The 144179-nt window shown below is 36.8% G+C and overlaps 3 protein-coding genes and 2 non-coding genes across 16 annotated transcripts in view; all 5 read right to left on the reverse strand.

The window, feature by feature from the left end:
• Positions 1-4229: 4229 nt before the first annotated feature.
• DAL1 (E3 Ubiquitin ligase family protein) lies at positions 4230-11931 on the reverse strand. Its single transcript, XM_090011058.1, has 11 exons — positions 11615-11931; positions 11427-11479; positions 10261-10385; positions 10060-10155; positions 9475-9612; positions 9324-9389; positions 7682-7794; positions 7352-7462; positions 6713-6756; positions 6480-6594; positions 4230-4672 (listed from the first exon to the last, which is right to left on the reverse strand). Exons 1-11 carry the CDS (start codon positions 11686-11688, stop codon positions 4570-4572), a joined length of 1038 nt encoding a protein of 345 aa, XP_089867184.1. The 5' UTR covers positions 11689-11931; the 3' UTR covers positions 4230-4569.
• Positions 11932-14565: 2634 nt separating this feature from the next.
• LOC149833847 (Mitochondrial inner membrane translocase complex, subunit Tim44-related protein) lies at positions 14566-97092 on the reverse strand. Its single transcript, XM_090011063.1, has 13 exons — positions 96968-97092; positions 96749-96876; positions 96433-96530; positions 96182-96270; positions 94749-94823; positions 86857-86939; positions 57065-57116; positions 53701-53793; positions 43411-43479; positions 43155-43256; positions 42936-43004; positions 39266-39322; positions 14566-14721 (listed from the first exon to the last, which is right to left on the reverse strand). The coding sequence occupies exons 3-13, from the start codon at positions 96494-96496 to the stop codon at positions 14635-14637; spliced, it is 840 nt and encodes a 279-aa protein (XP_089867189.1). The 5' UTR covers positions 96497-96530; positions 96749-96876; positions 96968-97092; the 3' UTR covers positions 14566-14634.
• Positions 97093-119159: 22067 nt separating this feature from the next.
• The window catches only part of LOC149833848 (uncharacterized), a 38570-nt gene continuing 13550 nt past the window's right edge, over positions 119160-144179 (reverse strand). For 10 of the 12 annotated variants that reach the window (XR_016432723.1, XR_016432725.1, XR_016432724.1 and 7 more), the window contains 4 exons: positions 135136-135186; positions 134805-134896; positions 119310-119387; positions 119160-119206 (listed from right to left, as the gene is read on the reverse strand). The gene's annotated coding sequence lies outside the window, so the exon portion shown is untranslated. Of the gene's footprint in view, positions 119207-119308; positions 119388-134804; positions 134897-135135; positions 135187-144179 lie in introns of those variants that run through there. The other 2 variants (XR_016432720.1, XR_016432721.1) reach the window with 2 other exon arrangements.
• Positions 134017-134095, reverse strand: LOC149833849 (small nucleolar RNA SNORD25). The gene has a single exon (XR_016432948.1). It is a non-coding gene; the product is annotated as a small nucleolar RNA SNORD25 (small nucleolar RNA).
• Positions 135701-135779, reverse strand: LOC149833850 (small nucleolar RNA SNORD25). The gene has a single exon (XR_016432955.1). It is a non-coding gene; the product is annotated as a small nucleolar RNA SNORD25 (small nucleolar RNA).

A 144179-nucleotide genomic window follows, 5' to 3' on the forward strand; every position in this document is an offset into this window, starting at 1 on the left:
CATGTCCACACAACCCACGTAAAAGAATTTTGTCAGAATATAATTTGTTTGGGCGTTATGATTTTCCTACCGACGTTGTTCAGTTAAGAAAATACAAACAACATATAGCTATTTTCTGAATTTAACAATGTACATGAAACATATATGTAAAAATATTTAATCATGAATTTTTAAACATGGTACACACATAATCAAACAATCATGTTGTTGTAACATAGAATAGAAATCAATTCATGCATTGACACATAACCAAAATCATGTTTTTACCAAAATCTAAAACATATCTTTGAAAAAATACTCTTTTTATAATCCATCATGGTATTTAATAAAACAAAATTTATTATAGATTTATTAAATCATCATATACATCAATTTCAACTAATTATGTATACAAATATGTAAACAAGCATAATCAAAATTGATTTGCATATAATCTAGAATATTACATATTTTTTTAAAAAACTATTTTTAATAAAACCCTGAATTATATCTTGTTTTAAAAAAAATCAATATTTTTGAAATATATCGACATGAGGTATGTCAAGCTTAAATATTTAAAACCTCTCTAATACAAGATTTATGACAGATCCATCATGGATCACCATTGATCTTGATTTTTCATTTTCTATGTATCCAAAATTTACTTCTGAGCCTATACGATAGAAGTACCTGCCTCAAATGTGAGTTCTAACAGACCAAATGTCTTGTCCACTTGATGCAACCTCTAATGGTTGCTGGAATCTCTTCTAAAGTTTAAAAATGAAGAGACTAAGAGAGAGGGAGATATAAAAAGAAATAGAAAGAGAGAGGGAGATAGGGTGTGATGCCCCCCCCCCCCCCTTTAAAAAATTTTGGGACATGCTAAGACAAGTCTTTGGGCTTGCCTTAGCAGCTCAAAAAGGCTAAGAAAATGAGGGCTAGTTGACCCCTCATTTCTTGCCTTTTTCTCATTTTCAAAATCCTCAAACAAGCTATTTCAAAACTTGCCTTTTTGTGTATTTTTTTCTTCTTCCTTCTTCTTTCTTTAATTCATTCTCTTTGATTTTTTGGAAACTAAGGTCCAGCCAAGAGGGTGTGGTCCCACCTAGGGGGCATCCCACCCTCCATGGTTACATTGCTTAATTAAATTAATTAATATATTTGCTATTTTTTGAGAAAAATCTAATATTTTTAAATTGAATCTTGGATCCACATTAAGTCTTAGATTTCATCCAAATCTAAATCTCATAAATTTTTTAAACCTAATTAGGATCCAAACCCATATACTAAATCCAAATTTAAGTAAAATTTATTTAAAACCTAAATTCTATTTTAATCCCTATTTATAGGATTTTAACTCCGGATTAAATTTGAATTCCATTTTAACTTTGGATAAAGTTCTAATTCACTTGGAATTTCATTTAGAATCAATGTACCACATAAATTATAATTCACAAGCATATTTAAATAAATAAAATCTATATTTCAGATAATAAATCATCTTTATTTATTTAAATATTACTAAAAATTGAGGGTATTACAATTGGTATCGGCCGATTCACCCAAATCGTTGGCCAAATGATACCGGGCCGATATCAATACTGATAACATTGATCTAGCGTATTCCAACCCGAAACAACTAGAGAGCACTAATCTCACCGAACGTTTGACAAGATCCACCCTTATGCTGTAAAGCCGAATTTTCTCCATAGAAAGACTTCACATATCACTATTCAAATCAAACACATGGCTGTTTCTGATTGTCTTGCCGAAGGTGGTGAAAGAATGAATATCCAGATATCTTTTCTAAAAAAAAAAGTCTATCCAAATATCATAGATGAGGTTAAGGGATTCCAAGAACTAAGTTTGGAAACCATTTGATTCATATAAGTGGGTATGATGGAAATACAAAGAGTATTGAAGGAACAGCCACCTTAGATGTGATCGTGGGTCCCATCGTTTATAAGACATTGTTCCATGTTGTAACATTCCCTGAGGGCAAGGGGTAAGCCTGCGGAATTTCACGTTGTGAGGACAATGATCGTATGTAAGACAGGCTGAGCCAGTGCGACTAGGTCTCGGATCTTGGGGGCAGTTTCTCCGTGTAAATATCAAAAAAAAGTTGCAACATCTGCTATTTGCAGTTTTAAAACTTGTTCCAATACCAAGGATAAACTTCCATCTCGTTAGATATGAAAAAAACAATTCAAAGCCAATAGAAGATTTAGTCTATGCCCAATTGAGGCTATATAGTATTGGAAAGTCCACATCCCAAATTTTGGGTAATCGATCAACTAAAAACACAATAACTAAAACAAGTTGCCAAAAATTGAGTATAAACCTTTACAAAGACTTAAAGTGAAAGTTATGGCATTTCAATGTTCAATGAAGAAAAATGATGGAAAAGCTATTTAAAGTTCAAATGAGAGCCTGCACAATATCGGCAGATGTTGAAGGGGGAATAATTATGCCATATGAACTTGGAGGACTCTTTAGGTCAAAATCCATCATGAGCATATATATATATATAACTAGAATATGTTAACTAGGTATTTTGGACATTTTTTTTGCAAATTCAACTCTGTAGATGCATTCGGCATGGTCCAGTGGCTAGGAATGATTGTTGGATCATGTATTTTGAATGAAAAAAATACAGTTTTTTTATGTTTACATATTTATGAAAATTTTGAGCTGTTAATTTTCAAGTCTTTAAAGATCGTTTTTATGCATCGTAATCAAATGATCGAAGATTCTGTTTCTATAAAACCAAGCATCTAGCTCACGTCCACACCATAAAATTTAAGAAAAAAAACTCATGAAAATCTCGTTTCATGCTTTAGTTTACATATTTTCAGTTAACATATTCTAGTGGCCCTATATATATATATATATATATATATATATATATATATATATATATATATATATATATATATATATATATATATATATAGTTAGTTAGTTAGTTAGTTAGTGCAAATATGAGAACTGAAATATGAGCATGGATGTGCTTGGCATCAACACCTTTTTTGCAAATCCGCTCTTCAACACCTTTTTTGCAAATCCAACCATATGGATGTGCTTGGCTTAGAAATGAACTATTGAATCATGTATGAAAAATACAATTTTTGAATGCTTGAATATTTATGAAGATTATGAGACATTGATTTTAAAGCCTTAAAAAAATCTCATTTATACATCAAAGTCAAATGATTGAAGAGCGGGTTAAGATCACATATGTACAGTTAGATTCAAGAGAAAAAAATAAAAATTCATGAAAATCATGGTTCACACATTAGTTCTCATATTCTAGTGATTATATTGTTCTCATATTCTAGTGATTATATATAGAGAATTGGGTAAGGGGTTAATGATACATGCTCAAAAGGAATCCACAGCTCGATCATGTGTTTTTGATGAAAAAATGATATTTGGAGCCTCAAAATTTTACAAAGATTTTGGAGGGTTGAATTTTCAAACCTTATAAAAACCCACCTATGTTGAAATTCAATGCTTCAAGAGCTGATCCATATAAAATCAAGTATATAGATCACAACTGTATAGATCCATATAAAATCAAGTATATAGATCACAACTGTACAATCAGAATTTAAAAAACTCAAAAAACCCTGAAAAAACCCATTAAGCATATTTCATTAAGGACCTACCCCTCACCATATGGGTTTTCGGTTTTCTGGTGATCCAAAATCAATGGCTACAAAGGTACCAGTTTTTCCCGGCTCATAAAAACATGTTTTCATAAAAAGAAACATGATCCAAGAGTGATTTTCACTAAATTGATCATGCTAAACACATCTAACGGTTCAGATCTATCATAAAACACTAACGAAAAATGAGGCCTAACATGTTCAGTTCTCATATATATATATATATATATATATATGAGAGAGAGAGAGAGAGAGAGAGAGAGAGAGATTCATGTATGCATTTGGCAGCACCATTTCCAACGGAATTCCAATTAAGCCAGGACAACTAATATTTGAGTTTCAAACAAAGAAGAAAACAAAAAACTAAAGCACTTTAACTCGTACCCTAATATCAAAGGCTTATAGCAGTTAGATGCAGCTGGCATGCAAAGCACCAATGAAATTTGACAGGAATACTGGATTGCAGAAACCACACTGTTAAACATGGCAACGGCAAAGAAATGTAAATGCTGTATTTGCAATGGTGGTGGACAAACTGTTGTTTATATCAGGGATTATAACTTTTTTTTTGCGAGAAAAATATAACTTAAAAATTTGTAATCATTTCCTTTCACAGCATATGGAACATAAACAGTATGCTTCCCCAACTCCAATAATCAGAAATTTACATCTTCACCATCACTGAAATGACAAGGACATGATAAAGCCAGGTTCCTAACAGACGGAAAAAAAAAACCCACAGTAAAGACATGGACTTTTACACTTTGATTGAACATCAGTGATGAATATATGCATCACTGCTACCACCCAGCTGCTAGTGCTGCCCAAAATTGGTGAATCAAGTTGAGAATTTCACAGCCACCAACTCCACTGGCGATATCCAAATTTTAGTTATGGTGCATTCTCAAATCGCAAATCATTATCAATGCCGGAAGGTCCTGACTACTTGCTCAATCCTTCGGCGGCAAAGTGGGCAGTTTGCCAATTGCGAAGAGCAAGACGTGCAGCAACACATGTGACCACACCTGAAAGAAGATGCAGAATCTATGTAAAAATTACAAAATGCTCTTACCTTCTTGCAAACAACAGACAAGTATGACACCCTCTAGATACAGGCAGTGAAGAATACTGTTGGGAGGCTTTCTATAGGAGTCCAATAATTAGTAAAAATATATGAAGGTACTAAAGCAGAACTAAGGTTATCAGGCTCAGTATCATATGGATGTTATGCGTAATATTTTCCATACACATACATTTACCGTAATGCTTTAGCATTTCCACAACAAGCTTGCTTTGAACAATCATTATTTGTTTTGAAAAGTGACCGTACTGTACAACAAAAATGATGTGTTTCCCCAAAAACCTTACAATTTGCTAAAATCCACTGATGTCCAAAATCGCAAATGTTGGACATTAAAATGACCATTTTAACCTTCGCATGTGTGAACCTGATGAAGCTATGCAGACTTTCTCAGTGAAAGACTTTACTACTGATTTTCGACTTAGAAATTGAAGGATGAAGAAGTCAGCATATATTTTATGAGGATGAGAAAGTCTACATATATTTTATGACCTTATGAAGTTTGCATATATTTAATGACGAGGTCCGCATAAAATATAGACGAGGATGAGGAAGTCTGCATAAAATATATGCATACTTTCTCATCCTTAAATTTCTAGGTCAAAAATCAATAGTAAAGTTTGTCACAGAGGAAATCCGCGTATCTTCAAGAGGTCCGCACATGCGAAGGTTAAAATGATCATTTTAATGCTCAACATTTGCAATTTTGGACATCAGTGGATTTTGACAAATTGTAGGGTTTTTTTAGAAACACATCATTTTTGTTGTACCATACGGTCATTTTTCTTATTTGTTTTATCAAAGGGTATCAGGGAACTCTGGGTGGGGAAGCTTGCCCTTTTGGAAATGATCTCAACACTGCAAATTGTGATTAGTCCAGTGGAAGACCCTATGCACCCAGTGGGTCTACTTTGTTCCTCAGAATCAATCACAATTTGAAAAATGAGTGCAACTGAACACCACATCTTCCAGCATCCAATCATATTGATAATTGACCTTGTTGCTAGAAAGTACAGGATATTTAAAAGCACTTATAATCCAATATTAATTTGTCAAACTGATGAGCATGCAACAATAAAGCTGGAGAACAATCTGCCTAAATTGCTTACAGCACAACCCTCCAACAAAACCAAACTTGACAAGAACAGACAACTGGTTACTTGAACTTTTGTTTCATTCTTTTAACTCATATTCTCTACTTCAAAGTGATGCAAATGACAGCTAGCCTAGGTGAACAATCAAAGATGTGTGTGTGTGTGTGTGTACATGTATGCTTGTCTAAAACATAGTTACCAGAGTAAAAAATGGGTGAGATAAGTGACACATGAAGCAAAAAACAAGTGTTTTAAGAAATGCCTCAATGCGTGAAACACTTAGGAAGCATAAGAGGAAGCAAGTAAGAAGTGATAATGGAAGGAAGCAGGAAGTAACATTAAAAAAAAAACAAGAAAAGATAAAACCTGTTTTTTTATTTAAATGAATCTTAAAGATTTGCCCAAAAAAGGCCCCATCATATATAGGTTGTATAATAAAAAAACAGCTTTTTAAAAAACAAAATAATTCTTTTTAAATGAAAAGTACATTTGCAACATCAACAAAAGTCTGATTTTATAGTGGAAGACAGGAAGAGTGAGTTTCCAATAAAGTTTCAGAAGCATGAAATAAATGTGTGGTGTTGCACTTCCAAAGCAAGCTTCCAGGTTTTTACTAGTTTCTGTCAAATATGGTCTATAGAAGTTTTGGACACTTACGGCACAAAAACTGCATTATATTCCTGCTCAAGGCATATTACACACAGGTCTGGCATTAGACGGTCCCTCTTTGCAGTATCAACATCCGATTCATTCTCAGACTTCCCATTAGAGCCTGAAAATACAGTGAACTCAAATGCTACTTACTCCAGATAAAATGGTAAGCATCTGAAAATGGGAAAAAGAAAGGACGGGCAAACATTAAAGCAAGAAGAGAAATTTCTAGAATTTACCTTGATTTTCCTGCTCTAATCGTTGTGCAGCAGCTTCAAGAACCCTAGGAAGTAAAAAAAAAAAGCAATTAAACATTACATGTAAGAGAAAGAGATGGAAGTGAGCTATGTTGGAGTCTGAGCCGCCAGATCACCAATTATAACGCTCATACCTCTGTATTTTTGATGTACTTACCTTTACTGTTTATAAATAATAAAAAGTACAAATATTTATACACAGTTAACATAAATTAATCAATTTTGTCTGGATGAGAACTGTTTAAAACAAGTTATAATTATCAATGTGTCTGGATGTATTCCCTCTGTCAGGAATATATGGGAACCATTTTCTCACGTTTACGATCACATGAGAAAATGGTTCTCGCAAGAATTAGTCTCCCAAAGCTAGAGAGAATGATTCTCTTCTTGGTGTAAGCAAACATGCCCTCCATAAAAAAAACTAGAATATTTTACCTTCAAGTTTCTAATATATAATGAGTGCAATTTCAGATGCACTGGTGAATGGAATCACAAAGGCATCCAACATATAAGCATGTCATCTTTTCCCCAAAACAGATTCAGATATGCCACTTCCCATGCTAGTCAATTACTTGTGCTAAAATGTCTACAGATGGGAAACCACTGCAAAATCAAGCTTACCTTTGTTGAAGAGCCCAACGCCGCCTTCTTTCAAGAATGCACTGGATAGCATGCTTAGCAAGCAGATAGATGCCAAAAACAGTGAACCCCATTGATGTGTACCGATACCATCTGCAGAAATTGGTTAGTAAATGACCAGAGCAAAAACATACAAAGCAAGATTTAGGGCCAGATAGAGTTGAAAAATTATAGCATAACGAGATTCGGCCCAACTCAACCGGGTTATACACAAACTCAGAGCTAAATTGCTTGGGTCAACATATCTCTTGATTCAAAGGGTGAGTCCTGAGTTGGGCCATTGGACCCGCAAGCACCAGAGTAGATAAGTACCTTGCCCATTTGCCAAGGTTTGAGATGAGCTGATCAATGTTTTTAGGTGTAACATAAAATGGCCCTTTATGTGGTCGATGAATCCTTACTGTTCCTATATCATCCTTCACAGCCTACACAAAAGAATAATATATGACCATTACAAGAATAGTGGTAGTAGGAGCATCATGATGAGAACAAGAAAAGAATAATGATAAATTTATAATAGTAACAATGATAGCATCAGTAGTAGCAGCCGGTATAGGAAGATCAATAAGTTTACAATGACATACTGCCCTAGAAAGAACTAGCACCTACACAAAAGAATAATATATGACCATTACAAGAATAGTGGTAGTAGTGGCATCATGACGAGAACAAGAGAAGAATAATGATAAATTTATAACAGTAACAATGATAGCATCAGTAGTAGCAGCCGGTATAGGAAGATCAATAAGTTTACAATGACATACTGCTCTAGAAAGAACAACTAGCACCTTGTTGCCCTATTTATATTATATGGAAATTTGGTTCATCCAAGGCAAATTTCATGATATTTATCACCCACATAGTTCAGTCTGATGAAATGGGATAGTAGTAGCTTCCCATTGAGCTATGCCATAATTATGTATGAAAGAAACCATCGTTTACCATCTTCGTCAAGGGATTTATTAAATTTTACATGCAAAGTGATAAAAGACCATGAAAACCAAATCTGTTATGTTCCAACTGTTTCTGTTTGTAGTAAAACATGTTTCATTGCATTCACGTATCTGATATGAAGCGGTCTTCTATATTAAATGCACTAGTAATGATTACTTGTTAATAATTGGAACTTTCTATGGTTTATGGATTAAAAAAAATGCCGTATTCATTAGTAAAAGATTCAGTGATTTTGCCTATAACCAATCTTGGTGACAAATATCGTTCTCAAAATATTCTTCGCAAGGGAAGATGTTAAGAAAGATTATTTTTTCTTGGAATATTTGGTGGTTAAAATTATCAAAAACAAAAAACAAAATAAACATATAGACCATACCATAGTCACCTGTATCGATCAAGGTAACTTTTAACCAAGGGTTTTTTCTCGGAGAGATTCTCAATAAGTGTTTTTTCTTGGGAAATCTTGGAAGATTAAAAAAATTGAAAAAATATAAATAGTAATGAAAAAAGATAAAAAAATTTATTGCACCATTTTTCTTGAAAAATCTAAAGAAGCAAGTTTTAAAATGTTTTAAAATACAAAAGAAACAAAAAACTACAAAAACTAGACTTAATATAAAAAGACATTTTTTTCCTTTAAATACAGTAAAAAATGTCATGATATTATCACAAGATATTCAATTCTGGCGGTATTTTGAAAATGTCGCGATATATTGCTGATAATATCAGCTTACTCTAAATCACCAATATTATCGTGATATTTTCAAAATATCGGTGCTATCAGTGACTATGATATAGACTAAAAGTAGCCATATAAATTCATGACAAAAGTCACAACAAACAAAAAATTGATAAATAGAGTGAGATGCTGTAATGAAATTGTGATGGATCCAATTCAACACCAATATCATGACATAGAGCCAAACCTCTTAAAAAGAATGTTACATTTATTTAATCAAAATAAAAGTGAGATGCATATCTACACACAAAAAAAGCTTACCTCACCAACAACAGTCAAAGAGGTACCAGTGGGAAGAACTCTCTCAATTCGCTTCACCCCAAGCATCTGACAAAAAAGACTGTGTTAACAAGGTTAACAGACAACTATCATTGTTCTTCTCACTCTGATAAGGAGTATTTATCCCACAAACCTTTAGTCCTTGTAAATAATCCAATGTACCGCGTACAAGAGATCGCCCTGACTCCTCAAAAACCTCACTAGCAACAGTTAAAGCTAATCCAGTAGCTTGCCTGGCACCGACAACATATACCCTTCCAGTTCCATCATCCTGTATTGAATTAATGTAATCAGTAGCAATTTCAACACAGACCACCTTTTTAACAAAGTTAAATGCAAAACCAGAGATTAGAAGTGAGTAAGGCAGATACCAGAAAAGGACAAAGGAAAGAGCTAGATGATGAAAACTCATAATCAAAATATACTCCAAACAATGTGTCTACAAATCCAAGACATATTCTTTCCAGCGGAGTAGAAAATAAGATGGATAAAATATACCATATGATATGTGTATGATACAGAATAAACTTCATGCTAAATACATAATTTATATTCCATTAGAGTTTCTATTCATTTTCTTTTTGGTTCATACAATTTCTAGTCCCCTTGCAACAGAAAACAAATAAGTAGACAACTAATAAGCATGATAACATAAAACAAGGCCAATAATGGAAATTGAATATCTCAAGATTTACATGGAAAACACGTTACCACTTACCAGATACCAAGGGACCTCTTTACTCATAGAAAGCATCAAAGCGGAGTCTTGGATCCAGGAACCAGCATCATTATGCTTCAAAAAGTGCTGTTCTGCCTGAAACAGCCAGATAACCCATCGCCTATTAGCAAGAAAAATGAAAGAGCAATAAAATTCAACAATGGTATTGTAAGTGCTCATGGCATGAAGGGTGGACTTTACCGTTTCCTCCAAAATTACTCCTCTCAAGCCACTATGTTCACATTTGATTGGCGTGTCTGACCCAACTCTTCCAGAAATGGTCACAACGAGAGGCAATACTTTGCATGCAGTGTCTAGTAGGAGGGCTGTGAACAACAGTATGAAAGTCAGCACTTCTAACCTAACATGCCTATTATACAATTTTACAAAATCACCATTTTACTTCCATTTAACAGGACAGAGTCTATATTTGCAAATGGCAACATAAAGAAACCATAGAGGCCCTGTTTGCATAGCCACAACTGAATAGAACTTGCCACCAAATGGGAAGAGCTATATCAAATCCGTACTCCATCTTACGCCTGTAAATGCTAAAGAGAACACTAGCACCTGCACACAGGTGCGTGTATCATGCATGCACATGAACCTTTACCCTGTATATGTAACATACACGAGACCTAGGACTAGATCTGCAGCTCTTTAACCAAGCATCTTGAGTGAATTCGTCTTCACGTAATTGCCGTAAATAAAGGGACAAACATTTAAACAATACCTTCCATTGTCTATGTGCAAAAATTATTAGCCCGCAAAAGAAAAAAATTATTCATGGTGTTTTCTCTCAACAGAAAACGAGAAAAGAAAGTCACTAACTAACACCGGAAGGGAAGCTTCTATGAAGCAAGAAGAGTTCACCTTCAAGAATTGTCCTCACCCTCACAATATGAATTACAAAATTTGTATTTTCCTTTCAAATACCAATCCAACTCCAACATAAGCACAATGAATCAATAATGCCCAATGAACTCTTACTAAACCAACCAAAACCACAAGAAATCTCCTTCACTCTGCTAGCTGATATACTGGGAGAAAAACAGGGTTAAGTCCTTCAACTCTTTTCATTTAAGAAATTTAATCCAATCACTATTGACCAACTAAAATTTCTTATAGAATCAACCAAAACCGCCAGATTAGAACCAAATTCCGATTGCCAACAGATTGAACCCAAAGAAAAAAAAACCAAAATTTCCATGATAAGAATCATCAAGAGAAAAATTCATTATCCCAATTCAGATGAGATTAAAACTCAAACAGGCAGGATCATGTCCCCAAAAGCCAAACAGAAAAAATAAAGGGAAATTACTCGACCAGAAACAAACAAAGGACGCGAATTTGAAGAACCCACTTACCCAAATCCTTCAATTGGCTAACCCTCGTCACAGACTTCAGAACGTCGGCATCCCTTCACACAAACCAACACCACCATCAACGCATCAATATCTCATAAACCAGCACACAATCAAATACAGAAAACCTATTAGATTGCCAACATGGAAGCCCTAAAAAATTGAGAAGCAGCAGAACCAATTGCACATACCTCCCGCTGTTCCTCCCCAAGAGGTACAGCGCAGCTGCACTCAGACAGCAGCTCACACCACCCCATGGAATCATCCTCAACGGCTACCAATACTCCGAAGTAGAGAACAAATGCGAGATTAAGTAAAAGCAACTCATACCCAGAAAGCCAAAAACCGTCGCGCGAGTGGTGCCAAAATTTTGCAGAGAGAGAGAGGGATCTTCTGAGTGAAGAAGGCAGAATCTGGTACCAAGAGCAGAGAAGAGGACAAGGTGGAACAAGAATTTCCTCTTACCTTTAGATTTGATCAAGAAATCTCTCCCTCCTCTCTCTCTCCACGTGAAGACGCTAGCTAAGCTAAGAGATAGAAAGGGCAAGGGCAGACAGACGCTAAACAGGCGCCGCATTGACAAGAATATTATTGGTTGACAACTTAAAATGACGAAAAAGCCCTTCAAATTAGGAGACCGCCCATCCATGCCGTGTGGTCAGGTCAAGGGATGTAAACGAGTCGGATCTAGGAATTACCAAGTTCGACCCAATCGGATCTGATTAGGTCAGGTTTGGATTGGGACTCGAGTTTAGATGCAAAACTTAATACCAAAGCTATTATTAATCGGCTATGAATTTGGCTATAGAATCCCACTAATGGAATTTGGATTTGAGTCGGGTTACATCCAAATGGTTTATTCAACCCCCCCCCCCCTCTTTTGTTTTTCATGAAAGTAACCTTACATATTGAGAATTGGTTTTGGATCACTCGATTATGATGTGTACGTACTATTTTATTGGCCTTGAAAAATTAAGGGCTTACATTTTTTGATATTTCTCGGCTTGCAAAATCATGTTTTTCATCAAAAAATGCAATTTAAGAGCCCGTCCCTAGCATTTAGACTATAATGATCCTACCTATAAGGTTTGATTGGGTCAACTCAGTCCACAACTATGATTTGTAGCTCATTCAAATGGCCAGGTCGACATGACCAAATACTAACCTTTTAGTTTCAGTTATAAAGATCTAATTGTGAATCTGTTTAGAATCCAAAACCAGTGGACATTTGACTCCATTTACATGCAAAATGCATATCGAATTAGCCTGAATATCTGATAGGATCCCGTTCCAGTAGTTTTTCATTCAAATCCAGATTACAATAGGTAAGATCCAATTATATCTGCCTAACTGAAGCCCTCCCTTTTACATCCCGAGAGAAGATCCAGAGATCTAGTCCGATCACTAGATGCCAGTGAGAGAGGGGTTGGGATGCGTGGCATACAAGGTACTCAACTAATGACTGATCTCTCTGGGAGGAAGGTCTTCGTTATTTTATACATTTGAGCTTTTGATGGTTTGTTGGATAAGGCGTGACTTGGAGTGAGGATGGCAATCATTGGTCAACGAAAAATTCTCTACGGGTGGAAATATTTTTTCAATCCAAAACCGACACCTTAGTGCTAAATGGACATGAATTGTGGTTCTCCATAATGCTCACATGCTCTCTTGCCATTTTAGAGCAGATCTGTTCACTGAACTGAGAATGAAGTTGGCAACTCCACCACCACAAACACCATTCACAAGAGGACGTTTTTGGCAACTCCATCCTCAATACCACATTTTGGCAAAACTACATTTTTACAACGCATGGAAATGGTAAATAAGATCCCAACATGTAGATATTTTAATTGATTTTTTTCTGTTAGACCTGCATTTGAACCTGGATCTAATGTTTATACTTATAAACGTAAAATTCTTGTTTCCAACACTTTCTTTTTTCAACCAATCCCAGCACTGACATACAAAATTTGGATCTAGTTTCAATTTTATAACATTGAATCTAGTTTAGATCCAGATCCATATCAAAGATTGTTCCTTAAAAGATAATCTCATATTTGGATGTCATGATCCAGCCAGTATCCCACCTGTTTGCACTACCATGTTTAGCTAAGAACCTGCTCACTGCTGCTTAAGCTAAAGGTAATGTGTGGTGGATTCGTATCTTGGTTAGAAGGAAAGGAACAAGTTTAGCATATTTTTCTTCTTGTGAAAGGTCGTAACACACTAGTCATTGAACTTTTTAGAACAATAACCCAATGGTGCAACATACAAAGTTTTATCATCCACATACAGTTTCTCCTAGAGTTCTGAATGTTCCTTGCCGCAAGGCCGAAGCCAATGGAAAACCATCTCCAGTAAGCAAGAGGAGAGTGCCCATAGAGTTTTACACCACTGACACTGAAAAAAGGCCATTATCAATGTAGCAGCCCTTCAACCTGTAACGAGCGAGACGTCTAATACAAAGTGATAGTTTCTCCTCATTATCAAACCAAAAAAAAAAGTAAATTCATGTGATTGCAGTGCTCCTGCACAAGCATGAAGAGTGCATGAATGAACTCATGAACATAAACTCCTCAAGTTCACATAGAGCATCCAAGAACATGCAGGCAAGCAGGAAGATGTCAAGGTGCGGGAATCATGAAAGCGCCATGGCTCCATAGTTGTCCGTGTATGTTTGATTTACCATACCTGATCAATCATTTAGGCTTGAAACCTTTGGCTTAGGTTAGGTCCTGTCGGTCAGCTTAATTAGCTGAGCTTGCCCTGCTCAAGCATTGCCTGTTTCAACACGATAAGAGCCCGAGCACATCTCTCACAAGCTCAAGTTAAGAGCTGGCTCATTAATTAAAACAAAATTAACCATTACGTTACATTCCAATAATGTCCCTAGTTATAAAACATAGAAAAAATACATAATAGGGGCAACAAAAGAAACATTAAAATACAGTTACAAGCAGAAACGTGATACTCAAAACACGTCAATCAATCTGGATCTAGATCCAGACCCAGAAGCTCACGTCTCAATATAGATGACCCAGATGGTGCAAAAAGAAAACAATTAGCCTAAAAAGCAGAGGAAGAGGGCAGATCCGAATCGGGGGGGGGGGGGGGGGGGGGGGGGTTGGGCGGGAAGGGAGAGACAGAGTGATGAATGGATATAAAAAAATTATGCAATGAATGCATCTATATATTTTTTCACAGGCACCTACTACAAGGATATCCGTCCACAAAGACGCCAATATGCTCCAGGGTGAAAAAGAGATCTCTCAAATACCCAAATATCATGCACCAGTACCTAACAAAGGAAAAGTAGAAAATAATGCATAAGACGGACATCAGTACATAAAATAGAAGGCCAAAGAACCCTCACAATAAATGAATCTCCAGATGTTCAATTATTCTTCAGTCTATGAAAAGAAATGGAACTCTAGAGCTTTCAAAGATCAGAACACTCATCATTCATGCCATCCAGATAAAATGCCAATTATAAACAGGAAATTACAAAATTATGTTTTATCTGAGAAGAACAATAGCAAGAAACTCATTCAGCAGCATTACCTTAACAGCTACTGGTATTACCGTATGGTGTCATCTCTTTTAAGACAATGACAGCTAGAGTCGGTAATCAAGCTGAACAAACTCAGCTTTTACTATTTAGGATTCGCTCATTTAGGCTCAGTGCCATCATAGGAGTACCAAGGGCTTCAGTTGCCACCACTTTGAATGGAAGCTCAAGCTCGCTTACTTATACAAAAGGTAAATGTTTTTTAGTATACATAATTTAATATAGTAAAATGATAGAGGACATGCACAGATCAAATTAATCAACCTCGTGAGCAAAACTCCACCCAGTAACCAACTACTCTCTGCTGGTCATTTGGCACACAAATTCACACACACACACAAGACAATTGGCAGGTCCTAACCAATTTCATATCAAAACCTATGTAACATGGGTACTTCTACTACCAATCCCCCATACCCATGCCATACTCATTCGGATACTTGGATACTTTGGATATGAGTTAACTGGCTTTCAGACTTGACTTCAACCTATTTTATCCATTTTTTGTGGGACATTGTTCTAATTTTTCTGGAATGCTCCAATTAGCACCTCTTGTTAATCAAAGATAGTGTGCAGCCTCCACACTAATGAAAAACAATTTGGGGTTAGAGTTCTCTTCTCTCAAGCATTCATTCTCTTCTCTTTGAATCTACGAAAATTATTATCATATCAGAGCTTGGGATTCATCCCATCTCAATCATTAAAAGATAATTATTGCCCTCTCCTACTTTGCTTTTATTCTCTCTTTCTTTCATTCTCTATTCTCCTCTTTCCTTGTTCCTCGAGAAAGCTTCTCCTCTCTTGCTTTCCCTTCACAAGTTGGTAGCCTTTGTTTTAATCTTGCTTCATGGGCCATTAAATCTCTACATCTATTTTTCCCTAAAATCATTTTGCAGTTAGCCATGGATGGCAAAAAATACCCAAATTCCTATTGGCTCAACTCCAATCAATCTTACCCAAAATCCTTAAAATGAATCCTACCCCCAATCCTAGTCTTATGAATTCTCAAAGTTCCCTTCATATTCCACCTAATCCTACCCAAATATCCTTCTCGAAAGTCCAAATTAAGTTGAATGATTCTAATAATTTCACCTGAAAGGATGATCTTGTAACCCAACATTAAGCTTCTTAAATCATTGTGACATTGATGGGGGTTCCAAGACACCTCCCACCATCATTACATGTGAGAAGCTCAAAAATAGATGGTTCTAAAGAAATGCATATTATCCTCAATCTGGCATATGAAGAATGGATGGTTTGTGACCAAGGCCATATTGGATGGATATATTGCACCCTATCAAGAGACATTCTATCACAAGTAGTTGTACTTCCAATGACACAAGGATCATGAAATGTGATGCAAGATTTTATGCACAAGTCTCCCTCGCTAATGTGATGCATCTAAGGCAATCCCTAATGGAATGCAAGAAGAACAAGTCTATCTTGAGTATTTAAAATATGTCGAGCAAATTTATGATCAACTGGCTATGGTGGGGTAACCTATAATGAACATGACAAAGTTTATTTATACAGTTTTTGACGTATTTTAGACTTTGTAATTGACAATCTACAATTTCATATGCAGAAGCATTTTTGTAAAGTGTAGTACATGAGAAAAGATTTGCTACAATCATTTGTATGTACAAATAGTTTAGCAAATCCTTATTTTTTCTTTTTCTTTTACTTTTTTGGGTAAATCTGACCCCGCAGATACAATCTACATGGACTGCTTAGCGAGGATTGATATTTGGATTGCCAGATTAAAATGAGTGACTTGGTTCTTTCAGCAATCCAAAAATTGATGGTCATAAACACTTCAAATTTTCTTGATTCATAAAAACATATTTTTTCATCAAAAAAACATGATCCTGTAATGAAATGAGAACAAAAGCAAACAAGTGTCTCTTATGGACTTACAAGAACACAACCAAACCAAGAAGAACATCAATTGATCAATCCACACCGCCCACACAAGGGTCAAAAATAAATACTTTTGTATTACACAAATGCTTAGAAAGCATTAGAGCAACGATCACAAAATGTGATCGTTGGGAGAAGCTCCAATAGCTAGTTGGAGCTGTCCCAATCAGTGGTACCAAAAGCAAAGATAAAAAAACAAAAAAATAACATTTATACATTCAACCCTTAATGGGCTGACTTCTATTACAATGTAAAATGACTGAAATACCCCTGATGGGTATTCCGGTTTACCTTATATATATATATATATATATATATATATATATATATATATATATATATATATATATATATATATATATATATTAGAAGCTTATCTTAACACCCCCCCTTCAAACTCACGACATAACAATCGATAATTTGCCAAGAAGGAAGTGAAATCTAGGTGACGTGAGCGCTTTAGTGAAGAAATCCACCAGTTGATACTCAGATGAAACATAAGGCAACGTGATGGTCTTCTTCAACGTAGTAGCATATCCATTTCAATGTGTTTGGTCCTTTCATGAAATGTATGATTGCTTGCAATGGATATTGTGCTCTTGTTGTCACAATATAATCGTGAGGGTTTTGCAAAGTGAACTTCCAAATCTTCTAATAATGGTTTCAACCATACTAACTCAAACATAGTTGTCACCATGGCACAGTACTCTGCTTCAGTGGAAGATCGACACTTTCTGTTGCTTTTTGTATCTCCATGAAATTAGAGAATCACCTAAAAAAATACAGAAACCAGTGGTTGAGCATCTATCATTCACAACATCCCCTCCCCAATCTAAATCAGAATATGCAATAACTTCCAACAAAAAAGAGGATGAAAGAAATAACCCATATTTAATAAAATTTCTAATATATCTAATAATTCTTATTACAACACTCCTATGTACTCCATGGGAGCATGTAAAAATTGATTAACAGAATAAATAGCATTAAAAATATCAAGACGAGTAATAGAGAGATAAGACAAAGTTTCAATCATTTGTCTATATGAAGTTGGATCCTTTAGAGGTTCTCAATCATCTTTCTTCATCTTTACATTGATGACTTTTGGAGTATCAACTCATTTTTCATCTGAGATTCTAGACTGTTCGATGATCTCTATTGCATACTTAGTTTGCGATAACAAATAACCACGAGGTGAGTAAGACACTTCTATTCCAATAAAATATCATAAAAAGCCAAGATATGTCATATAAAAGTTAGCTTTGAACACATTTTTGATATGACTAACTCTCTGCTTATCACCTCCTGTGATAATTATATCATCAACGTACAAAAGTAATATCATCATTCCTGCATTACAAGACTTAACAAACAATGTAGTGTTAGTATAAGAAGATTTAAAGTGAAGTTGTGTCATCACACTACTGAATCGATCATACCAAGCCTTGGGAGCTGACTTTAGACCATACAATGCTTTTCGTAACCGAACAATTTTTCCATATGTTAAACTTAAACCTGGTGGGAGATCGATGTAAACTTTTTCATTGAGATTACCATTCAAAAAGACATTTTTTACATTCTTTTAAAAGATTGAGTATTTTTTAATTAATGCTATAGAAATAAGAGTTCTAACAGTGAGCATTCGAGCAACTTGAGCAAATGTCTCGTCATAGTTTATTCTGTATTCTTGACAATATTCTTTGACTACTAACTTAGCTTTATATCTTTTTAATGTTCCATCACCTTTAATTTGTATCTTATAGACCCATCTATATCCTATAATTTTTCTTTCTTTAGGTAATGTTTAAATTTCTCAAGTTTTTGCCGTTTCTAAAGCTTTCAATAAGCATTCATTGCCTTAATCCATTCTTGATGGGTTTTAGCATCATGGTAAGATGGTGATTCTACATATGAGTGTATAGCCATTAGACAAACTCTATATTTAGGTTCAACAAAATCATAGGATATAAATCTATTAGGAGCCTTTGAAATTCTCATGGATTTTCTAACACTAGAGGAATCTATATCTTGAACTTGAGAATATCTTTCTAAAGCACACAATAGATGGTCTTCAGTATGTCGAGTATAGGTTTGAATTTTATGATGAGATAGATCTATATTATCAAGACCTTCATTCACATTCCCATGTGCATCACGAGTGTCCTCATTGTCACTCTCATGCATATCATGAATGTCATCACATCTTTCATACTCACTAACAAGGTCGAAAAGAAATGAATAGTCACAATGCTCTTGGATTTTCTTTTTACCAAATCCATTTTCGTTTTCAAGAAAAGTAACATTTCTTGAAACATATAATTTGTTTATTTCAATTTCATAACATATATACCCCTTTTGATTTTTGTCACAGCCTAAAAAAACACAAGGAATAGCTTTTGGGAAAAGTTTGTTGTTTTGGTTGGTAAGGACAAAATATTTACAACCAAAGACTCTTAACCTTTTATAATCAGGAGTTGTTTTAAATAATTTTTTAATAGGAGAAATGTTTTCAATAGTTTTTTAAGGCATTCTATTTATCAAATAAACCATCGTAAGAGCGACTTCGGCCCAAAACATTTTTGAAACATTTCTTGATATAAGTAGTGTTCTAGTACTCTCAACAATACGTCTATGCTTCCTTCCAACTAGTCCATTTTGTTGAGCAGTATAAGGGCATAATTTTTTACAAATAATCACACGTAAGTCAAGATAATTTTTGAACTCCTTTGACATAAATTCTCCATTGAAATCGGTTGTAAAGATTTTAATATTGATTTTAAATTGAGTCTTTGTATAACAATGAAATTTTTTGAAATAATCAAATACTTAGAATTTGTGTTTAAGAAAATATATCCAAGATCATTTACTATAATCATCCACAAACACAACATAATAAGATACTATTCCTTTAGATATAATCGGAGTCGGTCTCCGCACATCCGAATGTACCAACTCAAATGATTTTTAGATATAAAATGACTAGGCCCAAAAGGTAAAGATTTCATTTTACCAAGGATGCAATCTTCACAAATAAAATCCCTTTTTTTTATAACTTGTAAGAAATGGAAACAAATGTAATTTGAAGACACTAAGATGTCCTAGTCTTTTGTGCTGATAATTTAAGATTATCCATAATATAGAGACCTTCTCTTCTATGACCTCACCCAATCAGCTTCTTGGACTGGAGATCCTGTATCAAACAATAATTAGATGAAAACAAAATTTTACATCCATGATCCGCAATTTAAAAAACGGATAAGAGGTTTAAATTCAATTTTGGTACTACTCTAATATTTGGTATAAAGAAAGTTTATTGTTTTTAAAAAGCCTCAAAACCTTTAATCTTTAAGGAAGCTCCATTGGCAGTTGAAACATAAGAATCATTTTGGTTCGTATGACATTGGATAATATAGACTCATTTGGGGTTATATGGAAAGGAGCACCATAATCAAGAATCCAAAAAATCTTATCGGGGTCAATGCTTATGGATACAGTCGCACCCGAGAAAGAAGAAGCTTGAGTTTTGAACATTGGTTGTAGTGCCTCCATAAGTTGTGCCAAGGATAATAAGCCAATGCATTTGGAGTTGTCTACACCATTCCTTTCAAAAAATAGTCCCACCGAAGTCACCTTCTTATCATCTCTTTGATCTATTTTTCTTCTTTTGAGGCAAAAAGGCTTGAAGTGACCCAGTTCATAGCAACGGTAATATATTATTTTGTCACTCTTCTTGTATTCATGATCGCCTCTTTTATCATTTTGATTTCTTCCATAAGCATTGAAATTTCTTTCAAAGTAAGGAGGTTTATGACTCCTTATGTGATTTCCGAGCTTTGACATAGCAAGCACGAAATTTTCATCTTTTGAAGATGATGATTTTGTTAACGTATTTTTCTCCATAGTTAACTCTTCAAGAGTTTCAACTATGGTAAGTACACCACCTCTATGAAGAAGGGCCGATTTGGTCCCTTCAAATTTGGGTCTAAGCCTATTAACAAATTGATAAAAATGCTCTATTTTAATTTGTTTTCACAAAGTTCTACATCTTGGGGCAATGTCATTTTGGCCCTAGAATAACAAATTCATTCCAAAGAAGAGAGAGGGTATTGAAATATTCCATAATGCTCTTCTCTCCTTGGGTCATAGTTCGCACTTTATTTTGCAAATTGCATATGTAACCAATATCCTTAAGATTATACATATCTTTAAGATACTTTCATGCATCACTAGCAAAGTCAAATTTTATTAAGCTAGAGTATTTTTTGATGTAACGCTATTGATGAGTCATCCAATTATCTTGGAATAACCCATCCTCTACTTTTTCCATTTTTTCTCATATTCAGTGACGGCCTTAGACATCTCTTCTCCTTGAAGAGTCACTTCCTTTCCATATTCAATCTTAGTAAGTATAAATTTATACTCTCTTTCGGTGTCATCAACCAAGCCCCATAGACCCGTTTCTCATATTTTATGTTTCACTATGGATAGTATCATTGAGTCTCACGAGAATGGAGACGATCACTTCTCTTTCATTCTCCATTTTTATAATAATGAGAAAGAGAGAGATAAATAGAAAAAAGATGGTAGCAAGAATTTTGTTGAAATCTTTTGATAGTATGCTTCCTGATACACGCACCGATGTTCCACAAATTCTCATGATCCTCCTCTTGGCCTTTTCGAATGAATAACAACCCAAGAGCGCCAAAGCTCTGATACCATGTAATGAAATGAGAACAAAAGCAAACAAGTATCTCTTATGGACTTACAAGAACACAACCAAACCAAGAAGAACACTAATTGATCATTCCACACCACCCATACAAGGGTCAAAAATAAATGCTTCTATATTACAGAAATGCTTAGAAAGCATTAGAGTTTACAAGGGCTTGAAGCCCTATTTATAGCAATCAAGAGTAGTAGGGAGCAGCCCAACTAGCTGTTGGGATGCTCCCAATGGTAAGCTCCAACAGCTAGTTGTACCGAAAGCAAAGAAACAAAAAAACAAAAAAAAATTAGCATTTATATAGTCAGCCCCTAATGGGCTGACTTTTATTACAATGCAAAATGACCAAAATACCCCTGATTGGTATTCCGGTTTATATATATATATATATATATATATATATATATATATATATATATATATATATATATATATATATTAAAAGCTTATCTTACCAGATCCAAGGGTTAATTCCTAACAAATCAACTATATTGAACAAATCTATAATGCTAGATTAAGTTTGAAAAATTGTAGCAAATATATATAAAGAGAGAGGTGGCAGGTGCTAACCACTTTTCTAGCTTACCAGGATTTTGAAGGGTTTTTCAATGTTTTCCTTAAATTTGATTGTAGAGATGTGTTCTACATGCTTGAGTTTATAGGAATCGACTCTTAGATCATCTGATTCCGATACGCAAATATATTTTTATAAGGTTTAAAAATTTGACAGTCTAAGTTTTTTCTAAATATTCAATGATTAAAAAATCATGTTTTTTAGTGTCGTTTCCTAGTAAATTGGCCATGCCCGATTAGCTAGAAAAGTGGTTAGCATCTAGTAAATTGGCCATGCCCTGATTGGTATTCCAGTTTATATATAATATATATTAAAAGCTTATCTTACCGGATCCAAGGGTCAATTCCTAACAAATCAACTATATTGAACAAATCTATAATGCTAGATTAAGTTTAAAAAATTGCAGCAAATATATATAAAGAGAGAGGTGGCAGGTGCTAACCACTTTTCTAGCTTACCAGGATTTTGAAGGGTTTTTTAATGTTTTCCTTAAATTTGATTGTAGAGATGTGTTCTACATGCTTGATTTTATAGGAATCGACTCTTAGATCATCTGATTCCGATAGCAAATATGTTTTTATAAGGTTTAAAAAATTGACAGTCTAAGTTTTTTCTAAATATTCAATGATTAAAAAATCATGTTTTTTAGTGTCGTTTCCTAGTAAATTGGCCATGTCCGATTAGCTAGAAAAGTGGTTAGCATCTACTACCTTCTCTACATACATACATTTTATGTCACATAGGTGCGGGTGCGGCGATACGGCACTTTAAAAAATCTTGGGTACGGGGATGCAGGGAGGGTATATATATAATTTTTAACAATTTTAAGTTAACACTACATGTATGTGTTGTTAAATGTAAACATATATAACATATATGTTTACATATACAGTTTTGTACATTTCTATAGATTCGAAGTTTAGGGGTATTTTGGTCTTTTCACATGTACAATATAAATAAGTATTTTTTTATTATTATTTTTATTTTTATTGTAATTATTCCCAGCCTTATGGGCTTTTGGGAATATTGATAGAGTGGTTGGGGCTCTACCCAACCGCTCTCTAGGAGCCTCTTGTGTATAAAAAAGGGGTTAATCCCCTCTCTCATTTGTAACATTCTCAGGGACTATTCCTCAATAATATCCATTATTTTTATGAGTGTTTTCAGCCCTTAGTGGCTCATTCTTGTGTTTTCGTGTATTGACCCATAAGAAGTCATATTCTCTAAGTGTTCTCTTGCCCATAAGTAACACATCAAGGGATACACTTCACTTTGTGACATGGTTTCAGAGCCTATTGACTCCTTTGTGTTATTCGACTCTTTCTTAAGTGTATTTTGAGGTAGTGTGAAGATTGTGTCTTGCCTCAGAAAAAGTGCCTACTAACCTTCTTGAAGATTGGTCTTCTTTGTCAGAAATATCAGAAATATCAGCCTACAGGTGTTAGATATGAGGTAAAGAAAAAGAAGAGAGAGAAGAGTAGTCGGCGGCAATAGGGTTTTCCCTTTTTCTTAACATTTATAAGTGGTACAGTACAGGGCATAACTTTACACAGGTAATAAGAACTAATTACAAACATGCCACCGCTGTATCTCGAGGTGGATCGGGTCGGATCCATGATCCAAGCTAACAGCCTCCCTCAAGTTGAGTATGGTCTTTGATCATGCTCAACTTGTCTTTGAGTGCCCAAAACTGATGAGTGGATAATCCCTTGGTAAAAATGTCAGCAACTTGCATATCTGACCTAACATATGCAGGTTCAATTTCTTTTTCTTCCACCTTTTGTCTAACAAAGTGTTGATCGATTTCGATATGCTTTGTGCGACAATGAAGAATGGGATTGAAGGCAATATTAATAGCACTCTGATTATCACAAAGAAGCATAGAGGACGAGATTGGTTCTTGTAATTCTTGCAGTAGATGTCTCACCCACGTAACATCGGTTGTTCATGCTGCCATTGCACGATACTCGGCTTCAGTACTAGATCGCGCCACTGCCTTTTGCTTCTTGCTACTCCATGTTACAACATTATTGTCGATAAGGATGCAATACCCTGAAACTGATCTGCGCTCATCAGGATCACCAGTCCAATCCGCATCTGTGTAGGTGAATAGTCGATGTCCTGACGTATAAGTTGTGTCTTTGTTATACATCAAACCATCTCCAATCGTACCCTTTCAATACCGAAGGATTCTTTTTACCGCTTCCATATGTGCATCTGTAGGAGCATGCATAAACTGAGAGGCCTGATTGACAGAGTAAGATATGTCAGGCCTAGTGAATGTTAAGTATTGTAACATTCCTACAACTCGACGATACAAAGTTGGATCATGATAAGTAGTGCCTTCTTTAGCACTTAACTTATGATTTAGAAGACAAGGTGTGCTAATCGGTTTACAATTCTTCATCCCTGTAGCGAGTAGAATATCAATAGTGTACTTATGTTGGCTCAATGTAATAGTCTCATGTCGACTATCAACTTCCACAGCCAAAAAATATCTCAAGGAACCCAAGTCTTTCATCTTGAATTTAGCCATCAGCATAGACTTAACCCAAGATATGTGATCATCATCACTCCCGGTAATAATGATATCATCAACATATATAAGCACCCAAACAATAGTTGAACCACTTTTGAAGATGAACAATGAATGGTCTAGAACACTTTTATTGAACCCATGACGCTGGATCTCTGTGGAAAAACTTTCAAACCAAGATCGAGAAGCTTGTTTTAATCCATAAAGAGAGTGTCGAAGTTTACATACCCAATTTGATGAATCATGCATGCTATATCCAGGTGGCTGCTCCATGTAAACTTCTTCCTTTAGTTCACCATGCAGAAAAGCATTTTTAACATCAAGTTGACTGAGTGACCATCCATTTTGTAATGCCAACGCAATGACAATCCTGACTGTGCCCAGTTTTACTACTGGGCTGAACGTTTCATCGTAGTCCTTCCCATATTGTTGTGTAAAGCCTCGTGCAACCAGACGAGCCTTATAGCGCTCAACACTGCCATCCGGTTTGTGCTTGATCTTGTACACCCATTTGGATCCTACAACATTCTTGTTATCTGGCCTTGGCACAATTTCCCATGTGTTGCATTCACGCAATGCTTCCATTTCCTCATTCATCGCCTCTACCCAGGCACGAGAATTTACAACATCATGAAAAGAGGAAGGTTATGTGTCTTTGGACACTCTGGTTAGAAATGTTTGAAAATCCAAAGAGAAATTGTTATAACTTACCCAGCGATCTATAGGATGTCTAACCCGAGGTGAATGTCGTAGAGGAGTCTCAGCATTGACTGGGTGAGTTCTACGAGAATAAACAAGACCAGAAAAACGTGAGGATGTTGTTGTAGGAGGAATGTCTTCCATATGTGGTTCCACATCAAAAGTATAGGGTTCATTGTCTGTCAATAAAGATGAATCCTCATGAGGCAACGAGTCATATAAAAGTGAGTCACTGAGCCAAGGATCATAATTGTCTTGTGTATCTGTGGAAGATGAACCCAGAGTGTCAAAATTTTCATCATGAAAAACAACATTTCTGGATACCCGAATTTTGCCTGTATGAGGATCATAACACCTGTATCCCTTATAGTCATCTGCATATCCAAGAAACTTGCACTGTACAGCTCTGTCTTGAAACTTATTCCTCAATGAATGATCAATATGAACATAACATACACAACCAAAAGGATGTAGTTCTTCATATGATGGATGACAATTATAAAGAACAAAATACGGAGAATTATCTTCAAGGATGGTCATGGGCAACCTGTTGATAACGTAAACAACTGTGTGGAAAGGCTCGGTCCAAAGGGAAAAAGAAATGCCCACAGTATGCATCATGCTCAAGGCTGTTTCAACAATATGCCTGTGCTTTCTCTCAGCAACTCCATTTTGTTGAGAGGTATGAGGGCAAGAAATGTTATGTGTAATGCCATGCTCCTTCAAATATTCACTAAAATCATGGGATATGTATTCTCCCCCCCCCATCACACTGGAAATATACAACATTGGTATTGAATTGGTTTTGGACTAGTGCATGAAACTGTTTGAACAACTTGAAAACTTCATGTTTGTTTTTCATGAAGTAAATCCAACTAAAACGAGTGTAAGAATCAAGAAAGAGTACATAGTATCGAGATCCAGAAAGAGAGGCAGTGGGCGCAGGACCCCAAACATCTGAGCATATAATCTTAAAAGGCTTTGTTGCTCTTTTATTGATACTATGAAAAGGAAGTACATGACTTGCATAAATGACAACTTGGACATTTTGACTCTAAACTGACTGCGGGTATTAGACCTTTAGCAGACAACTTGTCAAGAAAAACTTGACTACAATGACCCAAACGAAGATGCCATAAATTTGGCTTATTAAGTTTCAAGACTCTAGATGAAGAACTATGATCTGTGGATCGACTAAAAAATGTTGGAAAGGAAGGAGCTGAAGAAGCCACGGCTACGGAAGACGACGTCTTCAAAGGCACATGAGATTCTTCAAAGACGTACATGTTCCCGCGCCGTTCACCTTTAGCGAGCGTCTTCTTGGTGTGAAGATCCTTAAGATAAACAGAAGAAGGAGTAAATTCAACGGAAGAATTTGTTTCATCAACTAATTTAGACACAGATAGGATATTCTTTTGAATAGCAGGTGTGAGTAAGACATTTGACAAGGGTAATTGAGATTCAGGCAAAGAAAGGGAGACATTTCCAGTGTGAGAGATGGGGTGGTGAGATCCATCTCCTATGACTATAGTGTCATTTCCAGTGTAAGGAGTCAAGTGAGAAAATTTACCTACATCAGAAGTAACGTGTGTTGCTGCCCCTGAATCAATATACCATATACCTTCCTCATTTTGGCGCAAATTCATCTGATTGAAAGTAGTCATAAGGATATTTTGTACGTCATGTGGAAGAACCTGTCCCTGAGGAGTACGGGCAAACTGATGAGTTGCCTTCTGCCCTGGCCTACTATCTGGCCTCCCTGATTTGTTCTGGTTCTGAGGATTGTACCAGCAGTTTGCTTTAACATGTCCCCGTTTGTTGCATAGAAAACAAGTAGGAACACGTCCTCCTCGTGGTACACTGCTTGAACCAATACCTCCTCCACCTGGTGTAGGCAGTAATCCTCCTTTGTTCATAGGTGTTCCATTGTGGCGAGGGGGAGTAAATGAAACTCCCTGTTTGAATAGGCGTATGTGTCATCATCACAGGATGAGCATCCTCTGAAGCGTGTTCCTGATTTAAACTGACCTCATATTGCAAAAGCTTAGATTGAAGATCATCAAAACATTGAAGGACTGAGACAACCTGAAGTGCCGTGCAAAACATGCGATATTCAAGTCCAAGACTACCTAATACTTGTTGTACCATATCCTTATCTGATACAGGACTTCCAATGGCAGCTAACTGATCTATAATCACTCTGACATCCCCCATGAACTCTGTAATGGATTTGTTTTCTTTTCGCATGGATTGGAATTTCCACTTGAGTTGCAAAGCCCGAGATTCGAAAACCTGAGAAAAAGAATGAGCTAGTCCATTCCATAACTCGGCAGCAGATTGGTCATCAGAGATAGTTTGTAAAACACGATCAGAAAGTGTGGAGGTTATGTAAGCAACTAATGTCTGATCCCGTTGTACCCATATGTCATAAGCTGGATTGGTGCTTCGAAGTTGACTCACCTTCCCATCTTCACCTGTTATTTCCTGCATGATATGTGTAGGTGGGGCGGGTGATCGCCCATCTAGATGCCCATAAAGACCATGACTGCGAATAAAAGGCACAATTTGGCGTTTCCAAAGCAAAAAGTTATCATGTGATAACTTGTGGGTCATGAGGTGAGTAAGAAAACTAGGGTTCAATTTGGAATCCATAGATTTTATGAAGAATGAGAGAACAAACTGTATTTAACAGTGTATTAAGAGAAGAAGAACAGCAATACTGTGTGCTGAAAATGATATCAGCAACACATTGCACAGAAATATAGTGACGTGTAACCCAGAAAATAATCTTCACACACACACGTTATTCAAAAAAAAAAAAATTCAATGTTGTGTAACGTGTGAACCAGAAATAGCAATGTTGTGTGCACAGAGAAATAGCAATGCTGTGTGCACAGAGAAATAGCAATGTTGTGTAACGTGTGAGCCAGAAAAAGAATTGGAAAAGAAAAGGAATCAAAATAGAAATAAGGATGCGCAAAACTGGGATGCGTGAAATCAGATTAGGAAAAGGAGAAACTGGAGAAATCTGATTAAGGAAAAGAAACAGAGAAATAGGGATACGTGAAACTGGGATGATGATGCGTGAAATCAGATTAAAAAGAAAATTGGAGAAATCTGATTTGAGAAAAAAAAAACAGAGAAAAGATCAGAAGATCAGAAATAGATTTAAAGAAAAAGGGATAGAGAAAGCCTACGTCCTTTCACGCACTGGTCCTTATAGGCCTTCCAGATGATCGATTTTCGCGCCTGTGCTTTGATACCATGTCAGAAATATCAGAAATATCAGCCTGCAGGTGTTAGATATGAGGTAAAGAAAAAGAAGAGAGAGAAGAGTAGTCGGCGGCAATAGGGTTTTCCCTTTTTCTTAACATTTATAAGTGGTACAATACAGGGCATAACTTTACACAGGTAATAAGAACTAATTACAAACATGCCACCGCTGTATCTCGAGGTGGATCGGGTCGGATCCATGATCCAAACTAACATTCTTATGATTGCATAGACATTGGTGCTTCAAAAAGAAATGAAAGTTTACTCAAGTATTTATTTATCATCCTCTCTCTTCTCTTTTACTTTGTATTCTTTATATTCTTTGGTTTTATGGCCGAAAAACAAGTGGTGACGGTAGTTCCAAAAAAAATTGATGGAAAGAACTATAATTTATGGGCTACCGCCATCAAAAAAATCCTTATTGGTAAAGGATTATAGGAGTATGTTGATGGTTTCGCAATAGAACCACAACTCACTCTCACAAAATTCATTAAAGAGAATGATGAAACCATTAAAGAGGACGTTCTTCTCTTATAGATTATAAGAAAGCTTTAAAGGAATGAAAAATTGACCATGCCAAGGTACTTTCCTTATTTATGGAAACTATGAACGAAAATAAATGTGAAACTATTTTGGAGTTTGAAAGAGCCAATGAAGCATGACTCTTCATTAAACAAACATATACTCAATGCAATATTGCATTTCAACGGGAGCTTCAAAACAAGATACACAATTGTAAACAAGGTGACAAGAGTATTAAAGAGTACCTTGGCTCTTTAAAAAAGTTGTGGGATCAAATGGCTAAGTTAGAGCCTGTTTGAAAAACTCCGAATGATACTCAAACTAAAAAAAACAAATAAACAATGAGCAATTCTTTCCATTGATAAGAGGGTTGCAACCCGAGTTTGAACAAATGAGAAGCAACATCATACATATAAGACAAGATGAGCTTCCAGTTATTCAAGAGGTTTTAGCTCAAGTTTGCATGAAAGAGACTAGATTAATGTCTCAAAATAAAGCAAAAGAAGCTAAAGACAATGTGTTGGTCATTTCAAAATTGGGTGCCAATTGTTCCCTTGCGACTTACGTAAAGTTGTGTCTAGAGTCTGTTTTGATTTTGTTGAGTCTAATGTAAACTGCCCGGTTCAGGTGAATCAATACCCCGAAGGGGCAGCACGTATACTTGAACTGTAAGAGGCCTATGGGCTAAAATTGTGAATAAATCAAATGTGTTGAGCTTTCTTTTGTTCACCCTCGTTGTGATTGCAATTCTTTTCCCTCTATTCTCTCTTGCTCTCTTGCAGTCTCGTTACAAGCTTCTGCGACTGCCAAGCGAGCGATAAGTAGGTTTGCGGCGGTAAGGAAGGATTGTCACGCCGCGCTGGCCTATTGAAGGAAATAGGCTCGTGACAAGTAGTACCAGAGCTCGTTCTCGTTCTGGGGAAGGGACTCCGGAGTCGGTATCGACAAACACGTCGACAGGCTACGATTTGTAAGCAAGACATCGTGGCGCCCTATCAACACTTGTGTAACACCAAAGGCAAGACAGTTGCCGAAGCTGAGGAGATGGGTTCACCTCGGGGCCAAGAGCAGATGGTTGCAACTGTCAACAGGCTAGTGGAAGATGTGACTTCGCACGAAGATGCGATTTCATGCGCAGTTGAATCATTCAGTGGACTGAATGATGTGGTGGCGAGCCTGCAAGAGCAGGTGATCTTGCTGATGGACCAAGTCACTTCGTTGACGACAACAGTGACAGACTTGCAGACTGAAGTAGAGGAGCTTCAGTTGAAGAACCGCACATTGCAGCAGACAGTGACCCAAAATGAGGAAAATTGTGAGAGGCCACCAAGGATTGATATGCCAAGACCAGCAAAGTTCAATGGTTCTCGTGACAGCAATGCTATTGAAAATTTTTTGTTCCAAGTAGAAGACTACTTGGATATTCAAAATGCGATCGTTGAAGCAGCATCTCTACTCGATGAAGATGCTATCGCTTGGTTAAGGCGGAAGCGCAGTGATATGGAGAGAGGTCAATGCGTGATAGACACCCTTGATGACTTCAAAATAGAGTTGTGCAACTACTTCATGCTGAAGAATGCGCAAAGATAGGCTTACAGATTGGTGGCGGATCTTAAACATACTGGTTCGTTGCAAGACTATGTCAGAACGTTCCGGAAGCTTATGCTTGAGGTGTCTAACATGCCAAACAAAGACAAGCTCAACTGGTTCATTATGAGACTTCAACCATGAGCACAGTTCGAAGTGAAAATGAGCAACCCCAGTACTTTGGAAGATACATACGTGACGATCGAGCGCTTAATTGACACTCAGCGCAAGCCCTTCACCCCATCAACCAAGGTCGGAAAGAAGTCTGACCACGAAGAGAAGAAGGATAAGTGACTCGACAACAAAGGTGAAGCATCAACACGCCATCAATCTGACAAGAAATAGAATTATACAAAGTATAACAACAACAACAAGGGTGCGGTTGTGACATGTTGGTTTTGTGGCGATAGGCATATCGTCAGGTAGTGCCCAAAGCACCTTGTGAAGGGTGATGGGCAAGCCAACGCAGGGCAGGCAGTATAGTGATACTGAGATCATACAACCAAGGATGGGGGCTATGCGATTGATTAACGCAACTAGAAGTTGCGCAGTTGAGAACATGCAGGTTAGCAAAAGAATTGATGTATCTAGAAATCATTACGAATGAAAAGTCTACTTCAGCAATGGTAGACTCCGGGGCCACACACAACTTCGTCTCGCGGGAAGAGGCAGAACGGTTGGGCTTAAATCCCGAGCCAAAGCAAAGGATCATCAAAACGGTGAACTTTGAGGCCAAGTCCATCCTTGGTGAAACAAGAGATGTGGTTATTCAAGTGGGGAGTTGGGTCGGCAAAGTCAACTTCTCTGTGGAGCCTCTGAACGATTTTAAGATGATTTTGGGTATGGAGTTTCTGCGAAGCCAGAATGTTATGATACTGCCAAAGTTTAACACGTTGACGATCATGAGGCTAAACTTGTCTCACACAGTGCAGTGTCTTACGCAAAAAAGGCAAATCTTCACTGCTATCGGCAATGGAGTTGAAGAAGAGTGTCAAGCATGGGGGGCAAACATTCTTAGTTGCCATGCGCGCAGAAGAAGGAAAGGTGCAAACAACAGTGTCGTCGACCCTAGCCCCCCTGTTGGAGGAGTTTCGGGGAGTGATGCCTCCGGAATTGCCAAAGCGTCTTCCACCAAGACGCGAGGTCGACCATAAAATTGAGTTGACCCCGAAAGTGAAGCCTCCCGCAATGGTTCCATATCGCATGGGGCCAACTGAGTTGAAAGAGCTGCGTATGCAGGTGGATGAGAAGTTGGATGCAGGCATCGTTCGTCCATCGAAAACCCCATTTGGCACCCCAGTCCTATTTCAGATAAAACATGATGGCTCCAGAAGGCTACGTGTCGATTACAGTGCTTTGAATAAGGTCACGGTGAACAAGTACCCATTGTCACTGATAGCGGACTTGTTCGATCAGCTAGGCAGTGCCTGTATCTTTTCCAAGCTAGATCTGCGATCGGGTTATTGGCAGGTGAGGATTGCTGAAGGTGATGAACCGAAGACAACTTACGTCGCCCACTATGGTGCTTACGAAATTTTATTAATGACATTTGGGTTGACGAATGCTCCAGCCACGTTCACGACTTTAATGAATCAGATCTTGTGCCCTTACTTAGACAAGTTCGTGGTAGTCTACCTGGATGATATTGTGATCTACAACAACAACACGAAGGAACATGTCAAGCACTTGCGAACTGTGTTTCAGGTGCTGAAGGAGAATGACCTCTATGTCAAACGAGAGAAGTGTCTCTTCGATCAGGAGGAGATCAGCTTCCTTGGCCACGTTGTGGGGCGTGGTGTGCTGTGTATGGATAGGCAAAAGATAAGGGTCATCCAGGAATGGGTTCCGCCGAGTAAAGTGCCAAAGTTACGGTTATTCCTTGGTTTGGCAAACTACTATCGGTGTTTCATCAAAGGTTATTCCATCATTACTGTGCCCCTCACTAACCTTTAAAGAAGAATCGGGTATGGCTATGGACAGGAGCATGCCAAGATACCTTCGACGGCTTAAAGAAAGTCTTGGTGAGGGAGTCAGTGTTGCGACTGCCTGATCACTCGAGACCCTTTAAAGTCCACACAGACGCCTCAGACTGTGTCATCGTCAGAGTTATTATGCAGGGGGGTCATCCGATTGCATATGAGAGTCGTAAGCTAAAGGATGCAGAGAGGCGTTACACGGTACACGAACGTGAGATGACCGCTATTGTGTATTGCCTCAGGACTTGGCGGCACTACCTCTTGGGTGCCCAGTTCGTCGTCAAGACAGACAATGTTGCCACGAGCGATTTTCAAACAGTAGAAGTTGATGCCTAAGCAAGTTCGGTGGCAGATGTTTTTGGTTGAGTTCGACTTTGCTTTGAAGTACAAGGTTGGAAAGACCAATGTTGTGACGGATGCCTTGAGCCGCAGGAATGAACTGGCAACTGCGCGCGCGGAACCTTCTCAAGTGCATTTGGAGGGTGCATTGTTGAGCTGTATCTGCGAAGGTACGTAGCAGGATCCGACAGCACAGCACCTTGTTTCTCTGGCGCAGGAAGGGAAGACTCGACGATTTTGGCTACAGGATGGCCTCCTCGTGACAAAAGGAGGACGCATCTTTGTGCTGCGGTGGGGAAGCCTCTGTCGTGAACTGCTTAAGGAGTGCCATGATACACTATGGGTCGGCCATCCTGGTCAGGAGCAGACCTTAGCACTTCTTGAGCGTGGCTACTATTGGCCACAGATGAAGGATGATATGGAGAGGTACGTGCGAAGATGCCTCATCTGCCAGCAAGATAAGGGGACAAACCAAAAGATTGTCAGTCTCCTTGAGCCTCTACCAATTCCAGAACGTCCTTGAGATAGCATCTGCATAGACTTCATTGTTAATCTGCTAAAGGTAGAAGGCCTTAGTTCCATCCTGATTGTGGTAGATCGTTTCTCAAAGTATGCCACTTCCATCATAGCTTCGAAGGAGTGCCCTACAGAGTTGTTTGTAAAGCATGTGATGAAGCACTGGGGCATACCAAAGAGCATTGTGAGTGATCGCGATGCTCGCTTCACGGGCAAGTTCTGACATGAAGTATTTTGATTACTTGGCTCTGATTTGTTGTTTTCAACAAGCTTCCATCCGCAGACAGATGGGCAAACAAAGCACATCAACAGGATACTTAAGCAGTACCTTAGGCACTTTGTTAGTGCCAATCAGAAAAATTGGGTGAAGCTCCTTGACGTAACACAATTCTGTTACAATCTGCAGAAAAGCGAGTCTACAGGTCATAGCCGGTTTCAGAAAGCCACGGGACTGCAGCCACTGACCCTGCACGCTCTTACTGCACAAGAAAAGGGAAGGTCATCCTTCGCCTATCAGTTTGTTCGCGACTGACACGAGCAGAATGAGTTTACGAAGGCATTCCTACACAAGGTGGCAAAGAGAATGAAGAAGTGGGCAGACAAGCATCGTCGGTCCGCTGGGGACCAAGTGTTGGTGAAGTTATATCCAGGTCGCACAGGCATCTTCGGCGAACGGCACCGCGGACTGCTCAGAAAGTATGAAGGATCCTTCACCATCACAAAGAAGGTGGGCAAGCTGGAGTTGCCTCCAGACTTCAAGGTGCACTCGGTGTTCCACGTGTGCAACCTCAAACAGTTCCATCCAGACGATGGAGATCCGAAACACAACGTACCACAATGCGCTCCCATCACGCAGAAGGCCGCGGCAGCACAACGGGCCGAGAAGCACCTCAGTCAGATCCTTCGCCACAAAGTCAACTACTTGGGCGAAGCAAAGAAATACCTAGTGCAGTGGGAGAAAACAACGAAACCTACGTGGGAGCTAGCTTTTCGGATGAGCAGCAGCTACCTGGCTGAAATCTAGGCTTACCATGAAACAGATGGCGCTGAGGACGACGCATGATTTGAAGGGGGGAGCATGTTTCCTTGTGACTTATATTGTAAAGTTGTGTCTAGAGTCTATTTTGCTTTTGTTGAGTCCGGTGTAAGCTGCCAGGTTCAGGTGAATCAATACCTCGAAGGGGCAGCCCGTATACTTGAACTGTAAGAGGCCTACGGGCTAAAATTGTGAATGAATCAAATACGCTGAGCGTTCGTTTGTTCACCCTCGTTGTGATTGCAATTCTTCTCCCTCCATTGTCTCTTGCTCTTTTGCACTCTGATTACAAGCTTCCGCGAATGGCAAGCAAGCAATAAGTAGGCCTGCAGCGGTAAGGAAGGACCATCGCGCTACGCTGTCCTATTGAAGGAAATAGGCCCATGACACCAACACTCATACATATAAACCCCCACACTTTTAAAAGAACAATAACCACGGGAAGAATCATGTATGAAAGAAAAGGAGATGAAAAGAAAAGAGAAGGCATTTTCTAGTATAATTGTGGGGGAACCAAAACATATTAAACCATTTTGTCTGAAATTCAAGAACAAAGATGAAAAAAAAGTTACATAGGTTGGTACTCAAGTAAATCAATTTTGAACGTCTTTTTCTCAATTAGTGGAGGCATTACAACCTCTACTCAAACAAAATTTGTGACCGGTGTCGTCGTCTCCTCTTCTTCTTTTCCAGGTATGACTTCTTGGTTTTTAGACTCGGGTGTATCATTTCATATGACATATGATAAATCTATACTTTCAAATTGTAGAAGTTCTAATAGTAAAAGAAATGTTGCATTGCCAATGAAACATCTAGAATTGAAAATTTTAAAAAATGTCTTAGTTTTAGTATTCCTCAAATAAGATTTGTTCCAAAAATAAATTTAAATTTACTTTCTGTTTCTTAAATTACTGATCATGAATGTAGAGTCTCCTTCACTTCTAACCAATACTTAATATAGGATATCCAATTTGAGAGGCAAACTGAGGAAGGGTATAGAGGAGACTTGTACTATATGAATCAATTGAAAATATCTATCAAGACTTTTTGCCTTAATGTTCAAAATTTGGATAAAGTTTCGTGGCATTAAAGACTAGGACACCTTAGTATGTATAAATTATCCAATTCTCCTCATTTGAAGATCTTTTGTACCGATTGTATTCTTGTAAAAATGAAATCACTTTCATATGAAGAGAGTTTTTTCTCTGCTACTAAGCCCCTTGAATTAATTCATTCTGATGTTTGGGGTCCTACCTTTGTTGCCTCCAAGGTAAGATACACTTATTATGTTGTTTTTTTGGATGATTACTCCTGCTATACTTGAATATATTTTCTCAAACATAAACATGAAGTATTTGAGAATTTTTAAAATTTGCATTAGTGACAAATCTTTTAAAGTCCAATATATCTAATTTTCGTTCTGACTCAGGGGGTGAATACATGTCTAATGACTTTCAACAATATTTAAGAGAAAATGGAATAATTTATCAAAGGTCATGCGTTAATATGTCACAACAAAATAGTTTGGCCGAAACAAAATATCGACACATATTAAAGATCACTAGAACTCTTATCATATTTAAAAGTGTTTATGAACATTTTTGGGCTGAAACAGCTCATACTTTTGTATATCTTATAAATAGGCTACCTTCAAAAATTCAAAATATTTCACCGTATGAAAAAATTTATAATGTTGTTCTTGAGGGTCTTTGGGAGTAGATGCCTTGTTCTCACCCATAAGAATGATAAATTATCTCCTAAAGCAATTCCATGTAAATTCTTAGGATATGGAGAAACCCAAAAAGGATTTAGGTGTTATAATGCTAAAAACAACAAACTTTATATTTCTAGGAACGTCGCATTTCTAGAACAAAAAAATGGTTTTGACACTATCTTATCCAAAGATAAAAATGAAAATAAGTTTTAGAAATATCCCCACTAAATGAAGACGAGATAACTTGCAACAAATCTCAAGCTATTGAGCCCCAAGATCATCTGAATGTCATTCAATATCAAAGAAGACAAGATAACGAACATAAGTACTTTTGAAAAAATATTAAGCCATAGAAGAACAAGAAAACACAAGAATTAGACACTCAGAGAGTCCACGTAGAGTTCCAGATAGATTTGTGTCATATGAATATTTTGAACCTCACTATAGAGCTTGCTTAGCAAAAAATTATTCATACTTTGAACAGTTCACATATAACCAAGCAAAGAACTATCTTGAGTGGCAAAATGCAATGAGTAAAGAAACTAGAGCCTTAGAAAAATCTCAAACTTGAGAATTATCTGATATACCAATAAGAGGAGTTATAATTATTTTTCCAAAAAATGAGAAAGTTTATATGTCCTCGTATTGTTGCCCGATTTAGAAACTGCATGCACTTCATCAATATCTTTTTTCAGAGCCAAACGAGTTTCTTCTTGGCATAGATCGGCAAGAATTTCACTAAGAGGAGTTGAAGCCATATGAAGTAGGGATCCTCTTAGTTGTTCAAATCCGGGCATAAACCCATGAATAAATTGAAAAAATCTCTCTCTCCATTTGCTCTTTCTTCATGGCAATAGCACTTCCTTCTTATTGAGGTTCAAAGAGAGCAAGTTCATCCCATAGAGGGAATAAAATAATATAGTAATCTCTAATATTCATATATCTTTGAGTGGTAGTTCTCACTTTTTCTTGCAAAAAGAAATGTCTAGCAAGGTCTCTCTTTGAGTATACATACCTTTCATGAAGAACCATGCTTCATTTGCTTTCTTGAATTTGGCAAGATTAGCACAAATTTTGAGCTCCACATTATTCATGAACCACGCTAATATTTTGGCATGCCCACTTTCTCAATCTTCAACTCTAGATTTCTACTCTTGAATGATCTTGGCCTTTTCTTGTCCACTCAAGGCTTTTTTTTTCTCCTTTCTTTGTGAGCTTTAGTTAAGGTTCCAGAACTGTGCCACATACATATCCCTAAAGTTTTTTACCTTTGAGGTTGTTACCCATAGCAGCCGCCCACATCCTATAATTAGTCCCATTCAATTTGAATGAGAGATCAATCTTTGCATCCTTGTCGGACATTATAGAAGAAAAGAAGAGAATACAAGAACAAGTGTGGAAATACAAGCACACAAAAAACAAACCAAGTGAGAGTCCCAAGAATGTTCAAACACCTAGGAGCTCTCCACACACACATATATATAAATATGATATCCATATATTTTAACAATAAGACCCTTGGGGCTAGTTCATATTCATCCCTAAAGAGCTTAAGAGTGATCAAGAGAGATTTTTTCCAAGAAAACAAAAGATGATGTTGATGATACTCAATGATTGACGTTATCTAGATTCTTCCTTTTTTTTTGAAAAAAAAAATTGTTATGTAGAATCTTTAAGCATTAAAAAAACACTTTTTTTTGTTTATGTAAACACACATTATTATGAATCTTTGAATTATTAGCTTAGATTCATTATTTAATATGCATATTATTTTATAGTTTGCATTTTTTTATGAGATTGCCATTTATAGCATATTATCTTGATTATTTAATGTTTGAAGTCTTATGCATGCCATTCATAGCACAATTATATGATTTTATGGTTGTATTTTGTGCATTTCATCATTGTTTCGTGTGTTATGATTTTTAATTTTTTCGCTGTTTTTTTTAGAATTTTTAAAAAAATCCAAATGTTAAGATTTTTTACGATATGATACCATAAGTATCTTATTTTCGGCCCGACTGATCCGGGTTATGATACACGATACTTACAACCTTGATAATATATTGTTAATAACTTGATATATGAAATGTTTGACTATATGTAGATGTGAAAATTTAGTTTCTTTTATATTAGATTAGATTAGATTTTTTTATTTACCGAGATTTTCCCGATATTTTTTTGAGAAAAACAAGTTTTTTCAAAGTCTCCTGAGATTTTTCCTTGCCGAAAAATTCTCGAGAACGATATTTCTGACTATGCCTCCAACCAAATGCCAAGGAATAAGAAGACAACAATTATTGCCAAACTGCAAACACAGATGGCTGCTAGTTGCAAATTCTGCTTTTGATAAATTATAGACAACCACAATTTTTCAAATGATACTACATGCCTTCTAGCAAACTATCAAAGAGGTAAAAGCAATTCATAACTAAAGTTACTGCCTATTTATAGATGCAAGGAATCACACCAGATAGGGATAAGCTTTGGGTCGGAACCATTAGAGCCCATGACAGAAAAAGCCTAATCTGCTGACAACCTGGCATGATTCTTAGTGGACTTGGCTGGGCGTGGGTTTTATGATGTCAAGGCTGAGAACCCAGACTAGGGTTGCAAATGGGTCGGATCCAGGAAGAGGAAATTGCAAAATTTGGTTGTGCCAGACCTGAACCGACCCAACTCCCCAATGTATTTTGGGATCCAAAACCCGACCCGTTTGCATCCTAACTCTGTCCCATTTTCATGACTTTTATTGAAGAATGATGAAAACATCTTTTGCAAATGCAAAATAATTTTTTCCTTTTTTTTATTAAAGAAACTTTCACATGCAAACAAATTGTTATTTGTACAGCAACATACTTCTTTTGTTTTATCTCCAGAGATGATAGTGCCATTCGAATCATATGCCTCAAATTTCTGCAATATCACATAAAAAACAAGAGCTTCAGCGAAAAGATTACAGATTCAAAAGAAAAAGGACAAACTACATTTGACAGCATCAAGTTTATAGCATAAGTTCTTCACAGCAGAGGTATCCACTAGAGAGCTCCAAAAACTCCATAGACTATAATGCAAGATTTTAGTTTGGATCAAGACATAAAGTGCTGGCTTACAAAATAGATGCAATTTTAACCTTAAAATGGTTGTGTTAATCACACCTACAGGCATATAAGTTGTTTAACAAAACTTTGGAGCAACACTTGAACCACTAACACCAAGAAAGTGCATACTAAACATTTTCATCTTTCTCCTCTATTAGAGCAAAAGGAGAAGAGAGGGACAAAAGAGGATGAAGAAGACAACTCAAAAAGAAGACTTCATTAGCCAAAATAATGAATGGTTACACAAGATAAAGGGGTCGACCCCTCTACTCCACTACAGGACAAAAATGATTGACTTTTACAACTAAAAAAAATACAAGAATGCCCCTATAAACAATGATATGTACAAATACATAAAGGGGGCGTTTGATTGCAAGGATGAACTTGTCCGCCGTCCCCCACAAAGCAAGGGGGGCAAGCACCATGCAAACATAGGATGCACGAGACACGCGGAATGCAGCATGCCGCCCATCCTGCAGGAACACTTTTTAGTGTCCAGCATGGTTCCACCCTCACCCCTAGAACGAGGGTGTTTGAATGGCTCTGGACACCAACAAAAGTCAGTTTAAAAAAAAAAAACGGGTGTGGCAGGTAATACCCCGACTGTTTTCTCCCCTCCCCCCCTACCTTCCTCCTCTTCCACTTTGACCTCCTCATCCTCTGATTCTCAATCTCTGCCTTCTCACCCCACCCTCCCCATCTCTTCATCTTCTCCCCCAAACAATGATAGTGAGAAGAATCGTGGAGTTGATTTCACATTGGTTTTGGGGCATGAAAATCAGCTACAACCTCGACAACGAGAAGAGGATCGTCATCTTGCTACTCGCGACATCTCAGCGGCTCTAAGCAAATGATTCCACCTTCAAGGAATGTGATTTCGATGACCATGGGATTCTCACCTTGTTCTTGGTTGGTCTCCTGCTCCTCTATTTCAATTTGAGTTTAAATATTGAGTGTTCATGAAAATCATGGTTTTGAACAATGGGTGTGGTTGAAATCAAGTTAACGAATAGTTTTGTTGTAGAAAAAATCAATTTTGCCTCTATTTTTTATTTGTGTCGCTTATTTGTTAGGGTTACATGACTTTTGATTTAGGGCTTCATTGCAATTTTGGGTCTTGACTAGAAATAAGGGGTTTTGGTTGGTGGAAATGTTAAAGAATTAGGGCAATTAGTGTTTGATTACTAGTTTTTTCGTTTTCGACACTATATCTGCACATGTTTTTGTGGTTGTTATTGAATCTTCATGACAAAAACATGGGCATCAATATTTTAAAATTTTAAATGCTAACGTTTTCACTTTTCAATGTTGGATATTTTGATTTTCAAAATTTTATATATGTATAATATTTAGTTGTTGAAATTCTCATGCTTCAAGGATTCTACTTTTTCAAATTAGTTGTTTTTGAGTTGTTGAATTTTTTATTTACTAGAATAATTTAATAATTCATTTTAAAAATTTTAAATTGTAGAAAACGGTTCAGAATGGTTCAGAACATAAGAAATTGTTTGCTTTTATAGATTCATCTGTGGAGTGTGAATATGAAATCTTTTTTTGGTCAAAATACACCAATTTTAAACATTTTTTGGTATTTGGATCCATTACAAGAGCCATATTCAGGGTTAAAATCCATAATTTTTGACATATTTTCATAATTGGATCCAATATGATACCCATTTTGCATGTGTATATCCAAAGAATATGAATTTCTTTTTCTAGGGTTAAAATACGAAAATTTAACATTTTTTGGTATTTGGATCCAGCACGAGACTCATATTTGGGGTTAAAATCTACACTTTTTTGGCATATTTTCATAATTGGATCCAATATGATACCCATTTGCATGTGTATCCAAAGAATATGAATTTCCTATTTTTGTCAAAATACACAAATTTTAAACATTTTTTTGGTATTTGGATCCAATACAAGACCCATATATGGAGTTAAAATCCAATCCAAACATGTCCAAAATCTATGTCACATGGGTGCGGGTGCGGGTGCGACACGGGTGCGGCACAATTTTAAAATTTTTGGACACGGGGACTCGGCAAAATATATATATATATATATATATATATATATATATATATATATATAATTTTATTTTATTTTTAAAATGCCACAGCTGACAGCACAATCTGTGTGTCTGTGCACAGTCACAGACTTTGACTGTGCACACTGCACAGACTGTGCACAGTCTGTGACTGTGCACAGTCCACAGTCACGCAGCACAGTCACAGTCTGCACTGTGCCTTTTTTTATATATATATTTTTAAATAAAAAATATAAAAAATATAAAAAATTGGTTTTTTAGGGACATTTTTGGACTCGGTCAAAGTTGACCGAGTCCAAAATATGGCCGGACTCGGCCTGGACTCGTTGACCGAGTCCGACTCGGCGTTGACCGAGTCCGGGCCGAGTCCGAAGCCGCACCCGAGTCCGCACCCGTGTCGGGGCGTGTCGACTCGGGTGCGGCACCTCCTTAGCCGAGTCTGTGTGACATAGCCAAAAACTAATTTGGTGGAACGGATCAGGTCGTACGATCCAAAATGAAGCCATCCGAGCCATATTATATGTATCCAAGTTGTCTGCGATGATGAATCAAATGCGGGACACATGGACAGTAATGTTCTAACTAGGTCGATGAAAACGTTGGACAGGACCGGATAGAACATGGTATCCTTGTCCAGGGATGCCCGCAAATCAAACACCCCCAAAAGGGACAGCACTGTGTACAGTAAAACACATGTATTACATTACTCAACATCCTCCTCACCTTAGATATGTACCCTTTTGCTGGTGACTTCTGTTTTATAACAATTCCTTCATCTCAAGAAAAAAGTTCATAACTTAAATGTTATACACCACAGTCCAATTTAACTATCCTATATATTACCTACAATATATCATATACAATCTACATTTAACATTTTTTAGTATAGAACGACTACCACTGCTCAAGATATGCAGAAAAGTTGGGTGATATGCATACCACAAGAAACAAAGTGTGACCCACTCAGTATATTCAGAAATTACCAACATTAACCATAGAATTAAAAAAATGATAACCTTTTGCTAGTGCATCTCTGAACAGTAATGGGTCTTATTCAAGTCTTAAATAATCAATGAGTACAAGACCTAACTACTTTCGTAACAAGTAGGATGCAGTATGCCATTGTGGCCAATGTTAAAGAGTCCAGCTAGATTTCTACAAAAGTAAATGGTGTTTTCCTCAGTATCACAAATCTACAACCTGCATAACTTCTTTTATCAAATTTAAGCTTCCAGATAAGCAAAAGCAGAGCTTGTAATGTATGACAGCACAAGTGGCATAAACTTGCTCAATAAGTAATGAGACAAAAATTTAGCAACAATCAGCCTAAAAAAACATCTTCTGGAAAAATAAGAAGACTGTGGGATGTCCAAACCTGCTTGGTAAGAAATTCGAGGGTCAGTTGCACAAACGCCTTATTAAGATCAGTTTTATCAACAGCAATCTATGTAAAACAAAAGGAAGAAGAAAAAAATTGGTTTTGATATTTTTATGTGATTGTAAACACGGGGTGAGATGCTTGAGGAATGCAAGATAATGTATACATTGAACTACAACATGAAAATGTAAATCCAATACCACATCAATTAGTTACCATCCGAGCTCGTAATGTCCGAATCTTGACGGCTGGCTCAACCAATTCCCAGTAAACAGAAGTCCACATAGATTCCCTTTGCTTAATCTCATTTTTGAGGATCTGAATTAGTCAAACAAGTAGTAGTTATACTAACCATATATCTTTAGCAGCAGAAACCTTCATCACAACAAGGATCAACAAAATTTAAAAAGTATTAGATGCTGATCTCTTATTGTGAAGATTTGTCACCAAGAAAAATAATTTCACAACTTACAGAATACATATTCTCTGTGACTGCCTTCCTTAAAGACGTTTTGTCACCTTTTGCCATGAGACAGTTAATCTGTTGATGGTAACACAATCATTAATGCCATTAGGCAACATATATATATATATATATAAACAAGATAACAAAGTGATCGGTATCACATGAGAAGTTACATTCATAGTCACAAATATTGGTATCAGCCATGAGAAGTTACAATCATAGTCACAAATATTGGTATTGGCTATATCTCGGCGAGGCTATTTCTCGCAATATTATAGGTTTGGTGATAAATCTCTGAAAAAAATCGAGACTTAAAAATATAAAAAATAACAAAAATAAGTAAGAAAATATCATGTTTAGACAAAAAATATATAAACAATAAAAGAAATAAGTAAAATATGTAAAAGAAAGAAGAAAAACATATTTAAAATGTAAAAAATGGATAAAAAACAATAAAATTAGTTGATAATATCAAGAGAATATCGTAATATTATCAAATTGGTGATATTTTCAAACTATCACGATAGTTTACCTATATTATCATTCGCTGAATTTACAGTGATAATATCACGATATGTTGAAAATATCACTGATATATGTGACTATGGTTACAATAACCAACGATCACATTTATCTGCACATAATGAAAAAGAAGCTTAAAAGAAGAACAAAGAAGAAATAACCACAAATAGCTTAGAAAAGAAACCATGTAAGCACACCATATAGTTATGAAACTAAATGTTTACCTTTTCACTAAATCCTAGCTATTGCATCCAAACCAAAACTTCTAAAGTGGTCACCCTCCGAACCCCAAATCAATGAAAGAGAGGTTCAAACATGATAACAAGCATATCATCATTAGTATGCCTCAGTGTTATCAAAAACGTGCCTTGAGGCGCAAAACGCGTGCCTCGCCTTGAGGCGCGGCCCTCTGTGCCTCAAGGCGCAAAAAAAAATTTACAACAAGATTTTTGAGACATAATCAACAAAGTTTTTGTATGTTAATCTCATATATTTTCCAGTTACTTCAGTTATGTAATAAGTTTCTTGGTATATTACTATATTTTAACTTTTGTTGGTTAATCTCGTATATTTTTCAGTTATTTCAGTCGTGTAATTAGTTTCTTAATATATTTAAACTTTTGTTGGTTAATCTCATATATTTTTCAGTTATGTAATCAGTTTTTTAGTAATTTTTATATGTTAATCTCATATTTTTTAGAATAATCTCATATATTTTAACTTTTGTAGGTTAATCTCATATATTTTTCAGTTATTTCAGTTATATAATCAGTTTCTTAGTATATTTTAACTTTTGTTAGTTAATCTCATATATTTTCCAGTTATGTAATCAGTTTTTAGTTACTTTTATATGTTAATCTAACATTTTTTAGAATAATCTCATATATTTTAACTTTTGTAAGTTAATCTTATATATTTTCTAGTTATTTCAGTTATGCAATCAGTTTCTTAGTATATTTTAACTTTTTTTTGTTAACCTCATATATTTTCCAGTTATGTAATCAGTTTTTTAATTACTTTTATATGTTCATCTCATATTTTTTAGAATAATCTCATATATTTTAACTTTTGTTGCTTAATCTCATATATTTTTCAGTTATGTAATCGGTTTCTTAGTATGTTTTATCTTTTGTTGGTTAATCTCATATATTTTCCAGTTATGTAATCATATTTTTATTTACTTTTATATGTTAATCTCATATTTTTTAGAATAATCTCATATATTTTAACTTTTGTAGGTTAATCTCATATATTTTCCGGTTATTTCAGTTATGTAATCAGTTTCTTAGTATATTTTAACTTTTATTGGTTAATCTCATATATTTTCCAGTTATATAATCAGTTTTTAGTTACTTTTATATGTTAATCTCATATTTTTTAGTACTTATTTGAGATTTTTTATTTCTTAGTGGTTGTTATTTCATCAATAAACATTTTTTTATTTGTATTTTTAGATATAGTTTTTTATAATTTTTTAAAAATTTTCAAAAAAAAATTTAAGCTTACGCTTTACGCCTCACCTCGGTTTTTGGTGGAGCACCTCGCTACGCCTCAACGCTTTATACAACACTGCTATAAGTCAAGTTAGGTTGATTTTAACTAGCCATTGGAGGCTAGTCCAACTGCTATATATCTAACCGTTGGACCCTCTCCAACGGCTAAATAGGCTCTCTCTTTACTCTCTCCCACTCTCCCCTTTCTCTATATAATGGTGGGTGGGTGTATGTGTGAGGTTTGAGAGAGTGATGGGCAGATATAGGTTATTTGTGAGTGTTTTGTAGTGAGGTTATTTTGTATTTTGACTTCCTTCTATGCATTTCTGATTTCATTCTTAATGAAATTATTCATTCATAATACTTGTGTTACACTTCTATTTCTTATGGAAAGCTTGTATTCAAATACATTATATTTTAGCTCTTGATGTTCATTTCGGAGTGCATCGGTAGGGATGGCAGTGGACCGGGGGAAAGCGGGGCCCCGCCTCGCCTCGCCCCGTTTGGACCGGGGATGAAGGGTATGAAACGGGGATGGAGGCGGGGACGAAGGTTAAAATCCATCCCCGTTCGGGGATGGAGGCGGGGATGGACGTACCCTTTTCCCTGCCCTGCCCCATCTCGTCCCCGCCACGATCCCCACCCCGTCCCTGCCACTTTTCCCCTCCCTGACTCATCCCCGTTTGAACTGGGGATGGAGGACATGAAACAGGGATGAAGGCGGGGGTGGAGGTTAAAATCCATCCTCGTCGGGGATGGAGGCGGGGATGGAGGTTCTAATCTTGAGGCAGGGCGGGGGTGGAGACCTTGTCCCCCGCCCCGCCCTGCCCCACTGCCATCCCTATGCATCGGGATCCATGCATTTCGTGACATGGTCTCATAGCAAGGCATTATAGTCTTGGAAAATATTTGTATTAATGAATGATATGGATTCAAGGATTTCACATTCCAGTATGTATCTTTGGTTTTCTATCTTATATGTATGGTAGGTGTTTTTAAAAGGATTATATTAAAAATAAATATTTTTTTTAAAATTAGAATATATAAGAATTAGTGTCTTTTGATATATGAAATATATGTTTTTAGATTATGGATATTATATTGAAAAAATATATTTTGCAAAAAAATGTGGTTTCTTAAAATCTTATGTGTTTTATGTTTTGCAAAATATTAGATTTTATGTTCTATGTCTCTTAACCAGTGTTGTGAAAAGCGAGGCGTAAAGCGTAAGCCTCAAAAAAAATTTGAAAACTTTAAAAAAACTATAAAAAAATATCTAAAATTATAAATAAATAAAAAGTGCTTTATTGATGAAGCAACAACCAACAAGAAATAAAAAATCTCAAATAAATACTAAAAAATATAAGATTAACATGTAAAAGTAACATTAATGCAACAACTTGATCTACATAAGTATCTAAGAAACCATAATTCTCTCACAGCATGAGACCTTATTTATGTTGTTTTTCAAACATTAGAAACCAAAATTCTCTTCAATTAAATTGATCTCTTGCCGCATTTGCAGGAAAAAAAATAGAGCTAAAAAAACATCCAGAGAATAGCCATCTGTAGTAGAGAAAGCATGGGCCTCTTTTGTGTTCAATCCAATTTCAGTAAGCAATGAAGTTAACTGACGCAAAACCGAAGCATAAGTGTTATCAAAATCTAGATAAAAGAACATTTACAGTTCTATAGAATCATTCTCATGGAGTTGAATCATTCAACAACAAAGGAAAAAGACCCAAATACTCAAATGTGCATCAACAACTTAAAATACTCTACCAAATATGCAGCAATCACAATTACATCAATTATTTAGATGAAAATAACATGTATACATCTATGAAGCATCTAAAGCCTGTGGTTTTGATATATTTATATGTATATCTAATAAGTGAAAATCAATATTAAAAGTATATCATGTCATTAGTATTGCGTCTGCTGAATTTGCTAAAGAATCTAACTTATGTCTACAGACTCAACACAATACACATGTATTTCTCCAACTTCTATCAGCATAATATATCAGCTGCAGAACACCTTGGGGTTAGCAAACTCGACGAGGTTAGTCCTTAACTAAGATACTATTTTTTAACTCAGTTAGGGACCGATCCGATCCAACTCAGGTAAGTCACGAGCTGACTCACCGAGTTTATTAACCTTTATCTATTGAAATTCCGTTGAAATCTATAAACTGTAACTTTTTTCTATTGAAATCTCGTTGAATCTATAAATTGTCACATAGGTATGCATGCAATAACAGAGGAGAGAAGATGCTGACAGAGGAGAGGTTCACAGACGAGGCTGACAAAGGAGCAGTCTTCGTCTTCTTTTTCTTCTTCTTCTTAGGTTGATAGATGAGCGAGAGGTGGGAGACGAGCGAGAGGTGGGAGAGAGCAGAGAGCGAGAGAAGGGGGAGATGAGAGGTGGGAGATAAGCAAGGAGGTGGGTGAGAGCAGGGATGTGGGAGAGAGACTGAGAGATGAGATAATGAGGAGCCTCGACCGAGTAACCCTATTTTTTGGTCAAATGGGGGCTTTTGGTCAAATGGGGGCTTTGACCCTCATTTGACCAAAACAAGGTGAGGCGCGTATGCCTCACCTTGAGGCGTGCCTCGTCCTGAGGCATACGCCTAAAGGCGTATGAGGCATGCGCCTCAGGGCTTTTGCGCCTCAAGGCACAAAGCCCCTCACCTTGAGGTGAGGCACGCTTTTTGTACCTTGACGTGCACATTTAATAACACGACCCTTAACGTATGTATATACATGGATTATCTTTGGGATTTTTAATATATTGTGATGTTTCTTTGATGTTTTAATTATGTGACCGAGCATGAATTTTAAGATAGATTGTGTGAACTCCATGATTAAGATTGTGAATCTTAGAATTTTTTTATATGGTATTATCATTGGTTATAACATATATGTTTTATATGTTCTCATAAGGTCTTTCCATCATCGTGTGAATGTTATTCAATGTACGTTTGAGTGATATTTTTCTATTTAAAATACCTTATTAAGTAAAATTATTCTTAAGTTAATAGCCTCTGAATAATGTTGGATTAAGGAATTCTTGCATTATATTAGTAGGTATATGCCATGAATAATTTTTATGATTATTATTGGATGGCATAAGCATGTTTTGTCATCATATACTCAAATGCATATTTTAATAATATTAAGTGTATTTCTCTATTATGTGAGTTCTTGTGTTTATGCTTCTTCTTGAGCATTTTATGAATAAAAGTTATATTATTTTTTTAAAGACTCTTGTATGCTTATGCTTTTTCCCATTGGTGGCTTATTGATTTGAGTGCCTGTGTACTTTTGTAACCCTTAGTGGATTTTTTCTTGTGCATTCATATTTCATTGCATGCTTCTTGCATTTTGTAAATTGAATAAAATAGTTATTTGAGCATTCTTGTGTATGCCCTTTTGTGGGCTTTGTAGGTGTGCCCTTAGTGGACACTTTTTGTGCTTATCCACTTAGATCTTTGGTGGACACTTGTTCTTGATTGAAGACTCTTGCTTCTTAGAAATTTTATATTTGTTGCATTATGATAAAAAAATTTGTATGACATATGTGGGTTAATGGTTGGTGATAGTTATGTTATTGAACTTGAACTTCTATATAGTTCTTTGACTATGTCACATGGGTGCGGGTGCGGGGATTCGGCACTTACAAAAAACCCAGGTGCGGGGGTGCGGCAGGGGCAAAACTGTAATATATATATATATATATATATATATATATATATATATATATATATATATATATTAACCAAGCTTAATCGAGTTTCTTCATTAAGCTCTACTGGTCTGAGTCGAGTTTAATAGTTTAATCGAGCACTGCTGGATGCATATATGGTTTTAATTTTTTGCTATTGAATCAGACAAATATCAGGATTTGATGGATATTTGATTACATGTAAAAGAACCAAATAAGATACGAACATCGGTCCAAACGGGGCGAGACCCCATTTTCCCCCTGGCCAGGACATATATGCTTGGTTTTCCATCCGACTCTTTTAGTTATTCTCTCTTAGTTCCGTAATAGAGCTACTTTAAAATGGTAACCAAGCTGGTCATCCCTGAAAAAAGGTTGTATTGTCCATGATCATTACATCCTGCCCCAAAATCTGGCAGCTCATTGGCTTTAGATATTTTGTATTAATTTTTGTAGTACGTAACCTCCAGCCCAACGCATATCTCGAAGGAAATCAAAATCTGATTTAATATTTGCAGTCAGGTACAGTGGACTGCAATCTGTACGAGCCAACATGGGCATCATTACCCTTTTGCCTTCCTGAACCCTCTATTTTAACAGAACCATTTGTGCTCTCTTCAATTTTCAGGATACAGTATGGTTGTTCTCTGAGACCATCCAGATTTTCATGAAAAGTTAAGCTCTCATCAACTACGAGAGGTGTCAGATCTTCAGTAAAAGGTGAGAATGATGAAGAAAGTCACCAGGTGTAGTATCAATGCATTGCCTGATTCACTCCCCATCAAAGTTGCGGTGAGGACCAACATCCTGTCCAAGAGATGGAGGTATCTCCCCACCACAATCTCCTCTGCAGATTTCGATGAGGATCATTTCCCTTCGACCATGAAGGGACTCAAGAGACAGAAAAAGCTTGGCGAGTGGCACTCGCTGCTAGAAGGAACTGATCTCTTCACCGTTGTCAATCGATTCTTGTTGAACCGGGCACCTTCGCAGGTTGAGCCTGCGCTTGACCCAAAGAAACAATTTAGAGAAGAGACTCCTTGGTAGTTGGCTACGGCATGTGGTTGCCGTAAAGAAAGTTGAAGAGTTGTGTCTCGAAACTCGCTATGTTGACAAACCAGTTCCTAAGTTTTCTAGCTGTCATGCCCATTTCAGCGGGCCTCTTTTTTTTTCAAGTCCAAAAGTTGGACATAAATGACCCTGGGTGCGTTGACCGCACCGGGAGCCGCACCCGCACCCGCATCGCGTCGCGTCGACGCGCACCAAGAGCCGCACCCGCATCGCGTCGCGTCGACGCGGGTGTGGCACCTGGTTGGCCGAATCCCTGTGGCATAGTTCTTTGATAATCTCTATATATGTTTTGACTCTCTTTAATGTTATGTGTCGTTGTTGTCTCTTAGTAGACTTGTAATCGAGATTGAATTATCTCTCTATAAAGCTTGTTTATATTGACTGTGCATATGATTGCACTATATTCATTCTAAGTTTTCATCTACCGTTATTGGAATTTGATTTGAAACTTTGTTTTTTCAAATCAATTCTTATATGAACTCACTTATTTGGAAATTGATTTCCATAAATATTTATTGCCGTCTTATGGCATTTATTTTGTTTATCATAGATTTTTATATGATGCATCATTTTTTTCTTGTTATTAGATCAAAGTTAGCCATTGAAGTGAGTTATGTGTGCACCTCAAGTCATCTTATCAATTTGTAATTATCAAGATGTATGAGTGTCGTGTTGACACATGTCTTAGATCTAATTGATAATTGATTGGCCTCTAGATCCATGTTGCTTTTCTTGAACCAAAGATGCTTGTTGGGGTGAGTTGTGTACACCTTGGTTTTGTCAGTCTAGACCATCGGCTTATAGTTTGTCTCTAACTGACAGTTGTTTGATCTCTGCTTTTGTAAGTGTATTGTATCATTTATTTGTTTTTTGCCATTGTTATTATGATGGATGCTTATAATTATGTTTATCTCTGATGACTATCTATTTTGAAACCATGGAGTTTCGAATGATTGTTAAAATTGGTATACTTATTCTTCTTGGTGACATTAGTTTGTTTTCATTACAAGCTCTCTTACTTTGTATGTTTCCTCCAATTATGCCTTTCATTTAAGTGTCATTTTATATAGACGATATTTTTTCAATGTGGTGAGTTATGTGAACCTATTGGCGTTCTTTGCAGTTTTACAATCATTTGTGAGGTGAGGGAAGTGTACATTTTGGGGTTGTAGCTTGCATTTGACCCATAAGTGGTCCTTGTTTATTGACACTTTTTTGTGGTTGTTATGGTGATTGATCTCTTGTTCTAGTAGTTGATACACTTGAATTTTGAGGTTTGGAGGACTAGTGAGGTAAATTGATTGAGATAGTCGAACTATTGTTGAGGTTTGTAAAATATCATTTCTTGATATTTGTGGAAATTTTAAATCTCTCCATAAAATTTTTAAAATTTTCCACTCATTGCCCTTGTATGAAAAATATTTATTGAAATATTTTCATGCATTTTGCATTTAATTACATGATTAAGGATATTTTAAATTTATTCCATGATTGGTTGTCTTGCGTGATTTAAATCATGATATGCCTTGGTTGCATAGGATGCTATATTTTAAATGTATTTATAGATATTGTTTCTATTGTTGAGATTTAAATTGTTATGAACAGTTTGAGACAATATTTGTTATTATTACAAAATATATCTTGTTATGATTTGTATGTGGGATTTTGAACTTCCCCACTATATCCGATGTGCATTTAATATGCCGACTTGTTTTGAAAAACCTTTCCTTATAAATCTTTTTTCTTGTGTGAGTTAAACTCCTTTGCGAGTTATTTATTAATAGCATTAATGATTGTTTGAAAATCCATATTACATGCCTTTTATGCATTAATGTGATAGATATATGCATGTATTGACTTTGAATAATGCATGCTTTCATGAAAGCTTAAAGTGATTAATGACTTATGAACTTATATTTAAGATATTTTATGCATGCATCTCTCCTTTTGATAATATGCAATTATGTTGTCTTATGAATTAAGAACTATGATTTCTTAAAATTATCTATTGAGGAGAGTCTCTCTTTATGACTATTGTGTTTGAAAAAATAATGTTTTTTTCAAAATTAATGTTGAAATTTTTTTACTTTAAATGTTTCTGAAAAATGTTAAATTGCCTTATTAAATATTTTCAATATATTGCATTTTTGTGTGTTTGGCAATCCTCTCTCCATAATATATAACGAATATAGTTATTTTTTGAAATCTTAAGATTAGATATGTGCATAGTTGGGATGTTTTGTTAGTTTTATTTGCAGGTCCTCAAATATTGAAGATATTGAAGACTCTAAAACCCCTTTGTATAAGAGAGCATATGTTTGAATATCAAGAGTATCCCTTAAGGAAGCAACGAATGGAAAAAATGATGAAGTCAAATGAAGACCTTTTATGTAATGGGTCCTTTGTTCGTATTTGCAAAGTCACCGTAAGTTTGAGGGGGGTGTTAAGATGTATGTATTATTTTATATATACATATGTATATATATATATTATATTAATATGTATATATAATATATTTTTTATATTATAAGTCAACTTAGGTTGACTTTAACTAGCCATTGGAGGCTAGTCCAATGGCTAGATAGGCTCTCTCTTTACTCTCTCTTCTCTTCCCTTAATATATAATGGTGGGTGGGTGTACATGTGAAATTTGAGAGAGTGATGGGTAGATCTAGGTTATTTGTGTGTTATGAGTGTTTTGCGGCAAGGTTATTTTGTATTTTGACTTCCTTCTATATATTTTTGAATTTCATTTTTAATGAAATTATTCATTCATAATACTTGTGTTTCATTTTTATTTCTTATGGTGAGCTTGCATTCAAATACATTATATTTTAGCTCTTGGTGTTCATTTCGAAGTGCATCAGAATCTGTCTTTTCGTGAAAAGGGCAGTGCGTTCTACAGCACATGGTGGTGTTTGCAGCAATGTAAACAGGTCAGATGTAGCCATATCAGATCCAACTAATTGAATATTGGCTAATTGGATTTGAAATAGGATTAGGATTAGGATTAGGATGAATACATGTGCTCGGATTCAGTTGTAAAATCCTAAACCAAATCCGAATCCAATTTACTTTATTGAATCCAACTAATAAAAGTCCAATTCAGGTCAGGATCAGATGTTTATCCGATATGGCCACATCCTTAAAAGGATTCCCATTGATATGTATTTTGACAAATCTGAAAGGAAAGGTTCGCGTATAGTGACCCAAAATCAACAAGGTTTTCAACTTGTTTGATCCATATAAAACCAGAATCCATTTAACACTTTGAATACATAAAAAAGTATTGATTACAACATAAAACAGTAAAACCTCATAAAAAAACATCACATCGAGAAAGATATTCCGTGGCAGATAAATCATCACATCGAGAAGGAAGCCAGTATCCAGAAAAGCCTGATTTTTCACTTGTCAAAAAAGGAAAATCGGTATCTCTATACACTTCAATGCACAGAATCAAATCTAAGATTAAATATATCACCTCTTTGTATAATTGTATTGCCTCCTTATAGAATTGTTGTCTTGAATATCCAGATAATTTCCTCAACTTGGCGACTGCATATGCATTTTTAAGCTACCACAAAGAGATGTAAACCCAATAAGCCACAAATTTTAATGATTGCATTTTAAAACACCAAAAGCAGCAAAAAGAAAAAGGGCAGACAGATCTCTTAATAATCAAATGCAGTACAACTAATTTGATTACTACATAATAAGAAAATTTATTTAAATACCCATACTTCATTTTTTGGAAAAAATACAACCTAGATATTTGTTTTAAATTTTAAACATTTGTTCCACACCACATAAAAGGAAAGAAAAACAAAGGTAAATATGCAGGAAAAAGGAAATCCAAGAAAAAAATATTAGTTATCTTAATCAATGTTGTTACCATAATGACAAAAGTTTAAAATGGCAATTTATCGCCTAGAATTTTTCATGAGTTTTCAAACATTTTTATTTATATTGCATTTTTTCAAAAAAAATATCGGTTAAAAATAAATAAATTAAAAAGATACAGGGCCAAATAAATTTTTTTTAAAATGACACGGTTCAAGGTATTTTCGAAATTCAAACCCTTAAACAGAATCATTCATAGATTTTAATTTCCAAGTTAGATATTGGGAAACCGTTTTCTATTCTCAGTACATTCAAAGTCTTTAATTTCCAAAATGAATTTTAGGAAACGTTTCTACTCTCAACACTTTTCAAAGCTGAATTGTTTCAAAAAGGTTTCCTATTCATGGTGGATGAGACAATACTTAAATAGTATTGAATATGAGAGAGAGGTAATAAATTTAAATGGTAATGTTTAATGAGATATTATTTGAAAAAATATGATGTTACCCAATGCATCTTAAATAAATTTGAAGCAACCTGTCTTTTTTTTTTTTTTGAAATCTCGCAATTAAATTGTAAAATACCGTGACAAAAATGTGATATTTACATTTTACCAAAATATTGTGATGTTTTGACATTTAAAACAGTCAGCTAGAATATCACGTGTTTTTGCAATATTTTCAAAATATCGCCGATATGTATCACTATGGTTGTAACATATGTATCGTAACTTGTACCATAATTGTAAGAAAAAAGTTTTGTTTCATAATGTATCCCTAAGACCTATGTCACATGGGTGCGCGTGCGGGTGCGGGTACGGGGATGCGGCACTTTAAAAAAACATGGGTGCGGGGGTGCGGCAAAAAAATCGAACCCGGGTCGGATTCAGATCCAACCCGGATCCAAAGCCATGCTTATTTAAAGCATGCAGGGAGAAACCCTCCCCCACGCGAAAGCAGATCAGGTCATGCTGAACATGAGTGTTTTTGCTCATGCACACATCGTGGCCGTCTGTTTGCATTTTGGATGAATGCCACGTGGTTTGTTGACTTTTTAGCTTTTTAAAATGCAAATCGGATGGCCAAGAGCTAAAATGCTCATGTTCAGCATGACCTGATCTGATTCCCCCTCCCCACGCTACTCACTCTCTCTCCTCGCTTGCCTTCTCCCCCCGCTGCAGGCTCCCTCTCTCACGTTCGTTTTCCGGCCACCTGACGCCGGCAAGCCCCACGTCCGGCGAGCCACCCGACGTCGGTCCTTCCTGTGCCAGCGATACGCCCTCCAGCCCCCTTTCAGGTGAGCTCCCTCTCGCCTCTCTTCTTCTTCTTCTTCAGGCGAGCCTCCCTCGACGTCATTTTTTTTTACATAAATGACCCTGGGTGCGTTGACCGCACCCAAGGTCAGGTTGACCGCACCAGGTGCCGCACCCACGCCGCATCGCGTCGACGCGGGTGCGGCACCTGGTTAGCCGAATCCCTGTGACATAGCCTAAGACTAAACTACTTACTAAAACTTGGTAAGAAAATCTTCAAAATTTTATTCAGAGAATCTGGAATGTCCTCTGGTGGTGGGAGTGATGATGGGTCTTTATTGACCATTCCGTCCTAAGAATCCAAGATGACCCTAGCAGTGGATGTGTAGGGCCTACAAGTTGTGCTTCCGGCAATGGCAATGCAGCTTGTGTCCTTCTATTTACTTCTAAACTACCAACTATTTCACCAAGAACATTGACTGGAAGATAAGGAGAAAGATAGGATAATACAGAGTGGCCGCCCCCGCAATATGGCATTTGCAACTATTGAGCTCATTGCAAATTATGAACCAGCAAAACTGACACTTCAGCAACTTCTCAAAATCAACTACTTCACAATATTTCACATTTCTTTGGCCTTTTCCTCCATCCAATAAATCTAAATAAAAAAGACAAACCCGAAAACTAAGAAAAAGAAGGATTTTTTTACTTCAAAGCCTTAAAAAATGGATGAAAGTGGTGAACTGTAACTTAGTTTGCCTCAACAATCAGAAAACAACCCCTTTCTTGCATAAAATCAGCCCCTACAATGAAAAGCACAAAAAAAACCAAAAATCCACACTCTTGGAAGTGCCAATTCTCACACCCAAAGCTTTCAAAATGGGTTAGGGTGTATTTATGGGCCAAAAATGACCCCAATACATCAGATAAGCCTCACTAAAAGTGGTTGGGGCTCTTAAAAAATAAAACTAAAAATAAACTAATGGCAAAATAAGTTTTATTGACAATATTGTATTCTACAATGTGTACGGTACAATACCATGAACCATTGAAACCAGTTTCAGGGATGTATAGTATAGGTTTTGAATCAATAAGATATCGTAAGGTAAAATATTGTCCAATACATTACGATACAACATTAAAATTGCAAAGCTAACACATACCTTACCATAGAAAATGAAAGGAATAACGAAGCAGTTCAAAATAATTTTCTTAGCAGTGTCATCAGATCCACACTGTACACCCACTTCAACTTGTTCCATCTGATGAACCAAGAGTAACCCTTTTCTAGTGCTTAAAGGTGGAACACATTTGATATTATTTTCTGAAAACAATAATAGTTGAAATGCAGTAAAATCCTTGTTTTATGGTTCTCAATTAGAAGAGAAGCTAAGGCATAGTCCATGCTGGGTTCCAAACAAAGAACCCTCTGTTAAGATAGCAAGCCTAAACAAATCCAGCTATCTCAGTTGACCCAAGTTCAGTAACTTTCACTCTGAAAAAAATAAACATAGCTGATCAACATTATAGTCATCCTCCCTTAAGAGACCCTTAAGAGACCAATCCTTTCAATTACAGGAAATGAGTACAAGAAATAGCATCAATACAGCTAGTAAGATATAAAAGTATCAAAGTGGATTCAAAGCGCATAGTGTTGCATTGACTGGAATTATAAGGATAGACAAAATTGATACTGGTTCCAAAACAGAAAACAAGGCGCACAATTTGAGGAATGCCATGACAAATACAGTACCTCCAAGATACAATCCTCTTTTGTTCTTTTCCATCCTTTCCTTGTAAACCACCTAAAATTCAAAAATAGCAAAGTGAAAGGAAGTAGAGAGTATGAAAACTTTTCTTGATAAAAATAAGATACAAAATCTACATCTTCGGCAGAAACAAGATCATATTATCCGGAATTGATTTGATTTAACAGCACCCAGTAAGTAATATTAGAAAGGAAGTCTTCACGTTCAGATGTGTAGGAAAAGAAAGAACAAAATAACGAAAGAAGGGGCTGCAGGAAGAAAAGACGTTAGAGTCAGAGTCTGCGTCTATCAATGTATTAATATATTGAATACAAAATTTTAGGGTACGAAAATACCCTCTAACAATATCTTAAATTACATTACATAATAACTGGACATTGACCCGGTTCAGTACATGGATCGGGTCGGGTCCTATACATACAGAAGTTGGGTTCAAGACCCAATAACGACTTCTTTTCAGCCTCCCTCAAGTTGTGCATGGTCCTGGACCATGAACAACTTGCCTTTCAGAAACCAAAATCTCTCCTTTGTCAGCCCTTTGGTGAAAATATCAGCAACTTGCTTTTCAGTTCGCAAAAACATGGGCTCAATCTCCTATTCTTCAACCTTTTTCCTAATAAAATGTTGATCTATCTCAATATGCTTTGCTCGACTATGATGAATGGGATTGAAAGACATATTGATGGCACTTTGATTATCACACAGTAGCAGTGATCGAGCAATAGGTTCTCCCATTTCCGTTAGGAGATGCCTTATCCATGTGGCTTCAACAGTGGCAGCTGCCATCGACCTGTATTCAGCCTCAGTACTTGATCTAGCGATCGCCTTCAGTTTTCTACTGCTCCAAGATACCATGTTCGATCCAATGAAGCTGCAATAACCAGATACTGACCGTCGTTCATCTGGATTACCTGCCCAATCAGCATCAGCATAAATAATGATCTCATGGCCGCCGCCTGGATCTAATTCACTTTTCTTATATACCAGCTCATCACCAATTGTACCCTTCAGATAATGAAGTATTCGTTTGACTGCCTCCATATGCGACGTATGAGGTTCATGCATAAACTGAGACACCTGATTAACCGAGTATACTATATCTAGTCTAGTAAAAGTCAGATATTGTAGCATGCCAACTATGCTACGATACTTAGTGGGATCTCCATATATATCCCCTTCTTTAGAACTCAATTTCTGATAAATGACACTTGGAGTTGCTAATGGCTTACAATCTGTCATGTCTGCCTTGCTGAGAATGTCCAACGTGTATTTGTGTTGAGTAAGTGTGAGTGTATCACATCTTTTATCAACTTCCACCCCAAGAAAATACTGCAGCTCCCCTAAATCTTTCATTTTGAATCTCTGATTTAATAACTTCTTTACCTCCTCAATGTGACTTTTGCAGTTCCCTGTGATGACAATATCATCAACATATATCAATAGGAGAGTAGTGACATCTCCTTCATTGTGAATGAATAACGAGTGATCTAGAAAAGATCCAGAAAAGCCATGCCTTTGTATCTCTAGTGAAAAACTCTCGAACCATGAACGAGAGGCTTGTTTCAATCCATAGAGTGCCCTCTTTAGTTTGCATACATACTGCTTGGCGTCTCGTTCTGCATACCCAGTGGGTTGTTCCATGTAGACTTCCTCTTTTAAATCCCCGTGTAAAAATGCATTTTTTACATCTAACTGGCTCAATGTCCATCCATGTTCAATGGCTAGACTCAAGACAATACGAATGGTTCTCATCTTAACCACAGGACTTAAAGTTTCATCGAAATCTTCTCCTTGTTCTTGTGTGAATCTCTTGGCTACAAGTCTAGCTTTATACCTTTCGATGCTTTCATCTGGTTTATACTTTATCTTGTATACCCATTTTGACCCAACGACATTTCTATTTAGTGGTCTAGGCACAATCTCTCATGTCCCACATTCATGTAAGGCTTTCATTTCTTCATTCATTGCTTCGACCCATCTTCTAGAACTTGCAACTTGATAGAACATGAGAGGCTCATCCTCTTTATTTATGGACGTCAAGAATAGTTGAAAATCCAATGAAAAATTTTTATAGCTTACCCACCTGTCAAGCGGATGTCAAATCCGTGAGGATCTTCTGATATCCATCATCTGTGAAGCAGGATCAGAAGGATCCGTATCTGTACAAGGAATGGATGAGGGCTCTTTCTCTCGCCGGGTGTATACAACACCCTTATACCTTATAGGCTCCAAGTTTTGTGTGACAATCTCTTCTGTTTGAGTTGCATTTGCTGATTCTTCATATATCTCCTTTTGACTGCAGTCTGCTGGGCAGTCTTCCTTAGCACTGGAGAAGAGTTCTGAATTTAACCATGGGTAGTATACCTCAACACTCGGACTTGAGTTAACAACATGAAGACTTGAATTAGGCGGCTGATCATCAAAATTCAATTCATCAAAAACTACATTTATTGATATTTTGATGCGTTTACTCAATGGATCATAACACCTATACCCTTTGTAGTCTTCAGCATATCCCATAAACCGGCATTTTAAGGCTTTGTCTTGAAACTTATGTCTCAATGAGTTGTCAATGTGAACATAGCAAATAGACCCAAACACACGTAATTCATGATAATCGGGTTGTATGCCAAATAGAGAAAAATATGGTGAGTTGGTGACTTATTTTCTAAAATGGTCATGGGCAGTCGATTTATCACATGAACTGTGGAATGAAAGGCTTCAGTCCATAGTGCTACAGGAAGATTGCTCTCGTGCATCATGCTCATTCCACTCTCAACAATATGTCGATGCTTCCTCTCAGCAATCCCATTTTGTTGAGGTGTATGTGGGCAAGACACTCTTCTCTTTATCCCATTATGTTGAAGAAAACTAACAAAGTCACTAGAGGCGAATTCACCTCCTCCATCACACTAGAAATTGAGAATGTTGGTAGAGAAATGGTTCTGAACAAAGGAATGAAATTTCTGAAACAATCCAAAAACTTCTGATTTGTGCTTCATGAAAAATATCCAAGTATAACGTGAATAACTATCAACGAAAATGAGATAATATTTACTGCCAGAAAGAGAAGCAATTGGGGCAGGACCCCAGACATCAGAACATATGACATAAAAGGGCCTTGAAGCTCTCTTATTAATGGAATTGAATGGCAAAACACGACTCTTACATAAATGACAACTAGAACACTTTATATCAATGACTTCTGAACTCAGACTGGACTTAGGAATGAGATTATTTGAGACAAGTTTTTCAATAAAATGACGACCACAATGACCCAGACGACTATGCCAAAGTCTTGGCTTATTACATTCAGAAATGTCAAACACAAACTCAGAAGGAGCGAGAAATTGATGTTGATGAGGCTTCAAGGATGAGTAGTCAGAATGAACAGAGGAAGGATCTTCTTGAAAGATGTACATGTTGCCCCATCTTTTTCCCTCAGCGAATGTCTTCCTCGTGCGAAAATCCTTAACATAAACAGAAGAGGGAGTAAATTCAACTGAAACATTAACATCATCAACAAGTTTTGAGACAGAAACAATGTTCTTCTGAATATTAGGAGCATGAATAACATTTGGAAGTTTAAGAGAGGACTTGGACATGGGTATAATGGCATTTCCAATGTGTGAGATAGAATGATGAGAACCGTCTCCCGTGACTATGCTATTCTTACCAACATAAGGAGAGAGATTCAAGAGTTTACCTGCATCACCCGTGACATGAGTCGCTGCTCCGGAGTCGACGTACCAAGTGCCCTTATCATTTTGCTTCATATTCAAGCCTGCCAAGGCTGCCAACAACAACTCTTTTACTTCTTCATCCCTCCTAGCTTCTGCTTGTGATGCTTTTCCCTTTTCATCCAAGTAACATATTGATGCAGCGAGGGAACCGATAACTCTCGCTAATGGATGCTGGCGTAGACACTAGTTGATGCAGCATGGACATCGATGTTTCGATCATTGTGATGCAACGTGAATATCGGATTTTGTGATGCACTTGAGGTGTAGTAAGTAGGGGCACAACTTTCACGATCGTGCGATATGCCAAAATGAGTAAAGAGATCATCATAAACTAACGGTGTTGGACTGCTGATTTTATTCAATAGGCTTTGAAACAAGCAATGGGAAATAAAACCACAGGCAACAAAGGAAACAATAAAAAAAACAAAGCTGTTGCAAACTGACGTGACAGAGAAATAAAGAAATGAAAAGAAAAGTTGCTGAATGAGACAAAAAGGAATAAATGCCATCAGGGAAAAATGTGCAGAAAGACAAAATAATGGAGAAAGGGGAAAACCGACTGGGAAAGAAAAGACTCAGCAAAAACCAAAAAAGAACAAAAGGAAAAACCCAACTGACGGCTGCTGCAATTCTGAATTCTCTATCCCCCCGCACGCAACCCTAGAATAGGGTATTTAAAAGGTTGCTAACGGATCTGGATCTCGGGTCCAATCCTTGGACCCGAGACAAACCCAATGTTGCTGAAACGCTGTCGAGATGGAACATTGTTGACGTGTGTGTGCATGCTTCAGACCTTCGTTCTGATGAGTCTCCACCATCCCATTGGTGTTGTCCTGGGCCATTCTGCAGAGACCGGACCCGGTTCTGCTTTGCATCACATATTTTGGATTCTTGAGAAGAACAGTAGATTGCGCCCCTTTATCGTCCATCTTTTCCTGCAAAGTGAACTCTGGAGGAGGTGGAACCGATCCATCCAGATGACCAGAGAGGTCCTGACTCCTTATAAACGGAACAATCTGTCTTTTCCAGGTTAAGAAGTTGGAATTATTCAGGTTTTCAGAGACTAGTTGACCGAGAAAGTTGGAGGAGAGACCGGACTGCGGAAAGGGGGAATCCATTTGAGGGGAAAGTAAATTATGATAGAAATCGGCACAGAGATATGAAAGAAAGTTATGACAGAGAATAAAGGTTTGACATGGAATGAAATAATATTCAGATAGAAAAATAAATAAAAGGATGATCGTATATACTATTTCAGAACTATGTAAGGCACATAGTAGATATGGAGGCAAATAATAAAGAACTCGTGTGGATAGAAGAAACGAGAAGGGACAGATCTGAAATAACCAGCAGGTATAAAGAATAAACAGGGAAGCTCAGCTTTTGCGTGATACAGGGGAAAGTGAATCAGATTCACGTGCCTGAGCAAATCACGTGAAGAGATAGAAAGTAAAACGAGAGAAGAAGGGCCAGGTTCACGTGATTAGGCAAATCGCGTGAAAGAATAGGACTCGAATCCACTAGAAAAGAGAAGAGGAAGAATCGTTAACTTGACAGAAAAGAAAAATAGGAAGATAGTTGGAAACATAATCCAATAGGTAACAGCAGACTGAATACGATTCAGATCTGCGATGGAAGATAGAAAAGAGAGGAGGAAGAATCGTTAACTTGACAGAAAAGAAAAGGAGAATAACCCGTAGGAGAGAAAATCGACTTTTCACGTTGACAGAGTGAAGCCGAGACAGCTCTTTACACCCAGAAGTTTTCACGTTGACAGAGTGAAGCCGAGACAACTCTTTACACCCAGAAGTCACGCTGCTCTGATACCATATTAGAAAAGGAAGTCTTCATGTTCAGCTGTGTAGGAAAAGAAAGAACAAAATAACGAAAGAAGGGGTTGCAGGAAGAAAAGACGTCAGAGTCAGAGTCTGCGTCTATCAATGTATTAATATATTGAATACAAGAAATACCCTCTAACAATATCTTAAATTACATTACATAATAACTGGACATTGACCCGGTTCAGTACATGGATCGGGTCGGGTCCTGTACATACAGAAGTTGGGATCAAGACCCAATAACGACTTCTTTTCAAGTAAGTCATATGGAAGTACCAGCATCCTAGATAAGATTTTCAATCAGCAGCGATCTTACTCCTACATGTAATAAACAAGAATTTGAGTTCCATTTTTTTATATTTACACGGGGAAACCACCCCCAGGATCAGACACCTAGCCGCGCTGGCTCTGCCTGTCATAATTAGGATCACTGTCCTGGCAGCGTAAAACTCCGTGGGCATACCCCTTGCCACAGGGAGTCGCCATGCTTTTGCTTACGCAAGGGATGATGCCCATGGGATTTTAACCTAGATCGCCTGCCTAGCGACCTAGGCCCATCCCACTACACCAAACCCCTTTGGGGCTAATTTGAGTTCCATTTGGAGTTCAACTACATAGAAAATTGAACCATTCAAAGAACACACAAACAACTGAAACATCAAAGTAAGACGGTCGGCATAATCAAAGGCTTTGTTGGCATGAATTTACAGGCCATCAAGACAAACCAGATTGATTTAGTGGCCATGTTAATAAGTAAAACAGGCTGGGCCAAGCTTGCCTGTTGGACATTACATTATCTAATATCTACAAATCATGGCGAACATTGTTAGACATCGCATGGTCTTGCATTAACTGTTGTGCATATGGAATCATGTATTCCCATGAAGAGACTAAGATATTGAATAACTGAACTTTCATGAACTGGTATGATTATTAGCTAGTCATTTATGAAAATAATCTTATACAACCACATATGGAAGGTCAAGCTGGATAAAACTTGAGTTTAGCGGGATAGTTGTAACAATCTGATAAAACTCTTGAAAGGGAAAACTGCTTGCTTAGGAAGCAGGAACAGCCCTTAACATGAGCAGACATCCTACCAAGTTAATAGCCATTTCTGGCCTTTGCTGGAGAGAAATAAGCGGTTAGCCCCAGGGGAAGCTTAGAAGAGGATGGATGATAGAAGAAACCACTCCATGTGCAAGATAAGAGAACCTCATGGTAACTTCCCTCTTGAACATCAACTAACACCCTCGGATCCACAGCTTCAGAAGACAAATTTTGAGCCCACAGAATTTGTTGCTATCTTTTGTGGGTGATACGCATTATTTTTTAAACCTTTTTTTCTTTAAGTATTTAAATCAGGTGCTGCCCATCCAATCTAAATCTTATTTGAACCTCTCCTATTGAACCATAGGTTCAATTTAAGTCAAAAATCCCATCACAGGCCAAACCAACTGAGGTGATATGCATATCTAGAGTAAAGGCAAAGCGGCAAGCCCTTTCTTTCTTCTCTTCAAAAACAAAACATAGGAAAATATTATTACAGTAAAATGATAAGGTAATAGCTCAGAATCTGTCGCACGGATACAGAACGATGTGGACACGCTTGGTAATACGATAACTCTCAAAAATTAGGACATGGGGACACCATACACACACATAGATGTATGTGTGTATAAAACAACAATTCTAAATCACTATAATTAAGAACATCAAATAATGAAATTAAGTTGAAATTGAAATGTAATGGAATTAATGATAAATTTTAAAAGAAAAAGAACTCGAGAGAAAATGGAATAAGTAAATACAATCCTAAAGGGAAATAGATAAAGTTTTGAGAAGATAAATGACACAATGTTGACTGTGTCTGAAACTGGTTTGACTTTGTCCATGAAGTCACCTAGAGTGCCCCCAATGTTGAGTAATGTTGATACAAGATATGCATGATAAGTGAAGTGTCCATGTGACATAGCTTAGAATGCATATGGAAGTAATACCAGGATCATACTAATTGAAAAAGTAAATAAGGAGGCTAAAGGAAAGGGAAAGGAAGTGGCACACCACTTGGAGCGGAAGGATTATGATTCCAACAGTGCTACAGCAGAAGACAATATAGAAGTGTTGAGGAATGTAATGTGTATTACTAGTATTTGTGCTACCTTTCTACTCTTGTAGATATTATTATTTTAGAAGAGTATTCTTGTACTTAGCCATAGGGGTTATGCAGTCAACCATTTTTGTCATTTTGTGAGCAAAGGGAGGTCGACTCCCATATGTTGTTGTAACCATGTCTGTTTCTCTTTAATGAAGCTCAAGTTTTCTTCCTCTTTGCTTGCTTCTTCATCTATGCATCTCCTTTGAAACATTGAATCTGAAGAAGTGGTTCATGACAACCTATGTCACATAGGTGCGGGTGCAGCACTTTAAAAAAACATGATAGTCATGCTCAAGATCTTGGAGACTTCTCCATTCCTTTTCATGAGATAAATCGTGACTTCATGCGCAAGATTCAAAAGAAAGAAATTGCAGAGGCTTTGAAGAAAATGAAATCAAGAAGGGCAGTTGGCCCAGATGGTATACCTATCGAGGCTTGGAAATGCTTGGGAGAGAAAGGTTTAGAATGGTTGACAAATCTTTTTAACTTGATTTGGCGAACAAATAAGATGCCTAATGAGTGGAGGAAGAGTACTTTGGTGCCTTTATATAAGAATAAGGGTGATATACAAGATTGCACAAACTATCGTGGTATAAAACTCATGAGTCATACTATGAAACTTTGGGAGAGGGTGATTGATTCTAGGTTGAGGAAGGTTGTCATGATATCGGAGAATCAATTTGGTTTTATGCCTGGAAGATCAACTATGGAAGCTATACATCTTCTTAGACAACTTATTGAAAGATATAGAGAGAGGAACAAAGATTTGCATATGGTTTTTATTGATTTAGAGAAGGCATACGATAGAGTACCTAGGGACGTTCTCTGGTGGACAATGATGAAGAAAGGTGTTTCTCTCAAGTACATTAGTATAATTAAAGATATGTATGAAGGAGTAGTAACCAATGTCCGCACTTGTGGAGGGGTGACAACCAATTTCCCGATAACGGTTGGGTTACATCAAGGATCTGCTTTAAGCCCTTTCCTATTTGCGATAGTGATGGATGAGCTTACGAGATCAATTCAAGAAAATGTACCGTGGTGTATGTTGTTTGCTGATGATATTGTTTTGATTGATGAGTCTAGAGCTGGGGTTAATGCTAAGTTAGAATTATGGAGACAGACATTGGAAGCTAGAGGTTTTAAGTTGAGTAAGAGTAAGACTGAATATATGGAATGTCGGTTTAGTAAGCAACGAAGTAGTGATGGGAGTGTAGTGAAGCTTGGTGAGCAAGATATACCGGTGAATGATTATTTCAAATATTTGGGATCCATCATTCAAAAGTATGGAGAAATTGATGGAGATGTAAATCATAGGATAGAGGTTGGGTGGATGAAATGGAAAAGTGCTACTGGAGTGCTGTGCGATCGTAGAATGCCATTGCGGTTGAAGGGAAAGTTTTATAGGACGACTATTAGACCCGCTTTACTATATGGTACGGAATGTTGGGCTGCCAAGAGACATCATATTCAAAAAATGAGTGTAGCTGAGATGCGGATGCTTAGATGGATGTGTGGAAATACAATAAAAGATAAGATTCGGAACGAAGAGATACGTAAGAAGGTAGGTGTTGCACCCATTGAAAATAAGATGCGAGAGAATCGTTTACGGTGGTTTGGACATATTCGGCGAAGGCCTAATGATGCTCCAGTTAGAAGGTTGGAGAAATGGGAAAATATATTAGTTAAAAGAGGTCGGGGTAGGCCTAGGAAGACTTGGATGGAGATGATAGGAAAGGATATGAATGCTTTGAACCTCACCGAGGACATGGCGTTGGATAGAAATGATTGGAGGAAAAGGATTCATGTGGAAGACCCAAAATGAATTTCTTTTTTGGTTCATATCGCTGACCCCAATTGTTTTGGGATGAAGGCGTAGTTGTTGTTGTTGTTGTTGTATACTTTAACAGTTTCAAGTTAACACTAATGAAATAAAAACAATTACCATATCATCAATCCATCAAACATAAATTCATGCAATAAATCAAATTAACAATCTACCATTCATCATGCATAAATTCACCAGTTTTGTCCTTAAAACCCAAAAAATAAAAATTGTATTAAAATAAAATTTATAAAAAAAAATGGCCGAACTTAGAACCCAACACAAGATTGGGTTCGGTTTTGCTGAACCCAGGCTTGGGTTCACCAGAATCGAACCTAGCATGCCTAGGTTTGGTTTTGCTGAACCCAGGCCTAGTTTCAGCATAACTGAACCCTAGCATGTTGGGTTCGGCCCTTGCACCAACCAGGGGAGGAGGAAGAGGAGGAGAAGGAAGAAGAAAGAGTGGAGATGGCGGCGGAGGGAGGAGGATAAGGTAGAAGAAGAAAGAGAGGAGGAGGAAGAGAGAGAGACTAAATGTCGCCACTGTCGTCGTGGGAAGAGCAGTCCGGGAGGGCAAGAATGAGGAGCTCTGTAACAAATATTGCGAGATTTATAAAAATCTCACGATAATATTGCGAGAAATTGCCTGAAAGTTTAAAATGGCAATTTCTCACGAGATTTTCAAACCGTGACAAACATCATGATATTTACCATTTTAACAGATATTTATCACGAGATTTTTATTTTTAAATGTGTTTTACTTATATTTTCTTAAAAAAAAATATTTTTTAATTTATTTTTTATTGTCAAGATTTTGCCGGAAAAAAATGCGAGATTTATGAAAAATTTCAAAATCTCCTGAGTTTTTGACTCCCGAGATTTTGCTATTTTTAACTTTTGTCACTACGATAAGGAGGGGTTGTTGGGGAGGGGAGGAGTCGTGACCTAAACACCAACCTCTCAACCCCTGATATTTTTTTTTAAAAAAAAAAAGTGGATCAAAATGGACTCGGTCAAAGTTGACCGAGGGGATTTTGAATACATATAACCCTAGGTACAGGTTGACTGCACCTAGAGTTTATTGACCGCACTGGGTGCCACACCCACGTCGCGTCGGTGCAGGTGAGGCAGGCTCTTTGGCGAGTCCCTGTGAAATAGACAACTATATAGTAGTTTAAACATATGCCACTAAAAACAAGGCATCAACTGGTTTCCCAAATATTTAATACAGGACACCTATGTCACAGGGACTCAGCAAAGCAGGTGCCGCATCGACGCTACTCGACGCGGGTGCACGTGCAGCACCAGGTGTGGTCAACACGACCCTGGGTGTGGTCAACGCACCCAGGGTTGTTTTAGTCCACATTTCGGACGTTTAAAAAAAACGATGAAAAGGAGTGATTAGGGCAATTTTTTTTTTTTGCCCAAATCACTCCTCTCCTGCGCAGCCCTCTCCTCCCGACGCCACCTCCGAAGCTCCTCCTCTCCCTCGTTGCAAGTGCGTCCCTCTCGCTCTCTGCTTGTGTCGGCAGGGGAGTGGGCGAGCCCCCTACACTCTCTGTTGCTCTCGTTGGGTCGGCAGGGGAGGGGTCGAGCCCCCCCCTACACCCTCTGTTGCTCTTGTTGGGTCGGCAGGGGAGGGGTTGAGCCCCCCCTTGCGCCCTCTCTTTCTCTCGTTGGGTCGGCAGGGGAGGGGCCGAGCCCCCCCTACACCCTCTGTTGCTCTTGTTGGGTCGGCAGGGGAGGGATTGAGCCCCCCCTTGCGCCCTCTCTTTCTCTCGTTGGGTCGGCAGGGGAGGGGCCGAGCCCCCCCCCCCCCCCTGCTGCCTTTGTTTTCGACAGGAGAGGGGCACAGCCCCCCTCTCGCTCTCTTGTTGGGTCGGCAGGGGAGGGGCTGAGCCCCCCCTGCTCCCTTTGTTTTCAGCAGGGGAGGGGTCGAGCCCCCCCCCTCTCGCTCTCTTGTTGGGTCGGCAGGGGAGGGGCCGAGAACCCCCCCCCCCTGCTCCCTTTGTTTTCGGCAGGGGAGGGGCCGAGCCCCCCCTCTCGCTCTCTTGTTGGGTCAGCAGGGGAGGGGCTGAGCCCCCCCTGCTCCCTCTGTTTTCGGCAGGGGAGGGGCTGAGCCCCCCCCCCTCTCGCTCGCTTGTTGGGTCGGCAGGAGAGGGGTTGAACCCCCCTGCTCCCTCTGTTTTCGACAGGGGAGGGGGTCGAGCCTCCGTCCCTACTCTCTGTTTTTGGCAGGGGAGGGGGTCGAGCCTCCGTCCCTACTCTCTGTTTTTGGCAGGGGAGGGGCTGAGTCCCTCCCTGTTTTTGGCAGGGGAGGGGCAGATCCCCCCACATTAGTGATTTTATATCAAGATAATGGCAGTCTGTATAATTGATTTAAAATTTTGAATGCATTTTTTTGTGTTTTCAGGATAAAAATGACGGATAAAGGGAAAAAACTTGCATCATCCTCATCCCAACATGTGAGTTATGCTGTTAGTTTTGCTGATAGTTGCAGTGGGATTGATGATGTGGGGCCACTATGGGTACATGTAGATAAACTTGCAAAAACTGGAGAAGAAGGTGGTGGAAACAAGAGATTTCGATGCAAGCTCTGCGAAAGAGATTTTGTTGGGTCTTACACAAGAGTGAAGGCTCATTTGTTGAAGATACCAGGACATGGCATTCCAGCTTGCAGAAAAGTTAATGAGGCAATGCGAAGACAATACAAGAAAATACAAGAAGAATATGAGAAGAGAAAGGCAATGGCCGATTCTTGTGCAGTTAGTGTGCCATTTGCAAGCCACCAAGAAGATGCTGAAAAAAAAAAGTCAATGTAGGAGGTAGAGGAACGATACAAGCATCATTCAATACATATGGAAGAGAAGAATTGGATAGAAAAGTTGAGAGGTATTTTTATTCTGGTTCACTCCCATTTAATGCAGCTAGAAATCCTTATTGTAACGATTTAGTAAAATCCTTGGCAAATTATAATTTGAGTGGTTATGTGCCTCCAAGTTCAGAAAAAATACGAACCACGCTTCTTGCAGAAGAGAGGGCAAATGTGGAGAGGTTGCTGGAGATTAAAAAATATTCATGGGAGCAAAATGGAGTTTTTATTGTGTCTGATGGATGGACAGATATTCAAACGTGTCCATTAATCAATTTCATTGCTTGTTCGCTTAGTGGTCCAATATTCTTGAAAGCAGTTGATGCATCTGGAGAATATAAAAATGCAGAGTATTTGAAGGGGTTGTTTATAGAAGTGATAAAAGAAGTGGGTGATCAGAAAGTGATACAAATCATTACAAACAACGCTCCAGTTTGTAAAAGTGCAGCGTTGAGTTTGGAGAGTGAGTACCCTCATATTTTTTGGACTCCGTGTGTAGCACACAGCTTAAATATAGCCCTAAAGAGCATCTGCAACCCCAAAGAAGAAGAAAATTCACAAGCATATGCTTTATGTTCATGGATTCAAGATTTAGAAAGAAATGTCAAAAGCATTAGGAATTTTGTTGTTAACCACCATCGTGCTAATGTTATATTTAATAGGCATTCTGATTTGAAAATGTTGAAGGTCGCTGAAACACGTTTTGCGTCCATCATTGTGATGATGAAGAGGATTAAAAAAGTGAAAAATGCTTTGATTAATATGATGACTGATGAAAATTAAACATTTTATCGTGCTGATGATGATATCAAAGGCTAAAGAAATTAAAAAATTAATTCTTGATGATGAGTTTTGGAACAGAGTGGTATACTTCCTTTAATTTACACAACCTATTTGGGAAATGTTAAGAGAAGTTGATAAGGATGAGTTCATGCTTCATAGAGTTTATGAAATGTGGGATAATATGATTGAAAAAATACAAACTATAGTTTTCAGGCATAAAGAAAAAAATTCTTCATTGGATGATTCATATTTTTTTAATCATATACATTCAATTTTAGTCAGAAGATGGGATAAGAGCAACACTCCTTTGCATTGCATGGCACATTCTCTTAATCCAAAATATTATGCAAATAAGTGGCGGGCTGGTGGTATTGGTCGTGTCCCTCCAAATTTATACCCAGAGCTATCAAGACATAGAAATATGTGTATGACAAGACTTTTTTCAGAAGCATGTCTTCTACATCAAGTCACACAAGAGTTTGGAAAATTTTCATCTTCGAGATTATATGGACCGGCATTATTCACGAGAGAAGAAGATGATATAGATCTTATCACATGGTGGTCAATATTTGGATCAGAAACACCTCTTCTCCAACGTCTTGCATTAAGATTGTTATGGCAGTCTGCTAGTTCATCTTGTTGTAAAAGAAATTGGAGCACATATTCTCAAATTCACAGCATGAAGAGAAATAAACTCACCAGCACGCGTGCAGAGGATTTAGCATATGTTCATTCAAATCTTCGATTACTTTCGCGAAGCAATGATGAATACAGGTACTAATTTGCTCTCTTAGTTATTTGATTATTTCTTAGTTTTCATTTAAATATACTTGTATTGTATTTAACATTTTCAAATTGGGTTTGTAACGCAGACAAGGAACATCCAAATTTTGGGATGTAAACCCAGAAGAGTGTAACTTCGAGGGAGAGCATGATTTCAACATAACAAACATGGATTTAGTTGAGCCCAGTATTCCTTCTAATGATGCATTTGATGATGATGAAGAAAATTATTAGCATCCATTACTTCATCAGGATATACTTTGGAGTTTGGTATGTAATTTAGTTCTTTTATGCTTTACTTATTTGATTGATATTTAGGTCAATTTATGCAATTGTTTTACTTATTTGATTGATAATTTGATATTTAGGTTAATATACTGCATGCATGATGAATGATAATATGACAATGTTAACTGTTAAATGTTAACTGTCAAATGTTAAACTGTTAAAACTTCAAAATTATATATATATATATATATATAATTATTATTTTTTACATTTTTTCCCCTGTTGCACCCCCGCACCCGGGTTTTTTGGAAGTGCCGCATCCCCGCACCCATGTGACATAGCAGGACACTGATCCTTCATTGGAAGTGGTGGGTGCACTTGGCTTGGTGGTTTGTAAGGTTGGAAAGAAACAACTGGTCTTTTAAGAATTGGTTTTATAAACCTGAACTTGGTAACACATGCTAAAGCCAAAGAGCTGAATTTGGATTTATCTTGGATTGGAAATTGGATTCATATTGTAGACTCGATGGACCGTACTTGCTCATGACATCTAACCACTCATTTTGAGCAATAAAGTTACTTATTGTTAAAATATGTATATTTGTATATCTGTAAGTATATACTTTTGCACATACATACATACATAATTATATGTGTATATCCTACTTCTATATACATATGTTTTTGTATTTCAATTTTCTTTTTTTTATTTTGTATTTTCTTTTTTTGTTTGTATTATAGCTAGGGGTGTCGATGGGCCTGGTTTACGAGGACCCAACCCGAACCAAACCTTATAGGGTTCGGGTATGGTGATAAATAAGAAGACCCAATTAAGACCCAGGTCCGGACCGGAATGTCCGATTAATGCATGGAACCAGGTATAGTTTGTGAAATTTTATACCAGACTTAGACCCGACTTGAGTTTCGATTAAGACCTGCAGTTTTTTAATGTAAAAATGATAAAAAAAATATGATTTTACCAGGTATGGTCTAAGTTTGGTCCATGTAGTTCTTATCGGGTCCGGGTATGGTTTTTCTTATAGTAGAACTGATTAGACCCGGGTCTGAACCCGATACCATACTTGAACATCTGGTCCAAGTCTAGTTTCACCTGGGTCAGAACCAAACCCGACCTTTTGACACCCCTAATTATGGTTGTTGGGCCAACCATTAGGAGTTACTAATGGCTAGTCATACTAGTTGTTAGGCACTCCTAACCAATGTTGTAAGTATCGTATCGTACCATAGTGTTGTAAGTATTTATGATACGTATTGTTACTATGAAGAAAAATGATACGATATGCACTCATACCGCCATACGAGTATGCATCGTATCTGCATAGTATGTATTGTACGATACGTGCTCATATTGTACGATACGACCTGTATCGTACGATACGGGCTTAGCGCACTTAAAAAGGGCTTGAATCATAATTTTACAATTTTGGGTTTTAAAGACCTCTTGATGGCTGACTCTCTCATTTGTATAGAGGTCATTAGAGGGGAACCCACGCACCCTAGGAGTCGTGAGAGAGATTTGAAGGTCTATCCATATGCAAGAAGAGGGCTTTTGTGATTTTTTTCAAGAGTGCATTTTCATCATTTTTTCACTCAAGAAAATCGGTTAAAGTAAAAAATCCATATTTTTTGCTTATTGAGTTTTTTGGGGGAAAGGTATTGTTGGTACTAGTAGTAGTGTCATCGCGGACACAAAAAAAAGAGAAAAAGAAGGGAGTTCTTCGAGAGGAGGTAGAGCTAGAGGCTCTATTGTGAGCTTTTTTCCTCTTAAGACTGCCCCTAAAGCACAACCCGACAATCATACCGCTATGACTCAACATTTAGTCAAGCAAGCGAATGTCGCAGTTGTCAACATTCGTACTGCTAGGACTTAAGTTTGTTATATATGTGTAAACTTGTTGAATATTTGTATGTAAGCCTATATTTTTATTTGGTGGTTAATTGGTTATGTTTTATTTTAGATCTTTCAATATCATCTTCATATAGAGATGATCTTGTATGGCGATACTGTGAAAGCATGGGTGATGTACCATGACCAGTGTCATCATTGACATGTGTGTTTTATGGTGTTATTATTAGAGGTGGGTTGCATAGATTTAAGCAACATATTGCGGGTCTTTGTCAAAAAGTATGTTTATGTGATTCTCCATCCATTCATACCACTTTTTGTGTTGATGTTATTGCTAAACTAGAAGCAATAGAAAGAAGGTTGCAAAAATGCAAAGAAGAAAGATTTTTAATCATTGTTCCAGAGATTATGAAGATGATGATGATGAAAGAGTATGAATATGAAGAGGTGGTGGCGCAGCAGTTGGATGCAACAATGAGAATTTCATGTCCTAATTCTTGACCTATAAAAAAATAAGATCTTTATAGTTTAGACTTTAGAGATGAAGATTAGCACATAAGACATTGATTAAATGTGATGGTTTCAGTTATCATGAACTCTCAATAGTTTCACTATAACTTGTGACATTTTAATATGACTTGGATGTGAATTTAATATTGTTAAGGTTTTAATTGTGTTTAAATTATGTAGTTGCCTTTTATTTACATTTGTAGAAGAAAAAACTCAGAGAATACTCAGAAACGAGAGAGAGAGAGAAAGAAAGAACTTAGAAAACTTAATTAGATCTAATCTCCTTTAGTTTAAATAGAGATTAGCCAAGAGAGCAAATTTACATTAGAGTCCCTCATTATTTATAAAATACCAAAAACAACTTTAAGAATAAATAAACTTTACTTTAGAGTGGTCGACTTATCTTAACACTCCCCCTCAAGCTGGAGCATAGATATCAATCATGCTCAGCTTGCCACAACATTTTGAGAAATTGGGCCTGGCAAGAGGCTTTGTAAAAATATCTGCAACTTGATCTTCAGACATTACATGCTTGGTAGAAATATGTCCAGCTTGAACCATATCTCTTATATAGTGGCAGTCAACTTCAATATGTTTTGTCCTCATGAAATACCGGATTATTGGCTATATATGTAGCTGCCTTGTTATCACACATCATCACCATAGGTGATGAAACCTTCACTTGAAGATCGGTCAACACAGTTCGAACCCACATTAATTCAACTGTCGTTTGGGCCATAGCCCTATATTCTGATTCGGCACTCGACCTAGCAACCACGGTTTGCTTCTTGCTTCTCCAAGAAATTAGGTTACCTCCCACAAATACGCAGAATCCTGTGGTAGATTTCCTATCCTCTACAGAACCAGCATAATCAGCATCAGAGTAAGCAACTACTTCCAGGGTACCTCCTTTCTTGAATAATAACCCTTTTATAGGAGAAGATTTTAAGTACCTGAGTATCATCAATGTAGCATTTCAGTATACCTCAGTCGGTTTGTCCATGAATTGGCTAACCTTGCTTACAGCCAGAGCAATATTAGGTCTAGTCACTGTCACATATAATAACTTCCCTACCAGTGAGCGATAGCTCCTGCTATCAACAGGTTTTGACCCCTCATCCAATAAATGAACTTTGTGATCCATGGGAATATTTGTTGGTTTAGCTCCTAACATTCTTGTCTCTTTTAATAAATCAAGAACATACTTCCGTTGAGACAGAACTACACCCTCACTGCTCCACGACACTTCAATGCCCAGAAAGTATCTAAGGGAACCAAGGTCTTTTGTAACAAAATGTTTTTTAAGATAATCCTTTGTAGCTGCAATATCTTTCATGTTATCTCCTGTAAGGATGATGTCATCCACATATACCACCATAACAACTATGCCTGAATTAGTTTTCTTAATAAATAATGTGTGGTCTGACGTTGACCTATTAAAACCAAACTTTGACATCACCTCAAACAACTTTTAAAACCATGCACGAGGACTTTGCCTTAGACCATATATCGCCTTTCTTAATCTGCACACCTTCTGACACTCCCCCTCAACTACAAACGCAGAGGTTGTTGCATGTAGACTGTCTGAGACAGATCCCCATATAGGAATGCATTTTTCACATCTAGTTCACACAAACTCCAACCACGATAAACGACTACGGAGAGAACGAGACGAATGGTGCCCATCCGTGCTACAGGAGAAAATGTCTCAAAGAAATCAACACCATATGTCTGAGTATAACCTTTTGCTACTAACCGGGCCTTGTATCTTTCAATTGAACCATTTGAGTTGTACTTAATGGTATATACCCATTTGCATCCAACAATGTCTGCATCCAATGGAGGATCAACAAGATCTCATGTTTGTTGAGACAGTAAAGCATTCATTTCATCTTGCATAGCCTGCTTCCACCTGCTATCGAGTACTGCCTTTTGATAATTTATAGGAATAGTTTCAGCAGATAAAGCTAAAATAAATGCTTTCATCTGATTACTAATTCTGGCATGTGACACAAACTGAGACATAGGATATAAGGTACATTGTCGTATCCCCTTTCGTAGAGCGATAGGCCTGTTATCATTAACAGAAATGTCATTGCTATCAAGAGCACTTACCTCAAGAGAAGACGAAGATTAAGGCACTGGAAGAGGTGAAGTTCTATGCACATACACCAATGGAGGATTGTGAAACTGTGAGGTAGAATGATTTGGAAGAGGTGTTAGGGGTACCGATTCCAAAGGAAAATGAGGAACAAGAAGAGGAAAGGAGTCATCTTGCATCCTAGCACCAGTACTGGAATAATATTGAATAGACTCCAAGAAAGATACATCCGCACTGACATACTCCCGATGAGAAACTGGATCATAACATTGATACCCCTTTTGATTTTTGGGATAGCCTATAAACATACACTTAGTGGCTTGAGTGGCTAATTTATCACGGTCAGGTCTGAGTCTGTGCACAAAACAAACTCACCCAAATACCTTGGGCGAAAGAGAGAAGAGGGATACATTAGTGTTATCATCGCAAAATTTTTTTCCTCCCTTGCGAGAGAGAAATGAATTTCGCGAGTCAAACTCGACCAAAGTTTTGAAATTGGTTTTAAAAATTACTCGCCTCCGTTTTGAAAATTTGCGGGAAAATTCCGTGGAATGGGATCCGCCTGTCGGTACGAGGTTCAACCGTTCCTGGCGCCTTTACCAGGGGTAATTGAACCAAGGATCAATTACGTGCTTTAATTTGACTCAAATAGCTAAATTATGCTCTATTTTCCTAGAATGCACAGAGAATCAGGCTTGTGCTATGGAATTTTGAAAATAATGCAAGTTTGAGAAAATATGATGTTTGCTTTGGAAAATTGAAATGCATTTAGAAAAGGACTGGAAAATGCTTGAAAATGGAATTCCTGGGAAAATCATTGAATTTTATTGGAAATCAGAAATTTGCATTGGAAAGTGATTTCTCAGGAAAATTTGAACTTTAGAAAATCGATTTTGAAATTTGGAATTGCTTTTCTGAGAAAATAGATTTGAGAATTCTGAGAAAATCAAGAAATTCATTGGAAAATGACTTTTGAAATGGAAAATGAATTCTCAAGAAAACTGGAAAATATGAGAAAATAAATTTCTAAAAACTTGGGATTTTGAAATTTGAGAATTTGAAAACATAGGAAAATCTTGATTTGAACTTGGGAAATGCTTTGAAATGTCATTTGAAAACTTAGGATTTTGAGAAAATCAGATCCTGAGAAAGACTTGGAAATTCTTGAGAAAATTGAATTTTCTGAAATTGAAATTGGAAAATGAGTTTGAAAATAATGCAATTTGAATGATATGAATGAATGAATATGAATTTGAAAAGGGAATTTCAATTGAGAAATTGGGAAATCCTTTTAAGACTTTGAAAAATGCAGTGCATTTTGAAGTTAGCCTAAGTGTGTAGGCTGAATGTGGCTAATATGAAGATCATAAATCTTGGTTTTCTTCGTATTCTGACTATGGCCATAAATACAAATCCCACCGAGTTTATAAACTCCATAAGAGCTTGTGCACGTGCCATTCGTGTAAACCATAGTGAATTTGAAATAATGTGCATGAATCATACATCACATATTAAAATTTTGCAGAAATTTAACTATATGCAATGCAACCCTATTCTAAGCAGAAATGTAACTCTTATTCCAAATTATTACATTTGATGTTACATTGAATTGAAATAAAAAGAAAAAAAAAATCTAAGTCTTCTTCTTGAATGTTCCTGCAAAACTAGAAAACAAGGTTAGCACAAAAATGTAGGTTTTTCTGAATTTATCCGAAAATATGGGAAATTATCGGATATTATTCAGATATAAACCCAAAATCATACCCCATTTGATATAAACATGATAAATAATGAATAAATTTTGAAAATAAACTTGAAAATTCGAAATTGGGGTCAAAATGACCAAAATACCCCTGATGACCTTGAAATCAGGGTTTTCTGAAAGAATTTTTGTAAATTTTGGAAATTTGAAAATCAAATAAAATAAATCAAACATAATATGATGAAATATGATGATATGCATGAAATTTTGGGAGAATTAGAAATTGAAATTTCGAAATTTAGGTCAAAATGACCAAAATACCCCCAATAACAAGACTATGGCCTTGAAACCAGGGTTTTCTGAAATAAATTTTGCAAAATTGAAAAATATGAAATGCAAAGGAGATTAAAATTAACCCTAATATGATTCTACATGCTTATGTACATGATAAAAACCCTAAAATGGCGAAAATATCATAAAATATCGAATCTAACCTGATTTTCGCTTGATTTTCGCTTCTGAATTTAAAGATAAACTAACACATGGAGCAAATGAACTTGGAATTAAACCAAATTTGGCATGGACACCTAAAATAACTCTAAAAATAGAATGGAGCTCGAAAATCTAAATTTTTTTGTATTTTTAAATATGGAAATTCAAATAAAAACCCTAAATTTCATGATTTTTGCCTAAAATATTGATTCTAAAGGGGATTTAGGATATCAAACTTCCATAAAAATTTCCCAAATTTTATGGGATGACAGATGACAGTAAGGCAAGGATTTTTGCCTTTTACACTTTCTGGTTTTGACCTATGGTCGGAGTTGTACCACTCCGGCAAGTCGGATCGGAATCCGGCGACTCTAGTAAATGAAGGAAACAGACAGGTTTCGGTAGAAAATGTGGTAAAAATGGCATATAGATGGGAAAATGGCTGAAATTGTGGGAAAATGTCCCTGACAAACAGAGGAAGATTTGATATTTTGACACTATTGGGATTCGGGTTACGGTTTGGAAAAGGCCATACTGTTATCAGAGACCTAAATCTCTGAGATTTCTGGACATTGGAATCTGTTAGACAGAAAGAGAAAATCCGGGAAAATTAATGAAACAGATTCAAAAATTCTCAAATTTTGGGAAATGTCAGTAAATTATGTTAGGAACAACTTTCATGTTGAAAGTTTTTGCAGACGAGCTACAGATTTGGCGGACTTGATGCATTAGGGTCTGTCTATACCCTGACAAAGGAAAATCGAGATTTTCCCAGGGGTCTGAGAAATCCGATTTTTTACAGAGGTCAAAACTAATTGGAAAAATCTCAAAATTTCCATATCATTAGTAGATTCAATCATGAATCTACTGTGATTTTTAGAAGACTATCCGGATCTCCCACAAGGGTGGTGCCGGAGGTTCTTTTTTTGCTACATGAGAAATTGAAAATTTAGAGAAGCAGAAAACCCGGTTTAGAATTTGATTAGTTTAGAAAGGTTCCGGAACCTGAACAGACCTAAGTTTTTGACAGGACATCGCAGACACCACAATATAACTACCACAAAATTTTTAGAATTTTTGAACGAAAATATATATATGCGGTAACAACTGAATTCTGCATGTGAATCTAAAACCTATGAACTAATCATTAATTATTAATAGAACTAAGCTAAATGACTAGTAAATCAAGGAACAAAACTAAATGCAACATTAAATGTGAAGGAAATATAAGATCTGCATGATGATGATAAGGCATAAAAAAAAAACAAAAAAAAAAAAATTTAATAAAATATTAGGGAGGCATGAAGCACTTCATTGATTTTGGCCATTTGAAAAGGGGGACCTAATCCATCGAATTGGATTGATCATCTCGTTCATATGGCCTACACAAGAGCATCCCTATCTTCTATGATTTTAAACTCAAAAACATCTTTCAAATTTGAGTTTTGAATGAACCTTATGTTAGCTTGCTACACGGTTGGAGGTCTCGAAGTAGCTGGAAGCAATGATTGAAGAAGATGGCGGGGAGAGGTGCTCGGTTGAAGGTGATTGCAGCAGGTAGCTGGAGCAATGGCTGCACTGTTGGAAGAGGAGGCTTGCTACCTTGGTGTAGGAGACTGCAAATAGCTGGGTGTCTTGGAGATGGTGGTGCTGCTACTATGCTGAACCGGTGGTGGAGCGCCGGCTATGGCCGGAAATGATGTTGAACCTGTTGCTACGGTACACCAATGGAGGGAGCTGCAGCTGTGGCAATGACTGCCAATGATTGTGGCTGGAGGTTCAGGAGGGAGCTTGGAAGTGCCGGCTGGTTCTTGAAGGGGCTGTGAGGGTTGCTGTGGCTGTCACAGCCAAGGAGAGAAGAAGAGAGAGAGAGAGAGAGAGAGAGGCGTGAGATGGGAGAGAGGCCACCGTTCTTTTTTTGTGCTTCCCTTTTTTTTTGGTTTTAAACTTAGGTTTTAATTGCCTTCTAACCTAGGTCTTAATGACCTAATGAAAAAGGAAATCTCCCCTTTACGTGAATGGGTTGGAGGTTGGGGAAAAAGAGAGAAAGAAAGAAGGGAAGAAGGAAAAGGGAAAGAAGAGGAAGAAGAAAAGGAAGAAAGGAAGAAGAAAGGGAAAGAGAGGGAAAAAGAAAAAGGAAAGAAAGAAAGAAATAGGGCTGGAGGTTTGGGCAACCACCTTGTGGGTCCCACCTCTCTAAAAAAAATAAAAATAAAATAAATAAATAAATAAATAAAAATCAATAAAAACAAAAATAAACAAATAAAAAGAAGCATCTTTTTTTTTTAATAAAATAGAAATGCAAATGAATGGGCCATCTCAGAGCGGGTCCAAATTTTGATTTTGAAATTCATTTTGACGATTAGAGGGGCAAAATAGTCTTTTTAGAAATTTTTTAGACGAAACGAGCTATTTTTGGCAGTTTTTGAAACGAGCTCCGATTTTAAAGTTCAATACCTCGTTGCGAAGCAAATCCAATGTAGAATTTGAAAATGTAATTTTGAAAGAAATCCAAATTGTTTTTCTCGAGAAAATGCTTCCAACAAAACGAGCTATTTTTGGTAGTTTTTGAAATGAGCTCGGATTTTGAAGTTCAATACCCCGTTGCGAAGCAAATCCAATGTAGAATTTAAAAATTTGATTTTGAAAGAAATCCAGATTATTTTTCTTGTGAGAAAATATTTCCAAATTTAGACTCTCGGGGGTAAAAATGTTAATTTTGGAAACCCGAGGTTTGAAATTGATTTCTGAAAACTTTTAAAACTCAATCTGGATTGAAATTTATAAAACTGGAGTTCTGGACTTCGAAAATGAAATGAAATGTGATGAAATGCTATGAAATACTAAGAAATGATATGAAATGATGAGAAATGACATGCGAAATGCAGACCCTGAATGGAGAATTTTAGATGTTAGACCCCGATTGGCAGCTGTACCAGTTTAAAAAGCATTAAAATTGATAAAATTTGCAAAATAGCTCAAGAAATGGTTTTCGGGACTCTACTGGGTCAGAGTGACACTGAAAATTGAAGTTCGAGCTGGATTGAACTGAGATGAGTTAGATTGAGCTGAGATGAGCTAGATTGAGCTGAGTTTTAGAGTTTCAGAACTCAAATGAACTGACCAGGCACTGACTCAACTGACCTTTTCGACTGAATTTTCAAGAAAAGCTGCCATTTTTAGAGAAATGATACGGAATGATCACTGGAGTGAAGTGAATTATGAACTTGAGCTGACTTTGAGCTGAAACAAAGGTCATTAATACTGAGGTGAACTAAAATCGAGGCTCAAACACTAGCTCAACTGACTAAACTTGGCTCAATTTCAGCTAGAAGAGCTAAAATGGACTAAAATGGGCTCCTGGACACCTAGAAATGATTTCGAACTGAAACTGGAGCGCTTGAACTCCTGGTGAGCTGAAGTTAGACTCTGAGGAATATGACTGACTATGAATGACTGACTCAGAGATAATTGGCTTGGATTTGAGTGAGAAATGAGCTCATTTCTGAAGAAATGATCCCATTTTGGCAGGAATGGTCAGAAATGAAAATGGTTTATTCATTATGAGCTCAGATGTGCTTGAAATGACTGATATTCTGACTGTTCTGAACTGACCAATGAGCTTGGTTGACTCCGACTGACTGGGGTCCGGGATGACCTAGGGGTAAAATGGTAATTTTCCTAATGAAAATGGGTATAATGGTGATTTTCTAAAACTGACTCGGGGTTTGACTCCTACACTGACCTAACAGGGTTGGCACTGCCTGAGGAGGGTTGTTTGAGAATGTATGAAGAAAATTTGGGGTGTTTACAATTAGGATACAGAATTTGCAAGGGAATTTGGTCGTCCACGGATGATGAAGGCATGCGGCTAATCAAAAAACAAGTCGTGGTAACCGCAACACCCTAATATGAAGCAGGAACATTTGATTGAATCATAAGGGTGCGGGCTACATCAAGGAGATGCCTGTGTTTTTGCTCAGCCACCCCATTTTGTTGGGAAGTATAAGCACACGTGGTTTGAGGTTGAATACCATGGCCCCGATAAAATTGCAACTGATTTTTTATTTCAATAACCAATGATTTGAGAATACTAGGAACTTTAGATCTTTCTTTTATTAAGAACACCCAAAACAACTTTAAAAAATCATCGACAACAACAAGATAATAACGACATTGAGTCCTGGTAGGAATCTTACTAGGACCTCATACATCCGCATGAAGAAGTTCAAAGACTTTATGACTGGACTGACTCTGACTAGAAGGAAACGAACTCCTATGATGTTTGCCCAACTGACATGATTCGCACTGGAATGATGTAGTAGATAGAATTTAAGGAATGACACGACGAAGCTTCGATAAAGACGGATGTCTGAGACGATGCCACTGAACAGGACTCAAGAAATCATCGACTGCAGCATAAATGTTTCCCACAGGGTGATGTAGATAGTAGACTTCATTTTCTTCATAGCCTCCACCAATCTTCTTCCATGTCAGCAAATCCTAAAAATAACAACACACACAGGATCAAATATCACCCTACAATTTAGCTCTTTTGTAAGACAACTAACAGAGAGTAAACTTTGAGGAAATGAAGGAGCATGAAGGACAATGTTCAACTGTAAGGAAGAAGATATAGAAACATTTCCCTGACCAATAACAGGGGAGGAACTCCCATCAGCTAATGAGACACCCTGATGTGCAGTAATAGCCTTTAGATTTGAAAAATTTTGAGAATTTCCGCATAGATTTTTAGATGCACCAGAGTCAATAATCCACTTACTATCATGGGGAGAAAGATAGTCTCATGTTGAGTAGGCCACACCAGCTACAGGAGAAGAGGAACTTGAAGGATGATGAGCAACCAGTTCATCATATTCTGCACGACTAAGAGTGATACAAGCACTGGGGAAAGTGGTGTCATTCGCTACATCTAGTTTAGTAACATTAGCTTTTGGAACATTAGGCTTCAATGGAGAAGAAGCAGGCCGTCCATGTTTATCCCAGCAACGATCTTCTAAATGTCCTGATTTTCCACAAATGGTACATTGGAGTTTACCTCTACCTCCCATACCTCTTCCACGACTTCTTCCTCTAACATTCAAAGTATTTCCTCGTCCATAACTAGATGGAACAGGTAAAGCAGATGACTGAGATACATGTTGAGATTGTGGAAGAGAGATGACAAGTCTACTTAACTGATTGTATGCATCAGCAAGAGTAGGAACATCAAACCCGGTTAACATTTGAACTTTAGCAACTCAGAACTCTGAAGATAGGCATGTGAGGAACCGAGCAACCATAGTCTGTTCTTGATTATCCTTTTGTTTTGAACAACACAGTGGTCTATGAGAATCAAGTCTTTCAAAAGCAGCTTTGATGGAGGCATAGTACTGGGCCAATGTCTGATCACCTTGCTGCAAATTATATATTTCTTGTTCAACTTGGAGAATACGACTCACATTAGTCTCTTGAGAGTACGTATATCGAAGATTGTCCCATATTTGTTTAGCTGTATTGTTGTAAATTAGGTCATCTGCAATATGAGGTTCAATGCCATTCATGATCCATGACATAACAATGTCATTATCTTTTTCCCAAGTAATGTATTTTCCTGTCTTATCATTTGGTTCAGATTCCATCAGTATGTGTTTTCTACGTTGTCCAGACACCGACAACATAAATGTTCTGGACCACTGTGCATAGTTAGTTTCATTTAATTTCACAGAAGACTCATAGGAGAAAGGATTTGTGAAGGTTTTATATTCCCCAATAGCCTCATTCTTGAAATCAGATTTAGAAACTTCACCCATACTGATGAATAACACTCCCTCAGTAGTCACCATGAATAGTGCTGATGCGATAAACTTTCACTTAAAAAAATGTTAAATCTGATAGAGATCGGCTCCACACTATGCAGATCCACTATGATGATGGGTCTTCACCATGACATCAGATCTGCGATCAAATCTGAACCAACCACAGAACAAATGATCTGATAAAAAAAAACCACGACTATTTAATATAAACTGTTCTTCACAACAACCAGATATGAATGAACCAAAATAGAAGTATGCAGGTCCACGACTGAAAAGTATATCCAATCTTCACCACACTCAGATGAGTCAGATCTGTAATCAGATCTCCAAAGAAAATCCACGACTATGTAATATAAATTTTTTTTTTCGACACCCAGATATGAAGGACCCAAAAACAGAAGTATGTAGGTCCACGACTGAAAAATATGTTTAATCTTCACCACACTCAGATTTGTGAGCAGATCTCTGGAAAAAAAATTGCAGATCCACGACTATTTAATATGAATATTTCTTCACGACAACCAGATTTGAACGAACCAAACCAAAAATATCCATGTCCACGACTGAAAACTATATTTAATCTTCACTACATTCAGATTTGTGATCAGATCTGAACTACCCAGAGCATACGGTAAAAAAAAAACACAGATCCACGACAATGGACTGCATTTAACCTCCACAAAAAAAATTTACCGTCACCCACTTCACGACTTCAACACAATACCCATACCTGTATCCACTCGGTTTGGTCGACAGAGACCCATAGATCCACGTGACTTTTAGATTTGATTACAGATCTGAGTCATGACTCCTGTCAGACCTCAGATCTGTTATCAGATAACAGATCTGTACCACTCGTTAAAAAAAAATGACACCTTTTATCTGATTCTCTTCACGTGAACCTTTTTATCGGATCCTCTTCACGTGATCTAATACCCTTCACTCAAACTTTGATGCAGAACTCGAGATCGCGCTCCCCAGATCGACGGCTTTGATACCATGTAGAAGAAAAAACTCAAGAGAATACTCAAAAACGAGAGAGAGAGAGAGAAAGAAAGAACTTAGAAAACTTAATTAGGTCTAATCTCCTTTAGTTTAAATAGAGATTAGCCAAGAGAGCAAATTTACATTAGAGTCCCTCATTAATTATAAAATACCAAAAACAACTTTAAGAATAAATAAACTTTACTTTAGAGTGGTCGACTTATCTTAACAACATTGTCAGTTATCAGTTGAATGGTTTGTTTCATGTGTTATGATTTTTTTTAATTTTTTGCTACTTTTTTCTGATTTTTATTGATTATTTTAGATTTTTTGAAAAAAATTATTAAAAATTACAATATTTTACGATAAAATACGGTCTTAATTTGAGCCCGACCAATACGGCTAACGATAAGATACTTACAACCTTGCTGCTAAGAGATAGCCTTCTCCTTCTTATATATATAAGAGTTGAATGCGCTCTTGTTCACGATGCATGTTGTATGCATATTTTAAGAGATAAAATATTTTTTCATTTGTCTCTGTGCGTGTGTCCTTAGTGGCCTATACTATCTTGTCCTTAGTGACTTTGTGAGTTTAGACTCCTAGAAGACTTTTGGCTTGTGGACTTGCTTCATTACAACTTTTACTCAAAAAGAGGAAAAAAGAAAAACTTGTACCAACAAAAGAGAAGCCAGAATCTCCATAGAGCGATCAACTCTTTCTGATATGAGAATACCATCCAGACAAAAGCAAGTATTCCAAAATTCTTATTCACTTGAAAGTCTTTGAATAATTGCGCCAGCAAAAGTCAAATATTGGGCAAACAAATGAAATATGAGAAAGAGATGAAAGGAAGAGAAGTCATCACTTCCCCGCAACACAAGGCACGAGTACCAACTAAATGCAGGTCATTTAATGATGCAGTATTTATGGTCCAAAGACTCCAAACCATGCAGTTTAAGCAGAAATCATATCTTGAACATTCACTCTCTACAAACATAAATGATAAAAATGAAAGCAAAAACCAACATCAATGCATCCATTTCTTGAACTTGTCAATAACAAACAATTAAAAAAGACCTTGATTGAAGCAAACAAGCAGAAATCACACCATATCGGTGTAGAAAATAAAATGTTTGGAGGCAAGGCCAGCCAAATAGCACGCAATGTTATCATTGGTTTCCTTTTTGTTCCATTGCAAAGAAGAAGGAAACTAGTAGTTATGTTCTTTTCTATTACAATCAGGTGAGATCGCTTTAGCTTTTACTTAGAACCCAATTTACCTCCTTGGCTTTGCTACCAAAAGTTACAAGATTCAAGAATTTTCCCAAAATTATTGTGAATTCCTATACCTCATTGAATCAACTTTGAACACACAACTTATAAAGGTTCATAAATCTGTAAGGCTGGTTTTTTCATAAGTCAACATACAGAGATCCAGTTCTAACTTATGGGACTCATGTACCTAGAAATTAGAGGGTTTGACCCATAAAACCCTTTCCTGTGCTCTAGATCGGGCTTAAGCAGATCCACTTGGCTTAGTTTGAACCTCTACAATCTAAGGGCAACCCACCCCACATGGATGAAGTCAACTAAATGGTTTTCCATCACACAACAAAAAAAACCTACCACAACAAAGTAGACCTACAAGTATGAGCAAGAATGACAACTTGAACCAAATCAAATCATTTCTGACATTAGAGGTAGGTGCTATATAGGCAAAAGGCTGACTTACAGGCCTTCATAAATTAAAATAAGTTAAAATTTTGACAGTAACCTGTGCTCCTGAAAAGTTAATCCAGACATCACACATGATGTACGAAGTATGTCCATCCATATCTCAGTTGACTTAAACAACTTCAAAAGTCACTTAACAAGGACACAAGATTTACCAGTCCTGTCTTAAGCCATGAAACAAATGGAACGGTAAAAGCCATGAGTGGACAAAGCATGTTCAGAAGTTATAATTTGCAACATCAATCATTAAAAGATGTTTATGGCCCTTAAGAAAACACTTCAAATTTTCAATGATACAAGATGAAACCAAAAAGAAACATAGAGCAGAGCAAACCTTCGCCAAAACGAAATGGGCTCCCGAAGCTTATATGGCTCATAGACAAATCCTGGGCTCAAAAGAGCCACTTTCATAGCCCCCTTCATTGAATAACAACACAGTTGAATAGATAAAGATTAGATGATTAGCAAAGATCAATTTTCTTCATCATTGATAATCAACAAATTAAAAAGGATTATATGACAAAGTTCCCAACTACTTCTGACATGTCCCCCACCCCACCCCTCCCAAAAAAAAACCCAGTCACACACAATGAGAAACCAAGAAATTGGTCAACATCACCAACACAGGCAGCAAATGTCCACAAAGGATTAATAGACAATGAGAGAGAGCCACATAAATGAAATGAAAGGCAACAAGAGAAAAGTAAAAAACATTAGAAAGCCACCTCAGATAATGAAAAACGAAAAAGGTATGAAATATCAATGATGCGTCAAAAAGGAAATAATACAACCCACAGCAATCCTATTGAGAACTTATCCTGCTTTAAGATGCTTTCAGAATGAGATGAGATGAAGGCAGAACAAAACTGATCATGAAATGTGACCAAGAAGACCTCTACGATCAAAATAGGGCAAAAGCCTCTCAATGTGCACGAATGAGATAGAATTTTTTTCACATGAATATAGATAACATATCATGTCCAGCTAGTGGCTTACATGGTTCATTTTTTCAATCCCAAAAAAAAATAATTCCAACAAGAAAAGAGAAGGATTGCATACCTAAAGACTTAATTGCAAATTTATCATCAAAGGAATACACCTAGAAAGCTATGTAGTCAAAAGCGCCAACTGATTAGTCCGCCTAATCAGCCTAAACATAAGTAAAATGCCTAGGCTTTGCAATTCCTAAGTGGGTACCTAAAAAGGTACCAATTTTGCCGACTAAGTTATTATTAGTACATATAGTTTGTTATTTTTCTGTATATGTATATATATATATATGCATGTGTGTTACTTTGCTTTAAGGATTTTTTATGTGAAATGTTGAAAACATGCACAGTTAATTTTAATTCATTATATTTTTTATATATGTGTGTGTTACTTTGTTTCTGATGAATTTTTCTATAAAAGCCTGAAAACATGTTTAGTATTATGGATTATGTAATATACTATATATATAGATATAGATATATATATATATAAATACTTGTTATTGTGCTTCTGCAGAAGGCTGAAAGCATATTTTGTTGATTATACTAAATATGTTATGAATAACTGAATACACACCGATATGTGTGTGTGTGTATATATATATTCTGGTTATGTATTGTAATATCACGTATTTTCGTACTTAGTCATTTCATGAGATTTTCGAAAATTTGGATAAGTTTGGGAGAAAAATCGTGAGGCTCGATTTTTAGACTGATGTCTTTGGGTCTGGGCTTGGCCCAGGTTCCATTGACAAGGTCGTTACGAGCCAATTAAAGCGAGATAAAGAGTTTTATTTTTTACCTTTAAATTCAAGCAAAAATCGACTAAAATTCGGGTTAATTTCAGGCGAAATTCAGAATTCAATATTTGTGTAATACGTCGTTGGATGCGTCTTGAAATTTTGAGTGCAACGATATTTTACTTTTTTGAATTCGAGTACCGGTTGGACAAAAAATCATAATTTTTCAAAAATTGAGCAGTTTGTCGTAACGGATCCGAAGTTGGATCGGGTTGGATCCAATGCGTATGATCCGAATTATTATTGATTTGGATCTTATTTAAGACCTACTTTAATCTGAATTTAATCCATATCTTGATCCATTTTCGTTTTAGGTATGGGTTTGGATTTTGGATCTAGATCCATATTTAAATCCAATGCCCAACGTTTTTACAAGCTTTAAATTCAGTTAAGAGCTTTAAATTGGAGTTAATTAAGTATAAAAAGTCTTCATAATCAATTTGACTATTTTTGAAAGCTTTTAAACAATTAATAATTAATAAATACAAAAAATAATTATTTATTTTTTATTAATTTCGAGTTTGTAATTAGGGCTTCCTAAGATGGGTCCTCATACTTACCTAAAAAGAGCTAAGAGGGTTTAAGAAGGACTTTAAAAAAAAATTGAAAAGTTTAGAAAAGTAAAAAAATATATATGTTTGGAAATTTTGAAAAGAAGGTGAGAGAGGATCCCAAGGGGGAAACCCTCTATCTCCAGCCCATCTAAAAAGGGGGGGTATATAAAAAAAAAAAAGGAAAAAAAAGAGAAAGAGAGGAAGAAGAAGAGAGTCTTCTTCTTTCCACCGTTTACCTTGCATCTTTTTCCGATCGTTGCAAAGGTGCGGGTCTCCTCTCTTGAATCGAATGAGATATTGAGTAAAGATGGGTTTCTCATGCATGATCTTGATGGAAATCTATGAGAGAGTAGATCTATACATTTACTCTAAAATTTATGGAAGAAGGTTAGATAGATTCTATTCCACGGTTTATTTTTTATTTATTCACTTTTTTTAAGAAATTTTTGTGTTTCACGATAATCCAGAATTTGTTTCATGATAAAATAGCCGGGTAGGTGGCTGAGTTATGACGTATGGATTTCCATCAATGTTCCGTGTTACGGATCGCTTCAGTTTCAGGCATGCGATAGGTAGGTATTCTCATACGCATGTGTTGTTCATCAAAAGTCTGCATAATGATGGGTCATATCGTATGAATTTACGCAGGTCTGAATATGCATGTGATCTTGAACAAGCATACGAATATAAGCTAAATGTTCATGTTCTGTTTTCTGTACACGTGTACACAACTGAATGGAAGTAGGCATATTCATGCGTCTGTGAGTAATAAAAGATCATGCAGCCCTAACCTGGATATGTGTATGCAGACCTCACTGAACCTGTTTAGGTGTGTCTTGGTATATCTAATACATGCTCTGTTTTGTTTCTTGTTCAAGCAATCTATATATATATATATATATATATATATATATATAGTAGAGGTTGTAGAAGCAGGTCTGGCACAGGCCATATCAGGCGCAGCCGATCGGCTGGGCAGGTTTGTTTTAAAAAAAAACAAATATATATATATATATATATATATATATATATATTTGGAGGTTTCGGGGTCGGGTCACTGGACCAGCCGAGTTGGGCTTGGCTGGCCAGACCTGGCAGCGCCTTGACAGGCCTGCCAGGCTCAGCTGAACCAGCTTAGCTGGCCTGGCTTGGCCTGTCAGGCCTGATGTGCTTGCAGGGGCCTAGCCGAGTGGGGCTCGACTGGGCAAGTATAAAAAAAAAAGGATTTTAATTTTTTTATAAATATGTTGTCCAGCCCAGGCAGCACATACACAGGCCTGAGCTGGGCCTGTGCATGAGCTGTCAGGCCCAGCCGACCCATCGGCTGGGCTGGCACGCCTAACCTGGGGCTGGCAGGGACTGGCCAGATCCAGTTAAGCTCTTGGGCTGGACTGGGACCCGGTCCAGGGTTGACCAAACCCGACCCAGCTGACTAGAGTCGGCTGGGCCTGTTTAAAACCCCAGCCGACGAGGTCGGCTGGGTCTAAACCCCCTTTATAATGAAAAACAAAACAATATATATATATATATATATATATATATATATATATATATATATATACACACACAGGTGTTTGATTCTTGTTTTACAAAAGAAAATTTTAGCATGTGCTGTGTATGTATTAAAAGGAGATGCAGATTATATTTATATGCACAGGCTACACTGATTCTTTGTTTTTATGTACATATTCATGGATTTGTTTAGCAGAATATTTGGCGACTGTTTATGTACCCTGTTATGCCTAGTTGCAATGAAAGCAAGTTACCTATGTTATGAAAATTGGTAGGCATGCATCTATGTTAGCAATGTGACGGAAACGGAATATGGGTGTTACCATGATCTGGTTAAACATGTATACAAATTTTCTGTTTTCATAACCATGTTTCAAATGAATACATTTTGAATGTGATTCACATGATGAGCTTAATGGTGCAAGTGACTTGGTGTAATGTTACGTGCCTAGTCATTATGCTAAGTGCAAAGTGTCGGCATAATGCATGAGTGTATATATATATATATATATATATATATATATATATATATATATATATAAGACTCATATGAACCTACCTCTGTACAACTGACTGGGCTTCCCATGTGAAATTAATTAATGAGAACATGCATTGCTATGCTGATGTAGAATTTAATAAGAGCACGCAATGCCATGTTTATGCAGAAATTAAACAAAATATATATTGCCATATTGATGCAGAAAATAATGAGAACCTGTATTGCCATGTTTATACAGAATTCAATGAAAATATGCATTGCTATATTTATGCAGAATTTGAGTTGAACATGCATTTGCTAAGTATATGCAGAATTTAATGAGCACACGCATTGATTTATTGAGATCATGCAATTGGCATGAATATGCACACTTGATGGGAATATGCGTTTACATGAGCACATGCATTCAAAGGAAATATGCATTGGCATGGATACGTGTACATAAATGAAAGAATGCACCTGACACAGTTGCATATGAATTAAGTAAATACATGCTTGTGAATATTTTTGTTTCATACGCATGATAACTGTTTGCATATATGAATTTGCATTTGGGACATGTGATTTGTGCTATAATTATAAATGGCATATTGCTTTGGTTTTTGCATATGGTGCATCGATGATACAAGGAGATCATCGCAGGCCTGAAGAGCCTTGAGCACTAGTTGCACCTTCTTTATTTACTGTTAAATGCATTGCAAAAATCACATGTATTTGTATTGCATTGTTCTATGTGTTTTCACGGGCGGAAGTCTCGTGATGGCTCTCGGAGGGGTAGATGTGAGTTGTTGTCTTTGTTTGCATACTGGATTTGCAAACCAAAGAAATAGGATAATAATAATCTAATAAAAATAAAAGAACAGTATTATGTACTTTCTGAGATGTCTCATCCGGAGTACGAGACTCTTGGAATTGCAGTTTTGGGAGACCACGAGAATACAAAAACTATGTGTGCGCTATTGTTACTCCTGAACCCGATACTGAGGTTCTTTCTCCTGGCCACGGTTTTAGGGAGAGTATGTCACTTTACCTGGGGGTGGTGTGTAGACATAGTTGTTGTTTTGGTATACCAAGAAAGTGACACTTATGGATGGGTGGTCTCTGATGTCCCCGACATTAAATGAGTGGTTTAATGTTCCGAAGACTATTTCGGACGAGGGATAAGTTTGGAACCTAGTAATAAAATACAAATTGTGTGTACTACACTAGAAACCTAACTTGACCTCCAGAATTTTACTCGTTTGATGTATCTGCATGCAACGGTAATTAAAAAGATGAACTTAAATTGTGTGCATTTAATAAGGACATGCATATGAAAAAAAAATCTAATAAGAGGTAATAATTTACTCATGCATTGCACTAAAGTCATGCATATTCTTGCTATGCATTAAATCATGCATATTTACCTGTTCCCTTAACTGTTAAATGTTGTTGAATGCTTAATGTTGTTCCACAATGCATGTTAAATTATTGTATTGCTTAAATTGTGATCTTTGTTATTTATTAAATGTTCTTTCATGCTTAATAATTATCTCTAATGCATGAATGCTTAATCGAATTACGAAATTGTCATAATTGCGTACTTCTAAAATATTGCATGAATTCTATTTTGTATTCTTTATGCTCATTTGATTCATTAGGGGGATTCGTACGCAGAATTCCTCAAATTTCTGACACCTTAGTTATGTGGTTTTTTCGCAACCGCAGAGGATTAGTAAAGCGGCTAGCTTCTGGGAGAGCTACGAATGTCACACTTTTGCTAGACAGTTCACAGATGGACAGTGTGGCTCAGTTTTTCCTTATTTACTTTTATGTCATTTAAATAACTCTGATATGTCTCTTGCAATTATTGTTAAACACTCTTTCTTTCATAATTAATAAATAATGAGTTGCTATGGTTTGAGATGATAAATGTAAGATCCCTTGTGGTGTAGTTGGTTATCCAATTGGGAGTGAAACTGTAAAGGTCCCGGGCCCCTGGGAATGTTTTCGCAATGATTTAAAAAAAAATGCATTTTCAAGGGGTATGAGTTGAGGTCATTACATGTATATTAATATATTTTGTGATGTGTAATTTTGTACTTGTGCGAATTTAACATATTTTTATGTATACGTTTGACACTCTTTTTTATACTTTTATTGGGGTACCGACTGGTCCGACTAGTCCTCGACTAGTCTTTTTAAAGGTTGACCAACTAGGCACCACCTAGCGCTTTTGACTACATAGCTAGAAAGTCTTACTTCATCATCACCATTCCTATTATGATTAGTTCTACACTTTAATATGTGTCCTTAATTTCCTCATAAATCATATTTCCATGAAATTCCCCCTTCCGAAATATAAAAACCTATTTCCAATTGAAAAAAAAACTTTGCTAACATACTATTTTTCCATAATTACAGACATTTTCTAAAATGCATACATATTCAGTCAGCTTTTAATCTAAGTTGTTTCAGTTGGTTTAGTTTTTTGGTAGATGAATCATCACATATTGTAAATTCTTGACATCATGCCAGCCAAGATCACCACAAATGCTTGTCAAAGCATTGAAGCAGGAACAGATAATCGCTCAATCAACTTCATCCAGTCAATGACATCACCAATATTTTGAAAATATCATGATATTATGGACATTTCAAGGTAGGACAATCATATTTTCAAAATATCACCAAAATACATGATGACATGAATATTATCATGATATTTTTGAAAAAAAACTTATTTTTATATTTTAAGCCTACTTTTTCTATTTTTTTGTTTCTTTTGTATTTTAAAAATTTTTAAAACTTCTTTCTTTGTATTTTTGCAAGAAAAATAATACAAAACCTATTATTTTTTATCTTTCTTATCATTATTTATATTTTTCAGTTTTTAAAGCTTCTCAGACTTTTCTAGTTTTCTGAGAAAAAACACTTCTTGAAAAAGACTCCGAGGAAAACCTTCAGTGAGAAATTGTTGAGAATGATGCTAGGGACTATGTTATCATCATATGATCACAATCCCTTGCCCACATCTTTAATCCGGTTTACTTAAGTTCCTTCTTAGTCATATTTTAATTAGATTTATCTCATGCCTGGTACCGCATGGTTCCAGTTTGAAACAACTATGAAATATTCTTTTGAAGCACATACTCTTTATGATAAATGATTTGCTTGCCCTGAAATGGCCTACCCCACCCAATAGGGAAATCTCAATTTATTCGATGTTTCAAAACAATCAAATAGATTGCCATGAGTGCCAAAGTCTAAGAGCCCAAACCATACGTGATTGAATAAAGTTCTCATTCCCCTCTATATGTTGCAGGTCAAGGGTTCCTTCTCCTTCCACTTCTTCAAATACTGATTCAGCTTTTTCATATAATTACATTTTTCTTTCTTTCCAAAAAACTTAATCTTTCTTAAACCTTCCAATTATATGGGCAATGCACGTTCACTCATCCATTACTTCAAGGAACTAGTATTGTATTCATTCATCCCAGTTTGTTTTAGACAATGTAGCATCATGTTTTACTACTTTGATTCTTTATATTCTCAAAAACTTGAACAGGGTGACATCATTAAAACTTTTCTCAATTTATTAGACGGATATGATAATAATTGGATTTGGATATAACATTGCAAGACCAAATTATATAGTAAAACAATGACAAAAAAAAAACTGCATCAGCCACAAGCAGGCACCACATATGAACCAACAATACAGCCTTGACAAGGTTATGGTTCTGAAACATTTCCAGTTATGTGCAGTTTCAAATGAGATAACATGAATATTTTCCTCTGTCCACCAAAACTCAAATAATTGAACCCAGCCCAAACATGGGGTCCCGTCAATATGTCTAAAAAATCATAAATATTTGACAAGTAGCACCTACTGTTTGCCGAATTTGAGGTGGTGCTTTTACTTGTGTGCTCATAAACCTATTTTGATCCACAGATAAGCTGCCAACCTGTGAGCATAAGATACTTAGTTTGATTCATAGCAAAGTAACAAGGCAGTCAAAATTAATTAAAACAGCAATTTGTTTCATGTCAGTAAGATCAGAGAAGAAGAAAGAAAAAGTGGAAGATGTATGTCAAAAGCCAATTTAATATCAACTACATGCAAGTTTAACAGCCAGCACACATCATAAAAACATGTGCCTGTTTGGATAGTTAGTCATACTGCCATCTATTTTTTTTAGAGTACTGCCACATATGACAAGGTGTCATGTTCACAAGGTTTACACACCATATTTTTTTAGAGTGCTGTTATGCACCAAAAGAAGGGTACACACCATAAGACAAGGTGCAAAATGTGCAACTAAGTGTCAGCAAATCTTTTTATGCATATTTCATAATGAAAGCCATGACAAAAATCAAGAGAAAGTGATGCAACATAACAAACTAGAGAGCTTGAAATTTATTGGTGCATGTTCACAAGGTTAGGGCTGTCAATGGGTCGGGTCAGGGTTGACCCCAACCTGCCCATACAACTAATAATCAGGTTCGGGTTCGGGTTTTGTCAGGTCATGAAAATATAATCCCAAACCCACCCGGACCCACATAATTTTAGAAATTTACTTTCATTAATATATATATATATTGCTCAGGTCGGGTTGGGTACCCAGCAATAATCATGACTCAAAACAGGCCCGCATATTGCTTGGGTCATGTTCGGGTCGGTACTATTCATGCCCATACCTGGAATTTGGGTTCGGGTTGGGTCAAGTACCTGATACAAACTGGACCCGTTAACAGTCCTACACAAGTTTATGATATTAAAAAAAATTATGCATTTATATGTGTGGATACTGATTTATATGAACGTGGCCTAGAATCAAGATTGCATAGGTTCTCTTGTGAAGTTCTGATACTAGAAAAAATATCAAATGGAATGAAACAGTACATTCATGAATCTAAAATCTATTCACCTGTGTACTTGGGTAAAATATATCACATCTTTTTCCTTGAAAAAGGAAGAGATTACACACTAAAAGAGCATCTCACCAAATTTTCTTATTTGTGATGCTTGCTAATTCATTGCAGATCCAGTACACTGGCCTCGTTACTAATATTCTATTTGGCCCAACCTAAACAAACAGAAAAGGAAATATGCGCTTCGAATGGGGCCACATTTAATGACATTGGATCCAGTTGATTCAAGAAGAAAAACACCAAAAACACCAATTTATTTGCACCCTATGGGCATTAGAAGATGGTAGGGAGGGAGTCGATAATTTCTATATCATTCAGAACCTAGGTAATAAAAGTTACTATCTAGGTAATAAATTTGATAAATAAAACAAAAAGATAGCAATTGGCTTACCACAGTAGACTGAAGTAGCTTTGCATTTTCTGCATTCCATTTGTGATGGTCCTTATAAGAACGTGTTAAGATGCTTCGGAAAATGGAACCTAACTTAGGTTTTTGAGGAAATATGTTAAGCATAAGAATTTCACAATGTAAGACTAACAAAAAAATATCCATAACATTGACTGCCCACTCAACAAATTCTCCTTGCAATAGGCACCAATGGCATTGCAAAAAATTGGGCACCAGAAAATCTCAGAAGATACCATAAGAGATGTCTGAACTGAAGATATTTGATCGAAGATCCCCATTCCTCACCGACCCCACCATGCTATTACTCAAAAATCTCGCAGAAACTCCAAACCTAAGAAGCATATGAACATCAAGAAAACAATAACAGAAGGAACCATCATTGAAAGCAAATACATCTAAAAGAGCAGCCTAACGGCATGGAACCAGTGCACCTAAAACATGATGAAGGTAAGGAAATGTGCTTCCAAAATGAAAGGAAAGAGCACATGAGCCCGGTAAAAAATAGCAAACGAGCAAGTGAAACCAAATTGTTGAAGCAAAAGTTAAAACCTAATTTGTGGAATCAAAGGGGGAAGAAAAGAGGCGGGCGATCTTGCAGCGAAGAAATCTCGATAACGGATTAGAATTACGTGTGCCCTGACAAACGACGGATAGACGGCGGCGGTCGACCGCAAGCACTAACAATCAAACAAGCCCCAAGGATTCATTCAAAGAATCCACAGAAATTTGAGAAATCAAATGAGGGGTGGACAGGGACTACGATCTCACAAGGAGGAGGCGTCGCTCTGTTGGAAGCCGCCGCGACGGAGACTGCGGAAAGCCTGCAACCTCGTGAATGCCATGGGGATCGAAATGCGCCACAAGGAGGAGAAGGAGAAGGAGACGAGGAGAGATTGGCGGGATTTCGTGCCCTAAAGAAAAAGGATCGCTGGGTTTTTCAAATGCAAAGGACTCGTGACTCATGAAAAAAGGCGTTGGACTGCCGCCAATCTTCCTTTTTTTATATATAGAGTAATATAAACTAGAATATGGGCTGAAATATGAGAACTACAATTTTTTTTCAAATCCAACCATGTGGATGGCCTTGGCACGGTGAATTTGCTGGGAATAAACTATTGGAGTGTCTATTTTGGATGAAAAATGTGATTTTTCAATGTTTGAATATTTATGAAGATTATGAGCTATTGATTTTAAACCTTAAAAAATATAATTTATGCATCAAAACAGAATGATTCAAAATACGACAACATCAACTAGGCCTTCATCCCAAAACAATTGGGGTCGGCGATATGAACCCAAAAAAAAAATCATTTTAGGTCTTCCAAATGAATCCTTCTCCTCCAATCATTTCTATCAAATGTCATGTCCTTGGTGAGGTTCAAAGCATTCATATCCTTTCTTATCACCTCCATTCATGTCTTCCTAGGACTACCCCGACCTCTTTTAACTAATATATTTTCCCATTTATCCATCCTTCTAACTGGAGCATCATTAAGCCTTCGTCGAATATGTCCAAACCACCGTAAACGATTCTCTCTCATTTTATTTTCAATGGGTGCAACGCCTACCTTCTTACGTATCTCCTTGTTCTGAATCTTATTCTTTATTGTATTTTCACACATCCATCTCAGCATACGTATCTCAGCTACACTCATTTTTTGAATATGATGTCTCTTGGCAGCCCAACATTCCGTACCATATAGTAAAATGGGCGTAATAGTCATCCTATAAAACTTTTCCTTCAACCGCAATAGCATTCTACAATCGCACAACACTCCAGTTGCACATTTCCATTTCATCCACCCAACCTTTATCCTATAATTTACATCTCCATCAATTTCTCCATACTTTTGAATGATAGATCCTAAATATTTGAAACAATCATCCACCGGTATTTCTTGCTCACCAAGCTTACTACATTCCCATCACTACTTCGTTGCTTACTAAACCGACATTCTATGTATTATGTCTTACTCTTACTCAACTTAAAACCTCTTGCTTCCAATGTTTGTCTTTATAATTCTAACTTAGCATTAACCTATGCTCTAGACTCATCAATCAAAACAATATCATCAGCAAAGTACCACGACACATTTTCTTGAATTGATCTCGTAAGTTCATCCATCACTATGACAAATAGGAAAGGGCTTAAAGCATATCCTTGATGTAACCCAACTTTTATAGGGAAATTGGTTGTCACCCCTCCACAAGTGCGGACATTGGTTACTACTCCTTCATACATATCCTTAATTATACTAATGTACTTGAGAGAAACACCTTTCTTCATGATTCAAAATAAAAAATAAAAAAATCCTGAAAATCTTGTTTCACACATTAGTTTTTATATTTTCTGCATTATTTTTGTTTAGTTATATATATATATATATATATATATATATATATATATATATATATATATATATATATATATATATATATATATATAGGTTTGACCCTCTTCGAAAATCAAAGTTTTAAGTATTTTTTCTCACATCTTATATGGTAGACGTGATCTATAGGTTTTGTTTGGTGGAAATTGGCTTTTACATAGCGGAATCTGACCTGGGTGCAGTCTTGTGATCCAAAATAGGAGGTACCAATTTTTCTGGGTTGATAAAAATATATTTTCTCATAAAAAAAGCACGATTCAAGAGTCTATTCTCATTGTATTGAGCATGTTGAACACATCTAACAATTCAGATCTATCATAAAATATTTAAAACCTATGGGGCAGATCAAGGACTAGGGCCTCATATGTTAACTTCTCTCTTTATATATATATATATATATATGCTGAGAGTAGCTCTTCCTGCCTTATGATTACAGCGCTTGCAGCATAAAACTCTGTGGCTTACCCCTTACCTGTAGGCAGTGGCCACCCTTTGGCTGGTGCCAAGGATGATGCCCATGAGATTTGAACCGAAATCACCAACTTAGTGGCTTATAGGCCTCATCCTACTACGCCAAACCCCTTTGGGGCTGCTGTCAGTCCTCCAGTGATACCCGGGTGGGGTTCCACTTGGGTTCTCTCATACCCAATTTTGTATCGGGTCTAAAAGTTAGACTCAATCCCAAACTAGATCCTATTTTGGGTATGCCTGAGAATTATGGACCCAAATAAGCTAATGGGTTCAGGTATGTACTTGACAGCTCTAATCAGGTCCGGTCTTAGATAGACCCATTTTTTAATGGATTTATGAATTATAACCATTTTGATTCATGCAAGTGTCCGGGTCCAGGTATGACTAAAAATACATAACCCATATGGGTTGACGTGTTCGGGTATAATTGGTTTGGATGGGTTTTAGTTCGGATCTTGGTATGATTGGTATTTTAGATACAATTGCCCTTAGCCAAAATTTAAATATGTAAATTAATCTATCATAAAAAAATATGTAAATTAATGGATTCGAATATTCACTAAGAATATTATTTGCTAATATCCCTCAGCAAAATAGGTATGAACGGGTTCTGGCTTTAAACCGGTTCTAATGGTGGATCGGATTTAAATACATTCGTGTGTTCGGGTCGGTTCAAGTATGAAACAAACTTGGGTACATAATTGGTTCGGTTTTGGACCGGCCTATGTACGAAAAAGGTTTGGGACTTTGGGTATATGTCAGGTTTAGGTTCGGTCGGTTCACTTTTACAATTTGTAGAAATATTCGGGTTGGGTATGAAAACAGGTATCTGAGTTGGGATATCGAAGACTATGATGCTGTTAAGTCTTGATCCGAACATATGGAGATCATAGTGACAAACGTTTTTTATCGGCAAAATCTCGTTTTTCAAAAACTTGCAAGAAATTGAAAAAAAATCATAAATCTCACATTTTTTAGGGCAAACTCTCAGCAATAAAAAAATTAATTTAAAAATATATAAAATATTTTTTATAAGAAAATATTCATAAAATTTATTTAAAATAAAAATACATGGTTTTTTCACGATAAATAGCCGTTTAAAACGTAAATATCATGTTTAAATAGCAGTATTTATGTTTTCTTCATGAATCTCTTAATATTTTGAAAATCTCTCGATAAATTGCCGTTTTAAACTTTCAGGCAATTTCTCGCAAGATTTTCATAAATCTCGTGATATTTGTCACTATGATGGAGGTTGCGATTGTGCCCCATGTTTGGCTTCTTCTTCTGGTATCTTCTCCAGTTTAATTTTTACAATATGTAAATACATATAAGTATATCCTCAATGTTTAATAAATTGAAATAATCTCATCTCTAATTGCGGTAATCACGGCTCTATTAGTTAGATATGTTAAAACACTTCCCCGTTAATTTCTGCTTGGTAAATTGGATGAAGTTAGCTTTTCTCTTGTAGTATGGTCAACTTGGTACCTTCTGTTTTGATTTGTTAATCTTTGTGTATGCATTTGAAAGGGTATGTGCTGATCTTTTCAGGTGCTAATTAAGATGTTTTTGTTTTGGTTTGTGCCAGTTCCTGAATGTTGTTATGATTCCTCATATATATTGACTGATCTTATAGTCAGTCTTATAGCTTGAAATCAAGGGATAAATTGGGGTCTTCATTGACGTTGATTTGGTTAGGTCAGAAACTTGGAATTGGCTGGGAGTTGGAGCTAGTAGGCTTTCTTTCTACTGGGATTTCTGCTAAGCTGCCTGAGTCTCATCCAAATCAGTTGTCTACAAACCTAGTCATTGACAGCAGAAGAAGTTCATGCAACCGGAGAAACGAGCTTGTGACGTTTATGCTGCCTGAGCTAAAGTGTTTTATGTTGGATTTTTTTATTGGATTCAACCTAGATATGACCCGAGCACATCAAAAGACCAACATGGAAGTGGCTTTTGGCCCTTGAGTTTTGGGGGTTACAAGACAGTTACTAGATATCATAATTGTTCATGCATGTTAAAACACCCATTATGAGCCTCCCACCAATCTCCCACTATAAATAGGCCTCCTGTTGAGCTTGATGAGAGGTACAAGAGTGATACCTATTTCTCTCGTTCTCTGTGATTCATGTGTCTGGCTCACCTTTAGACCTGCCGGCCTGGACTCATCGGGGACATTGATTGGTTGAGGAGAACGCCAACAACCCACATCCACTGAAGCCTCGTCTGGATTATCCATGGCCGCTTTCGATAAGTGACGCTTCCCGATCCATCTAAGCTAACATTGGGTTAAGGGTCCACACCATATTTCTGCTGTGAGTATTCTGGGTGTGGGTGTATCGACGTCCATGTGACGCTCGCTGAAAAAATTACCAGAGTTTTTTTTTCTCCCTCATCGAACTCTCGTTCAGTTTTAAGGTAGTCGACGGAGAGGGGTGAGGCATTGGCCGGCGACCCACTACCTACAGGTCGGCAGCAGTTGTTGCCGCCCTCACGAAGGCTGGTGGTGGTCGCCGCCGATAAGCAGGGTCATCAGAATCTGGTCTCAGCCAGATATCGGCAGCCATCGGGAGACCGAACAAGGCCCTGTCTGACAGGGGCTGGTCGTCAAAGGTTGGCTATCGCCGATGGAGTATCAGGTCAACCGTCGTGGGCGTTTGCCGACGGCAGAGGCCAAAAATGGAAGGCGAAAGGGTATGAAACCCTACTAAAAAAATAAAACGTGTAGAGGTGGTGGGGGTTAGGATTCACTGTACCATTGTAGCTACATTGAATCCTGATCCTGACTCAGACAAAATACATTGGGTTTTTTCAGATGGATTCAAGTTTGTACCGCATCGGTGTGACTCAGTCCTAAACCTGAAACCCAATACATTGGGTTTTTTCGGGTGGATTTGGGTCTGTACCGCATCGTTGTGACTCGATCGTGAACCTTAAACCTAATACTTTGAGTTTTTGGGGGCGGATTCGGGTTTGCACAGCATCAGTGTGACTCGGTCCTGGAGCTGAAACCCAAAACATTGGGTTTTTTTGGGCGGATTCGGGTCAGTACCGCCTCGATGTGACTTGGCCCTGGACCCAAAACCCATTACAAGGTTTTCGAGTGAACTGAGATAGACACCAACCCCGCTCAAACTCGGTCCAAGACCCGGACCCGTTTCAGGGTTTCTGGTGGAACGGGTATGATTCCTACCCAATCAAACCCGATCTTGGACCGAGACCTGTTTCAGGATTTTTAGGCAGACCGTGTGTATGCCCGATCTGGTAAGACCCGGTCCTAGGACCCGACCCATTATAGGGTTCCAGATGAACTGGGTCAGGGTTTATGGGTCGGATCAGGTCAAGAACTGAACCCTCTTAACCTATCCTACAACATAACCGGTTTTGAAACCGATTCGGTCCTTTTGGAGCCGATTCAGTCCTTCTGGAAACCAATTCTGCAGTTTCTAGAATCGATTCAAGCTTTCTGGAATAGATTTGGGCATCCTGAAAACTGGATGAGAGGTTTTGGGGACCGGTTAAGGGGTTTTCCCAATCAATTTAGGGGTTTTTAGGACTAGTTGGGGGTTTCTAAGATCGGTTCTAGGTTTATGAAACTGGTTCAGGGTTTCTATGATAGGTTCAAGTTTTGAGTGACTGGTTAAGAGTCTTTAAGGATTTGTTTGGGTTGTTTTTCAGGCCCAATATCGGCTAACTTGTAAATGCATGTCATTCTCATAACTCACATACTTTTTGGTGACTTGAGTATGATATTTGATATCTTTCATATTGTTTTTGAGTTATCTATGATTATTTAAGCATGAGATTATGAATGTAAGCATTTTTTTTGTGTTGTGACATGCCTTAAAAGTACCTACCTTAAAAGATTTCGATCAATTCACTCTTGCAATCACCAAATGATTTGAGTTGTGTTGACTCAGGATTCCTTTGATCGTGTTGAGAGCAATATTCAGTAATATGATTGTGTGTGACTTTATGAAACAATGATTTTACCCAAAAATAAGTCATTGTATTTCAATTTCACAAAAGAAATAGCGATAAGTGTGTACACCATCCCATGAAGCATAATTGTAAACAAAAGTACAATATTAAATTGCCTCTAGTTACATTATTTACTAGCTTCATCAATTAACACTTGTTTCCTTATGAACTGAATAGTCAAAGCCACCATGAGTATTATTGATTTCACCAAAGTGGAACAATAATGACCCTAGTATGCTTGCCTCAAAAAATGTGAATAATAAATGGTTTCAAATTTGCCTTTTCAATGTGAATCTTATATGAACAATTACTAAGTAATTTTATTCGTTCTTGCAATACCTGATTCTATAATCATTGATGGTTCCAGCAATATTCTCATTTTAGACTGATCTAATTCTTTTTATTGAAAAAAAATTATATTGTTCACTTAGGGATACAAGGACTTATATTTAGCCTTAAAAACTGACAAACTTCCCACTTTAATAGAGTAAACTACAATCGATAAGAGGGCTACCATTGAGAAGTGAAAGTATTCAAATAAGCTTAGCTTGTTGGTTTAACAATCTTGAGTGACTAAGAATATTTGAGATGTCATCCCTCACTTCAAGATAATAAAGGAATTTCTGAGTCATTAAGGCTCAATTCGCCAGTTCTAATAAGGTTAGGACTAGTACTCTCATGTTCTAATTAGCACATATAAAATATTCTAAAGATATTTACATCTCACAACATATTTTGAAAATAAGAAACATTGCATCTCAACTTAATGACATGAAGTTATTCATTTCTAAATTCTTTTTAATTCATTTGATTTTGACCTCATTGCTTATAGAATATGGACCCTTCAAAATCCCTTACAACACATATAATGATTAGTGGTCCTTTAATGACCTCTTAAGTAAGTGTATTCAGGAGAAAAAAAAAATTTAAGGGTGAGAAAGTGCAATGTACACATATGACTTCTCATCAAAGAAAGTATAGGCTTGGGGCAAAGAAGGGTTCCTTAAAAAAAAAGTAGAAAACTGCTAGGAGACTTCAAACTCTCAGATGAATGCCAAATATTAGTCTGGAGGTTCTTCTATAAAGTGCTTCTTTTGTAATAAAAAAGGACTTAAAAAGGTAAATTGCTTGAAACATAAGAAATAACTCGAGAAGAAATGTAACAACTTATTTGTTTCTCATGAGTACAATTTAATTCATATTCTATTATAAAGTTAGTGAATTGATTTGGGTGCCACAGTGTACATTGTCAGTTTTTTCTAAATATTTATGAACAAAAGATAACCAACAAAACTTAAAAGAAGTATCTTCTACAGAAATAAGATGCGTTCGCATATAAAGAACGTTTGGACCTGCATAGTTGTTTTGGAGTATTAATTCATTTTGAATTTAATTGATACATTTTATGTTTCATCTTATAGTTGAAATTTTACTTCTATTTCAAAACTTGATAAGTTTGGTTTTATATTTAATTTTAAAAACTCAAAGCTTATTATTGTTAAAAATTACATTCATGGTTGTTCTGCATATGTATGTGATGGTTTCTATCGTTTAAAAACTAAACTTTATATTCAAAAATCTCATTTTGTTGTGAATATGATGATTGACAATAAACATGGTTTAAAGGATGTTCAGTCATATTTGCTTTGGAATCGAAGGTTTCAACCTATGTCACATGGGTGCGGGTGCGACGCAATTTCAAAATTTTTGGACACGGAGACTCGGCTATATATATATATATATATATATATATATATATATAACAATAATTGTAGTAAACAATTAAAATTAAGATAAACACATCTATGGGCCATGGTTAAAGGAAAAAAAACTTTAAACTATGACCTTGTGAAATGGTCCATAATCTTTACTGGTCCAATTTTTGAAATGACCCCTTTACTATAGCATTCACATCTTTGTGATATGTCCAGTTTTGACATTCAAATGTTTAAACTTTATACATTAACAGTTGCACAGACTATGCAATAGAGTATGTGATTGTGCATATTCACACAGACTGTGCAGTTGCATAGTCTGTGACTGTGCAACTGCATTGCACAGTCTGGTTATATATTTAAAAAATATATATTTAAAAATTTGATTTTTTTTTGTTTTTGTCCTAAAAATGGATATTTTTGGACTCGGTCAAAGCTGATCGAGTCTAAAATGTGGACAGACTCGGCCTTGACTCGTTGACCGAGTTCGACTCGGCGTTGACCGAGTCTGGGCCGAGTCCGAAGCCGCACCCGTGTCGGGGCGTGTCGACTCGGGTGCGGCACCTCCCTAGCCGAGTTCGTGTGACATAGGTTTTAACACATATCGAAAGAGAAAACCCAAAGACTTATGAAAAAAAAGGATTATTGGATCCCTTGACTTTATGAATACGCAACCATGTGTTTACTACATAAAGGCTAAGCAGTCCAACACATAAAAAAGATATCAAATAAAGCAATGACAAATTAGAGATTGTGCATACTGATATTTGCAGGTCGTTTGCCTCGTGTTACATGGGTGAAAAGTATTTTGTTACCTTTATAGATGACTACTCTCATAATATATATTTTTATTTACTATTTGAGAAATCTAAAGTCTTTTAGATTTTTTAGAATTTAAAGAAAGAAGTATACAAACAAACGAGTGAAGTTATAAAAGTGGTCAGGTATGATAGAGGTAGAGAATATTATGGTCATTTCATTGAGATGAGACCAAATAAAGGGCCATTAGCGTGATTTTTAAAGAAAGAAGGAATCGTGCCTCAACGCACTATGTCCGGCAGTGCCTAACAAAATAATGTAGCTAAAAGAAAAAATCATGCGCTTAAAGAAATGGTTAGAATAATGTGAAACTCAACTCTTCCCTTGACCTTGTGGGGAAAAGCTTTTAGGACAACAGTGCACATATTGAATACGGATCTTATGAAGGTTGTCAAAAAAACTCCTTATGAGTTATGAACTGGTAAAAAATCTTTTTTGTTATATATGTGTATATGCGGATATCCAACTAAAGCTAAATTATATAACTCGAATATAAAAACCTTTTATCCTATGATGACTAGTATTTTTTTTATTGGTTATCCAGAATTTAGTTTATAAATTGAAGAAATCAATCTATGGACTTAAACAAGCCTCCCGATAGTGGTATAAAAAGTTCAATCGGGTGATTTTGAATTCACTGAAAAACATTGTTGATCAATGTATATACCTTAAAGCTACTGCGAGCAAGTTCATAATTATGGTTTTGTATGTTGATGGTATTTTTTTTTGCAACTAATGATTTGGTTCTATTACATAAAATAATAAAATTTATTTCCTCTAATTTTGATATAAAGAATATGGGTGAGGCCACTTATGTCTTTGAAATTGAGATCTATCACGACAGAACTAAGGGTGTACTCAGTCTCTCTAAAAAATTACATATCTTTAAAATTCTTAAAAGGTATAGGATGGAGAATTTCTCTCCTCGTTCTACACCTATAGTAAAAGGGAATAAATTGTGCCTAAATTATTGTCCTCAAGATGATAATAAAAAAGCTAATATGGCAAGTGTCATGTATGCTTCGACGGTTGAGAGTTTGCAATATACGTAGACCTACACACGACCAAACATCACATTGGTTGTTGTGATGCTTGATAGATATCAGTCTAATCCAGGCATTGCATACTAGAAGGTTGTAAAGAAGGTCATGCACTATTTAAAAGGAACGAATGAATATATGTTGACCTATAGAAAGGTAAACCACCTTGAGGTTGTTGGATACTCGGATGCAGATTTAAGAGGTCGTCTTGATAGTCGAAAGTCTACTACAGGATATGTTTTCCTATTAGCAAATGATTTCATCTCATGGAGAAGCATAAAATAATTTACAACTGCAGCTCACACTATAAAGGCATAATTTATTGCTCTATACGAGACTTTGTCTTGGGCTATATGGATCAGAAACTTCATTACAACTCTTGGTGTTGTGGACTCTTTTGAGAGGCCACTAAATATCTTATGTGAAAATGAAGTTGTTGTGTCTTTCTCTAATAACAACAAGTGTTTCACCTCATGTCGATACCTAGAGTTAAAGTAATTAGTTATTAAAAAAAGAACAAAAAATCATTTAGTGTGTATCGATGCAATCGACATAAAAAAAATAACTGCATATTCTGTTACTAAAGGGATAGCACCGAGATTGTATTATGAACATGTAATGAGGATATGTCTATTTGATTCTTTGTAATGTATGACAATACATTATGGTTTTATGTAATCACATTTCTCAAACTAAATTGATTCTTTATGGTTTTATATATTGTTGATTATCACTACAAGATTTTTGTGGATTAACGACAGACGCTATCAAACAATAATCCATCGCTAATCTGTTAAGCGACGGATTGGCGATGGCTTAGCGATGGATAGTCTTCATCATAATTTTCTGGTCACTAATTAACGACAGAATTCATCTGCCGCTAATTCACTACGGATTAGCGAATGTCATGATCCATCGCTAAATAATGATTGATTTAGTTTTGCGACAGATACATATCCGTAAATATTCTGTCACTAAAATTTAACGACGGATACATATCCGTCGCTAAATTTCCTCGCCAATTTATCGACAGATTTGCAACAGATTACATTTTGTTGCAAAACATTAGTTGATTCAGTTTTTAAGATAGATAAATATTCATCCCTAATCCGTCGCTAAATTCATGATGGATATTAGCGACGGATATTACCCGTCGCTAATCCATCACAAAATTTTAAAAAAAATGTTTGAAATATAAATATCGAGAAAAAATTTCTCGTTATACAATTTATATAACATGTGTATAAAAAACAAAGTACACATAAAAAATACATATACAAAGCAGGTGAAACAAATTTAACACAAGTTATAAGTGCAACAAATTTAACAACCCACTATAATCCTCACCAAGTTCTAATTAGTTACAAGTGGACATATACAAAGAGTTTCATTTGAAACAAAAAGTACGTGAAATAAATTAAACACATGAATTTAATCATCGCCGAGATTCGGGGCATCATCCTCTTCATTGTCTCGATCTGCCCCTTTATCCATGCCTCCATCAGCTTCTCTATGCCGATCATCTCCAGCATCCTACAAGATAACTGAAATGTTAGTATTGATAAACAAAATACAATGAAATAAATTATATGCAATGTACCTAATCTAAGACAATCAAAGTAACATGGCTGAATGACGCATAGACTAGCAATAAAGTGAAGGACATTAACATAATTCAGATATGTATTCTAAGGCTGACAAAAAAATTTATAGTGATTCAATCATGCAAATATGTGTTATAAGGTTGTTAAAAAAATGTCATAGTGATTCAATCATGCTTATATGTGTTCTAAAGTTGTCAATTTTTTTTTTATAGTGATTCAATTATGCATACATGTGTTCTAATGCTATCAATAAAAATTCATAGCGATTCAATCATGCATATACTAGCATGAAATCTAACAACATGGAATAAATGACATGAAACTTTATACTTGATGGGCACCAGAGCTCATGTTGAATGCAGACAAAATTCTCTTGTCCCGAAAAAAGTTACACAACTCATTATGGACAAGGTTGAGAATGACTTCATGTAAAAAGTCACGCATTGTGTCCTGAAGAAGCTCGTGGACACCGTCCCAAGAAACAATACGGCCAGTCGGATAGTGGGAGTTAATGCTAGCGGGACAACTCTGAAAGCCTTGGCTGCAGGAGGCAAGAACTGGTGTAGTGTTCATGTTACTCTCAAACCCGAATATACGACCCTTTTTTGGTTCACTGGATACAGTCGCCCATACTGCAGGATCAAAAGGCGGATGCTGAGTGTAGTCATCGCCATATTGCTCTACCATCTGTTGTTTGTATGACTCCTACAAAGTAATGATCACAGTATGAATTAATAATTAAGAATTACAATGTTTATGATAATGTAATCCATGGTAACTTGTATATTATAATGTTTATTAATACAATAAATACATATTGTTGTCGCTCTCACCTTTTCTGATATAAATTCTCTCATGCTCTTACATTTATGTGTTTCAACAAACACATCATTGTAAGGCACAATGCCTCCTTTTTTGGCTTCTTGCAAGGTTAAATGATAAAAAAATCAATTAAAAATTATGCAAAAATACTTATAAATTTGATAGTTTATATTGATGAGTTATCATTTTCTTCTGGTGGCTCCCAAAAGTCCTAGATCCACCTGTGTGTAGATGGGCATCGAGCATCTTCGCTCAGTTTTGTGCAGTCTTTGCTAAGCGATTTTGAAATTCATGGCTCACCCACTTGTCGCACATTGTATCCCAATAATATGTCCTCATAATAGAAGAGATATGGCTCTTCTATTGCAACAGATCATCTATCGCACCAGCTGCTTTTATTGCTACAGTCTTCATATTGTGCAGCATGTTGGCAAATCGACTTACAACTACCTTCTGCCACACTAGCCTCGAATCATGCTCCTCCTTCGTAGTCGCAAAGTGATTCGAAACCTACAAATAATTTCAGAAAGTTAGTACACATGACTATAACAAAAAATTAAATATGAAACACATTAGCTATGATAAACGATTGTATACTATGAATGATGACCACAATCTTTCCAACACCGCCTTCGGGTACTCTTTTCATTGAGCGACTGATCCTGAAAGATGTTGAACTAGTGACTTTTTAATTTATTGTACTATTTTTTGTAGCTCAAACCTCACGCTGCACATGAATTGGTACACATTAACATTCGACTGTCGATATATAATATTTATAAGATAAGTATTGGACAAGTGACAATGTAATACTTACGGTCGACTATCGATATACACTATTTGAATGAGTCATCGTGTGTCAGACTGAGAAGACCCTACATTCAGCGTTGTCTCGTGGTGTGTATGAATTGCTGGTGTAAGTGGGTCATGTGCAGGCGAAACATCATCTACAGAACAATGAGTTAAAAATCTACACAATGCACATATAAACTAATCAAGTATATAATTATTTAAATGATATATCTATCGAAGCATTATGTGAAGACGAAGGCTGAGACTTGCTATCACTGAGCTGGGAGCCTATAAAGACGATTAACAAGTAATAATTTTTATATCAACATATAAGCAAAAACATAATGAATTCCTATTTTTAAATATAACATAAAGACATCTACCTAATGATGTCCCACGACCTCTACTTGGTCTTCGACCACGAGTGCTCGACAACTGTGACCTCCATGAACCATATTCTAACAAATAAAAATGTTATTTAGATGAGTTACATAACTCTTGATCTTAGCATGGACATGATATATGCAAGAAATGTAAAGATTTAAAGGTCTTATATGAATCAGTTTTATAATTATGTATGAATTGTGCATGTACATGCTAAGTATGCATGGAATGTAACATGATATGCAATTTCATGAACATGGATACATAATCAAATCGAAAATAACTTCATGCAAGCATGCATACACTCACATTAAATATGACAATACATTCAAATTCTTCATATCACAACAATGTCAAACATGTACCTGCAACAAACACACTTCAATATCCCACTAACTACAACTATGACTAGCATGGTCTCCGAACTACAAACATAAGAGCATATGAGAAAGTGATGTGATATGTATTACAAAATGTATTTCACTAGCTCGAGTATGTTTCTGCATCACTTGTTTGACTTTCGTATTCTTCTTCTTCCTCCTCCTCATCTTCGTCATCTTCTTCATTGGGCGCCCATCCACTTGGTATATCATTTGGATCACATTCTTCTATAAGTGTGCCATCGGACAATAGAGATGTGACATGCAAACCATGCGTAATATCGTGCCCATAAGAGAAGTCATATATATCATCTTATTGATAGTAATCACCCACTTCAGCAATCTTGTCTTCCTGTAACTAATCATACTCGGGGTATAGTTTAGACTTTACCTTGTAAATCGTCTGCCATTCATTTATATCTAACTTCTTTGTATTCGGATATGAAGTATAGTAAACTTGTTGAGCTTGTGATGCTAATATGAATAGTTCACATGTTTCAAACCATGATTTATGATTCACCTCCACAATGCCTGAGTCTTTGTTGACTCTTGTTGTTGTGAGATCAAACCAATGACACTTGAATAAAGTTATTTTGTTATTTATGCCTAAGCAAGTCAACTCCATTATTTATTCAATAACACCGTAGCAGTCAAGTTTATTTTTACCGTAATTGCTACCCTTGACACACACGCCACTATTCATTATTGACTTATTTACAACGTAGTCTTTTGTATGAAATCGATAACCATTTACGATGTACCCATTGTAACATTGCATAACTTTGGTCAAACCATTTTGTAAATCATATATTTTTTGGTCATTAACATCACCATGGCGGACCTACAAACATAAACAATGGCTGTAATCACGACCAATTAAGTAACATATTGTTGTTTACACAGAAAGAATGCATGTCATCGTCCTTATAAACTCTTTGAACCATGCCCCAAACTTATTTTCACGTTCTTTCTATACTTCTGAATCAGTGAGATATGGAAGTTCTCTTCGCAACTCCTGATCAAATCATCTGCACTTAACAAATAATTATATTATCGAACCATGTACATATATAGAGAACTTAGTGTAATATATTAAGTATACTTACACGATGTAGGGGTCTATCACTCAACAATTAAAAAGGATATAGATTTATGTTGCATCTTGCGCTCGATCCTCCTCTTGATCGACAACTGCCAAAGGCATGACCAAGTGGTTTAAATATCTATAGTTTGTCAGCCACAATAACTTGTTCTTCATCATCATTACAAGGTAGGCAAGTGTAACGTGTTGGAATGTGAGGTTCAAAGTACATAGATGAGAAATTTGAAATATCTTCTAAAGTGTACGCCTCATAAATTGAACACTGCACTCTTGCTTTATTATGAACTTTTTTTTTAGGTCAAACATGCATTTGTCAACAATATACATCTCGTAATATAATAAATTCTCAATAACATTAGAGAAAAAAATATAAATAAAAATATACCTTTCAAATGAGTACATCCACCGATATTGTACAAGACCACCACCCTAAGTTCATATGGCAAATGTATGATCACATGTTCCATAACAACAAAAAATGCTGGCAAAAATATCTTCTTTAGCTGTCAAATAGTAGTGACGACAAAATCTTAAAGATTCTTTACCTCAGTTACTACAACCTCCAATGCACACAATGTTCTAAAAAATCTACTCAACTCGGATAATACCCCCCATATAGGTTTGTCTAACATATCATGGAATGCTAGAGGAATCAACTATTGCATAATGACATGATAATCATGGCTCTTCAACCCATATAATTGTCTCTCGTCTATCTTCACAGCTCGAGCAATGTTAGAGACGTATCCATCTAGAAAGTTAAATTGTCTCAACCACTGACATACATGTTTTACTTGATCTGGTCCAAGCACGTACCGTGCCTTTAGTTTAAGTACTTTGCCATTATACACTTAGAGTTCCAATTATGGTCTTTTACATATTACTTTTAAATCCATACAGGCCTTCGAATTATCATTCATTTTTCCTTTGACATTTATTACCATATTGAACACATTATCAAACACATTTTTCTCCACATGCATTACATCCAAATTATGTCATATCAATAAGGTCGACCAATATGGTAGTTTTCAAAATATAAATTTCTTTGTCCAATTGTGATTCTTTCCAAATCCAAGGAAGGGCATCGAACAACGGGCATCTGTCAATCCATATAGAAAATATCGTAATTATCTTAAAATCTCTATGCCAGACAACCATGTAGGTAGACCTTCTATTTTAGTTGTGTCTGCTCGGAACATATTTCTTTGTCATCAGAATGGATGGTCGTTGGGTAGAAATTGATGGTGACAATCAAACCAATACGTCTTCCTTTCATGCATCAATCTAAAAGATTTTGTATCCTCCATGCAGTACGGACATGCCAACCTCCCATGTGTGTTGCAACCAGATAACATACCATATGCAGGGAAGTCACTAATTGTCCATAGAACAACAACCTTCATATTGAAGTTTTATTTTTTATGGGCATCGTACGTGAGAACACCATTATCCTGCAGTATTTTCAGTTCATCAATCAATGACCTTAAATATACATAAAGATTTTGGCCTGGAGACGTCGTACCAGGGATTAATAAAGACAAGAAAAGATTTTGACGCTTTATACACAAGCTTGAAGGAAGGTCGTATGGGGTGACAAATACTGACCAACACGAGTATGGGGTTGATCTACCCTCAAATGGATTAAATTCATATGTACATAAACTGAGCCTAACATTTCTCACTTCCATTACGAAGGTCTGATGAGTATGATCAAAGTGCTTTTAAGCTTCTGCGTCAACATGATGTGTGATCTTATCTTTATCATGTCAAACTTTATTTGCATGTCATCTCATGTGTTTAGCTGTCCTCGAAAACATATAATCATTGCAATTTAGGGGTGAGAGGGAAGTAGTAGACTGACTTGTATGACACTTCTTTTGACCTCGTGCTAGCATTGTCTCTTGTCTTTGGCTTGAATCGATGATGTCTACATGATGAACATGATTTGTTATTTTCTTGATCTTTAAAATACAACATACAGTGATTTGGACAAGCATCTATCTTTTGATACTCTATACCTAGAGCGTTGACCATAACCTTCACACGGTAGAAATTTTGTGACAATTTCTCATCTTTAGGCAACATAGTCTTCATAATAGAGCACAGACGGTCAAAACATGATTAACTCAAATTATACTCTGACTTCAATTTCAGTAGTTGAAGAACTACAGACAAGATAGTTTGACTCTCGCAACCATTTTGCAGTGGCTCATCAACATCTATAAGTCATAAAATCTACTAGTTGTATCGTTTGCTGCTGCTTCCTCTACCCCAGTTGGTACATCACTAGGACCAATAGTAGAACCCAGTTTTGGTCATGCGACATCAAATATCAAATCCATATATGGATTATTGTGCACCACATCCATCTGTGCATTAAAATTATTTCAAAATTATTTACCATGAAGCATCCAATTCTGATAATCGCTCACAAAACCCTTTATGTATAGGTGATGTCTAACGCCATGAGGTTCTACAAATCGATATTTAGAAAGATAAAATCACATTCACAAACATAATACATTCAATTTAAGCATATTTTCATGATAGAATTTTACATAAAATGCATAATCAAATAAAAAATAACTTCATGCAAGTATGAATAGTTATGTCAGACATTGCAATACATTCAATCATTCATATCACAACAATGTCAAACATGTACCTGCAACAAACATACTTTAATATCCCGCTAACTACTACCATAACTAGCATGAAATTCAAACTACAAAAATAAGAGCACTTCTATTTTCATACATTCAAATCATGCTCAGCATGATCGCCAAACTCCAGCAAAACAGTCATAGAGATCCACAACTAAGTGAGTGTGTGAGTGTTGCATACAAGAAAGTAAATAACATGTGATGCGCTTGCATCACTTACTCACCACGGGTATTTACCCGAGTTGCATGCTTTTGCATTTATATTTTTTTTGTTTATTTTCGCATGACAGTTTAAGCCGCATGCGATGCTTAGCATTAAGCATCATACATTTTGCTCTGCTACGCACCTGCAATGCATATTTATATACAGGCTCAAGGTGCATATTTTACTTAGTATTCTTGTATCCACTTTTCCCTACCTTAGGGATTTCGGGGGTTGCGCACGTCTCGAGTATACGAGCTAAAGGTCTCAGGTTGCGGGGCACGTGCGGCTCCATTGTACAAACTGCGAAGGTACAACATATTAGCAAGCTAAATAATAAAAATGAAAGAAGAAGAGGGTACAAGGGACACACCCTTGTCGGACAGGAAAATGAAAAGGGGCAAGAGGCGAAGCCCGCGTGACGAAAACCCAAAGGCAACAAGGGGCCTCGCCCCTACCTGCTGAAAATCAGAGCAGGCAGGGACCTTGCTTCTGCCAATTTGACCAAGCTGATGGCAGGGGCTTCGCCCTTGCCTGACAGGATACAGAGAGGCAGGGGCGATGCCCCTGCTTGTTGGAACTCTGAAATGGCAGCCCCTGCTTGACAAAAACTTAAGATGAATGGCCAGGGTCGGATGCCCGACGAGGCTGCTGGATAGGGAGGGTGGGGTTGCCGGCGAGCTGCAGGCCAACACGAGGATGGAGAAGAGAGACGAGAGACGAGAGACGAGAGACGAGAAGAAAGGAGATGAAGAAGAAGACAACAGAGAGGGGGGAAGAGAACACCTAAGAGGGTCAGACGCAGAGTGGGGTCGTCGGTGTTGGATGGCTCGAATACGATGAGCGGGAGAGAGGGCTCACCCGAGGGAAAGGGGCGACAAAGGGGGAACAACCGAGGGAGGAGAACGGGAGGTGACCGACGAGGTCTCCAGACGAAACTGTCGGTGGGTCGTCGAAAAGCGGGGGCGGAGATGGCGAGGTCTCCAGACGAAACTGTCAGAGAGAGAGTAGAGTTAATTTCGTGCCCTAAATGAGTCATTTTTCATCAAAAATTAGTGATGGATAAATTCTGTCACAAAATCGATCGCTAATTAGTGACCAAAAAAATCTGTCGTTTATCCATCACAAAGTTGCGATAGAGTTTGAGACAAAACATTTCTGTCACTAATCCATCACTAATTAGCGATAGATTTTGAGACAAAATTTTTCTGTCATAAATTCTACAACTAATTTCAATTTTAGGGACAACTAATTTTTTCTCTCTAATTCATCGCAAAATTGTGACGGATTATTTTCGTCATAAATTTTCATTGCTAATTAACATTTTTCTTGTAGTGTATGTAAAAAGTGTATCTCATTTATGAAGAGAGAATGTTAAAATAACAATACTAAAAGGACCAATAGAATGAGTTAGAAACAAACCTATTCATAAAGATATTTTTAACTTGTTAAACACTTAAACTAAATAATATTGTAGTACATAAAAATATGATGTCTCTTATAGAGACATTCATCTGTATGACTTGTATGATTCATTCTTGTGATACAAGAAAGTATATGAACCCATATAGAAATTGGATCGACATAATAGTAAAGAACCTCAATATTGTGTTTTTTCGTATCAATGGGTCAAGTGGGAAAATGTTAAAATTTTTTATCGGATCTAATCTAGATGTGACCTACATTGACCCGGGCATATCAAGGGACCAACTTGAAAGTGACTCTTGGCTCTTGAGTTTTTGAGGTTACCGGGCAATTGTGAGATATCATAACTGTCCATGCATGTTAAACCACCCATTATGAGTCTCCCACCAATCTTTCACCATAAATAGGTCTTCATGGGAGCTTGATGAGAGTTATAGGAGTGATACCCATTTTTCTCATTATTTAGGGTTCAAGGGTTCTGCTCACCTTTTGACTTGACGATCTGAACTCATCGAGGACATCGATCGGCTGAGGAGAACATCGACAACCCACCTCCACCGAAGTCTCATTCGAATCATCCATGGTCAATTCCGGTAAGTGGCGCATACATTTAAGCTGACATTATATTCATTACAAGCATCATCCTTCATTAATGAATTCTATATATGATGATTATTTCCTATTTTTTTTCAGCTTTACTCCTTAAATTATAAAAGATGTAGATATATACAACATTTAGGTGCTTGCTAGCATATGCGCCTTAACAAGCAGTTTTGTGATAGACAACTGATATATTCTGGTAGCTAATAGTAGGTATAAGTGATGTCACATATGGCATTAATAGTAACCAGGTGGGGGATGTTTTGAATTTAGTGTTTTTCTACATTTCTGATATGCTTACTCGGAAGGATCTCTTCTTATTTTTTCTAGATTTGCCTGGATTGGAATACTTACTCGGCAAGAGCTTTAAGCTAAACCACTTTTCCGTTCTACTATTTCTCAGTGTTCATTACTTGGTTTGTATGTCTGTGGGGTGTGGATAATTGATCTTATCTTGCATTCTTTAGATTCAATTCAGGTACAATGCCCTCATGGAGTTTGGAAATGCTTGGTGTAACCGGAGCATGAATCACACATTATGCTTGGGAGTAGGCTAGTAGCATGACTTTCTTGTGGTTGTGGGTGTTGGAGTTATCCATTATAAGGGGCTCCCAATAAAATGCATGATTGTCATAGTTGGCATCAGAAAACGAGCCATTTCTTTTTTTTTTACTTGGAGAAACCGGCCCAGGGAAAGAGACCTTGCAGTGTGTCTCAGCCTGCCGTACTCACGGTCTCTGTCCATGTCGGTGTAAAACTCTGAGGGCTTACCCGTCGACCCCAGGGAGTCACGAAGCTTCGGCTTACGCAGGGGTGTTACGCCCACAGGTTTTGAACCTAGACTCTCAGTCAAACGGTCTAGGCTCATTCCCACTACGCCAAAACCCTTGGGTCTGAAAATGAGCCATTTCTTTCGAAATGTTAATCATCATTATGGACAAACCCAGCCCCAGGTAAAGGAGAGGCCTCATAACCCTCTTCAAGGGTACGTCTGTCTATCTTTTCATTCACCTGGTGCATGAGGCCTGTGTACTCTCCTGATTTCTGTTTATCTAAATTTACCTGCCTTCTGTCTCAAAGTGAAAACTCATCTATAAGGAGATAACTTGTCCCTGTAACACGGTGTAAAACATGCTAATGTGTACAGGTGAGAATTGTAGTTGGGCTATAACTGATTTGCAATTTTACATTATTTTTAACTGTAAAGATTAAAGACAGTGGAATCATACAGTGTGTCACTATATAAGCATGAGGATAAATCAAGACTTCATAAGAAATCTTTGTTCAATATCTACATTATATAGTTTGGTTTGATTTGTTTTGTCCTGCTATTTCTATATCTACATTATGTAGTTAGAGGAAAAATGCAGGAAAATTTAAACATTTTGGTAAGCTTACAGAATAGACCTTTATCTTCAGAAAGCCTGGCAATTAGGGTAGTTATTTGGCGGCCTCTGGCCTGGCCTGTTTGGGCCACGCGGGCTCGGTTTTGGTCCTCATGGGCTTGTTGGCCCATCCAGTAAACTGGGCCAGGTCAGCCAATTGCACAGCCTTACTGGCATTTCTGAAACGATGAGGAAGCTGGCTGATCTTGGCAAAATCATTGCTCGACTTCATAGTTGTGTTAAACAGAAAAGCTCTGTATGATTATCTAGTTGAATGTGAAAGGGGGTAGGTGATTTGTTTGAGACATCTTCTTCACATTTCAAACAAGTTCCTTTGGCACCATGGGTGTTGTGTATAGTCATTGTCGCTATTAGTAGTTACAGAGCTGTCACTGTTTGAGCATCACAGCATTTTTTTGTATCGCATGGACAGGGCAGGACAACATGTCCTGTCCTGTCCGCAAATGTGCTGTTCCATTTTCCGCTGTTTTTTCATGAATCGTTTGGCCCTTTGTATCTCTAAAGATATTCATGGAGACTTGGGTGCTTTATGTTTGAACTTTGAACACTTGATTATAATATTCTTCTTCTCTATGTAAAAAGACAAAAGGCATCTATTTGGTATTCAAAGTTCTATTGATAATAACGTTTGAGAGTATTATCAGAAATTTCATTTTCGGATAACTAAGTTTGAGCTGCTGGATTTTATCCAACCATGTAGGATTTTCTAATCCAGTAAATTGTTCCTATTTGCAAATCAGACCCTACAATTATATGATTTCTACAATTCTTTCAGTGGAAAATTTGTATTAGATTAAAAAATATTCTGATTATTGAGGAATCTAAAATCAACAAAATTTTGACTTTTTCTCATTGAAATAATTCGAGGAAAAAAACTAGCTTTCTACAGAGCAAGCAATGCTACACACATTCACCGATTCACATAAAGTAGAAGCCACATGTAACATTTAAAACTAAGACCGTCCACTCCTGTCGCAAACCATAAGGTGTTTGAGCTTTTTAAAACAAACATAATGAAACGTACCCATAAACCCGCAAGGATACTTTTGATCAGTTCGTACTTTTCCATCTACAGTTACAAGACGTTGCATCAGGATTGAGACAACATCTCTATATGTCAAAGCATATTTGAGTTTGTTCCGGATGATGAGGATCAGTGGCAAGCATTCACGACTCTTGTGTGGCCCAGAAGATGGTTTGGGTGCCTATAAAGAACAAGCGTTATGTAATAAGGAATTGATAAAATAGGTCGAATAGCTAAACCAAGTAGTTTTAAAGGAGTAGGGGTGGATGCTGCAATGTACTTACAAATGCTCCTCCCAACTTGTCAAGCATCCAATGTTTCGGAGCATTGAGCCTCTTCAGATGCTTCTTCAACCCTCGCGCCTGAAGCAGAAAAAATAATTTAAAGACAGATCCATATTCATCACGTTTTTACTTGACAATGAGAAAAGGCTAGATAAAAAGGGAAGGTACAACCATAAATCCAACCACAGTAGAATAAGGAAAGAAAAAAGTCATTGGGCTTGCCTGATGGCACCAAGGATGATCGTAGAAAATAAAACTTGGATGTATTTGGGCCAAAAACAAAAAACTAGCCGAATAAAGCAGCTCACAACCTTAATTTTTTTCTATGCAGAGATCATCAATTTTTAGCACTTACTACCCAAAAGCACATTTCAACCAAAGGAAACCATAAGACAAAGACGTGAGCACTAATTGTGCCTCTGTCAACTGTTCAGAATGCCATAGATTCCTATTATTGCACAACAATTTCTACACATTGAAAAGAGCATTTCAATCAAAATGAACACTAGTTAACATCAGAATGCCACTTTTACGACATTTAAAAATAAAATACCAAATCAATGTCTTATTATTTCCACAAGCTTAATCTCTACATTGGACATAGCATAAGTAAATACCATATCAATGTCATATTATTTTCACAAACCTATTCTCTGCAATGGACATAGCATAATAAAATACGATGCTGCACCCACATTTCAAAACTTGAAGACTATGAAGGAATTATTTGTGATGAGTGAGTTAAGGGAACACAGAAACTGTGGATCAATATGAGTAAAAACCTTTTGGTAAAACCTGTTCAGGATGACACAAGGAAAGGGACTTGAGACATCAAAGGGGAACAGGAAGATTTTGGCTCTTCATCAATGTAGTGGATAAGGCAGTTGTTATGGCTCTGATAATTATAGATATTTTGTGGAAACCATGTCTTTGTCTATCTTATCTGATCCACCATCCAACTCTCCTGATGTCTCAGATTGGGCCTAAGCTCATTTCAAGTGTCTCGTTACATTGCTCAGCATTACAAATGGCCCATCATGTTAAACAACTACCTATTCACAATACCAGTTACAGGTGGAGCATGTATACTTATGATCCCTCCTACCCCTTAGTGCTATTATCCAGCAAGGAAGCTAATTATGCAGCTATTGGCAGTATACAAGCACAAAACCACAAATAATCTTATTGCAAGCACAATAAAGGGGGGCATGGTTCTGAGTTTGGGTAAAAACTCACAAGAGTGTTCTGCCTTTCAGTAGCAAGGCAGTACACTGGGGGCCGCTCTTTAATAGGGGGCCACCGCCTTTGTTTATAGGAATGGCGTTCTGCCCCGTACACTGGATCTCCTTCCCAATAAAGATCACCCTTCATGTTCAATGACCTCCCTATGAGGCATTACCTAATCGCCTGAAATGGATGGGCATTTGATGGTGAATCCAGGCACCAGTTTTCAAAATCTGCCACCTTAAAAGCTTAGAGGAAACTCGAGGAACAGAAGCATAGAACTGTATAAATATTTCTCTGAATGTTTCTATCCAAAGCAAATGCTAGATTATAGATCTGAGAAACAATTTCAATCCAATGGGAACATTGAGTCAAAATTTTCCAAATGCTTCTATCCAAGGCAAATGATAGATTAGGGATTTGGGAAATGATTCCAAATCAAATGGGACGGTTAAGTGTAATGTAGCGATCATGTCAAGGCAAGACTTGTGCATGTTGATCATCCAATGAAATGTAGTGCACAAACATCAAACTCTTTGGCATGCCCCCGGTACCTTACCATGCCAAACCTCAATCGCTTCCTCTCCCCAGCCCCAACGAAAAGCGAAAATCAAAACAAAAACATAAAGAGAACACAGTACCTCCGAGAATCGAATAGAAAACACAAAAACAGGAAAAATAGAGAAGAGATGCAAACAGTAGTCCCAAACTCTAAAGGCGGCCAAACAAAGAATCTACGGATGAAGCCAGCGAGATATTACCAACAACAACAACACAACAAGAATGCATACGGAAGAAACAAGACAAAAAATATGGACGAAAATGATTAAAAGTCCGAAACATGAATTTGTTAATGAGTCCAGATCAGTTCATGCTGTACCAACTCAAGCATTGAACAACAGCAAAATCATAACCATGTATCTATTCGGCCCCGAAATAGACCAGGCGGTAAAAAAAAAAGTGCGGGAGATATGCGATTACCCATGACTTAAAACCGTGACATTTGAGCTTCTGAGATGAAACCAATCAGAAACCCTAAGATTACCCAAGAATAACAACATAGCGAGAAGAACAGATATGAGAAAATACAAAAAACAAAACAAAACAAAACAGCGAAAACGTTATAACCCTAAACCATAAGTTTGTAATTAATCCAAACTTACTCAATTTGTAATGGGTCCAGATTTATTCATCCAGTAACAAAGTAAGCACCACAAAACAAGCATGAAGAACAGCAAATCAGGATAATTTAGATCACGAAAGCCCGAAAATCGATCTCCGTTTACTTTTTGAGCTAGGGTTTATACGATGTTGTTGCTGAGAGAGAAAGAGAGAGACGCACCATTTTTGGGGTTCAGGAAGGACTCTGCAACTCCCCCCTTTCTCCTCTCAGAAAGGTCTTTCATCTCTCGTTGCCTGCCCACGAATTCCATGGCGTCATAGGATCTCAGGACTTAAAATACAAAGGTGGAAACCCTAGCCCCATAGAGATGGACGGTTCGGATCTTAAGATAGCCCGAACAGTGAGCAGCAATATGGTTCGGGCTATCCGACCCGGACCGGTTGCGTGTCCCTGACGCGGGCTAGGCGGTCTGTCAATAGGTCAGGTATTCGACCATCAGGGTGTACCCGAACTCCCCCAACCCGGATAACAAGTTGTTGTTGTTTTAAATTTATAACCTGAAGAAACCACACCAGGCAAGAAGACTTAATCTACGTGCGGTCGTCGTGCCGACAACATAATGCTTGATAAAGCTACGGGTTTAATCATTTCAAATCGGATCTAAATACAATCAAACCCAACTGATCCGTGTGAACCAAAGCAAGTGATGATACAAACTTTATTTCACCAGAGGTGATGCCATTCAATGATAAGGCTGAGAAGATCTATCTAGATAAACTGTATTCCTCTCAAGATAGAAACTGTATCATCCCCCTCTCAAGATAGAAATCATGTCAAACATAACAGAATAAACTAATTGTAGGAGGCGATTTAGAAAAAAGGTCTTTTGGATTTCCAAAAGACGTGTACTTATTTTTAAAATAGTGGAAAACTCACACAGTTTGAGTTGAGTGTGTGAGAACTATTATGAATGAACCACATTAATTGTGCTCTTGTCTGGTGTGCATTCTCTCTTCGATATTATGGCATTCTCAAGTTTGTCATTGTTGATTATTAACGGCTAGAACCATGTATGTGTCTTCCTCTCAGATAAGTTATGCAGTTTTACTCATCTTACCTGCCTTAACTAAAAACATTTTCTGAGCACAAAATCGATAGCAGATAATTTTTTGCTATGTTACTCTCCTTATGACCCCTATGGATTTGTAGATGGGTCAAAAAAATGCCTGGACAAAACTATTTTATTATTAATCCTTATTACTTTATATGGCTATGGCAAGATCAACTACTACTCTGCTAGATCATTTCATCACTTTCTGAGTTTGAGCATGCCCAAATCATTGGAATTAAGTCCTCGTTCAAAATATGGAGTGCACTAAAAAATACATATGTTGCGTCATCTTGGTCTAAGGTATTGCAACTAATAAAGGAATAACTGCACAGTTTTAAAAAAGGCACGAAATCTATTACTTAATACTTTTAAAGAGACAAATTGCTCTTTCATCAGCTAGACATGGCCTCACGCCTGTAAGCGATAAAGACATGATCTTACACCTACTGAGAGCTTCGCCCCAAAAATATTTAGCATTCAAAATCTCAATCTCCACACATAGTGAACCGATGACCATTGAAGAACTTCACAACCTCTTGCTGATCCAAGAAGCTCAGCTTACGAACATTGATCATAATGAATCTATCTTTTATTGCGGCTGTGAACTATGCGCAACATCAAAACTCTAGTAGTCAATCAAGGACCTACCAAAATAATAACAAAGGTCAGTCTTATCAAAGGGATAGAGGATGTTATATAGGAAAGTGGCGGGGATGTCAAGATCAAAATAAGCAAAATCGTGGCATTGTTGTGTGTCAATATTGTGAAAAACTTGGACACACGGCCAGGCAATGCTTTTAGATCACTCAAAAATTTCCAAAGAACTCCAACAATCCTAGAGAATCACTACCCCCTCAAGCCTATCAAGTTGCAGTCAACCTGCTTGATGAAGGTAACTGGTACACCAATTCAAGCACCTCCCACCATGTTACTTACGACTTAAACTCCCTCTCTATGAACAATCCATACGATAGAAAGGACACAATAAAAAATAAAAATAGGTGATGGAACAAGTTTGAAAATACATCGTATTGACTCTTCTCAATTATTTGTTGCTGGTTCAAAGTTTGCACTTAAAGATGTTTTGCATGTTTCACATATTACTCAAATTTTGCTTTCAGTTAATAAGTTTGCTTATGATAATAACATTGTGTCTAAATTCCATCCTTAATATTATTGCATTAAGGATCCTGCATCAGGGAAAGAGTTTATTCTAGGGAGGAGCAGTGATGGACATTATCAAATAAATTTCCCTATGTGAAGTTTGCATTAGTAGGTTAAAGGGTGTCTTTAGATCAATGGTATCAGAGATTGGGTCATCTAGCGATTCGTATTGTGTAGAAGGTTGTGCATCGGTTTGGTATTCCTTATTACCATAAGGTTGAAAATAATGTGTGCAATGTTTGTCAATAAGGGAAAAGTAATGCTCTTCCTTTTAATGCATCTTTTCATAACTTTTTTGCACAATTAAAACTTATTTATTCAGATATGTGGGTGTAGCATCTATGAATTTTGTTTATTTTAATTTTAAAATTTGAAAAAATTTTAAGTTAAATTTGAGTTAAAATCTAATTAAATTTGGGTGAAATTCAAGATTTCTCATTGAAATAAGACTCTAGTTAGATCTGTTATCAGTCGTAGATTTCGTAGAAGATCTGATTTGATGATTTTGGATTTAAGTTTGATCAGTGTTTTTAGAATTAGACTGACCTCTATTTTGAGTTTTTCCACTTGGATCGATTCCATAAATTTTTTTTTTTAAATTGACCGCACTGTATTTTAAACCCAACCCATAGTCTTAATAGGATGCCATGGTGGTATATGGGGCCTAGAGAGTCATGCCGAGCCTAATGGAGCGCCATGTGTCAATGCAGACCCACAGGAAGCATGGAGGTAACCAGGGGTATAATGGTTAGTTGCACCCTCTACACCAAGTAACTATTCCAGAACTCACAGAGATCTTCCAGGGGGATCCTAGATCATTTGCTATTTTTTTTAAATAATGGATTATTGATAGGTCATATATAGGTCAAAGCATTAGTGTTTAGATATAATACATATTTAGATTAATTACTGTATTCTAGATATAATGTATATAGATCCAAACCATATTAATTGAATTTAAATTGAGTTTGGAATATATTTTGGGTATGAATTCTTAATTAAGGAGTTTGGACAAGACTTTATTTAGTCTTTTGATCAAATCTCTTATAGATTGAATTCAGAGGGTGAGACACTCCGAACAATGTCATTACTATTATGGCAAAAATTTTAGTCAATCGGTAGCCCATCAATTAAATCAGATGACCTTGATATTCCTTATTTTGAGTGCATGAAAATCGACTATCTACACGCCCAAATTGGTATTAATTTGAGTGTTTTATTGTTGACCAAAGTTCATGTCTAATTGTAACCTAAAAATAAATATTTTTTGATATTGACTAAATATTTTGTCTGATCTGTGCATGTATGATTAAATTCATGACCAACACGTTGATCTACGTTTCGAGGGCTATCAAATTAACTATTTAAATGTCTAATTCAGTTGAGTTTTCATGTCTGTAAGCCTCATGAAAGGATATAACTCTTATAGAGGTAGAAGTCTTTTTGGGAAAGAGGCTTTAGGAAAGTCTATAAAATGCGAGGATGAGAGCCCTCACTCAATTTCATCTCTCCATCGCTTGCTACCCTATTCTTCCTCAAACCTTAGGTTTAGACCTTCATTAGATATTAGAGGTGAGGTTATACATCCATTGGTGGCGAAGCTATGCACCCACATTGAACATCCAATGATTTTTCCATCTACACAATTTCATATAAGGAATCATCAACATGTGCATATGTATGTAACACAAAGGGTGCATCCATATGCTAGAATATTATTTCAAATATGTATTAGAGGTGATACTAGTCCAAACCATGTGCTCGGTTCTATATCAGGTATTATTGGAGGTCTACGGGACCCCAAAACGCGATTTTATCAAAAAAATCATTTCCAAAAAACCTTATTTCTTGACCATAGTTCGTAAACAACATAATTTATATTTTCAGATTATATTAGATGTGTATTTTGTCTTATTAGCATGTTGAGACCATATTATAATTTATATTTATGAAATTTAATAAAATAAAATTTAAAAAAAAACCCTAAATATGAAAATTTGATTTTGGGAATTTTGAGTTTCTTAGTTGTTTCATATTCAATTTTTATGTGTTGGATTATTTCATATGCAACATAAGAATTTGTTGATGCATGTTTATACTAAGTGAATCTATCATGATGAATTGAATAATAAAATTTATGTTTATATGGTTTATTTTGTGAAAATATGAAATATACATGATTTTGTATGAAAAAACACATTGTCTTATTTTTTTATAGGCAAAAATACTTTTCAAGAACTTTACTGTATCCTCAAATGACCTGAAAAAAAATATTATATTTTAGAAGAATGTTTTATCCTTATTGAGTAGGTCCTAGGAGAAATTTTGGCTTCGTTTGAGTTCTAGATGAGAAGTTATGGTCACCAGAAGTCAAAATAGGATTTTAGTCCTGATAGATATCCTGTATTTCAGCTGTGTATTATATTATAAATTTTTTTATAAGAATTTATACCATGGTTATGGTTGAATTTTAATAAAAAATTGGTGTATAAATTCATTACGGTATGTGAGTTAAAAATCATGAAAGTTGGCCAAGAAACCTGAAAGTTTCAGCAACCCTGCCTGTCCAAAAACCTAAATCAATTGCATTTCCTGAATTTTAATTCACAGGTCTGATAGAGTTTGGGCATGATCTCTATGACAGATTGTTTCATATATGTCAATTTATTTACAATATGTTTTGTATGGTTGACTATTTGAGGCTTCTTTGAAGGGACTGAACCAGACAAGCTAATTCATAGGTAGAAAAATCAATTTCAGTAAAATAAATATTTCTTCACATTTTTAACTTCAAATGAGGCAAGGTTTGTAGCTATGTTTAGCTAATGCATCAGTGCATATACTGTAAAAAAGTATAGTTTTTTTCTCACTATAATCTGATTGAGATAAAATTTACACTGATTGATAAAATTCAATCTCTACAGTTCCGAGTTCGAACTCTTGTGTCTATGTTGTCTGAGTTTCGAAAGTGAACCAGTTGAGACATGGGTTAGTTACAAAATTGAATCAAACGAGTACATGAATGATTAAATATCAATATGTATTTTTATTGATGTTTATAATATGCACTTGGCGATTATGCCGGCTTTATGTTATGACGATGAACATGAATTGATAAACTAAATGTGCTTGTATGGAATAATATGTTTATGGTATGCATATGATATGTCTCGATGCATATATGACTTTGATGTATAGTAAGTGTGCATATGATGCATATGGGGTTCTAATTGCATAAATGTTAAAATATAATATAGGGTCATGTGATTATTGCATATGATATCCTAATGTGCATGTGATAATGGTTGAGGGCAGTATGCCCTCATTGTGCATATAATTTGACATGTGTGTGCGTGCGTGCATGCGTGCATGTGTAATAACAAACATGCATTTGTTTCAAAAAGTATGAACCTTAGACACAGTGAGGGTGGACAACCTAGTTCCACTAACCTATTGCCTTAATAAAGAGAACCCTGACGAAGATTTGGGGCAAAATTGGTCACTGAAATTACGAGATGATGGATCACATTAGCGGTTCTGGGCGAAATTAATTGTTGAACTCGCATGATTGGACTTCCTTTACCTACCTTGAAAAGGGCAGCGGTACAACTTGTTTGGACCCTGTTTATTTAGTGCGTGAAAGGTCTCACTAGTCCCCAGTCGACAGTGTTAAGGGGGGTTAGACAACCTAAACTTGTCCTAGGTGGTACGTTCAAGTCTCTGCAGAGTTATGATTGATCCTGTTTGTAGTTGTTGGTGAGTTTCTCTCGATGTTGGATCACTCATAGGTGGTTTAGATTAGCTTGTCACTTGGTTTTAATTAAAACACATTGAATAATATACCCTGAGTGATTTGAACTCGGTTATGTGATTTTTTGTTGTACCTATTAAACTGTTAAAAGTGAAACAATGCATTAGTTGAATACATACACTTTACAAATATTATAAGCAAGTTCATAGTTGCAATTGTGTTTAAAGCATGTTCTTGATTATGTGATGATTAACTATGATATAATTGGATATTATGTTCCCTCAAATTGTCTATTTAATTGAATGCTTATGATTATTGATGGCATGTGCATGTATGCTTTGTATTATGTATATATGTGTTATTGATGTGATTCCTAGTGAGACTATGAAAGTCTGACCCCATAAAATTTAAATAAATAAATACAAATATTTGAGCTAGAGAAATTGCGGGATGCTGCGGGGGTGGCATGTGAATAAACTATTGATCCCTAGAAGTCGTTTTTGACTTTTCCAATTATTAATATTAGTTAATTGATACTTTTAAATATTTTATTTATTGAATGAATGGATTGGTTCAGTAAAGACATTTTGACATACCTGTAACTCGCTCAAATTGTTTAACCAATTTTAAATATTATTTTTACTATAATTTTGAATCAAACAAGTTTTGTTAATTTGTAGACTTATCTCGAATATTGTCCTAGGGAGCTAGTAAACACCGGTGGCTTGTGCAGGCCGACTCCTTAGAGCATGATTTGATTATAACAATATCATTGATGAGACTTAATTTAATAATTCTTTTATGTAGTGTGCTCAATCAGTTTGTTAATAGTATTTCATATTAGATTTGATAGTAGAAGGCTAAGTTGCACTTATGCTCAGGCAGGCCGTGTAGTACTTGGCACGATTGAAACTTATTCATTGGCAAAACTATTGGATAATTACATATTAAAATTAAAAAAATCATGTATTTTTCAGTTAAAATTTTGGGATGTTACAGTGGGGCCCTACTTCGGTTGTTAGTTTGGATCGGTATCAAAATTACGTTTATTTTGTTGAAGCCTTTTCAAAATTCACATGAATATATATATATATATATATATATATATATATATATATATATATATATATATGATTACCCATATATATATGATGTTGAGAGTGTTTTTTGTATTTTCAAGGCAAAAGTTGAAAATCTTTTTGGAAGAAAAATAAAGAACTTACAAACTGATGGAGGGGATGAATATAAAGTGCTAGATTCCTTTTTGCATCATTACAAAATTTCTCATAGGGTGTGTGCCCATATGCACACGAGCAAAATGGTGTTGCTGAAAGGAAGTACCATCACATCATCGACATAGGGTTGAGTCTAATGAGCCAAACTGTTATTCCCACAAAATATTGGTCCTATGCATTCAGTACTGTAGTCTATTTTATTAATCGTCTGCCATCTTCTATTATCCAGAATAAGTCCTTGTTTGAGGTTTTCTTCAAATAACAACCTAATTATAAATTTTTTAAAATTTTTGGGAGTGCATATTATTTGTGTCTCGGACCATATTGTTCAAACAAACTTGACTATAAGTTAGTCAAACATGTATTTCTTGCTTACAGTAACCTCCACCACGGATACCAGTGTCTTAATATTACTACCGAGAAAATCATTATTTTTTGTCATGTAGTTTTCGATCAGATATAATTCTCATTTCGCACCAAATACGCTTCACCTAACAAGACCAGTCATCCTCCTGTACCTCTCCCTTGCATTATCAATTCCCTACCATCCACCAACAACTCTCTATCCTTAACTCCTGTCTTGCTTGAACTGTCTTTGCCAATTAGTTTGCAAGTCAAGTTATTGAATCTACCACACCTCACTCAAATTGGTCTACAATAGATGTATCGTCGTACCCTCACTTAGATCCTATGCCACCTGTCAAGCCTCTTTGAATTCATTCCATGATTACCCGCTCTCAAGATGGCACTCAAATTCCCAAAGTCTATTTGTCCACATTGTATTCTTTACCTATTGCCCTCTTGTCTCAGTTCACCCAGGATTTTGAGCCCAAAACCTTCAAACAAGTCAGTCAAAACCTTTATTAGTGTGAAGCAGGAATTCTCAACCCTATAATATAATGCCACATGGACATTGGAACCTCCTCCTTCGTCTCAAAACATTATTGGGTGCAAATGGGTTTTTAAAATCAAGCGTAGGGCAAATGGATTTGTAGATTGTTATAAGGCGTGTCTCATCGTAAAAGGCTATAATCAAGAAGAAGGTATTGACTACTTTGAAACATTTAATTCAGTAGTTACACCAACTACCATCCACACAGTTTTGGTCATTTCAACTAGTTATCAATGGTCGGTGAAACAGTTGGATGTTTAAAATGCCTTTTTATATGGTGATCTTCATGAAGTGGTTTATATGGAGTAAACACTTAAATTTAAAGATTCAGACTATCCAAATCATGTTTGCTACCTTCAGAATGCCATTAATGGCTTAAAATAGGTACCCAAAGCTTGGTACCAGCATCTCAGCAACAAACAGTTTGCTATGGGTTTGTGAACTCTCAGAGAGACACATCACTATTTATTCTACGGAAAGGATCACTTAATAATTTTTTATTGGTATGATATTCTTGTTAGTGGCAATTCTGATTCATTTATCACTAATCTTGTTTCCAACCTAAGTGACACCTTTGCAGTCATGGATCTAGGTGATCTCCATTTTTGCCTGAGCATTGAAGCCATCGCCACCCTCATAGATTGATGCTCTCCCAATGAAAATACATTGTCGATATGCTAAGTTGAACTGATATGGCCGAAGCTTAAACATCCTAAACTCCATTATCACACTCTGTGGACTCTGGACCTAGTTTTCACGATCCAAGTTTGTACAAAGGCATTGTCGAGGTGCACCAATATCTGACCCTATCCATACCTGATCTGCACTATGTTGTTAACAAAGTCTACCAATTTATGGCTTGCCCCTCTATTGAACATTGGACACTGGTTAAACATTTTCTTTGTCTTATTCGCCCTACAAGTGATCTCTCTTTGACAACTTACTCATATGTCGACTCGGCAGGATGCCCCGATGATTAAAAATTCACTAGAGGTTACACTGCTTATCTTGGTCGAAACTTACTTTCTTGAAACTCTAAGAAGCAACCCACTATTGCTCGATCTAGCACATAGGTCGAATATCGAGCAGTGGCTAATGCTGCTGAAGAACTTGTTTGAGTCCAATTTCTTCTTGAAGAGCTTGGCATCTATCAAAAGTCTCCACCTGTTCTCTAGTGTGATAATGTGAGTGCAACCTACATGGTTGCTCACCCTGTCTTTCTTCAGTTTTGTAAACATGTGGATATTGATGTTCATTTCGTTTAAGATCGCATGCACAAGAAGTAGTTAAATGTTCGTCATATTCCCTCTCAAGTTCATATCACTGACATCATGACTAAACCACTATCTATTGCTCAATTTTATGAGCTTCGCATCAAACTCAACATTGACCCTGGACCGTTGAGTTTGCGAGGGGGATGTTAAAGCTATGGATTCAATCATTTCAGATTAGATCCAAACACAATCGGATCCAACTTGTCCACAGACCAAAGCAAGTGATTATACAAACATCATCTCTCCAAAGGTGACACCATCCAAGGATAAGGCCGAGAAGATCTATCTAGATAAAATGTATTCCTCTCAAGATAAAAATTCTATCTCTTGTAACCATGAGAATCTTCCAGCAAATCGTCACCCTCTCAAGATAGAAATCCCATCAAATGTAACTGAATATCGTGATTGTAGGAGGTGGTCCAGAAAAGGGTCTTTTAGGTTTTCGAAAGACGTGTACTCAATTTTAAATAGTGGGAAACTCACATAAGTAGAGTTAAGTGTGTGAGAACTACTGTGGATGTAGGTGATATCTCACCGAACCACGTTAATTGTGCTACTGTCTGGTGCGCATTTGTTCTTCGGTATTATGCGGTTTTCTTTCAAAACTTCGAGGTTAGGACCCCTGCCCTAAGGGCCTATGCTACACATTGGCTTGTGCAGAGAGGCCCCCACCCCACTACGCCAACCCGGCTACGGCAATAAAATGACATTTCAAGCCCGAACTCGTATAGTTTCAGGAGTTTGGTTTCACTAAAACTGCATAATTCAGATCAAGTTGGACATCCAGCAAAAATCACAACACAAATCTGAGCTGCATATTACTTGGGTCTGTATTTTTCTTTTAGCTTAAAGTTAATAAGAAACTATTTTTTGAAAAAAAGGCTCCGAAGAAGCGTTCAGATCCTAAATGGATCTCCTAATTAGGGATGTCAGTGAATTGGGTTGGGGTTAACATTTTGTTTTCCATATAGGAACGGGAAACCACCCCTGGGTGCAACCCTTGATCCAGGGAGCCACCGGCTTCGGCTTATGCAAGAGTTATAATGCCCACAGGAATCGAACCCTGACTGCCCGTCTTACAGTCGAGGCCTGTTCCAACTACGCTACCCCCTTGGGTCTAAATCTGAATATATCTAGTTAGATTCTGTAGCTAGCCTTAGAATTTTGCTCCACAGGGACACCACTGGAGTCTGGAACAACAACTACGTCTCTGTGCCTGGGTGGAATTTCTTCGGGTTATAAACAAAAAAAAATGTCATCCCATAAATAGTCAGATGTCGACTCTGGCATGTAGCCTTACATCAGATTTCAAATCAGAAACTCAACCGAATCCAAGTTCAATGGATCATCCAAACTTGATGTGTATGTAACATATCAGATTACCTGGTTGGATCCGGATCTTGTATTATTTTTTTAACATCCGTCTCTAAAACCAAAGCTGAAACCAATTAGGCAATATTCAATTGGTTAGATTCAGTAATCGCCATAAAAAAACTGACTTTTTTTTTTATATTTTAACGCAAAAAAACTGCACGAAGACCTGATCACTCTGGCTCAGCCAGCCATACCTATGGTCATCGTGCCAGTCGCTTAAAACTCGGAGGCTAGGACCCCTGTCCCGGGGCCTATGCTATGCATTGGCTTGCACAGAGGGGCGACACCCATGCAAATAGAACCTTGACTGCCCATCTAGCAGCAAAGGCCCCACCCTACTACGCCAACACCCCTTGGGGCAGCCATAAGAAATGATTAGTTAGGGAGAAACGATACTACTTGATCTAACCCGTCTGAGACAAGGAAATGATAAATTCGTTAAAAACAGGCTGCCTTTGCCATTTTACCATTTTTGTTGATATTTACACCGAGAAATCACCCCAAGGATCAGAGACCTAGCCGCACTGGCTTTATTGGCTCTAAGACAAATCTAGAAAGCCCATAAAAAAAAAATTAAACAAAAAACAATTTGTCATAGTAGGGGACAAACACAGAAAAAACCTACTGTTTTAGTCGTGAAAAACATCATAGATCGATTGCAAATACAACTTAGAATTATATACCCTTCAATGAAGTGTCTTCCAATCTCTTTGATGTTCTTACCGCAAACCTCTGGAAGGCCGGACTGAAAAAGCAGTGCCCAATTAGTGAATAACTATAAACTTTCAGATGGGGTTTTCTAGTAGTTGAATGAAATGAAGAGTAGGGTCAAGGAGATTGAAGTGGGGCCGGCGCTTTTCGGGAGATGCAAGACACGAGGGAAAAGAATAGTTAAACTAAAATTAACAGAAATCATTTCATTGAATGTTACAAAAAGACATATGGAGAATGTGAAGTTGCCTGTTACCTGTTTGATGAAAAGCCTGAAAGAGATGCCAACAGACATCTCACAAGAATATAGAAATTATTATGTGTTTGTTTTGACTATTGGTTTTATCATCCTTGCCTTTCTTTTCTTTGTGCTTAAATTCTCAACTACATGAGAATATCCAGATCAAACAAAAAGATTGAACAGGTCTCATGGCTGGAGTCCTAGGGATACAATGAAGTATGTTTCTAGGTTTCTTCCGTGTTACACTATGTTTAAAAGTTCTGTGTTACAGCCATTAAACCTAGGGATACAATTTATTCGCAGTCACAAGCAAATCTCAAGCTGAGAAAACCAACCAAAACTAGAAGCTGGATAATTCTTCCAGATTTTGAAGTACATCCAAACACCATAACTTTGCAGAATTAAAAAGATTGAGTTTTCTAAAAACTGAATAATTATAAAACCAGAAAATTAAATTTCTGGATTTGCAACAAAACAGTGGCCTTAACAATGTGTCCAGGATCATGGTGAAACTATTGTAAATCAAAGATTAAAAGATGTTTAAGAAAAAAACCCACACAGGAAATCTATATACATAGAGAAGTTCGAGCCATCGTATGCATAATCAGGCAACTCAGTCCCTTAGATGTTCATTAATGCGATCATCTTATCAATCATTACAGGTCTATGAAGTCATCACCGGTGCACTAACAATAAGTCAAAATGCAGCAACGCCATTAAACGAGTATATAGGACAATGGTAAAGGAAAGAAACCGACCTAATAAATGAAAGTCAAAACAAAAAGAAAAGCTACAAAGAAGAAAATAGGTGTCATCTTCCTGACAAACTTTTGATAGCTCACAAACTTCAGAGAGATGCACAAGAATGACAGGCTCACTCTTGCTACAAGGGAACAGGTCAAATGGATACCAAATGATCCGAAATTACCAGAATAAGAAGCAACAGCAAAACCCATACTATACAAAAGTAAAAGAAAAAAATAGTAGCTATCAAACAACACACACACACACAAGATCCGCAAAGAACAACCATCAAGTATATGAAACAGAAGAAAATTGCAAACCTTCTAAACAAAACAAAGGCGACAAGACAAATGTAGCACCACTCCATTCATCAGAAAGCAGCATCACAAGAAGGCCACTTTCACATAGACAGACGAGTAAAGATGAAAATTTTACTATTGCTTCAAGGGAACGAGTCAACAAGGAACTAAAAAGTATCCTTAAGACCAGATTAAGAAGCAGCAACAATGACAGCTAAAAGGAGAGACCAAAGCTATATTTAAATGAATAAATTTATATCAAATGTTGCGAAGAGGACAAAGAGATAAAACAAAAGCAAACAAGGGATTGATCCAGAAAGCATGGCATAAACGATGACGTCACGGTGCTCACCTGGTGGCAAGGCCATTGACGACAAGGTCATTGACAACATAGTTGAGCACCCGAAGCATGAAATTCCCTCCTCCCATCACAGTTTATAATACCTAAAACGTATTCCAAACTACCTTAATCTACAGAATGAGATCCTGCTGTGTTTGCTTAGATGCAACAAAAAGCAACCATGGACAGTGGGTCTAATACAATCCAAAAAACCATGAATAAAAAACCCTTTTACCAAAATATATGACAGGGAAGATTTCCCTGTCAACCTTTTTCTAAGACAGAAAATCCTCATTGTAGAAGTAACAAAAAGCATTTTGAAGTACGAGGCATAATATTATACCTTTCAATGAAATATCTTCCAATGTGTTTCTGATGTTCTTACTGCAAACTTCTGGAAATCCAGGATGAAAGGCGGTTTTCAATTAGTTAATAAATAAAAATGTACCTATGCAGCTACCGACTTCCCTCATTAAACTTGAGGAGAAAGATAGGAATTGTAAATAAAAAGGTTCAGCCAGTTAGATATGCCTATTTACAGGAAGACATCGATCTCCATTCCATTCATATGGTTTCAGGAGCAATATAGCTCCCCAACGTCCACATGCAGCACATGCGTGCAAATGGATAGCGAGGGGGTCCTTCTATCTTGCTTCCCTTGAATAAGCCACAAAAGACAAAAGCTAAGCAGCCGCACAAGATTAAGGAAGCAACAAGAGCACAAAGCATGCTAAAAATGTAAAAAAGGACCTCATCTTCCACAGTGAGGAAAATCCCAATCTCTTCCTATTCAGTAACAATGTCGCCAGGATAGTGGTGAAATTGTTATAAGACAAAGCCTAAAAGATGTTAAAAAAACTTCAGGAAATCTGTACATAGAGAAGTTCAAACCATCGTATATATAATTAAGCACCTCAGTCCCTTAGATGTTCATTACTGTGATCATCTTCACGATCATTACAGGTTTACGAAGTCATCATTGGTACACTCACCCCTATGTCAAAATGCAGCAACACATTAAATGAGTAGATATGGCAACAAAAAAAGTAAAAACAAATCAACCTAATAAATGGTAAAAAAGCAGAAGATAAAAGCTTCAAAAACTAGAAGAGGTGTAAGCTTCCTCACAAGCATCTGAAAGCTCATAAGCTTCAGACAGATGCATAAGAATATCAAGGAAGGAAGCTCTCACTCTTGCTGCAAGGGAACGAATCAATTGGATACTGGAAGATCCGAAATGACCAGATAAAGAAGCATTAGTTAAACCCAAACTTAAAGCGCACCAGCGAGTGCCCACAAAGAAATCGAACTTAAAGCAGTGATATTTGAGCTTATGAGATGAAACCAATCTCAGAAACCCTAAGACTACCCAAGGATAACAACGTAAAGAGAACAAATATGAAAAAAATACAAAAAGAGCCAGCAAAAAGGTTAACGCTAAACCCTAAATTTATAATCAATGCGAACTTACTCAACTGGTAATAAGACCAGATTTATTCATCCAGTAACAACGCAAGCACCACAAAACAAACATGAAAAACAACAAATCACGATAATGCGAGATCACCAAAGCCCCAAAATCCATGGCGTTTCTTTCTGAATTCGATCTAGTTTTCGAACGAGAGAGAGAGAGAGACGCACCATTCTTGGGCTTCAGGAAAGACTCTGCAACTCCTCACTTTCTCCTCTCGCGATGGACGGATCGAATCTAGGGAGTTAAATAACAAAGGTGGAAACCCTAACCCCTTAGAGATGGGCGGTCCGGATCTAGGGAGTTAAATAACGAAGGGGGAAACCCTAAGCCCTAGGAAATGACGAACAGTGAGAGGCAATATGGTTCGAGCTATCCGACCCGGACCGAATGCGTTCCCCTGACCCGGGCTATGAGGTCTACCAGGGGTTGGGTATCGGACCCATCAGGGGTTCGGATTGGGGTTTGGGTTCAAGTTTTGCCGGGTCAAGAAAATGAAATCTCAAATCCAGATTCGTTTAGTTTTAACACTTACTCTCGTCATAAATGCATATAAAACACTAGGTTCAAGCCATGTCTAATAAGATATCTGGCAAAAAATCGTGACTCAAACTCGGCTGGCATATGTCTCGGGACGATATGGGTTGATCCAAATCATATTTGGATCGAGATTTTTTATGGACATACCCTAAAACTTGGGTTACAACTATAGTGACAAACTTTTTTATCGGCAATTTCTTGTTTTTCAAAAACTCATGAGAAATTTAAAAAAATCCACAAATCTTGCATTTTTTTCGGCAAAATCTCGGCAATAAAAAAATTAATTAAAATTATTGTTTATAAGAAAATATTAATAAAAATTATTTGAAAATAAAAATACACTGTTTTTTTTGTGATAAATAGTCATTTAAAACATAAATATCGTGTTTAAATCACGGTATTTATGTTTTTTCATAAATCTCGCAATATTTTGTAAATCTCGCGAGAAATTACTATTTTAAACTTTTAGGCAATTTCTCGCGATATTTGTCACACTTGTTATAATCCTAGGGTTGTGTTATAAAGATACTGGTAAAACACGTGACAGTGACACTAAAAGAGTCAGATATGGCTGGAGCAGAACCCAATTAAGAAATATTCAATTACTTGGATTCAGCAATCCTAGATCCGAACCAATCCAGTTTGAATCCCTTATCATAATACAGCTGCTGATTCTGATACATGAACAAAGCTTTTTATAGTGGTGGATTATTATGTGAACCCATTATTCATGTGTACTCATGAGCTATAACTACATTGAGCCTGAGCTAAAGGTTCTTCGTCTTAGGGCTTGTTTGGAATCTTGACGTCGGCATGGGGGTTTATGCATTTGGTGTTCCCGAGGCAAAATCTGGGTCAAACGCCTATGGTGGTTCGGTTTGGAATCTCAGCGCTAGGATGGGCATTTATGCATTTGGGATGGGAAGTGAGGCTCTTTCTCTTTTGTATTTACACTAAAGGATGGATTTGTAGCTGACACTTCCTCAAATGCATAAACTCCATAAACACCCATCCCAGTAGGGGTGGCAAAACCTGACACGACCCGCCAACCCACCTCTTAGGCGAGTTGAGGTTTGGCTTAAATGGGTTCGTGTCATAAATGGGTCGACCCGCCTAACCTGTTTATTAAACGGGTCAGGTTCGTGTTAGGGGTATGCCAACCCGGATGACCCGTTTAATAAACGGGTTAGGTGGATGGGTCAACCCGTTTACCCGAACCTGACCCGCCAACCCGTTTACCCGACCCCGACTCAACCGCCAACCTGACCCGCCCGCTAACCCACCAACCCGTTTACCCGACCCAATCCGCTTATTGAATGGGGTCGTGCCGGGTTACCCATTTAATAAATAGGTCGGTGTGAACACCCCAAATTTTTCAAAAATTATAAAAATGACCTTTTTGCCCCTGACTCCATCTTCTGAGAAAATCAAAGTGATTTCAAAGCTAAATTTCAGTCATTCTTCAAATTTTCTGGATTAAAAAACCATATTGATCCATTCAGAATTGATTTCGGGTCCGAACCCAGTATTTTAAATCCAAATCTGAGTCCCGTTGTCCGATTTTCAATTTAAAATTATAAAAATACCAAAAACAGTTCTAAATGGCTCGGGCGATTCATCTGGCACTCTGTTGAATCCCCAACCCTATATTTCTCAGTTCGAGAAGATTTCTCAGAAAAATGGGTTTATGTCTGGATTTGAAGCCATTTTTACCAAAAAACTCATTCCTCAACCATTTTTACAAAAATTTCTTAAAAGGAGTCCTCTTATTGGAAAATGAGAAAATCTATAATGAACTTTTCCCGCGCCTTCTTCCTTCTCCTCTCCATCGTCCGATTTGCAACAGTCGGCCTGTTCCTCCATCCTCCATCTCCAACGAACCACCTTCGGGAGCTTTCCACTCGCCCTATAAAGAGAGGCAAGACCCACCATTAATGGGGGGAGGAGCTTTTTCCTTTGAGATCGATAATCAACACCTTCTCATCCCAATCATCGGGTTCTTCCTCTTCAAGTATCCATCGCATCCCTGGTCTCCAACTCCCCTCCTCAAGCTTCAAGGCTCCAAAACAACAAATAAGTCTGTTAGAAGTGTTGGGCGCTGAACACATTGTGCTTCAAAAGGTATGAAATGTGTAGGGAACCCTCTGGTTATGAGTTCCAGCTATTACATTTTGAGGCACAGAATGTATAACATTTTTTTTTTCTTCTTCTCTGTGTTAATCCTCTGTTGAATGTATCGGATACATGTTTCTAATATTTGACTATACCCTTGCATTCTATATTTTATACTCAGCAATCACTTGTATTCTCCTGATACATCCCAATAATCATCAATATAACATCACCCTGATTCATAGCACAGGCCTCCTTCCCATCTGTGGCCCTCCTTTCATTTAGCACAGTTGTTGTTTTTTTCTTACCAGTAGCAATCGTAAGCCATGTTCCTATTCTCAACCTTCACAGCGCACGCTGTGTGCCTTGCGTCACTTCCTGCCACCCTGACTGTGGCATCACCTGTGGTATGTTCCCATTGTTGAACCACATCTCACGTAACATCCAGCCACTTTGGCCATCCACCACTACAATCATTATTGCACAGCATTCACTCCTGCTGCCTCATAAACCTCACTGTCATAAGCAGTCCAGCCACCAACAACTGCCTAACCGTGAGCATGTCACCTCCTTTATGTTCACGGGTTATAGTAACAGGCCAATCCTTCAAATCTATATTGATTTCCCATCCTCCCTTATTAGCCATAGCTTGTCCTGCACCTTATACTACATTTTCATTCCATATATCCTTCCTCTAGATAAGACTTCCTAGAGTGCATAACATTGGTGTCTTCATAAGTCCGTAAGCTTATGTTACACTCCAACTTTCGAGAGGTGCTTAAAAGCATTCCACAGAGAGTGAGTACCAGCCACTCAAGCATTACAGCTCCATTTTGTTACCTCTGCTGTAGTATCACATATACAATCACCATCCCATTTGTCTTATACCCCAGTCACTGCATCATGCACCATACATATATGCCAAACGCATATGCGTTTCATCACACGTATACCTACAGCAGGTATACTTGAACTCCTCCCTGTCGTAAATATTAGCTTGCATCAGCTGAAATAGGTCGTTATGGTTTTTCAGCAACTAGGCACCCAATCTCCTATGTAGATATCCACTGCACTTTCACTATATCCTCCCTCCACACATAAGCATCACTGTGCTTATAATACCAGCATTTTCCTTTTGATGTAGGCATCCTCTGTATGATCCCCCATGTAGTGACCTTCCATTTGTTCACCATATGCTACATACTTGCATACAACCATGCTCATGTATTGATACCCATCTCAACCTTTTGCTATTGCAACACTCAGCTGTGACCTGGGTGTCTCTTATTGTAAGTGTCGTAATGCCCATAATCACCATGTATTCCCTATTATACCTATGTACGTTTACTATACCATAGGCATCCCATATAACATTTCTTGCATATTGCTGTGACCATTCTTACACAGCATATCAGTGTAAATACTTTTGTTTCCTGAACACTATACATACATGACCCCTTGCTATCCAAGTTTCCAGTCGTCACAGTGACTACTTGAAAGCAGCCTTGTTGTTAAGAAAGAAGTCCTTGATCCATTGCTGTCAGGAGAAGGAGAGTTGCTGAACTGATTTCACCAGGAACTCGCTTCCCGGTACATGATCGGCTGTTAAAATTTTCAGTTATGTGCAATATAATTATATAGGGTTGCAGAGATCCTTTAAGTGACCTTGAAGGTAATTCATCAAGTCAGTATGCTAGGGTACATCGATTTGAGATATGCATCACCACTATCTACAATTCATTAGTTCATCTCCTCTCCCATATATCTATATATATATATATATATATGTATATATATACACCCATATATATGACATGTGCATGTATATATATACATAAGCATGTGTATCATATCTCCTATCTTTCCATCATTCATGTCTTAGTGTAGGGACATTTTTTAGATATCCATAAGATATATGTCATTTCCCTTCTATTTCCATGTTATCTATTTGTTTTGCAGGAAACATGTAGAAGATATCATTACTTGGGATTGTAAATTTGGTTTTATGTATTGTAATAGCTAGATTGGAATGCGAATTTACATTTCCTGCTTTAGGTAGAATGGATGAGCATTGTAAATATCATTGAATTACTTGTTTTTCATTCATTTTGCCTTTACTTTTCAAATTCTCACAAATTGGAACACGAATGACACGTGCACCATTTCGTAAGAGATAATAAATACTAGGTTGATGATCCACATCAATGGCCATAGTCAGAGTGTGGACAAAACTTAGTATTTTTATCTTTTACAAAATAACACTGGATCCATTTTTTCAAAATTCATCATATTTTTTTTTAAATATTTTTCTTCTTTTATCAGAATTTAACTTAAAATTAACTCAAAATATATACCAATGGCCATAGTCAGGGTATATTGAGAGTTAATTTCATTTTAAATTCTATAAAAGCACCAAAAATGTATTTTATTCTTCACTGGAATTTAAATGTGATTATTATATAATATATCCAATGACCATAGTCAAGGATATATTATATCTTCAATCTCATTCTTAATTCATTTAAAGAATGGAATAGCTTTTCAAAATCCAATTTCAAACTTTTTAAATTCATTCATCATTTAGGATAAAACTGCATCATATTTTCAAAATTCCAAGTGATTCTTCTTCTTCGTTTCTCAAATCAAATTTTATTCAAATCCAATTCTATCTCATTTCAAGATTCAAAAAAAATCAATTTCAAAGTCCAATTTGACTTTGAAATTCATTTGTACATTCAAAAATTCTAAATTTCATTTTCCAAGTTCAATTTAAACTTGGAAGTTCTTAATCCATCTTCTGAATTTAACAAATCCATTTTAGGATCTCAGACTTCAGATCCAAATCCTTTTTAAAGATCCAGAACCCAAAGATACTTTGGATCTCAGACTTCAGATCCAAGTCCCTCTTAAGATCCAGAACCCAATGCTACTTTGGATCTCAGACTTCATATCCAAATCCTTTTTAGGATCCAGAACCCAATTCTACTTAGGATCTCAGACTTCAGATCCAATTTCATCTTAAGATCCAGAGTCCAACCCTATCTCGGATCTCAAATTTCAGATCCAAATACCATCTTGGATTCCAAATCTTGAATCCAATTCCATTCAAAATTCCAAATCTGAATTCCACTTTAAATTCCAATCCTTAAAACCAATTCCATTACATTCCAGATTTCAAATCAAGTTCCCCTTTCGGATCTTAAATTCAAAACTCAACTTTGAATTCTACTCAGAATCCAGATCTCACTTCATCTTTAAATTCCAACTTTTAAATCAAGTCCATTTCTCAATTTTATTCAGATTTCCCAAATTCCATCTTTCCTTTTGATTCAATTTCCTTTTTATTCTGATTCAAAGTCCATTTATAACTTTGAAGAATTCCTTTCTTTTTCTTTTGTCTCAAAACTTCAAAATCATTTTCCAAATCCAGATTCATCTTCCCAAGCTCTTGATTATTTCCAAAAACATAGAACTTTAAATCTTAAGTTCTAAGTTAGAAATCATTTCTTCACTTTATTAGATTCATCTTAGAAACACTTGGAGAATTCTTCGAAATATTTTTCAAACAGAGCATACATCTTTGCATTTGCACAAGCATGATTCTTTGTGCATTTAGACTTAGGATAATTTCTTAGATAATTTCTTAGCAAAGCAAAAGGCATAAATTCGACCCTTGGTTCGATTACCCCTGGTAAAGGCGCCAGGAACGGTCGAACCTCGTACCAACGAGCGGATCCCGTCTCCCAGTTTTCCCGCAAATATTTCAAAACGGAGGCGAGTTATTTCAAAAATTTTCAAAATTAAGGTCAAGTGAGACCCGCAAAAGAGTTTCTCTTCTCTCCTTTTCTCTTCTTTTCTCTTCTCTCTTTCTTTCTGTCTTTTATTTTCTGCCTTCAAAAGGAGGAAAATAGGAGGTTGAAAAGGAAAAGAGAAGAAAGAGAGAGAATATTACGAGAGGAAAAATTTTGGGATGATCACAGTCGGGTTCGTGTTTGCCACAGCCAACCCGTTTAATAAACGGGTCAGGTTCGTGTTGAGGTATGCTGACCCACCACCCCGCCGACCCGACCCGATTGCCACATCTACATCCCAGCTACCTATTTCCTAACAGGGCTTTAATGAACCTATGTGATTTTAGAAGTGAGTCATTTCTCATGAGACCTTTTTTTCTATGATGACGTTCTCCGCCAAAGTGAGTAATGTTTGAGTGGGGTCACCTACTAAGCCGAACCTGAGACGAAGGGGTCAGCAATTCTTTGAAGGGTTCAAGAATTCAGAAAAGAAACAAATTTAAGTGTTCAAACTTTAAATTTTCAATGATTTCTAAAGAAAGTCTCTGACTTTTGTCTTCATGCAAGTTTGAATGAAAATATACTTGCTTCATTTTGTCTGAATTAACTCAGCAAAACTTTTAGTTCATACCGACTTAATCTGATATACAATCACGTTTGGCCAGTCCTCTCGACCTATATGACAAACGTCACAAGAAGCTCCTCATGTCTTCGTCATTGTTAGAAACCATTTTTTTAAATATATTATACAAATAAAACTTTCCCCCAGTTTTGTCATTGATAGAGCTTGACACATTAGACAACAAAGAGGGTTCTACATCAAAAGCCTCAAATTTTATCATCAAAGCAAAGTTCAATCTGATTTTTGACACTTAAAAATTTAAAATGACCTTTTTAATGTTAAAGAAAAGTTAAACAACAACAACAACAACAACAACGCTTTCATCCCAAAACAATTGGGGTCAGCGATATGAACCAAAAAAGAAATTCATTTTGGGTCTTCCACATGAATCCTTTTCCTCCAATCATTTCTATGCAATGCCATGTCCTCGGTGAGGTTCAAAGCAATCATATCCTTTCCTATCATCTCCATCCAAGTCTTCCTAGGCCTACCCCGACCTCTTTTAACTAATATATTTTCCCATTTCTCCAACCTTCTAACTGGAGAAAAGTTAAAGATTCATTTATTTATGGTTCTGAATCTTCTCAAATTATTCAAATTGTAAACATTTTTTTTAGTAAATGGATCCAGTTTGGGATCCAAATTCAGATAAAAAATCCATAATTTTTTATAAACTTTCATAATTAGATCCAATAACACAGGCTAAAGCATTTATATATGAAAATATCAATTCCTATTTTTTCTAAAATTAACCAAAATTTAAACATTTGTTAATATTTAGATCCAATCTGAGATCCATATCCAGGGCTAAAATCCATAGCAAACATGTTAAGATACTTTAGGGCAGATGA

This window comes from Nuphar pumila, chromosome 6 (genome assembly GCF_984573655.1).
Source record: "Nuphar pumila chromosome 6, dmNupPumi1.hap1.1, whole genome shotgun sequence".
NCBI classification, from domain to species: Eukaryota; Viridiplantae; Streptophyta; class Magnoliopsida; order Nymphaeales; family Nymphaeaceae; genus Nuphar; species Nuphar pumila.

Bases quoted from the DNA above. Each gene is read 5' to 3' on its own strand.
- DAL1 (XM_090011058.1), bottom strand. From the start codon at position 11,688: ATGATTCCATGGGGTGGTGTGAGCTGCTGTCTGAGTGCAGCTGCGCTG. The intron at 10,386-11,426 runs GTAAGTGGGTTC...TGTTGTTCACAG, and splicing joins TAGCCAATTGAAGGATTTGG to CCCTCCTACTAGACACTGCA. The intron at 7,463-7,681 runs GTACTTATCTAC...CAATTTCTGCAG, and splicing joins AACCTTGGCAAATGGGCAAG to ATGGTATCGGTACACATCAA.
- LOC149833847 (XM_090011063.1), bottom strand. From the start codon at position 96,496: ATGGTGGGGTCGGTGAGGAATGGGGATCTTCGATCAAATATCTTCAGT. The intron at 57,117-86,856 runs GTTTGCTCTGCT...TTTGAATTTTAG, and splicing joins CCCATTTCGTTTTGGCGAAG to GTGGTTTACAAGGAAAGGAT. The intron at 43,005-43,154 runs GTAACTAATTGA...TGTTTTACATAG, and splicing joins GGACATTACGAGCTCGGATG to ATTGCTGTTGATAAAACTGA.